General features: G+C 38.0%; 1 protein-coding gene across 1 annotated transcript; it reads left to right on the forward strand.

Annotated features, from left to right (window-relative positions):
• Nucleotides 1–47,639: 47,639 nt before the first annotated feature.
• On the forward strand, nucleotides 47,640–79,987 carry MACC1 (MET transcriptional regulator MACC1). Its single transcript, XM_088066571.1, has 5 exons — nucleotides 47,640–47,725; nucleotides 66,983–67,097; nucleotides 69,152–71,190; nucleotides 73,655–73,843; nucleotides 79,379–79,987. Exons 1-5 carry the CDS (start codon nucleotides 47,723–47,725, stop codon nucleotides 79,589–79,591), a joined length of 2,559 nt encoding a protein of 852 aa, XP_087922697.1. The 5' UTR covers nucleotides 47,640–47,722; the 3' UTR covers nucleotides 79,592–79,987.
• Nucleotides 79,988–144,179: the final 64,192 nt, after the last annotated feature.

Here is a 144,179-nt window from a genome sequence, read left to right on the forward strand (position 1 = left end):
CGCGGAGCTTGGCTCCCTCCATCCGCCTCCAGCCCGGCGCGCCAGGGGCGCCTCGCCGCCCGCCCTGCCCGGGGGGCGCGGGGAGGCTCCTGGCACGGCGCGGGGAGCGGCGGCGGCGGCCCCGCCCCTCCCTCGGGCGAAGAGGGCGGCTGCCGGGAGGGGCGGGGACAGCCGCCCCCTGACCGCCCTCGCCGGGGCCAGGTGGGCGCTGCCCGCCGCCGTGCCGAGCCGCCGCCGCGGGGACGGGGTCTGCTGAGGACGGCGAGGGGAGAGCAGGGGACCGCGGCCGGCGGCGCTGCGCGGCGCTGTCCGGCCCCAGAAGGGAGGGGGCCCGCCGGGCCCGCGGGTCCCCGCGGGTTGCCAGGAGACGGCAGCGGGGCAGGTTCCGCGGGCGGGGGGGCGGGGGCGGGCCCGGCGGTGAAGTCACTGCGCCCGCCCGCGCCTTTGTTCGGCGGCGGCTCCCGGCGCGGCTCCCCGAGCTCGGCTCCCTCGCTGTCCCCGGGCGAGGAGACGGGCGAAGGCCTCGGGCAGAGCGCCGGGCCGCCAGCCCCCGCCGCACCTCGCCCGCCGCTTCGGCCCCGTGGCAGCCGCTCTGCCCCGCCCCGCCGGCAGGGCCGGCCCTCGCCGCCGTCACCACCTCCGCACCCCGCAGCGCTGCCCCGGGCCCCACGAACGCCGGCGTTGCCCCCAGGGCGTCCCGCTGGCAGCAGCGCGCCGGCCCCTGGTGGGGGCCGGCGAAACGTCCTCGGTCACTTCATGTCACCTAAAAACACCTCCTTTACTGCCCTCCTCGAATGATATCTGCCCGGAGTTTCCACCCCTCCGGGCGCAGTGCGAGTAACGCAAAGGTTAACCGTGCCGGAAAGTACCGCTCCGTGCGGGCCAGGAAAGCCCCGCCGGGCCAAGGTGCGAGCTCCGGCCGCCGCCCCGCCCCGCCCGGCTCCACTCCCGGCAGCTCATGTCGCTGTGCTCCTCTGGAGGGCTCCGCTCCCCAGGGAAGCTGTGGGTGCAGGCGTTTTCCCGGCAGGTAAAATCCACCTGGGCGCCTCGCCCCGTCACACGCCGGTGGCCCCCGCCCGGCTGCGTTGCGGGGTAGGTGTGCCGGCCTCGGGTGTCTGATGGATAGCCCCGTGGCATCCTTCATTTCTGATACCGGCAACAGGTGAGAGTGCACGCAGGGTCCTAAAAGGATCTCTGCAAGTCTGTCTATGCAGGGTACAACGTTATTAAATCCTGCAAATGCAGCCAGTGTAAATAATGTGCCGTTTCACTGTCCTTGCGAATGAAGGGCTGCGGGAGCCTTTTCAGTCCTGTGCTAAGCCTTGAGGAGCTATGGATGGTTTAGCATCTGAATGTCAGAAGTCAGAAACTGAACACGGTGAATTTGTTCAAGAGTGCTGAGGAAGAGTTGGCAATGAAGCAATCCCGAACTCATGGGGATGAGTCCCACTCATGGGAGTTTTAAAATGATGTATCATCTCTTTTGCTTCATTTTGGAAAAAATCCCCCATTTCAGACATCTTACTATCATTCCTTGAGTGGTCACAGCCCAAATGGGGATATGCAATGTCACTCAGAAGTGTAGCATCTACAGGACTCTTGTAACAAGGAATTTAACACCCCTGGAAATGGATTTAAATGGATTTAAATTTTCAATCCATTGTCCTATCCACAGGGCTGTGAATCTTTGAAGCAATGTGTTTGTGGAATCTCCATCCTTGGAGAGAGTTGAAACTCAGCTGAACATGTTCCCAAGCAGACTGAACTAATTGGACCTTTTTTGAGCAGAGGGATGCTCGGGCCTCAGGGGGCTGTTTCCAACCTAAGTTATTCTACAAATTTTTGTGGTGGAAAGCGTGTTATTATATTACATGTATGCCCAATTTCTTGAAGTGTGGCTTCTTTCCAGTATTTACATTTACTTCGTTGAAACAAAATGCAATCTTCTATCACCTTGTTGGTGAATAGCCTCTGTTTTCAGGAAACAGCTTTGAAAATATTGCATCTGCAATGAATATTAACTAGAGCTGGTCAAAAAGCCCAAAACTTTTCTTAAAAAAACCATGTTCCTTTTTTGGTTGAATATTTCCAACCATCATTAATGTGCCATTTCATGGGGGAGAGTCCAAACCAGGACTGCAAAGGGAAGATTGATGGTGTTTTACAACTTCTAATATCAAAACTTTTTTTTAAATAAAAAGTGTTCATTATCCAATCTTGTGATTTCTTAAATTATCATGGAACCTTAGATGCAATTAAAATCCCCAGAAAAAGCATTTTGGTGTTGTTAAATTAATTTTACTTTCCTCCAACTTCTGTATTTTAATAGTATAGAATCCTGCAAGGGTGCAGTGATTGTTTTGGATTTAGTGGCTTCATTTGTTCCCATTGACATGCAAATTTGATTTTTTTTTTCAGTATAACTAACTAAAAGAATCATATACTTGCCTGTCAGATACAATTGCATTTGCTATCACTTGGGTTAATTTCTTTATACAACATTTGAATCTAAAACTGCATCTATTTCATATAGAAAGGTCAGTGTATTGTGAAAATCCTTTATAGCAATTAAAAATGATGGAACAATTCAAAATCAGTGACAATTCCCAAAAAACAATTGCTAAGAAGTCATAGGCCTCTTCCTTAGAAGTGCAGACTATGAACAATCCACTTATGCTCTTTATTATACACAGAAAAATTCTACATAGAATTCCAGCTGCCTAATGCAGTACACAATTTTTTTAACAAAATGTGCTTTTATTTTGTACTTCTGAAGAAGTTGTGACACATTTCCTTATAAGATATTAAAACTATGCACACTGATCTTCATTTTTAGGCTCAGTTGTTATTGTGAGAACTGGTAATGCCAGTTTCCAAACTAGAAAAATCTTTAGTCCCCAAAATAGTATTTTTCATTATTTTTTTCATTAATACCTACCTTAGTTACCAGCCCATGCTACTGAACTTCCTGATGTACATGGCACAAAGAGAAAATGGTCCATTTTAAGGTAAAACACTAATCCAAATTATCCAATACTCTAATTTTTTTTTTTTTTTGTGAAGGCTTACACTGATTTCAGGTGGACATTTTACGTGAGTTTACAAATCTTACTTAAGTTTGCAACTTCCGTAGGCCTGCATGAGGTTATCTGGCAACATCTGAACCACTACCTTTTTGCATTTACCCTCTCAGTAGTTTGGTCAATGTCATGCAAAGACAGGTGGAATATAACTATTTATTTTCTATATATTCAACCTGGTGACTTATGTATACTGCATCTAAATGTTATGTTGTTGTTATTCATAATTTATTTGGAAAGCTTTAACTATAAAATGATTTTCTTTTCTGGTCTATGTGGCAGAAATTTCTCCATTCTGCTTTTCTGAGAAAATTACTTGCAATGCCTTGCTAGTATACTTTCCTTCCTTATTTATATAACCAACTGAATTGTTAAATTTTTATATTAAAAATAGTGTGTAATCCTCCTGAAATCCCAGAGTATGATCTCGTGTACTTCAGTGCTTCAGTCCACTGAAGAGGACTGTTTTACAAGACAACAAACCTGAGACATTTCAGATTATTGCAAGAAAAATAAAAGCCAGTGCAGGTGGGTTCTCAACAGAAATGGTCAGCAAACAGTTGAGACAGACACAGCAGTTGCTTCACAGGTGAGAAGGTATCACTCTGGTTAGGTTTTACTAGGTTAAACCCAATGCTTTAAGTCCTGTACAGACACTTGTTTTCCTAAGACATCTGTAGTACAGACAGCTGATTTGTAAATTAACACTGGGAGGGCCTCAGTGAAGGCGTCCCTGTCCTCTGTTTAATAAAGAATAGGATGATTTTTCTAAAGACAAGGAAGCATAAGAAATTATCTATGTAATCCCTCTAGGATGCTCAAAACCATAAAAATATGTACTGTAACAAGTGGTCAAAGCTGAAGTTGTTTATTGAAACGGTCTAAAAAGCTCTTCCTGGAAGTAATTACTGAAAAACCCCAGTAGTATATTTAGTTGAACAGATGTATTCTGAAAGAAGAACATTTCAGTTGTTGTCGCATGAAGAGTTTTAAAGAACAGTGTTATACTAAGATTTTTTGGTATTTCCACTATACATTTTTATGTGACAGAAATGGTATTTTAGAGAGAAGTGTTTTCTTTTAACAAATACACTGTGTTGTGTTTTGAGAATCTTTCTCACTTCAGAGAGATGAGCTCCACTGTGGTCTGTCTTCTGTCTTCGAAGTATAAAATTTACCTGGGATTCTTCTATATGCTGTCATTAATTCTTTCCAGATACTACTACCTGGACTTGCAGGCACCATGACTTGATTTCTGAAAGGAACAGTCAGAAGAACAGTAGGCCAGATGAGTTATTTCATTAGCCTTCTTTGGGACTTTGGCCTGAAAGGCTGAAGACCTGACCTAGTGTTACTAATCTGTGTGCCATTTTCCTCTTTTCCTTCAGTGATTAACAGAGAAAGAAGAGCATATAATTTTGATTAGTTTTATATTCACAAAGGACTACAGCCCAGCCATAAACAATCCCAGGATCTTTGAAGCTATGTTGTTTTCCAGCTCCGTGGAGGATGGGTGAAGACTAGGTTTCGTTCTGACAGATGTAGGTATAGATCCACAGACACTGAGTCAACCGATCTCTGAAAACACACATTTCACAGAATAGTTTGTGACATGCACAAATAGCATTTTTGTTTCTACAGAGGAGCAACAGTGACTGTGAAGTTTAGCAAGTCACACACTTTTTTTGTTTGTGTGTTTGTTTTTTTTGTTTTTTGGGTTTTTTTGTTATTATTGCAAGCTCAAACTGTCCACAGAACATTAGCACTCCATGTATATTTCTTTACTTTACCTCCTCCCATTTATTTCTGTTCTTGTTGCCTGTCCCCTACCTTTCTGTCTGGTACTTGCAAAAAATATGTAATCTCCACTTACTGCTGAGAGCCAACATAGGTGCCCATCAAATGACTGTATTCCACCTCAGATGCTTTCATTTTCTTCTTCCTCAAAATCTTTTTTTCCTATTTTTAATTTTTTTTTCCATTGAAGACTACTAGTCCCATTCTGCCTTTTTCCTCATCTGCATTAAAAAAATTTTATTCTTTCCTCTCCCCCTCCTTCCACCCAGTCACATTGAATGGATCCTCAGATATTTACAGGCCTCTTGCTTTCCCCACCTGCTCCTTCTCTGTGTCTCTCACTTCCCTAGTGGAGTCCCAAGGTCATGATTGCTGCTGCTGCAGCTATCTCAAGCAGCATTGCATCTTCTTCCTCATCCTCCTTCCACAGCAATTTCACCCTTTTCTGTCCCCTGAATTTAAGCTCCTGGGTTAGCAAATGTCCAAATGAAATATTCTGTAATAGTACAGTAGGCCTGACATTTCTGGAAGTTTTCAGAGAAAATTCCCACATTTTCCCCTGACAACCATTAGCTCACTTGTTATTTCCCAGAGGTTTCCTATGTTATGTTTTACAAGGAACTGGTAGAAAGTAGGTAGAATACAGTAGATAGTAAGTAGGAAATATTTCTTGGGACTTCTGAAAGATTAAAGTTCCTCCTGAGAAATTTTTGAGGAAATTAGGTATTAGAGGTTGAGAGGGAGAGTTAAGAAGTGGTTCATAAACAGCACTGGTGCTGTTTAACAGAAATTAAAGTTCATTTCTAGCTCAGTGTAACCTGTATGGATCAAGCTCAAAAGTGTCCTACAGTGCAAAAGCAGAAGTTTGTAACTGAGTGATTGATGAGAGCAAATAGTTTCTCCTGCCCGTAGCTAAGCTGCTGCATTGAGCAGTGGCTGATGAGTGGAAAAATCCCACAGGCAAACTCTGTGCATGTATGGCAGAGGGGAGAAGAGGGAGGGGTGGGGAAAATGGGAAGGAAGTGGGTGGTTTCCCAGAATTACCAAATTGAACATCTGTCCTGAACATCTCTGGTAGAATTTCATCCAATCTTGTCCTCAGTCTTGAAACATGGTGTGCACATTACAGCCTGGTTGCTCTCTGTGTGGTGTTCACCTGCATGTTCTCTCCTGTCTCTCACCAGATTGCTACTCAAGACTCACTGCTGAAACAACAGCTAAAATTAATCAAGAAATATTTAAGTGCAAAATCAGGAAAGAATGGATGCAGATGGAGACATTTAGGAATAGTAAAAAAACATTGCTTATTGATTTTTGTAATTGTTTCAACTATGTGTCCGCATATATATCAACTCACTTCTTGCATCATGCTTATCCTCAGACTGTTTTCATTTTGGCATAAGAGTATGTATGTTTGGGCAGCACCTCATACAAATTCGTCCCTTCTTCTGAAAGATAATCTCTGCTTCTGAGCTTTTGTTTATTCATATCAGTAAGTCTTCTCTTGTCTAATTCTAGGATCCAGTGGAACTGTAGTTATTGGTTTTACTGGTCATCCTTTAAGCTATAATAAAGCTAAGATTATTTTTAAAATAACGTATCATTAACCCTTGGAATTTGTTGGTGGTAGATAAGAAATTGGTAGGATTTAAAAATAGATATTTATATGAATTGTATGCAACTGTATGTTAACCAGGATAAAAGTTCATAACAAAGGTAAGCTTTTGTACCTCAGAACAAGAACTGGCCACTTTCTAAGGCTGCACATGAATTTCTCCTGCAGCCACACCGTGACATATTCCTTTAAAGATGATATCTACCTTTGCTGAAGTATCTGGTACCAACTGTGACTAAAGTTAGAGTAAGGCATGAGAGGGACTATAGGATTAATGTATTGCTAAGGAACAGAGACTTTTGGGGGACATACAGTTCTAGCCTGAGTTGAGGCAGTCAGGAGTAATTGAATTGTTCAGCAGTATATAAAGTCACTATGAACTGATGACCAAAATTAAGGCCACACTGTTAGCCTATACTTTAATAGAGTACACAGCTACCTTAGGATTTGTCAGACCATATCTTTTTATCTCAATTAGAAAATACTCTAAAAAATTTAGTAACAGCCACGCTAATAATTTGTTCCATTAAAATTTAGTTAATGTTATATTGTACCAGCAAATAATCGTCATGTGATATGACACACTAAAGAACACTGGAAGATGAGGGAAAATAGAAATTGCAGAGTAATTTAGTGATCCTAACTGTGTTTGAAGAAAAATGTTTCTGATAAAATTTCTTTTTTGGCACCATTTTCCATCCTGGGTAGTCTTGAATTCATGACTCATGGTTGTATGAGAGACAGACTATAGATGAAACAGAAGCATTCATGTTAAATTTCTGGGTGAAGTTGTATAGCCTGTACAACACAGGCAGTCAGAAAATATTACCATTACAATTCTTTCTTGATTTAAATTCTATCAGTGTTCGAAGTGTCCACACTTCTACAGGTGATTAACAAACTATATGACTTGGCCTTGGAAGAGAAAACAGAACATAAAGTTAATCTGCAGATGTGTCTTGCCTGACTCTGAAACCAGTAAAGATTACATTACACCAACTTAAACTAAAACTTCACCTTGCTGAACAGAAAAACACAGGTGCCAAACCAAAATAAAGGATAGAGGAGCCAGCAGCATAGGCAGTATGTGAGGATACCAGTGACATGCTCCTTACCTACACACAAACTATCCTAATAACTACCATGGGAAGTTATCAAGAGATGTGATCCAGGTAATAACCTCAAATATAACTGTGTGTGCCACAGGTGGCATAGACACAGGGACCACTCAAAAGGACAGAAGAGAATGATCTTTAGCCCTTAGCCATTAACTGTCCCCCCGGGAATACTGCAAATACACAATGACCACAGTTTGGAAATGCACAGTTACAAGTTTACTGATTACTTACAGGTTTTTGTTTTACAACAAGAGCCCAAGATGACACTGTCACTAAGCTTCTTCCCGTGTGTGGGTGAAAACACTGGTTCTCTGTAGATTCTTGGTTTATTCTTCATTGTCAATTTGTCAGTCCTCATCCCTGTAAGAACATGAGAAGTGTCATTCCTGTAAGAGGAGAGGATGAGCCAAAAAAAACCCAGATCAGAACCTGTGGAAAGTCAAAATGGAGTTGTCTGTATAAATAAGGACTAAACTTCAAAACACAAATGATAGGAAATAACAGGTTTTTTGGTTTTCTTTTGCTTAAAGAAAGCAGAATTTCTGTAAGCCTATGATAGTATTTTTCTATCTTGAAATACCTTCTACTTAATATATTCTTTTGTCTGCTGTTTGTACCACAGGATGTAAGACGTATACAGTGAACATATAACAGAAATAATAAAATGTTCATTAGTAATACAAAAGATTAATTTCAAACTGTAGGCTGGTTCTCTGCTAGTTTTATATTTTTGCTTGGTGGCCACATCATTTAAGAGTGTTCATTTTCATTCAGATCCACACCAAATATTCTAAAGTTTACCAAAAAAAAAAAAAAAAAGAAAGAAAAAGTAAAGCCCCCTCATACAAGGAACAAAGTGTAACATTTACCATGCAATGTTACAAATTCTAGATACATTAAAGAAAGGTATGCCAACAAATGATTTCATTATGTAAAAATCATAGCTCATTGAAAATGAAAGCTTTATGGTTTAGAAAACCTCTGAAAAAGTCAGTACTGCCCAGCTAGTACAGGCACTGTGAATAAGGAACAGTGATTTTCAGTTAATTGATGACAATCAGATAGTTGTACCTAGCTGGAGAATTGAGGCAGAATTCTGCCTGTTGGTGCTAAAAGGAGCCTTGGCCAGGATTTTCTTTTCCATCTCAGCTCCTCCTAATTTCAAGGAGCTTGAATTTCCAGAGTGTCTGGAAAGATCCATCTCTCCTCAGTGGAAGGCGTGAGACCTACACAAACTGCCTGCTGCCCTCATTGAGTTGACCAAATGACAGCTGGGCACAACACCCTTGAGCTGTACTGTTTGTACTGTTTCTTTGTTCTGGCTGTCTTCTTTTATCAAAACCAAGCAGCATGCTTTGGGTTTTGGGGTTTTTTTTATTAATTTTAAAGATTTCCAGTGTTTTCAAATTGAAAATGCATGCACAAACAAGAAATCATTCTTTCTGTAGTATTGTTGAACTACTGTGGGATTTTTCCTTCCTTTGGTTTTTGTTTTGGTGGGGCTTTTTGTTTTTTGGTTTTTTTTAGAATAAAGGTTTTTTCCCCTGAATCTCTTTTAGTAATAGTGACCATGGAGGTTGCCTGTAATGGTAGTAGATAAGTGTTTTTCCATTCCAAACACAGGAATGGAGTCTGGTGGTATCTCTCTAAAGGAGTACAGCAAACCTTTAGGTGGCAGCCAAGGGCTGCAGTTTGAGTCCTTACATTTATTAGTAGTGTGTTTTATGGTCTCTGCCTCAGTTAGAAAGCAGAATATGATGAAGAATGAATTTTTAATCCATCCAAAAGTAAAACAAATAAAAATGCAGGTGAAACAATCTTTAAAAAGCTGGATATATCTGGATGTACAGGAGTACACCTAGGACTCTGCAGTCTGTTGCCCTTCCACCAAACTCTGTTCCTTTCAAAGAACTCTTAGAAGCACACCCTAAACCCCTATGTCTTACTTCCTATCAATAAATTTATCATAGAAAATGGCATTCAATCTAGTGACTTCATGTTTTCCTCAGAGCATGAATGATAAATTTGTGTGCAGATCTGGGTGGAGATTGGAAACCTTTGGTTGTCCCTTAGCATGTACATCCTCTGCCCCATGGTCAACACAGCAGGGCAGTGGGAACTGCTGATCCCCTTCCTCTCCCACCAGGTAATGCCTCCTGTGCATCTCCAAAGGTAGTCATTGAAATGGTATCCTCAGGAATTATTGTTCCAACTTATTATTCCCATTCCACTCGAAACCGGAGTTTTGTGAAAATGACGGGTTATTGGTTTTTACATAAAATGAACTATGCCGAGCTTACATTGCTGCAGTTATTCAGTAGATGTTTTGAAATATATTCTAACAACGTGTTCTTAAGTTATCTAGAGATATCAAAATTTTTTTAATGAAAATAAAATTCTCTGAAAGAGACCATAGGCTCAAAGGCCTCCATTAGGGAAAGAAATGCATCTTTGTTTTTGTAAATAACTGCAAAATGATATCCTTTGATACAGAACTTGCCTTTTTTTTTTTTTTTTAATTACTTCCATTTTCATACAGGAAAATATGACTGCATTTGTGTTATGCAGTTTGGAAGTTAAAACTAGAGAATGAGAGATTTACAAATAACCTCATTTGTTTACTGTACTGTTCCCAAAGTTTTTCTTTGCATAATTAACAATCACATGCAGCTAAAAATCATACTGTTTACCTTTGCAGTGTAATGCAGGATACATTGCCTCACCACCCCACAGAGAGGCTCAAATGTTCAAAACTGCAATGCCAAAAACCTACATATGTGCAGAACAAATACCTAAATACAGCATTGAGACAAGGAATTGTACCCTGACTGTGAACCAGATGTTAAAAATGAAGTAGTTTAACTTAAATGATTAGTGGTTCAGCAACTAACAAGATTTACATTAGAATATATTACTTTATTTTAAGGAGTTTGTGAAGGTGTAAGGTCTGCCTGAGTGTATTTATTAGCTAAGAAGATTATTTTTTTCTTAATTTTCCCTACTCTCTTTTTTTCATTTTTTTTCCTTTTCATATTCTCTATTTTGTGTGAGCCCATGTGGGTGACTGCAGACATACATAAGCCCGATTTCCAGTATTTCTGAATTTTCAGGTGCCAGCAAGGGTCTCTTCAGGAGATATACAGCTGCAATAAAGCCTAGCTGGACTGGGGCTAACACAGCTGCTTCCCTGCAGAGCCTGATCTCTGGTTTGTGTCTAGTTAGCTCTGAGAGGGAGCAGAGTGGAAGGAAAGAGGATAGTAAAGTTGTTCCCACCTGTGCAAAGCTTTTCCTAAGGCTGTTCCCCCTTACTCTCAGGCATTGTTGCATACCTCAGGCTGCAGAAAAAGGGCAAGCATCAGGCTTTACAAATTCTTTGAATTTCAATTGTTCACTCTCATTATCTGGCCCAGACTTCCACACATTCACATCTTTGCTTGACTGGCTCCAAAAGGTTTGCATTCACCTCCAGAAAGCAAAGAAGGCGACATTTAATTCACATGGTTGAAATTACTTAGTAAACAGAATGGGCTGAGCTGATGTGGAATACAGCCAAAATACTTTAAAAGATGCCATTTTTATTCAAGAGGCACCAATAGACGTTAACAAGATAAAAAAGGTAAGGACAAAAGTTTTCCACCCATAAGACACCCACTCCTCTTGCACATATATTCCTTATTACTGACATTTTTTTTTTTTTCATATATGAAAACATTGAAGGTTGACTTAATAGAAACAGCATTACTAAATGATCCACTTACTTTTTAGTTAAATAGTTAAAGTTTAGTTAACTATTTAGTTAAATATTTTCTTACTTCATAAACATTTTTTTCAAGTAAAAAATGCCCATCTACTCCTATTCAAACATGCAATCTCTCTTAGGGGAAAATTTATTTGGAGGCTCTGTCTCATAATCATGGTTTTCTAAGAGACAGTGACCAGCTGGGCTTTTATGTGCTCTCGTTCTGAGCTACACTAAGATATTTTGTGGTGCATTTCCCTGCTCAGGGAATATTTGGGATATGGGGGTGGTTTGAAATGTTTGTTTGGATGAGATGAAGAATGATCTCAGAAGTTACCAGAAAGAAGGGGCTTATTGAAATGGGAGGTAAGAGAGGACGTGTCCAGTATGGTGAAGAAGGAATTACACATTAGCTCATATAAATAATAATAGCAGGTGTGGGTAATTGCACTTTAGCAATACCGTGTTTGAAAGCAGTTAAGTTGTAGTTTCTTAGCAACTGCTGCTGACAGCCACGTTTTAAGTGGCCAAGGCTTTCAAATTAGACAGCACCCTCAGCCTGCTATACAGCAGTATTAAATGGAGGGAAACACTAAAGCACAAGTGTTCCTACTCTCTAAACAAAACCCAACAGAGGGCCAGAGCCACAGAGGAGGTGATGAAATAGAAAAAGTAGAAATTATATCTACTTTTCTAGGCAAGCCTTTTCAGGAACAACTGCTGAGAAAGAATATTTATGGAGGAAGGAATGATTCATGATGTACTAAATCAAATGGACAGGCCTTAGGGAATGTTGACAGGGACATAATTTATAAGTAGGTAACTTTGTGATTATGTTGGCACATTTTAGTCTGTCTTCTTATATGTTTATCATGTAAGATCTACCTGTCTGTATATAAGGGTGCACATAAAGGATTTTTTTCCATTTTAATGAGTGCATCTGTGTTTAGTGTGAAATGTCAATGTTACAACTAATGTTCATCACTTTGAACCATGCTGTCAACTTAATGCTGAATAAGAATATTTCCTGGAAGAAGTCTGTGATAAAGCCAACCAAGAAGAGTTGAAGGAGTGCTAAGGAGTCTAAAGGGTTCATCCATTTGGCTAATTGGTGCAAATTTACATTTGGCTGATTCATATTCTAGCATTTCAGTTGTTTTCAATCCTTATGGATGCTCCACAAGAAGATTTTTCTTATTGTTAGTATTATCCCCTGTTAGCTAGGTCCTATCCTAGCAGTCAGTAATGTGCTCTTAATTCCATAGAGCCATCAAGAAGTTAACTGTAATTTTTTTCCTCTTTTGAAACCACAATATTCTCTGGTAATACATAGGCTTGAGTAGCTCATTCTGGGTAAAATTTCTCCAACCCAAGGTGGAAAAGTTAATGCAGTAATGAAGGCATATCCTGGATTAACAAATTTCAAATTCTGGAACATTGCCCTAACTTCTGGCTTATGATTTTGATAAGTGGGAATGTCAACCTGTCTCTTACACAAATGATATAGTATGTTGTGCTCTTATTCTGGCTCCATAAAATTCTTTTTACTCTTTTAAGGTAAAACTTACGTATGCAAAAGACAAGTTGAATTGGCTTCTACGGGTTTAAAGCACTAATTATTTTCCCATTATCTTACAAGTGCAAAGCACATTTCTGTAGCCTGTTTTTCTTTAAAAGATTAATAGGAAGATATTTCTGGAAAGAACCTGTTCTAGCATGACATTCCACTGTGTTCTTCATGAGGACAGTGTAGTGTTTATTTAGAGTGAGATGAGACTATACAAAATATATGCAGTCCCAAAGACTGATAAATAGTAATCTGGTTTATTTTGCTCAATTCACCAGCTGTTTAACTCTTATCCTATGTAACCTCATGCAACCTCAAGTATGACACAGATGCCAGAATAACCATGCTTAAAAGTCACATTGTTATTATGTGATCAAAAGCACACAAAGTATTCCCAGCGGCTTCCTATGATAGCTCCACACATTAGAGACAGTTCATGGGTTTGGAGAGAAGAATTTATTTATCCATGACTGTTTGCTATTAGATGGGGAGTCTCCAAATATTACTTTGTTGGGAAAAGGCCTCTAGCCTTTTAATAACATCTCATTGAAGTATCTCCCTGCTTTTACTGTAATTTATTGAAATGATTCTGATGTTTTTTCATACATTTCACTGCTTTATTCCTGGCTTGCTTGTTAATTCCTATCTTCATGTGACAAAGAAACATCTTTTAGTACTTCACTGTCTTGTTTTTTAAATTTATATTCCACCTAGTTGATGAATGCCCATGGCTTTCACTGTGGCATGGTACACAGATGTAAAACCACAGGATATATTTATCAGCTTGGATTTAGGACAGAAAACTAACACTAACTAAAACTAACACTGCTCAAGCGTGATTAATAATTTGTTTTCAATACCTTCAATTCTGGTGAATATGCTCCCTTTTCTTTCTGCAGGTGTTCATATAGCTTTCCAACAGAAGTACTGAATTACAAAGATGAGTGGACTGTGATATACTGAACCTAGATTTTCAAAAATGGCCTGGATTCAGAGTACCTTGGAAGTGACCAACATAATTTTGGATATCCAGCTTACACAGGAGCTGATTTTCCTTGTAGTTCCCACTGAAACCAAGTGGATTGCAGTCTGAAGTCTGAAGATGGTTGCACACACCATTTTTCATACAGAAAGCCAGGCTTAGTTCCAAACAAAGCTGTCACCCTTTTCTGTGTTCTTTTTTTACCTAGCTGAACTAAGAAAAGTAGGCTTGTGTTATTAACAGTCAATTGTTACAGGTACTGCTACTTCCCCCCTCCCCCTCCCCCCCACTGTGGAATAGGAATTAGTTTCTTTCAACATTTTTTTTTTAAATATTGATAACATCTTTCTTTACTCTGCAGCTATTTCTGTTATTTTTGTATGATTAAAGCATATTGTTCCGAGTGATATTCAGGAACCACTTCCATGATTGCATGTCCTGTTCACTTAGGCCATGTAAGTTTTGAAAGCCATCTTCATTGGCTGATGGCAGGGCACCTATCCTGTAAATGATCATGGGGTTTTTTTCAGTTGAAAACAGATGATGCTCTCTGCAGATCTTCTGTCTATTACTCCCAATTCAATCATTGACACTTCATTTCTCCTTTATTGTCTGTAGCCTGTGACTAAAATGCAGCAGTGACTCACTATTATATAAAACAGGTCCATATTTTTCTTTTTAACTTCATGCTTCTTTTCAAAGTACGGGCGTGCCAGCTCTAATGTGCATGTGGCATCATTGGGAAAGAATTTGGAGGCAGAATAAAAGTATTCATTCCTTTCACCAGAAATTCCACCTATTTAAAGATTTTAAAGCAGGCAGATGGGAAATGCCTAAAAAAGTACAAACCCAGGGAAAGCAGAAAAAGAGCAGGTTGGAATGGACCATCTGTGAAAACTTTCTGAGTATCAGATGTAAGGCTTGAATTGCTGGCATAGAGAATGAAAGCATCATTATCTCCAGATGATGCAGATGTTGGGTCTGCCTCAAAATATTGCAAAATTGTTCAATCTTCCCAGCAGTAATTTTCTAAGTTGGATGAATGGCATAATCTGAGCTGGATTCAATAGGCTGACACCACCTGACCAATCAAGTAAAATAAGGGTCTTTTCTTTTATGCAAGTTTACACACAGGGTTTTTGCTCTTGTTATTTTGTGCATTGCAGGAAAGGTAACTGGTCAGAAAATTTGGCAATTCCAAGAGAATTCCTGAAATTATTTGACTGAAAAACTAGCTGGGTCATTTTACAACTAGGCTTAAGAGACTTACTACTCTGTGAAAAGCCATGATAAAAATCCACAATATGTAATTAGGGATATTTTTTTTCTTAGCTCTCTTTCCTTTGATTTTTTACAAATTAATTTCATTTTCCAGCAGGTTCTGATAGAAATAGCCTCCTTTTAAAAAGAAACCAACAAAACAACAGCTTTTAAACTTTATTTCTCTGAGTGCATGCATTTGAAGAAATGAAGAAACTAGGGTTTCATTAATATTAATGCTAATGAGCAGTTATCTTTTTGTAAAAGACTTATTTTAGCACTATTATCTTGTACCAATAAATTGTTTTCAGCTATAAAATCTTTCCCTGAGATGAAAGAGTGAACAGTGACAAGTATGAAGAGGAAGTGGTACTGGCTAGAGTTTAAAGAGATCCTCTAAAATGAACTTCATTATTTTGAAAGTAATGTTAAAGTCATCTTGCCCTGTTCTTTGCCCCCCTCTTCTCATGGGAGTTTGGTTTATTAGGGGTTCCTTTAAGTGTAGGTCCAAGCTTCTGAGTAAAAATTTGGAATGTGTGTGTATATAACAACATAATTAGTGAATACAGTGAGCCATTGAAATTGGAATGAAAAATTCCCCACCAGATTTTATAACAGCTGCTGAAGTCATGTGGATAAGCCTGCTCCCAGTCTGAACATCACGGGAAAGAGATCAAAGGATTGTTCAGAGCTAATGATGCCTAGAGGAGGGTAAAAGAAACAATGGCAAAATTATATTTATTTTTTTAGTTTTTAAAAATTACTTTTGTTCAAATAATTTTATACAAAACTGAAACCTTATTTCAAAACTTTCAGGCTCAATTAGAAATTATTCACCCAGACTCTCCATAAGAACAAAGATGTTGCTATGGAAATGGACCTGAGAAAAGACAAAATATAGATGTACATAGATTCCCCAGAGGAATATCATTTGAGGCATAAGTACACTGCTTAAACAGTATAAACAGTGTCCTGGTATGCCTTGTTTTCTCCATCAAAAGTACAGTAAGATGTTCCTAATCCTAAATGATCTGTTGTTGTTTTAGGACAACTTTTAAGCCTTTTAACTTTTGAAAGGTTAGCCATTCTTCTAACATTTTGTTCACTTTTTTTTTTTATATAAAGATAATTAAGAAACTTTTTTGATATTACCTAAGTGCTCTTGAAAGAAAAGGGTAAATCAGCAATATATTGGATAAAGCTTCACAGAAAAAGCAGTGGTGTAGACTTTGCGGATTCAAAGAGATCTTGCTTGCTGTGAGTTTAGTATTCCTAACAAATATGTAAAAATGTATTCGTTTTTCTTTATTGCTGTAAAATATGCTGAGCCCATGTGGAACTTCTGAGGGAGAAAAGATGAGTGCTTCTGCTCTGAAACCCATGCATCTGCCACTTGGCATAAGCAAAAATCTTTGTTAAGTTTTTGGATCAAAGGACCCCTTCACGGTAATTCACCAAATGGAAATTTCCTGCCAAGGTCAGTGCTGCATTTATAAAAGTGCAATAGCTCCTGTAAGTTTTTATAAGCATTATTTTCATAGGTCTCTCATTTTTAGCAAGTAGCTTGTGGAATTCAGTATATATGGCCTTTTACAGCACTGCATTGCCATGCAGTACCACAAGAGATCTCTACATGTACCCAAAGGGAGGGTGCCAAGATGATGGAGCCAGGCTGTTTTCAGTGGTGCCAAGCAAAGGGCAGGGGCCCCCAGGCAGAAACTGCTGCACAGGAAATTCCACCTGAACATGAGGAGGAACTTGTTTACTGTGCAGGTGACTGTGCACTGGAACAGATTAACCAGAGAGGTTGTGGAGTCTCCCTCACTGGAGACACTCAAGAACCATCTGGACCCAATCCTGTGCCTTGTGATCTATGAAGGCCCTGCTTGAGCAGGGAGGTTGGACCAGATGACCCACTGTGGTCCCTTCCAATCTCATCCATTCTGTGATTCTGTGAACACAAAGAAGAAAATATTCAAACTATAAATTAGATAGATCAGCTTCACAGATACCCTGTTCTTAATATTACATCTGGAAGATATTAAAATAAATGGATTTCTCTTCAGGGATGTTTTATTGACAATAATTTGCATAGAATTAAAAATATTTCTCTACAGCTGTAACCAACAGCAAAGTTATTGTGTGAAAATGACTGTTTTTTTAAAAAAAAAGTCCTCTACATCATAAATATCACCTAATATAGATGTGTATCTGTGCTCAGAATTAATCTTGTTAGAGAAATTAAATATTTGGAAACCCTTCCGAGTAAGTGCTTGATCAAATGGGAAGTAGGCACCAGATTGCTTCTTTCAGAATGCAGAGTGCTTCTTTATATGCATGAAAACCTCTTCTTCAATGAGTTTAAGTTCTTTGAAAACTTGATGCTTGAATGTGAGTTCTCTGTTTCTCTTGCATTTTCATTTCTTAAAAAAAAATAATTTTGGAGCACATTGTTGGTTTTTTTTTTTTTTTTCCCAAAGCTGGTCACTGGTTAAGAAGTACTGTCACCTCCTTAGTTCTGGAAGTAGATTGTTATAGTAAAGCCCTTAGAAGTTCAGAAATATTGTTTGTATCTTTTCTTTACCTAAACCCTAGCTGGGGTCTTAGGAGTTTGAATAATTCTCTCACTAGTAATGTCAAGTTTAAAAAGAATTTATGTATGCCCATGGATGTTCTTTAGAGGGGAAGCTGAATTTACAAGATATACAAATGTTCCCAGTGTTGTCTGAACCAGGCTAATTTATGTGTGGGACAGAAAATATTTGGGTCTTGAAAATGGAAGAGGAATTGACTGAAGTTTTGGTGAAGTTTCAAGGGTAACCAAGTATCTGTAACTAAGGTGAAACTAAGAGTCTAAACAGGAAGGCAAAATGCTAATTCTTTGTAAAAATAATTAGTTTGAAAGTTTTGCTTTTATTGAAAAAGGCATATATATGCCACTGACAGACAGGACAAAACATAGATCAAAAAGATATATAGCAAAACGTAACCTCTGGGAACTGGTAAGAGTCACAGCTATATTAAAATCCCATCAAATGAAGAAAGTGTGCTCCACACCACACAGACATCGAATCAGAGGTTGGTGGCAAGGCACAAGTGATACATTTTTCAGGCAGAGGCAGAGCATTAAAATGATTACACTTGGACAAGCTGAGCTTCTGCATTCAGAACAAATGCACTTCCAGTGTCAGCAAGCAAGACATAAACCCAGGTGATTGTTTCTAAATATGCTGTGGCACCACTGTGTACACATGGCACATGCCAATTTTTTTTGGTAGTGGTCAAGCATGGCATGAAAGTGAGTTATTTGGGTATTGACAACACAGAACAAGGTAACTGGAAGTCCAGGAATCAGCAACAGGCAGGTAAGAGGCAATGATGTTCTACTTGTTGAAAATGGCTGCCTTTCTCTGCTCTTGCAAATTCATTTTCTGCTTCCTCTAAAAAGTTTCATCAGAATACATAGTTTGGTACGTGAGAACCATAAAGCAAGTTTCCCAGAAATCTGGATGTGAATACTCTCTTTACATATTCTCAACAAGTAGAAATTTTTTAGAGTTTCAGTTTAAAAAAGTACATTAAGGTACCACAAATGAAAGTTCTGGTGTTATTTGAAGTATGTGAAAACTGAGCACTCTATAAAAACAAACATCCAAGAAGGCTTTACCTGCCCCCACGCACTGTTATGCACAATGACCAGAAAAGCTCCCCAAATCTGAAGTGTAGAGCACAAACGTTTACACACAATGTAGGTGATAAGCAAAGCAGCCCTAGGAGACAAAGTCATATCTGGAGATTAAAACTAAACTACTGAAATATTAATGTCTTACCAAAAGTAAAACAATTATGTAGAATATTTGAAAAGGAAATGACGTTTTAGTGACATCTAGTGATATTAATGCTTGTCTAGATATTTCCATCAAAATATGTTATCAATTATTGGTTTGGGGTAATCCATATTATACTCTAAAGGAAAATATGTTCTGTGCAGATGTTCAGATTTTTACTGGGAAAATTGAAATGATGTGTATAATTTTAAGGTTTAACAGTTTAAAAGTCACTTGAAATTGAAAATGAACTGCAAGCAAATTAGGTTCAGCTTGGAATAATGGAATTGAATAAAAATAAGGAAACCAAAATGTAGGCAACTAAAAAAATGAAAAATGTAACTGGAGCATGATTTTACCATTAAAATAAATCGCATGGGGGACCTTCTACTCTTCAAGTTGTTGAAGTTTGATTAGTTTAGATGTTCAATTATTCTATAAAGGCAAATACACATGCTCTCTATTTTCTAGATATAAGAACTGAAGCTCTGAACAGACTATGGCACATTTTTATGTTAGCAAAAGAATCAGGAAATTAATGTATTTTTATTCACTATCTGCAGAGCCCCAAGGAGTAGAGCTTATAATGAAAACATTGAAAAAGTGAAGTGATATAACTTTTCTTTAAGACTGAGCTTTTGTTGGAATGATGAAAACAACACAGGATCCTTTAATCAAATAAAAAACCCCCAAGATATTATTTTCTGCACTTTAATTTGCATGAGAACATTAATTAAAAAAAATAAGAAGCCCCACTGTAAAATATCTGAAGCCATACAATGAAGTATTATTTTAAGGCAGAGGCCCAGTGTTAGAACAGATTTGACTCAAGCAGTACAAGTTCCTATGTCATAAAAGCAGCATGACCCTGAAGCCACTGAAAACATTGTTCCATACACGCCATTACTTATCAAACTTAAGTCAATAAATGTATCAACAGGTATTTCCTAATCAGAAGTCCTAGATGCAAATGTTGGATGGGAGTGTAAGAATGTGAAAATCAGAAGAAATGAAGTAGACATTTTTCACTTTATGCATATTTCTAACAGCAGATGAGCATTGATAATGGGTCAGGTGGTCTCCCCAGAACATTCCCCAGAAGTCTCTCATTTTTGCCCTCAGCTTTTCTGTTCTGTATCTACTTCATTTATAACCTTTTCCTCTTGTCTCTTTTAGGTTTTAATAGTTTGATATGTTATGGTTTCTTTATCAACCAGGTTCAGTATCATCCCAAAACTTTGACAGCAATAATTTATTTATTTATTTATTTATTTATTTTGGCTAAACCAAGGGGAAAACCACAGTTCTTTAATAGGAGACTATAACTTCTCTGTTCCAAGAGCAGGTTCATTGCTTTACTGTTAAGGAACAAACATACTGTAATCACTTAAGAAAACTGAACAGCTCTTTTCTTGTTCTTGGGCTGGCATTTATTTTTTGACAGAGGGGAGGAAGATATTGTTGGTTTTTATTTTTCTTTCATTTCATGCATGCAAATCTTCCCCCAAGCACCACTGGGCATGACACCATTTTCTGTGATATGCAACATGAACTGTTGATGTCCTGCCCAAAGAACATCTTGGGAAGAGCAAGATGTCAGTGTGGTTACTGAATGATTCCCAATGTTATGACAAGGAAAAACTCGTATTAGCACAAAACCCAAAGCTTCTGTTGCAGAATTCAGAAGGGTTTCATGTATGCTACAATAAAATAGGCTTCCAAACAGCCTATAAAGCTAAATGCATTTTTGGTGTTCAGTAGAGGCCGATGTATGATCTGTGAAGTTGGAAGCAGGAGGTGTGATAAAATGATGTATTTTGTGTGTAGAGGCCCATTGTGCAGAAATGATAATAAGGTGAGAATGAGAGCTGGTTATTTTCTGGCATGCAGTTTTTCTGTCAAAGAAAACTAACCTGCTGGAAATGGAAATATCCTGGGGAATGTTGATCTCTGTAGATACTTGTTTTGCTTTTCCACAAAGTGGGTTTTAAACTTTGCCTGCTGATCTATACATCAAATCCCAGAGTCTTCATCAACTGACCCTTCAGATGCTTGCTGCTTCCTGACTAGCAAGGGCTCTATCCTTCCAGGACAGTGCAATTCAGCATATGAAAGCTTAGAGCCCCTGGGAACTCATTGCCCAAATACCCACCCACTTAAGAGCCCGGGAAACATATCTGCCTTCAATAACATGAGCTCAGCCTTTGAAATGTTTTTGCTTTTTAAGAAATTATAGCTCCTAAACTGCCATTTCAAACAAAAAATAAACTTTCAAAATTTAATTTTGATACATGATGCTTAAAAAAAAATAAATGTTGCCTTAAAAGTGACCAGAGAAGAATGATGGGAAAACAAAAGAAAAAAGGGAAAGTTCAGTGCAGATGGACAAGCTGGAAATAATAATTATTATTAGAACTGATAAGCTGGATGTTAAGTGGAAGAAAATGTGTCAGTATAGCACATCAGTGGGGCCCTTTTAAAATATTCATGTTCTCAGGTAAAAGGAACATCTTCAAATCTGTGTTTTCTTTGGTCTTTTCCCATCATCTGTTGTATTCAGCCTAGAGCTACATATCCCCATAGCATTTATTAGTACAACACCAAGGGCAGGAATACTCCCAAAAATATAGACCTCCTAGATTGTATCTCAAGATTATCAGCATTTTTGAACAAAACCCAGGGGTAAAATTCTGGCTTGATTTATATACCTGACTCTTATTTTTAATGAGACTATTATTGCATACTATTTTATTTTCTCAGGAGCTATACAGGTACATTAACTTAAGTAGTCTTACTGTTCTGGTGCTGGAGCCAGCAGATCTCATTCATTATCTTCAAGTTGACCATAATTTCTTGCAGTTCTTTCTGTTCTTTCCTGTGATTTCTTTAACCTTTTTTAATTTGGGTTTTTTTTGGTCATTATGCAGTCTTTCATTTCACACAGCTATTCTGTGAAAGGGGTTCCCTAGACCGTGATTAGAATTTCTCTGCATAGCTGCCCTTTTATGCCAAACTCTCCCAAGAAATCTCATTTTCATTCTATGCAATAGTCATTCTTTTGCCCTTCTTGCTGGCCACCAATCTGACATGTGCTTTGTGACCTGCTTAATCATTATCTAGTTCACTGATTAACTTGACATTGTAGATTATTTAGCATATTGCTGTTGTGTTAATTTTCCAACTTATTGTTCTATCCATCCTGACCACTAACACTTAAACTAATACTGCTGTCCAAAATCATTGCCTGTCAGCTGAAGTATTTAAATTCTTATGCAATCTTTATACATGAGCAGAGGTATTTGACTGCTTGTATAAGCCTTATATAATGAAATTTTACTGTGTTCTTTTAGTTTTTCTCATCATAAAATCTAATTCTTCTTCTGCCAATCAAATTTTAAAGCATTTTCTTCTCATGTAGAGTACTAATTTACTTACTAAATATTTTTTCAGCTATTTGCTTTTTGCATTATAATATAATCTTAGAGTCATACGAAATTCTGATGGAAAGAAACCTCTGGAAGCATCTAGTTCAACTTCCTGCTCACATCAGCTATAAGGGCAGACCAGGCTTCTCTGGACTCTATTGTGGAAACAAAGGATGGACACAGCACACCCTCCTCATAACCAGGCAACCTGTTTCAGCTGATGAAAGCCTTTCCTTCTATCTAGTCTGGACTTTTCCTTTTTCAGTTTATGCCCATTGTCCCTCATCCCAACACCACCACATTGTTATGAACAGCCTGGCTCCCCCTTCTTAATTACACTCCATCATTTTGTAGGTAGTTCCTTTGAAATCCTCTCAGCAGGGTAGTCTCCTTCTTTTTATTTGGCCACAGAACCAAAATATTTTTTGGTGTTTGATTGTTGACCATCATCTTAAAAACCTAAACTAATGCCAGCATGTGTGATTTTTCTATTGCTTTACTCTTTGCTACAGTCACATTTGCTGCTGTGTCCTGTGCTTCAGACAGAAGTTGATTAATTAACTCCATTCAGCTCTCCCAGGAGTACTTTGCCATGTTTTATACCATTTTCTCTTGTCAGGAGGTAGTCAGATTGTGAAATGGTGGCACTGTTGTTAATTGAATTGATAACCTCCCCATTTCCAGTGTGGATTTTGGCACCAGTCAGGTCCTGGGCCCTGCCTGACTTCTCCTGGGCAGTCTCCTTTCTGATTCTGAGGCCAAGGCATTCGCTGCAGACCTTGCTGTGCTTCACTAGCCTATTGAGATCTACCATCAGGCATGAACCTTCTGGGATTTTACCACATTTTAATTTCAGTTCCATCTTCAGATTTCCATTTCTCTTTTCAGTATTAGTATTTTTTGGCATTTTGGTTTGACTTTTACCCGCAAATATCAGCAGATAACAATTAAGGTTTTATGTGTAATGTGAACTTCATCAACTAATCAAGCATAATATTTTTGTTTGGAAAATGTAGTTATTCTTAGGTAGAGGCTGTGCTGTAACCAATGTCTCACAGCTGCTGAAATCTGGTTATAGAGTGCCATGTTTTTATACCTTCACCTTAGTTTAGAGAACCTCCAATAACAGGGAAAATAATAGAAATTCATCTTCTATACACCACTTGCAATATTTTTTAGACATTGAATTATTTCTTAAACTTCCTTAGGCCAGCTTTCTGAGGCATATTAAAGAGACTAAATAGATAGGAAAACTTAAAGCAATTTATAAAATTAGTCTTTTCTGGTGTCCCTAGCCAAGAGAGAATTCTGCCTTTCTTGGTCTGTGCTGTAAGTCTCCGCAGTTTAAGAATCCTGGAGTCAGGATGAGCGAGTGTTATGTGTACACAAAACACACTGCTCAGAAGATTTTGATCCATCTCACCCACTGATTTTTCACAGTTATACTGAGTAAACTGTGGAAAATTCCTTCAAGATCTCTAGGAGGACTCAGAATATTTTGTTATCTGCTTCGGTATGTGTAGGTATAAGACCTCGTCAAGAGCTGATGGACAGTTCTTTTTCCTTTATTTAAAAAGACAATGGTATCACACCTTGGAGCCAAACCTAAGAGCTATAAGAGATTTAGCAGGCAGGTAGAGTCTGTATGCTGCCTTTTGAAAAGCTTTATTATACTTAAAGGAGGGCAAACCCTACAGATTTTTGAGCAGCATGCAAGAAAAGGATTACTAAAAGTGTCAGCAAGCTGGCCATGAAACTGTCGGGGAGCTACTTAAAACCAATTTGTCCTTCTCACTGAGTCTGATTAGTCAATTCTTCAATTTTTGTCCCTTGCTGAGTTTTTGCTCATACAAATTCCTGCTACAATTACCTTAATCTTAAACCCGTGACTCAGTTTCAGAAGGTCACCCAGCAGGTGGCACTCCCCATCTGACTTAAAACTGATCCAGGAGCCAAGAGGAGAGAGCTCTTGGCACTCACACAGCAGGGCAGACCTGCCAAGCCTCATCCTGGGTGGTAGGTGGGTGCCTTCATCTCCGTTCCTACTTTCCCACATATCACAACTTGGGGGTGTCTTTTCTGTTGACCCACTTGCAGAGGAATTTCTAGGTTTCACATCGTCTCCAGCATCTTTATGCTGTGCTTCCTTCCCTATTGCACTGCCTGCTGCATAGCCTAGAAAAAGGCTAGAAAAGGCCTAGAAAAAGCCTAGAAAGGCTGAAAAGTCCAGCTGGTGCAAAGGAAGCTGCACACAGCAATGGCCAGAAAAGAGCTGTGGTGAAGGGTGACGTGGAAGTCTGTAAAGTGCATGCCTGAAGAAGGCTAAAATAAGCTTGGCATTGGAGTGAATCCAAATAGATTGACATGCATACGCTCAAGATGTATAATTTACATCTTACTCTTCTGTAGGTCTTTGTGACCTTTTCAATATTTGAAGTTTCACATAATTAATATATTTCTTCTGGTTAGAGAGGCTGAAAGGTTAGAAAGGTTGAAATCAGAGATAAACGGATATCTCCTTTGAGTCAACAGATGAAAAAGGCACAGTCTGACACAAACTAAAATGATAATTAATGGAAAATATGAGACAGTAAAAAAATAATCAAATATGAAACAAGATGTCAAGTATGTAGAAAAGTTGAGCCTGAGGTGGCTTCTCCCTAGCCCCTGAGTTTCTCTGTATTTTAGTGGCTTTCATCCTTCCTCCTCTCATTTTTCCCATTGAGAAACACTTGAAAAGTCTTTTACATTCTTCCTCTCACTACAGGCTCTGTTTTCTCTGCATCTTCCATAGCTTTAGCATTCCCATGTTCCCAAAGAAATCACAGTGTCTTTTCTTGATTAATTTTGTTGCCCTACATCCTTCCACTTTGTACCCTTCCATAGTAGTTTGCATCCCTGGAAAAATTATACAGGAGTTCTAAATTTAAGCAAGATTTTTTTGATATTTATTTCCTACATCCAAACACATTAGAGCAAGTTCTCTTTGTTACACTGGAAGAAATATTCCTTACAGTCCAAACAGAAAAACTGTTTTGTTTTCCTGATGAGTGATACGCTTCAGAGTAAAGGGATATTATTCTTCATTCATGAGTATGTATTTTAAACTCTAATGACTAATCATGAAGCTGATATGATCTGAATTTTCATATCATAATAGGTCATTATACTACTGGTTTTATTCTGTTGATTGTTCTAGATATTCTTATTTCTCACTTGTGTCTGTTCAATAAATTTGTGCCTGCCATTACAGGTTGCAGTCTATGAAACCAGACTTATGAAATGTGTAAATCCTGTTTGTTAAAAAGATGCATCAGAGTTTGCTGTATCAGAGACTCAAAACCACTGCCCACAATTAAAGCACTGACAGTCTGGGAGGTACAGCAGGATTTCATTTTCTCACATGATGCTGGTGAGGTGCTGAAGTGCTTTGTTTATATGTAAGAGAATGCATCTTGTCTTTCTAGAATCATAAATCTATATTTTTACCCTTCAGGGATTCCTTATTTTATCACTTGGCATGGGGTTTTAAGGCAATAAACAATCTGCATTATAGATCACATCTGTGAAATTTGGGATCAATTGCAGCACATCTTCCACTTGCTAAATATATACATACATATGTGATATGTTTGTGTATGTGTATGACCCTGTTCTTTTACTATGAAGGCTCTAAGTGCATTCTAAATTTATGCTATAAAAGATGGGAAAAGACTGCCACAAACTGTGGATTCCATAATTATTTTGTCCTAGGCAATATTCCAAGAAACAGAGAACTACTGATGTTATTTCTATTACGGAGTCATTAGTGTCAAACTCCAACCCTCACAATAGTAAGCCATAGCTCATTTTCCAAGAACTCTGAAATTAATAAATCTTAGTAAATATTTTTAAATCTCCTGTTATTTTTAAATCTTGTTTTTTGGGATTTTTTCTTGTCCATCCTCAATCTATATAAACTGGATACACATACCTATGTGTACTTGTCTATATTCAGGTATAATTATGTGAAAGTCTGCATAGTTCTTACTTTTCCATATATGTATTAATTTCAGAGGAAAATCAATTCCAGTTGCACACATGTGAAATGTCTGTTTTTCATAGCCTGTCTGGCAGAAAATACTTTGTTCTGTTAGGACTATGATAACAGGGAGCTATATGAACTCTTTTATGTCTGCTTGAATATTCTCAATCTTCCATTTACAATGACCTATATTGTATTTTAGATCTCTCAAAATTTTCTGATTAAAGAGGCTTGTCATGACAATTAAAAGTAGCCTCATTCTTTTAGTGGTTATCATATATAAAATTCTAAGTATCTTACTTTACTTGCAGTGTCTTGCTCTCAAAGACAGACTGACAAGTCTGTAATTATAGACTGAATAATTTCATCATTTTTTCCCAACAAGAAATATGCAGGCTACATCTCAAATGCTTCATTAACAGCCTTATTAAAGAAGTTCTTCAGTATCTGACTGAATAAATTTTTAAAATTTATTTTTGGTTATGATCTGTAAGGTGGAAAAGGCTTTTTATCTCCACTTTATGTGCCAAAAAACAGTCCTGAAGATAGATAAGTGAGAATAAGGTCTGGCATTCAAAAGGTTTTAGTTTCTTTAAAAAAAAAAAAATAAATAATTAAGTAAATAAAAAGAACCTGATTTCTTCAAGGTCATATTGGAAATCTGGAGCAAAGTAAGGTCTCATATTCCAGGCAAGTGTTCTCCACACAATGAATAATGTGCTAGGTAATATACTGCTAGAAGAAATTACTGAACCGCAGTGGGGATGAAAGCAGAGTGCCTTGTCCTGGACTCATGGCAAGGGAATTTTCAGTCAGCTTTGGAGATGGGGAGGTCCAAGCTGTGGCCCCTTAGGCCACATCAAGGGGAAGCCTCACTTTGGCTCACAGTGCTGAGGTGTGCAGGGCAGAGCAGTGCTGGGATGTGTCGTGTCACTCATCTATTGTGCCTTCTGTGTCTTTTGTGCCTCTCGTGTCGTGTGTGTCTTGCCTTATCCCTCCCAGGGGCTTACCAGAAACCCTGGCGTCACTCTTAACATCTCTGATCTCTGCATTCCTCTGCCTGGCGCCAACACCATCGAAGCTTTGGCTTGGGAGCTCTCACAGGCATCAGAATTGCATCTCTCTCTAGAAGCATCTGCTCAGATGTCTTTTAAGGTCTTGTTCCGAGCTGTGTCAACAGCTGTGTGCCGCAAGGATCCATTGTAGCGGATCAGGACTTGTACGAATGCAAGGATAGGTGGAGGACTGTGACCGTAGGATAATCGGGCATACACATGTGCAGTTCTTGGACTGAGTCGTTCTGTTCGCATCTTCTTCCTCCAGGGATGTGTGAGCCTCCTCGGTATCTGGGAGAAATCTGGTCCGGGTTTTCCCTCCAACTGACTCCATTCTGCACTCTGGGAAAAATCCGGTCTGTGTTTTCCAAGTTACCAGCTCCATTCCTACTCTGGGAGAAATCCGGTCCGGGTTTTTCAAGTTACAGGTGCCATTCCGTACTCCGGGATAAATCCGTTCCGGGTTTTCCTTTTTTCTGTTTGCGTCATCCTCCTCCCTCATGGGCTCGCCATCATTGTCACCTCGGTCATGTCGTTCTGCGTTCTCTCGCTCCTTGTGCCCATTCTTCTGGCCGAGAGCTCCCTCTCCCCATTGCATCCCCTCGTTTGCCACCTCCTGTGTCACGGGTGTCTGCATGTGTTTGGCCCGGAGATGCTCTGCCCTTGCTAGTCTGCGTGTAGGTGTAAAAGGACAAATTCCGGGCACTTGAATTGCCCGGGTAGTTTAAATTGGGTGATTTGAAATTTGTAATGTAGGGCGTAGTTGGCGTCTGGATGGTATTCCTAGATTGACACAAGATGTCTGGAGCTGTGGAGTTACCCTGCAGCTCTTCGACTTTTGTCTTAACTTTCTTTCAGATGTGGATGGATTAAATTCGTGGCAAAGACCCCCATCCCAGATGAGGGTGTTCCCCGAGAATGTCAGTCACCATCTGTGGCTGCTGCCGATCCCTGGTGGTGTTTTGGGGTTTCTTCCCAGGCGCTTGTTCCTTATGGTGTTTGGTTTTTTGTTGCCTCACTCATGTTCTTATTGTCTGTGGTGCTCCCTGTTCGACTGTATCCCACTAGATTCTTGTGTCCTGCTCTCAGTCCCTGTTCTTTTTTAATTTGTCTCTTTTGTGCTGCCCATCCTTGTCTTTTTGTTTGTTTTCCTTTTCCCCTAGTTGTTTTTGGTGTTTTCTTTTCAGGGTTTTTTCCTCACTTGTCTTCCTTTTTTATTCTTGGTTGCTGTATCATGCTATCAGTTCCACTGGTTCCCACTGGATCCCTGTGTCTCGTTCTCTGCCCTTGTTCTGTTTAAATCCCTCTCTGTTGTGCTGCCTTTTTAAAAAATTTTATTATTATTTTATTATTTTTTAAATTTCATCCTTAATTTCATCATTCAGCCAGTTCTTTCTTTTCTTTCCTCTCTCTGGTGCCACTCCCTCTTTCTGCCTCTCGTCTGTGGCTGCAGGTCTGGGGAGGAACTTCAACCCTTTCCTTTCCTTTAGGGAAAAGGAGAAAAAAAAAAAGAAAAAAGAAAAAGGATTCATATCTTTTTGGAAAAGAGATGTCTGATGTATAAAGGTTTGAACCTTCATTCACTTTCTACTACTTTTGTTGAGAACTGAAAGCACGTAGTATGTTGCAGGACTGTTCACCTACATACTGGTCATTAGAATTGTATGAGTGATTTTTATTCTGCCAAATAAATGCGTGCTGTAGGGTACAATCACTGTTCCAGCATTCTTTATTGCAGGTTGTCACTCACGCATTTGAATTGCACATTTTTCTCCAAATGAACTGAGAAATCTCTTCCCAGTTTTTCTCTAACCCTGTGTGAGAATTGAACATGTCACTTGATAAAAGATAAATTTTCGTAACACCCCCATCCCAAAGCTTCCTTGGGCCTTAGACATTGTTTTTCATATTGTATGGGTTTGATTCTGTTACCAACAAAGAACAACTGACTTTGCATTTTTTCTTTCTTAAATTCAAATTAAACATAGGAAGCAGTACACACAAATGCTGAATTCAATGTTTTGCAAATGCAAAAGCTTGGACATAAAACTAGAATAATTTTTACAGTAATATTATGAACTATTCAGAAGGTCAGTCCTTTTGTATGAGATGCTGATATACTGATGATATGCCAAAGCACAAAGCTTAATGTGCAGAGAATCTGTAGTCTCTTGGTTTTTACTGTTTCTAGGGTTAAAAATTACACAAGAAACAATGTGCACTGCAGTGTAAAAATGGCTGCGACCTCTTTCATTTTGTATCTGGTCTGTGTTTTGGAGGGATAGACTGTGAATTGTACATTGAATTAACAGACACCATGACTGTAAACTATTACTAATATGTATTCTCGTGACTGTAATGAACTTTTCTTCTTGCCTCATGTTGCAGGCTGAGTAGCCAGACAGGTGACTGGGAATAGCTGCTCTTCTTTTGTATGTTAGGGAGCATGAGAAGCAAAACCTCCTCTCCAAGGTAAAGCCACTCTGTATGGTTTTGCACTCCAGTGACAAAAGTAAGCTGGAATTTAAAAACACTTTTGTATATTATTTCCTTCAATGAGGTCTTGAAAAAGAAAGTAAGAATCTTAGTCAAAGTGGATTTATAGAAAGTTTACTTTTATCCATGGTGTGATTCTAAACAATAAAGAGAGCGACACAGAATCCTCATGCAAAACAGTAATATTATACTTCAACCAGAGATCTGCCTTCAAAACCCTTAGCAGCTCCAGTTGGCAACTGGAACTATTTTGGCACTGAGACCTCTGGAAAAAAAGGAGATAGCAGGATGAAAAACTGCAAAAGAAGACTAGAACTGGAATAGTTTTCCTGTAAGTGGGGAAAGTCTCCAAGGGTTAATCATACTGAAAACAGAACATTTTAATTGTATATCTAACTTGCTACCTTCACCTCTCAAGATCAATACTTCCTATTTCTGAGTGACAAACTGTCTCCACAAAGCACAATAGAACACTTATTTTTAAATAAAAAACAAGCTTTTTTAAATTTTTTTTTTAACTGCAATTAATGATGAGAGACACTTCAAAGCTTTGCTGTTCTGATTAACTTCACAAGTGAAGTTTCAAAACACAGATACCAGAACTGTGGCTGTAGACTACTGATGGCCAATAGCCATCCCTATGGACTGCTGAAATACATACAGAGGTCATATTTTTTGTGCTGAAAGTGTTGATTTTCCAAGGGAAACTTGAAGATTGATAACAGTCACTTGTCTTGCACTGCACTGGAAGTTCTATTCAACCCAGAGTGATGGAGATAGACAAAATATCCAAGAACCAAACATGCAGTAAGGCCGCCTTAACTATTTTCCTGAGCCTTAACTTGTAGCCTGAAAATTATAATTTTCTCTCAAGGATCATTAGCACAAGGAAAAGGTGCTACAATTCACATCCCACAGAGGCTTGGTAAACAGCTTATTAAAGCTGTGTAGCCTCCACCTAATTAAGAGCACAGAGAGGTGGTTTGTGTGCTCACTGCTCTGCCATTCTCTGCTCCATTGAAAATCTGTGTTCCAAAATCAAGGGCTCGGAAGTTAGGAAGCACCATGGCTAAGTTGGTTTTGGTTCACAGTTACATGATTCCAAAGAATTTTTTACCACTGTTTCAGGAGGCACTTTCTTTCCAGATCTTAATGACCCATGGGATTAATAGGTCTCAAAGTTCCTTAAGGTCCTGTTACAGGTCTTGCAGTGAGGAACATTTCAGGAAACCCCAAAAGTGTCCTCATTCTCTTCCCCTTGGTGGGTTTCTTCTGGAGTATAATTATTACACACGACAACAGATGCAGAACTGAAACAGGTAACCACCCCCCAAGTATTTGTAGGCTTTCTGAAATGACACTTGCAGCTTTTTGTAGTGTATCTGGCAGAGATTAAGTGTGAACTCGTGAGTATTATCTTCAGTCAGTGTTATGAAAAGAAAACACAGAAAAGCTGCTCTGGAACAAGAAGAAAGGTTTTCTTTTTCCCTTAAGACAACATGTGCAGTCTGAACATCAAAGATGATGAGTGAAAAAGAAGCAAAAGGATTCATAAACTCTGCTTGAAGACATCTAGCAACATCTCACTTGGGTAATTGGGTGACATCATTAACAAAATCCATGGATCATCTCCATTTCAAGGGAAGAGGGTATCATGGCAGTAAAGCCTCAGCCTTTGTTGTCGTTGGCCCCTAGCACTGGTGAGGTTACTCAGCCACAAGCCTCTGGACCACACTTCTTTGCCCATGGCAACGTCATGACTTCAATAAAAAGCTTTCCTATGTAGCTACAGTGTTCACCTGGTTTGGTAAGGAATGATATGTATGGGACCTAGTGATAAATTATGTTCAGCACAGTACTGGTGCAAAAAATGTCAGCCTTCAAGTATTGGTTAGGGCTGTGTACTATTCTCTGCAGCCCAATGGGATTTAAAGTGGGTTCTCAGGTCTTCTTTAAATAGGAGAAAAAAAAATTTAAAGGCTGTCTTATTATTAATTATTGCATGAAAAATGAAAATTGCGTTATCAAGAGAAGTCTCCGTAAAAAGTCCTTTCTTGATGTGTCTCACTCAGCTAGCTATCACGTGGCCCTAAGAAGCCTTTCTACATCTTTCATTCCATTAAAAATTCTTTCATCCCTTTCTCTCAAACATTTTAGCTGTGTTAGCACAGTGCTACAAACCGTCCCTGGCTTGCTCTCTGTTGCTGTAGTATATTAAACCAGTCTTGGCTCTATAAATTTTCTTCACAGGCTTGGCCATATCTTTGTCTCAAATACTTTTCTGAAGTTTATGGGATTTTTCATTTTTCATGGATCGTAAAGTTAGAATGAACTGTTGAGGTATCTGTTTTGCCCTCCCAGATAAAACATTCCACATAATTTCTCTGAAACAGATTAGACTTGGATGGACCTGCCCCAGGCCTATCTTACAGCTCTTTATAGGCTCCTGCAGAAATGCCAGGCAAATATTTTGATAGAATACTTTCCTCACTTTCTGGGCTCTTTCTTGCCTGTTGGCACTATTTCTGATAGAATCTCAGGAGTGCAGACCTGTGTAGCAGGCTGCAGGGTTTATCAGGGGTGGCGGGGTGCCAGGACTGCCGGGTGCTCTGAAGGTCATCACCTGCAAACAATTGTAGTGTGCAGCATCTCTGCTGCACTCTTAAAAAGCTCTGATCCTGGAGCAAACTCTGGAAGGCACAAACATGCCTGATTTACATTTGCTTGCTTAATCTTGTGTCTAACAAATACCTTGGAGTATGTGAACCAGAGATAGATTGATTACATTTTTATTTTATGTAAACAAAATCAAAGGTTCATAAGGTTTTGGAAATTCTAAGTTTCTTAGCATGTGCTTTATAAACTTCTCTTTTACTTCTGTTTTCTTCTTCAAGAGTATGTATTTTATATATAATGACAAGCATAAAATTTTCATTTAAAATATGAGTTCACTGACTGAAATATCAATAAAAGGAAAATATACTTTTATTTCTAATTGCATTATCCTGTTACAAGGAGGCTCTGTGAAAATGTACATGCTTTTCTGGTGATTGAGTACACTGTGTTTCCAGCCTTGTATTTCATGGGGAAAGCTCTGCTGTTTCCATAGGAAAAAGAAAAAAAAATAAGGAAGTTGGCAAAAGAACATGTTCTGGAATAGAATTATTCCACTATCAAACTAATGTGAGTTTCCAAGCATTTCTGTGTGTGCGTGTGGAATAGAGCCCTGTTATAGCAGCTTTTTTATTGCAAAGCTTTAAAAATATGACTCATGGGTGTTTTTTCAGTGGAAACATTTGTAAAAGATGTTAGAGTATTATTTGTTTTCAAATTGTCTGTTCACTCTGGTTTCAAATGTTTATATACAGATCACATTCAAGAATCTCTTGATTTAAATCCTCTGAACACATCATGGTGTTCACCTTTCCATGTAATATCTGTTATAGAAGTGACACAAAATAATGTGTATTACTGTAGAAGTTGCATTTAAACACTTTTTTTTTTTGCTAAAATATGACATCAGAAAAGCATGTAAATGCACACATCAATAAATGAAAACTTTTCAAGTTAAATATATAACTTAAAACTTTTATGCTCAAATGGTAAATTAATTACAGACTATCAGTACCACTGACCAATGAGTAATTGGAATAAAGTCTTCAGAGAAAAAGTAACAATGAAAATATTCATAATATTATGAATGTTGTAATGTATGCAGAAAGTCATTATGCATGTTGAAGTGAGAGTTTTGTTTATTGCTAAACATGGCAGTAACATCCAAATATGCAAAATCAAAATCTAAACTTCTGTTAACTTCAGAATTCATAGAAAAATGTTAAGATTTTATTTTTTATAGGTGGACTGCTTCTGGTCTTCATGATATTGACTCAAGAAAGGAAACTTTAAAAAATTGAGAAGGGGAAGGAAAGGGACATGGAGAAAAATACACCTTTCATAGTTCATGGATGTAACCAGATTTTCTATGTCAACCTGGCTTTTTTACTTTATGGAACCACTGGGTGGATGGAGTGAAGAAATTATTTATTTAATGGAAATATTTTTTAGTACTCTAATACATTAAATAGATATTTATATCTAACAAAGCATGAAACAAACAAAAAATCTTTTGAAATTATGATTTGGCAGTATATTTTTATGTCACTTCTATCTCTCTAATTAATGTTTCACTGATGTTTAGAGATACAAAGACTTATTTCACTTATGGTACTATTGCTGCTTGTCATGAAAATTAACCTGAAGCATTTGGCAGGATTTGTCCAAAGGTAATTAAACAGTAAGAGGTTTAGTTTTGTTAGTTTTTTTTTTTTTACTAGACATAGCTCTTTTCATGGTTTTCTACTTTTCAAAAATCCAACATAAAGTGGCATTTACAAGCAAGCTGGTACTTATTGAAAGTTTGGCCGATATAATCTGGAACTTCATATGAGGCACTTCTTAAGAGTGGATCTTATGGTAAAGTTAGATTATAATTGAAAAATCTGCATCACATTCCCAAAATCTGTTGTAATTTTAGAACAATTCATAAATAGAAGAAGAAATCAAAAATTATGGTCAAAATGTCTGCTCAATTACTTTATTCCTCTTGGTAATATTTTCAAATAGAAGAATTTTGTATGACGTTCAAAGAACTTTCTTTAAGAAAAAAAGGGTTTACTGTAAATGTATGTGACTGTTTTTTCTTTTTTTGTCCTCAAGTGCAAGCTGAACTCTCTGACTTTCCCTTCAACATTCTGCTGAATTTCAGATTGCTCTATAAACAACAGTTAACAAATAAATCCAAGTTCAGCTAGACAGTCTCATTTATCAGGAGGTCTGTATATTTTTAGAAATGTAATAAGTAGAGATTGAACAAAATAATGAGAAAATATGTTTTCCTGTAGAGAAGATGAAATATATTTAAAATTGTATGTATTTTAAATACTTTAATTAAAAATGGAATTCTATTTCTAACCAAATGTAAACCTTTTCTTTTTGATGCAGTAATGGCCTGTACTTATCAGCACCTGAAACAAATAAAAATAGTACTTGATCCCAGGAAAACAAGCTGAAACATTTAATCAGAGATCACTAAAGCCTTTCCTTCCATACAGCTCAGGGAAATGAAACCCTTTCTCTGCTTACTGTAATTTCAATATTTTCAGGGTTTTTATTTCAAAGTCTGTGACCATGTGCTCCATCTCTGTGGTCATGCAGCTTTTAATTGAGAATAACTTCTGATTAAATACATTTACTTGACAAGGGTCCTCTAATCAGAAAAAAACTTTGAGGCACCAAAGCTCTTAATTTTCAAACAACCACAAGGAATACCAATGACTTGATAAGTTCTCAGTATTCAATGACGAAAGAATGAAAAATGCAAATCATAGCAAAATTCTAAGTTGTATTAATCTTGTAAGACAAATATTTTCATTGCAAGGTCACTGTATTAAACAACTTAAGGCATGCCTGTCTCTCAGAAGCTGAGTACAACTTGTTTCAACTTTTTGCAAGCAGATGTGATCCTGATACTTTACAACAACTGGAAAAGGATAAAAACAAATGTACAGTTCCAGTTCCTCAAAATTAGACAGCAGAAATCATGGATCTCAAGATCTTGCAATGGTTTCTTGTAAATGATATCTAGTTATGGTAGATCTCAGAGCAAACTTCCCCAAGAAAAAAAACCTGACTTTGTTGGAGGACAAATGGATAATGACAACAAGTTCATAAGGAGTCTTAAAGATTACTCAGGGTAGAGAAGTTGTAGTGGTAAAGTTCCAATATTTTATTCAGCCCTGAGGCTCAACACTCATGGAAATTTCTTTAAGGATTCCAACACTACTGAGAGCTTGGTGACATGGGTAGCAAAATGGAGATGGCAAAGGCTCTGTTTGCTCATTGTAATGCCCATGTTTGGAATTTGGCACAGCTTCAGACTGTAATAATACTATTATTTTATGTGACAACTCTTTGGAGGTTTAACAAACTATAAAATTTAATTTAAATTACACAACCGAGATGTTATTTTGCAGGCCAAATGAAAAAAAAAAAAAAAAGTCACGATGATGATGATATAAGGAATTTGACTGAAAGAATAGCATATGTGTGGAGGAGAAATGGTTTTAATTTCTGAGCTGACTAGAACAAGTCACAGTGGGAAAACTTGGACACATACAAAGAAAGAATTGAAAATGATTGTTTGATCTGATTGCAAAGTGTTGTGAGTTTTCAAAATCACCTTCTTTCATACTTAGTTATATGGAAAAATTCCAACGACGGTAGATCTTTTCAATGCAAGTTGCAGCAAAAGAAGACAAATCTTATTTGTCTCCACTTCCACAATCTAGAAGTAAGATATCAAGCAAAGCTTAGCACCTTGTAATTCAAAAGGCAGAATGGGCCTGCAGTAGGAGTTCTTTCAAAGTACAACTTCAGATTATGTATGCTATGAGGAACACTCACTTGATATGTTATGCTAGAAGAGCTCCAGCTACAGAATCTTTGGCAAAGAAGCAAGGATAAAAATCTGTGAAGGGTGTAATTTCTGAACTGCCACAGACATTTTGGCAGGAATGACTTGTCAAGGGCAAATCCACCAAAAAATTGTCAAATTAAAAATTTTTGAAGGTGCCTGAGATTCCAAGGAAGAGAAAAGTTCCAAGGAAAGTGTGTCTGACAAAACTAGACACCCAACTTCATCAAAGTATTTTATGACATTTTTTCCTTGGCTCATAAGTACATTTCCCAATGCCCAGCAGTTGGTCAACCTTTGAACAGAAGAGGCACTAATTACAGAAGATCTGGTCATTCATATAAACTTAATAGAAACACTCATGCACACATGCTTTGGATGAATGGCTTTAAATGCAGCTTTGATTGGCAGATTTTATAATTTTATTTGTATTTTTCTGGTCATGATTTGTCTGATTCAGTACGTGAGGAACGTTCTGGATAATGGAAAGGGGGAAGTGAGACTGAGACTTGACTTGAAGGGGCTGGTATCATGCAGCACTGTTTTGACCAGAGAAATGAGTCCTGGAAGAAGTCATGTCACAAGAGGCAGTCCAGCTCTGCTATTCTGCAGTTAATTGTTCTGTGTGCAGCTGGTCAGCAAATAAACACTGGAAAAAGAGCCAGGGTGAAGGCAATGCATGGCCAGCTCAGGAGACGTGGCCCAGGCTGCCAAGGAGCCTGGATTCACACACAAGCCTCGACCTCTCAGTGTGCAAGGCTTGACAGGTCGTACCTGCTGCAAGACTGTTAGTGTCAGATCAGAAATATGTATATTTGTTCCACCAAACAGCTACAGTGTCTGTATTCAAAAGCAGCAAAGGCAGTAACAACGGGCCTGGTGGCACTGGTAATGAGCGCTCTTTGTGGGCGTATTTAAATACTCCCTTCATCATAACAAACTGTGTCTTTGATCCACAATTTAACAATCATGACTGAACTTGTATATGATTTTACATGTTTATGAGGGGAAAAAATTATCACTTACAGCTTGCAGATGTTGAAGAATCCATTTCAAGACACTCATCAGGAAGACTAGTCCCTAAGCCTTTTTCCAGTTTTGTTAGTTTTTCTTTACCCTCATATTTGAAAGATTAATACTTGAACAGTATTTTGCTATGATTAAACTTGTCCACTGTTAATAACGTGAGATGATGATCTCCTATTCCAAAAAATTATTTTTTATATTTAGGAATGAAGTCCAAAATGCCAATTAACTTAACCAAGTGAAATGAGTAGCTAGCAATATAAAAGCAAAAATGTAGGGTTTTACATGTGCAAGTATTTATGAGCATTTCTTACATGTTTTTGCATTTGCATTACTGTAGTCTGTATGCTTTGCTGAACTATGGCAGCATCACTGTCCAATTTATGTATGTCTTTGAAGTTCACCTTCAGCAAGAAATGCATGCAAAGGGAATCCTCATAGATCCTCTGTGATCCAGTTACCCCAAACTATCTCAGACTGATTAACTTTGGTGCATGCATTTACTGAAGTGATACTGCTATTTTTTTCTTACTATTTTGAGGTAGTTTTACAACCTTTTTATTCCCAGTTCCTGCCTGAACTTTCAACCACAAGGCAGCACCACTGCTGATCGCAACTCAAAAGTTGTCTGAAGTCCTCAAAGTTGCAGCTGTTAACACCACAATCAGCAGTACTGCAATTTCATTGCCTGTGGATCATCACAGCTTCCTCACTGCACTGGATTTAAAAACCAAAAAGAATTTTGTGTGACACTGGAAGATGCCAGGTTAAGCATTGGTTGCATTATTTTGATGGAAAGTGTTTACTGAAACCACCCATGTCATTTAAAGGAGTTTAAAGCAGTTCATTATTTGATCTTATCTGCTCCTGTAGGTGTCAACAAAGATAAGTCATTGCATTCAAAATGAAGGCAAGAGAAACGAACCTTGCAAGATTTTTGAGCGAGCACTCCCTCGAGCTAGTCAGTGCTCAAAATATTTAGCGATTTGCAGAGACCTGCCTTCCAGAACAGGTCCCATAAAGGCCTCTAAACCATATATGCTTCTATTTCCACATCTTTCGGTTAACAGGCACCTAGTGTACTGAAGTGATGTTCCATGTTTAACAGCTTTGGTAGGGATCAGATCCTCAGAAAATGCAAACTGGAATTATTCCCTTCACTTCAGCAGAGTTGTCCTGATAAATAGCAGATCTGGCATTATTGCTTTTTTTTATAACTGCATTCTCAGCATATGCTGTACTTAAATCCTACTGTTTATTGCACCTAGTAGGTTTTCTCTATGTTGGAAAATCATTTTTAGTCAGAACCTTTGAAAGCCTGAGAAGAGAAACAAAGAGAAATGTGCTGTTACTGGAAGATGAAGTCAGAATACCGTCTCCTTGCATTACCATGACTCCCTTATTAGCAGCTCAGTGCACAAAGTGTCAGTGCAGACAGGGAATGCTCAGCAGCCGCCGCCTCATGTGCTGCAGGAAAAGGCTGGGGGTGCCAGCCATGGGTGGAGGGCTGCTGGACCAGCACACACTGCTCTGGTGGTGGAGGCATTAATTACAGTCATTATGGTAATCAGAGGCAACTGGAGGTATTACTGAATAAGAGATTCTCTTTTAAGTACCATGGGCACAGCAGCTCTGCCCAGAGCTGGCCAGATCTCAGAGTTACTTTTCAGCTGAAATGCTCTCGGGTTCCTGCCCTATTACTCCTAAGGGAGCCAGAAATGATCTTCCCTTCTGCTAGGCAGCATTAAAGACTGTCTCTGGGCCTTTACATGAGCTTCAGATTAACCTTGTGAGGTCACCTGGGAATTAAAGCCAGGTCCTGCTTTGAAGTTGCAAGGATGACAATGCCAGGCCTTTTCTGAAAGGAGCAGGGTCATTGAGTTAGGAGTAGTTGTGATGTACTCATAGTGCATGAGAAATTCCTTGTTATAGGAGAAAAGTTCCAGTTACAGAAGTAGTCTTTTCAGGTAAGGTGGGTGTTTGTAGAGCTTTTTGAAAATTGCATCTCGTTTATTAGAAGGTAAGACAGAATTACCAGGATAGTGTAGTGCTGATTGCTTGTGAAGCTGAAACATTCTTACTTCAGAGCTCAGATTCTGGCTCAGAAAAAAACATACATATGCAATGTAAGTATGATAATATTGTTCCTAAAGAACAAACCACCAAAATACATTGTTAAATATGCATCACCAACAACAAGATTAACTGATGTTCTGCTGACTCAAAAACCTGATTGAACATCTGAGTGAACACATAGATGAACAGTTTATCAGCAATAGGGATTTTTCTTTGCATTTTTATAAATAACATTATTTTTCTTGATGCACCTGTAAAACAGAGTGCCTTTTCCCAGGAAATGAGTACACAAAGAATAAGAGGTCGGATGCACAATCCTGTATCACAAATATGTGACAAAGGATTATTAGGTCTTTAACTGATTAGAGTCACTATAAAAATAAGTATGACCAAATTATCTAAGGAAAATGCAACCAAACTCAGTACCTTTTTAATCTTCAAAAATGATGTGTAAGTAATTGATGAATAAAATGTGGTCAATCCAGGTATCTCATACAATTCTAGGATAGTTGTAAAGATAATTTTTTTTTATACTACGGATATTATTGAAAGCCTAACTCCTATTTCTAGTTGTACACAACATTGGAAAGGTAACCTTTACACTTCTTTATCTGCCAACCACACAGTAAATATGACTAATGAATACTTAAGGTGTTAGACGTAAAGTACCGGATATGATAGGTCATAAATGTTTTAACCTTAGAGTATTGTTTCTGCTATTGCAGCTCTATGCATTCTTCTGGCTTATTCTACAAGATCACATTTCAAGGATATCTCACAGCGAGCAGCACCAAGCTGTTGAATTAAGGAGCCTAGGTAATTGTGAATTTCTTAGCTGACTTCTTATCTATCTGCTCGTTAGACCACAGTTCATAAAAACAATTGCATGTGGGTTTATTATTTATACAGGCTAAGGCATGCCTAAACTTAGGAGAAATGTTTTCTGCTAAACTGAGGAAAGGTTCTCAAAAGGAGGAGTAAAACCCAAAAGCTAACTCTCACTTTACAATGAAGAAAACAATGAATTTGTGTTTTTTAGGTTTTCAGGGCTTATTAGTCCCTATGTTAGTGGAGATAAAATCTGTTTTAAAGGGATAAATAGGTGATTTGCAAGTTAAAATTATAATTATGATGCAATTGATAAATATTTAGAAAATAATTGGTCGAGTTGGCAAGAAGGTATAACCCAAAAAATTTAATGACTTTCCAAAACTGTATTTTTATCAAGCTGGAGCAAAAATTATAAACCCAAGCTAGTAAGTACTTAATTTCAGTTTTAAATGGCATCAATAATATTAAATTCTTATTATTTATAACATTTTTCAACCCCTAACATGAAGAAAATCAGCTTTAAGCTTTTAATGGCACTACAATGCATATTTCAGGTCTCATCCTGATGTCTTAAATCTGGTTTTCAGAAGCAGCTGCTTTCCATACAGGCACCTAAACAAAGGCTTGTCTTTCAAGGGCGTCTGGTATCTCCTGACTCCAGAATGAGGCACCCATGGCCAGATTTTCAAGTTCTTTACATACAGGTTGCTGAAAAACAGGTCCATGTTGACAACCTATAGGGTCAAAGCGAGCCACCTACTACTTAATTCATCAGAGCTGCTTGGGATCTACAATGAGATTAGATTCTGGCTCTTGATGTCTGCGTGTTCCTATGAGCAAGAGCGGCTTTGGGATTCAAATTTCTTTTGAATTTCTGTTTTGAACTGGATTTTTCCCTGTTCAAGAAGGAAACCTTCTCTGGATTTTGTGCTTTGATTTCAGTCCCTCTTTCATTTGTAATTTTCTGTGAGTCTCTGAGGTCTACTAATAGAGGAACCTTTCCTCCACAGATATCCTCAGCTTTCTTTTTCACTTGGATGAGCCTTTTCACGAAATCTAGTGTTCTACCCAGTCTGAGTTTTCTGTGCCTGCATTAGGCTGAACTGGCTCATGAATTCACAAACTAGCAGTGAGGATCAATTAGAGTCTGATATAGAATTGGCATGATCATGTAGACCCTGTTTCTGGGGGAAATCAGGCTAAAAGTAACAAGAAAAATCTTCTCTCCTTCTCTAGTAATCATCTGTATTCTAACCAAGTGTGCTAATAATTTCTAGACATACAATACGAGAAAATCTGAGATAGAACAGTATTTTTCTTGCCTCCCTGCTCATTGCTGTTTAAGACATGAACTTTTTGGCCCTGTTCTTTTGCCTGCAGATCTTTATTTACTGTCACATGGAATATCTTCCTTGATGACCTGTAATATAAATGAAGTGGGATTTAATGAGCAACTAGGACCAAAATAGGGTTTTCCCAGCCTGAAAGATGTTATTGTTTTGCTCAGTCTAATGCTGCAGGAGGAAATGCCATGTGGCCCTGCCCTCTGCTGCTGCTTCTGCTTTGGATCTGGAGGCATCACTTCAAGGACTTAAGGACTTGTTTCTGCAAAACACAGCTTGGGCCATGGGGCTCTTTGCCTTTGTTTTACTGACTGAAGTGGTAGGATTTTAAGCTCAAGCCAAACTTGGTTTCCATTTTTTGAGGTCTCTTTGTACCTTTTCTCTGTAAGGATGGACTAAATGAACCTTCCCTGCAGAGTGCCACAGGTTTGGTTGTGGGAGAGAGAAGTTTGCTAGTGACAGAATGAAAATGGTATAAACAAAAAAATACTATGTTTAATGAACACACTTTGCATAAAGTAATCTAGCAACTAACCAAACTAAGCATCTGTAGTTACAGAGGGGAAACAAATGTTTTCACGGTACAAAAGATATCTTGTGAATCTTTCCCTAGGGCACAAGTTCCAACTCACTTGTTATTTCAAGGGAGAAAGAGATCTTTCTCTACCACTTTCAGAGCTCTTCCTCCAAGTCCCTTTTGGCAACCATATGCTCACCATTCAGGAATGTTCCTGCTGAGATATTCCTCAGTCCAGTTTGCCAGCTAATTTATCATTGATTGAATGAGCCTCTTTAAAATTTTTATTATAAAAATAAATGTTCTCCTTTTAATGTAATTTCATGTTCCATCAGCATTAAGACATGGCATACTCGTTCCTTCATTAAGATAAATACTAGAGGAAAATAATGATTCTCCTTGAGATGTTGATATATGAAAACCAGAACAATTCTGTTTTCTGTAGAGCTGGGAGCTCTTTAAAACAAAACAAAACAACCAAATCTAACAAAAAATTCTCCCTCAAACAAACAAACAAACAAATGAACTACCCAAACAAACCCCCACCAAACAAAAAAAAACCCAAAACAAACAAACAAAGAAAAAAACCACAACCAAAACCCCAAACCAACAAACAAAACCTGAACCTCCCACAAAACATTTTCAGTTCTTGGTCCAGATTTCCATGAAGAAATGATTAATTTTTATTATTTTTTTTTTTTCAGAGTGCAAGCAGATATAGTAAGTACAGATATAGCATTTGCTGTTTAATGTAACATCTTCCTTACAAATTTCATTTCTGGACAGCGTTGCTTCCATTTGGTCTGCTGCTGCCTTCAGCAGTTTCAGTACACACTTGTGCCTTGGCTGTGGTTTCCCATGCTACGGTACTCCTGCCACAAGTTCTGTGTATTCATTAAAGTCTGATGTCACAGACATTAAAACACATAAAATACTTTAAAACACACTGTTTTAAACCGAATCTTCACCTTGACTAAAGTCTAAGAGACAGCCTGATGGGGGTACAACATACTTTGAGAGCTGTTTTTTTGATGTTTAACATTGCCCAGGACTGTATCCTGCCCTTCAGAAACCAGGTAATATCTTTCCGATTCCTTTGGTTCACTATTTATCAGAAAAAGTAGGTTTGCCTGCCTGGGTGGAGTAGTCATTAGAGTTTGTAAAGCCTGCTTTGTTTTAGGTATGTTAGTGTAAATCATATCTCTTAAGAATGTGATTTTTGGCAGTGTTTGATACTGGCAAGAGCCCTAATGTGATACAGAACTGGCAGGAGTGTTCATACTGGTATGGGATATACTCAGAGGCCTGGAATCAGTAAAAGCAGCCAGAACTGCTTCTGCCAGCATTACTGTATTATTAAGCATTTTTCAGCATAGACCTGTCAGAAGACCAGTTTTCACCCCCATGCTTCTCTTGGTTATTAATTGTTATTTTATTGGGAGGAATGTCCAAGCTGCTACCTCACGTGTAAGTATCTTTAACCTGAATAGTTTCTGCCAGGGAAGTTTTTTGTACCATTTGTGTGAAGGGGCAGGGGAAGAATAATATATTTGACCATGTATGAGTGGATTTTTTATATCCAGAATGTCCTGACATTGAACCTTTTTCTCCTCTCCCAGATGCAATCATAAATCATAGTGTAGTGACCACAGCTAATTTGTGTTGGAAATAATTATAGAGGTAACTGTCACGTAGCCTTTGGTTAATGGTGCCCCACTTCTAATGTCTTGAGGGGCAAGGAGTTTGTGGGGTTTTTTTTCATGAGCTTTAGGGACAACTGAAACAAATGGGATTATAGTGATACACAATGTACAAGGAGGCCTTGGTTTTTCCCGTTCTTCTGATAAGAACTGCAGCAAACAGATGCAGGTCCAAGAGTATATGCTACTTTCTGCCCCAGCTATTCCATCTGCTTCAAGCAAATAAAATATGTTTACACACAGAACCTAAGTGTGCCCTTTGACCCTACAGTCACTGCTAGGTTTAGCCATCAAAATATGCAGTTATTTAAATACAAAATCAGTGAAGGGGAAAGCACATGCTGTAATCAGACAAGAAGTGAAGGCATGGCTGCCACTTCCCATGCATGTTATGTTACCTCAAGCCAGCATGTGATTGTTTATGCTCCCAAACTTTCCAGGATCCTGCCACCACTACCAGTAAGATTGCAAAAGCCAAAGGATGTGGCTTGGTGGCATTCACCCACCTCCAAAGTGGGGTTTTTTTGCAAAGTTTCCTGTGGTGTTGCTTTTGCCCTGGAGTTGGCAGCTACTGGAGACCATCTCTACTGCTTTTGCTGCAATTTTTCTGGGCTCAGATGGACTGACCCACCGTGTCTGGATTTTATCCAGGGTTTACCATATACACGTCCTTTCAGCTTCCAGACTTCCCTTCTTGGAATTATCCTCATTCATCCCTCTTCTGTTCCAAGAGATTTCTCCCTAAATTCCACTGATTTCAGTGACAGAAATATATCTGAGAAGTGGGTAAAGCTTAAAAATAAAAAAAAAATATAAAAATTTGCCAGGTGAGCCTGTCAGCATCTGAGCATCTGTGATTGGTTTTGTCTGTGTGTACAGCATGCATGTACAACCAGGGCAGTTAATTAAACCCATGAAAGTGCTTATTAACTGTCCACATATTATTTAGCATTCCTAAGGCCTAAGAATCTAAATCTCTTTCTGGAAGACTTTGCTCTGAAAACGAGTCAAACTGCAGAAAACTGCATCAAAAAACTGCAGAAAAAGAGCATCAAAAGATGTTCAAAGAAAAGCTGTTGCACTCTGGGCTTCTGAGGAGTTTGGAAATGAAAGCTGACCAGGTCAGAGCTGTTTCTGGAGTGACAGCAGACTATGCAGTGCCTTCTTTTAAATACCTGGTTTAGATGCCTTCAAGGTAAACTTTATTATGCAATAAGATAGAAGTGGCAGACTTTAATAAATATGTGGGAGCTAATAGATGGTCACCCTTGTAGGGAAAACCCAGATAGACTATGTTAATACTTGGGCCTTTTTGTAGTTAGGAGTTTTCCAGTGCCTAAAGGGATGCTACAAGAAAGCTGAAGGAGGACTTTTTAAAGGAACATGTAGGGATAGGATAAGATAAAAGGACTTTAGATTGAAATAGAATAAGTTTAGATTAGATACTAGGAAGAAATTCCATACTGAGAGGATGGTGAGGCACTGGAACAAGTTTCCCAGAGAAACTGTGGATGCTCCATCCCTGGAAGTGTTGAAGGACAGGTTGGATGGGACTTTGAGCAACCTGATCTAGTGCAAGATGTCCAGCCCAAATAATGTTATAATTCCATAGTTTTATGAGACCCAGAGATCAACTCAAATCCTGTAGATGCTTTATGTGACTCACCAGGGTCCCAGCTGCAGCTTTATGGGTTCTAAACTCATTTTCTACCTGAGAAACAGCTGGGAGGGGTACTATTTTAATTGAGTTTTGGTTCATACCTATAAAAAGGGATGTTAAAATCATCAGCCTAAACTTAAGGTCTTTCTGTTTATGGTAAAATACCACTAATAATTTTTAAATTATTCTTTATTCAGAAGAATGTATTGTTAAAAAAATCTGGCTCTGAAAATACTTCTACTTTTAACCAACATTTCTTTTATGAGGTAATGGTCCATTCAGAGAAATTAAGCTTAGGAAAGGTATCTTACCTAAACGAAATTTTAAAATGTAGTCTGAGATAACAGAAAAGGTATTGAAATTTAGAGTTTAGGTCACCAAGATCTTAATTTATTATTAGATTATATTAGTGTGACAGTGAGTTTCAACTGGTTTGGGTTATAATTGTCATTAGTATCAGACACACATGATAGACAATACCTACCTCAAGAAAACTCGTAAAACCCAGAAAATGAAACATATAACAAAAATTAAATGCTTTCTTAATAGCCCTGGGTAAGCCACTAAATGTCACTGGAAATTTTTCCCTTCACCTCCTGGTGTCTGACAGGGTTTATCTGTCCTACATTTTCTATTTCCAGATCTTGATTTTCCAAACTATGCCTTTAGAGAAGCAGTGGTAGTAGGAATCACCTAAGTTTTCTGTAACTGGCAGTTTTAGCACAGAGTGACTAACCAGGCTATATTGCTCTAACATCCTGCCTCTGACAGGATGCTCTCTTAAAAATCTATCTGGTTGCTTAAATCATCTGGAGATGGGGCATCTCTTTTTTCATCTTTGTCATGTGTGGTGAGGTGGAAAAGACTGTTTTCTCGATTGGGTGGGAGAGAAAGTGTTCAGTTCTCTGAATGGTGCTGTAATGGATTGAACATTTAGTTGAAATAGTTGGCCATTTCAACTTCATTTTTTTCAGGGTGAAACTGTTTGCTGAGTTTCACCCCACTCTGCTATCAGATCAAACATAACCACTTATTTTGGCAGGTTGCTTATTTGATGAAAATTGCCTACCAATTAACATTATTTGTAAACAGACAGGATTCTGCCTTTCTCCAACTTTTTTTATCCTGTCTGAGTTATACTTCAGCTCTTTGGATTCAGGTTTAGCAAGCCTGTGAAACCTCTTTCCATGAAAGGGGGGATTTCAGCTGTGATTCCTAAGTGTCATAAACACACAGGCAGCAAAAAAAAAAAAAAAGGATAGGCAAATCATCCCTACTCCAAGTTGTGACATTCCTGTCACGTTTTTTATTGTCTCTCTGTTCCTGTAACCTTTGTCCTTCTAAACTTTATTCTATGAAATCCTTCAATCACTGAAAAAAAAACACCTGCAATAAAACATATGGGAAAAATTTGTTATTTCCTAAAGGACATGGGGCTAAAAAGGAACATTTTCCTCCTCACCCTGCCAAATGTCTCTGTATTCCCTCCTCTGTAGATATGCTAGGCTACTGCCACCCCTCCTTCACTTGCTTCCTTATATCCATTCTCTGACATACTCAGAGATGCCTAAACCGGTCATACAGGTTCAAGCAATTTCAGTCACTGTATTCACTGCCAGTAAATCTAATTATTTCTAACTTCACCTTAATCAGAAGGCCACTCTTCGAACCCCTCCCAGCAATTCAGTATATCTGCCACATAGTGTGTAAAAGTAGAAAATCCTCAGTCTGTTCCAGTGGCACACAAGGAGCCCAGGCTTCCTCCTTCTCCTCTGCTTATCTCTCTCCCCCCTGAGGTGAAACTTCCACACCACCTCTCCTGGTTTCAGGTGTAATCATAAACCAGCTTAAGGCAATTATGGGTAATGTAGTCCCGTGGTTCACGCCTGTCTGTTTGAACAAGCGGTGCCAGGTTCCTGCTAGACTGCACATTCCAGCAGGCATTGCTCAGCACTCCAAAGAGGGAGGCTCACCAGGTGTGCTCCAGCACCACCTGAACCCTGAGCACGCCAGTGTTTCAAAGCCACAGCAGGAATAAGTGCTCCTTCAACAGTACTGATGTCTTGAACAAAAACCAAGTTTGGATCTAGGGAAAAGCTCTTAGTTTCCAGAATGGTGAGTTTGCTTTTTTGTCTTTCAAGTGTCTTTTGCTGATTACATTTAAAATACATTGGAGGATCTGAAACATCAGTCTAGTTTTTTGCCTAGTACTATTACATCAGCCTAATGCTATCTTTTGGCCATTTCTAGTTCAGGTGCTACTGGAGAAGGTGCAGAACTTATGTACATTTTGAATTGTGTGATATTGTACCCTAGGGTGATTTGGGATGTGCGGAGAAAGGCACTTGCTGAGTGCTGGTGATTACCTTTGCTGAGAGCACAAATAATGGTGAACCTCCTAAAATTTTTAATCGGTCTTAAACTTGCCTTCTCTGTATTTTACTTCTGTGAAATGAGCTGCTGTAGATCTGTGTGTGTGTGCACATGCTCCTCTGTGGGGTTTGGTTTTCTTGCTGGTTGATTGGTTGGTTTGGTTTTATTGAAGCACTAAATGAAATAAAACTCTCCACACATGCAGCTGTTGGGTTGGCCTCTGGCTTTGTGAGATGGAGATCAGAATGGTGAACACCCCTTAACAATCCTCCCTTCCAACAAGGCAGCCATTAGAAGTCAGAAAAAGAGTGTTTAAAGAGCACATGTACTTCTGAACACTAAAATTTTCATTCTCTATTAAAAGAATCCTTCAAAGGCAATACCTCCAGCCTAAATGGAGGCAAGACCTATCATGCTGACATACCTTGAACCAACTGACTTAATGGCTAAAAAATAACAAGCAGAGCTGGCCGGTCTGTTTAAAATTAGAAATATTCAAGGGAAAGACAAAAATGGAAACAGTTCTTGTTCTTTTGCTACCTGTTAGTCCCACTCAGCTAATACCTCTTTCTTTCATACGGATGTATTTTTTTAAGAAGAAAGATCAAAATTTTAACAGCTTAGAATACTTTTTGACTGGCTTTATTATGAAAGGGAAATAAATAGGTGTCCTCCTGAGTAACTGATATAGGGAGAGAAGTGAAGGAATTATTCGCACTGTGTAGATCTTGGGATGTGCAAATTGCCACACTGGCAGCACTTTTCCTGGTCCAAAATCATGTATTTGACAGTAGTTAATATAAAAGGCTCTGACACTGAACTTATACACTGAAAACAGTTGCACAGTGTCTGTGTTGGGTGGGACAGACACAGCAGGATTAACAGCACAAGTTCAAGCTGGTTATTGACGTGTTAGAACCCAGAGAATGGTGTTTGCCCCGGGTACATTAAAAACAAGGAATACCTACATCTGTATTCACTAAACTACACAGTACAACAATATCCTGTGGGAGAGTGTTCAACAGGCTAATTACATGGAGTCATAGAACCAAAGAACTGCTTAGGTTGGAAAAGACCCCTAAGAACATAAAGTCCAACCATTACACCAGCACTGCCACGTCTGCCACTAAACCATGTCCCTGAGAGCCACACCTACACATCTTTTAAATACCTCCAGGGATGGTGACTCCACCACTTCTCTGCACAGCCTGTTCCAACCCTTGACAACCCTTTTGGTGAAGATTTTTTTCATAATATCCAATCTAAATCTTACCTGACACAACTTGAGGCCATTTCCTTTTGCCTTATTGCTTGTTAGCTGGGAAAAGAGACTGACCCTCACTACAGCCTTCTTTTCAGGCAGTTGTAGAGAGCAATAAGGTCCCCCTTGAGCCTCCTTTTCTCAAGCCTAAACAACACCAGCTCCCTCAGCTGTTCCTCAAAATACTTGTGTTGTACCCCCTTCATCAACTCTTTTGCCCTTCTTCGGACTTGCCACAGCAATGTATTGTAATAGAAAGTTTATTTAGCATTTAAATATTTGGTTTAAGTTCTTGTTCTGTCTCACTTCCTTGTCTTTCTCCTGTTATTATAAGAATGGTTCGATTATGAGAATTGTGCTCAATTGCACACTTTTTTTTATTTAACATTTTTGTAACTCTTTATCATAGTGATTTCCCCCTTTGGACCAGCAATATTTGTGTTTTGTGGACTACATGTGGGAGATTTCTATGAATGGTATCCAAGGAAAAAAAAAAAATCTTTGATGATCGCTATCACTGGATTTGGATGTCATTCCTCTCTATTTTTCAAGATATATTAACTCAAGATCCTTGAGAAACTACATCTGTTCATGCTACTGCAAACTTTGGTACGAGTCCCTGCAGGGAAGTCCACCCTTGAAAAATGGATACAAAATATGTGGAACAAACACCAAAAACCAATACAGTGCAGAAATATAAATCACACTGCTGTAAAAGTCAAAAGACTGTCTTTTTTTGGACAGAACAGCCAAATGGTCAACATAATCTGATGATCTCTAGAGGATGTCCTCCTTTCTGAAGAGCTGAGCTCTGAAGTAGTGGCAGCTGTAGTTCATCATATTTCTATAACGCAAACATGGTACATATTTGTAACAAAATTTGTAAAACAATAAGCATAGTTCTGTCCAGAACTATAGGCTCTTCTGTCACTCTCCTACTGCATAGAATTGTAATTTACCTCACAGATCCCACAATGGAAAATAAAACATGATTTGGAAAGATAAAAAAGCTAATTGAATCTCATCCCTTTCCTGATTTCCCATATACTTCTGTTATCACCAAATGTTTGGTCTAATTTTACCTTAGATCTTTTTAACTTCTATGGAAGCCTTTTCTTCTCATCTCTTGCCCTCTTTTTGGAATTATTTTCAGTTCATCTCCTTCAAGTCTGTAATTTCAGGGGAAAATAGGTGGGTTTTTTTCAGAAAGTGAATTCCAGAGTAAAGGTGATATCATATAGTAATGGAAAATGTGCTTCAATTAGCCCTGCAATATTTTACCATCTTTTCATCTTCTTCTCAGTACAGATTAGTATCCCATTTGCATTTCTACACATCTTTTTTAAACTGCTGAAGGTCATACTTAAGCTTTTCTAAGAAATTTCAACTAGATTAGAAATCAATGTTTGAGTCATTTCAAATTGTTCCTTTGAGACCACCTCTTATCTACAACAAACCTAATCTCACGCTGTCTGATTTATTAGGCTTTCCCATAGTTCTTCATAGTCTTCTCTAGTGTTAATAATCTCAGTCATTTTGGTTTGTGAGCAAACAGTCAAGTCACTCTCCAATGACTTTCCCTTTCCACCCTCCAGAATTTCCTCAAAGTGCCTAAGGTGTACTTCGATATGTGGAGTTACTGCAGTACATCCCTACCAAGGAGCAGTGGTGAAGCTGAATCAGAGCTTTGAAGCACTGAAAGCATCAGAAAACTGAAACAATTGTATAGCTTTTGGCAAGGGAGGTTTTGGGCTCTGGTTTGGTCTCATTTTGGTGATGAGAAAAGTTTTTAGGTTTGGAGATACATGGAATTTTATAGGAGGCATATAGTGATTAATTACTGTAAGAGTAGGAATCCTTTTCTTGTGCAGCTGAACTTCACCTTGTAAGCCAGCCTGATCAAGGAGAAGATGGCTGACTTTTAGCTGAAAACTGTATTATATGCTGCCTCTCCCTTGCTGTGTGGGTGACTGCAGGCTGAAATGCTCTGGAATCCCACTGCCCAGAAAAGAATAACTGAAACTATAAGTTTGGGGTATGTATTTAAAGAATACATTAGATGACAATTACTTGAGTCCAAAATGTAAAAAGACGACAATGTTGCCATTTTCTTCAGCTCTCTCAATGGGGAAAGGATCTTTTTGAATTATTAGAGGAAGACAGCCTTCAGTGGAGACTCAAAGTTCTTACAAATCTTTGTGTTCTTCTTTGCTGCACACCAGCAAGATGGAAAGCTGCCACTTTAATTTGGGTAACTCCTTGAACTCCATTTAAGCCATTTTAAGGTAATGGCTGCATGCTGCAGAATGGGGTAGTCCCCTTTCTCATACCCAGCCACTGCTTCCTGCAGGCCAGCACAGGAGAACACTGAGTCATTGTGCCTGGACCAGCTCCTGGTGAGACCAGACAAGCACCAGTGTTGATGTGAAGGAGATGTAGGACTGCTGTTTTCTGGAGCAGCCAGACAGCCAGCCACCAGTCTAATGGCATCCCCAAGACCAGGCTTAGCCTCAAGCACAATGCCATCTCATTTCTTTTCTAATACTTTGAAGATCTGGGAGACTTGACCCTTCTTCTGTTCCAGCTAGAATTTTTGGTAGCTCTGAATTAATTCTTTAATCTCTCTCTCTCTCTCTCTCCATGTAGGCATATAATATTTCCCTGCATTAAATGGGGGTTCACAAGTATTTAAATTGATTTAAATTATTCTAAAGCATATTGGTTTATACTTTAATCTGCATTGACCTCTAGTTAGGTATAATGATATTATTTCAGGTCTCACCTTTACCTACTAATTAATAACTGCCAACAGCCTTGCTTGTCCATTGTGCCAGTCATCCTGTGATCATGCCAAAGGAAGCATCTCCTTTTCCCTGGCTGAATAAGCTGTATCGCAAAACATTCATGTAACAGCTTGACAAGGACTTGCCCAAGCTCTCACCTGAGCCTACATCTGTAAAAAAATCCCAAAAGTTTCATGAGTCAATGAAAAACTTGTGACCCACCAGTAGCAAACCCTAAAGCCTAATTTCTGTCCTATGATCTTAAATGGGACCAAAGTTTGAATATGTATTTACATTGAGAATCAACTGTTTTTCTACATACACTAAGCTGTGTAATTAAAAGGAAATAACTTGGGGGAGGGACAACTGAAAAGACTTTGAAGTGGTTTGTTTATATTCATACATGATCTCATGCACGACCTCTGAGCCCTGGAGGATAGGCTGTGATGCAATGATAACCTTCTTGGATTCATTCTGATCCTCTAGCTTTAGCAGGATCTCTGTAAAGGTGGGAGGGGTTGGGCACAGCAGAGAGACAAGAAATATCAATTTATTCATAGGACTGCCCTAATTCCTGTAGCACTAATTGTTACCTGTTGCTCTGCGCGAAATGATAGTGTCTAAAACATGAGTAATGACAGATTGTTCTGCTCAGGGACTCCTCTTCTCTCCTCTCTTCTCTCCTCTCTTCTCTCCTCTCTTCTCTCCTCTCTTCTCTCCTCTCTTCTCTCCTCTCTTCTCTCCTCTCTTCTCTCCTCTCTTCTCTCCTCTCTCCTCTCCTCTCTCCTCTCCTCTCTCTCCTCTCCTCTCTCCTCTCCTCTCTCCTCTCCTCTCTCCTCTCCTCTCTCCTCTTCTCTCTCCTCTCTCCTCTCCTCTCCTCCCTCCTCTCCTCTCTCCTCTCCTCTCCTCTCTCCTCTCCTCTCTTCTCTCCTCTCTTCTCTCCTCTCTTCTCTCCTCTCTTCCTCTCTCTCTTCTCTCCTCTCTTCTCTCCTCTCTTCTCTCCTCTCATCTCTCCTCTCTTCTCTCCTCTCTCCTCTCCTCTCTCCTCTCCTCTCTCCTCTCCTCTCTCCTCTCCTCTCTCCTCTCTCCTCTCTCTTCTCTCTTCTCTCTTCTCTCTTCTCTCTTCTCTCTTCTCTCTTCTCTCTTCTCTCTTCTCTCTTCTCTCTTCTTCTCTCTTCTCTCTTCTCTCTTCTCTCTTCTCTCTTCTCTCTTCTCTCTTCTCTCTTCTCTCTTCTCTCTTCTCTCTTCTCTCTTCTCTCTTCTCTTCTTTTCTCTTCTCTTCTCTCTTCTTTTATCTTCTTTTATTTTCTTTTTTCTTTTCCCATTCCCCTTTTCCCATTCCCCTTCTTCTCTTTTCCTCTCTGGCTTGCACCGAGCAGTGGATACTAATACGGCAGAGCAGAGAATTGCTACTAATCAGAAAAATATTTAGAAGAGCCCTTTTTGCACCTTGGAAATCCCTGGTATATTTTAACCAGTAATGATTGTTCTGTAGTCACACAGCAAAAGGCATTGTGTGCACTACTCACGTGTTCCCCTGATAAGTAAGAACTCCCCTAGACTTTTCCTCATCTCATGTAATAAATGGTAGCAGAAACAGAAGGACAATATTTTGGAAGTCTGAACTTAATGGAAGTTGAGTTTTCCACCACTGCAATTTTATTTTTTTTTCAATAATATAGTATCAGACTTCTAAGTTTGTCTGCTATTACAGCATTTTACCAGATAAATGAAGACATGAGAGAGAGAAACACTGTAAGGTGTGTGTATCAGTAATTTTCTGCTATATGTTATACATAGCTACAGTTTACTTCTATCTGATTTTTGCTCATAGCTGTAAAGGGAAGACAAACATAGCAGTGTCAAAGCCTGCCAGGAGGTATATGAATACCTGCTTTGCTCCAGTTAATTGACTTTTCAGGCTGTGAGCACTTGAGAGAAGGGCTCTGGTGATGTTTATGCAATTATTTTTATTCCTTTGGTCTTAGTGACAGGTCTCTCCCCATGGCACTTTCAAGTCCTGTTCCCATTCACTGGTTTTCTGAGTGGTCTGGGACAAGTTGTTTGGAGATGGATTTTTAAGGACTTAGCACATGTTTACACAATTCTGACAGCAGGGGTAGAAGACATTGGAATATGGTTATCAGTTTCTTTGTGGTTTAGTCTTCCCATCTTGGTTTGGAGTTTGGACTAGTTAACCTTCAAAGGTAACCTTTGACCTTCCAACCCAAGCTATTCTATGATTTTATGATTTGGAAACTTGTCTATCTCCATTGTCCTCCATCTCTACCCCTCCTTATCTTGTGCATTAAACAATCAGTTAGTTGGTATGATGCTCTGCTTTTTATTTATTTGTACAAAGCTTAGCAGAGGGATGCTATTCCAGTTAGTTCTACCAGAATATCAATGAAAAAGTAAAAGAAAACCCTGATTTGGGCCCCAACATAATATAAACACCATCTCTGAGGCTCAGAATTGGATTTTTTTTTTTACCTTTTTAAGCTCAATAAAAAGTGTTACAGTCAGAAAATTTGTCCACAATAACAGCTAGGTAAAATTCTATGGCCTTGATTCTTCATAGAAAGAGAAAAGATTATTGTTTTGTTGTGTTTTATTTCCTCTGAAATATATGAATAAATAAAATTTAGTGATTCTGAAACTATCAATATAGGATTTACTGGATTCTTATGCCTGTGGTGCCAAAAACTGTGTCTTGGCACAGATATGTCTGTGAGGCTGAAAAACCTAAATGTTTCCTAGGTGACAAATCACGTCTCTCCTAATATGCAGAAAGTGCAGCAAAAGCTCACTCTGTTTTCCTAAAGGCAAAAAGTTCACTTATAGACTATGGGTTATAAGTCAGGGGTTTTTTTAAAATGCTAATCTCTAAAGAGCTCTAAAATGAAATTACTTTTGTGGATGCTAGTGATTCAACATACTGAATGATGATGATAGACAGTGAGTTACCATTTTAAAATATTGCTAAAATCAGCAATTTGAGATGAATCTGCACTGTAAAATAAAATTATGTGAACCAGTTTTCACAACAGAGCAAACTTCAGTTACATTTACCAAGACTGCTGGGGCATAACATCATTTCTTCTTGGTGTGGAGTGAAATCTCCTGAAGTTCTGAAAATTAGAACTTGCACCATGTTAGACAAGTATCTTCTTATGTTCTCATTAATGACCTTCTGTATGACACTTTTCACTTCTAGTGGATGTGACATAGCTGTATAATAGCTAACAGAAAAACATTATATTATAGAAAGTGTTTAGATCATAATGATTCAAGTTTTGAGCAAAGTTTTACATATTTCTATTTTTTACGGATGAAGGAACCTATACAAATACAACCCTGAGTGGTGATCTGTCAGGAGCCAACCTAAACCAGCTTCATGCTGGTCAGCCTTTGGACCATGCACTTCCAAGAATATTTGCCCAATTAAAGTTTAGATGAAGTTTTGGAAGCAGAATATATTTAATTTGAGTGTCTATTGACATACTTTATGCTTTTCTTTCCCTTTCTGTATTAGACAACACTTTGTTGGAGAATCTTGTGTTCTGCAAATATCTGCTAGTCATCATCAGTGACCTGAAATATAGATGAATAATTTCCATAAGAGGGAGGCTGAAAATAAATTGCATAATCAGGATTACATGTGTCTGTAGGATAGAGATAAAACAAATAACAGGAGCCTTCTGTCTCATTACAGCCAAGGAAAAATGCCTTAAGCAAAGTTACTTGGTGTCATGTGTCAAGGTGCTCATCAAGGTGTGTGCTTGATTTGCTATTTGTAACCTAAATGTTAAAAGGATGTTTATGATATTTAGGACAGCCTGACACTTGTACACTTTAATCAAAGAACCACTGACAGTGATGGCAAAGATATGTGTGCAAAGGTAGGAGTGAGCTGATTGACCTAAACACTCTTTCAACTGCACTGTACTGTGTATGTTGATGTATACAGGAGAAAAAAAAAATCCAACACAAAATAACAAATTTGGTTAGGAAAAACTAAACAGTGGAATTTTGCATATATGGTTCTGCATATTTCACATAACAAAACACACATTTTGAACCTTATTATCTTGAAGTGTAGGAGCTAGTTAAAAGTGTAAAACTCAAGACTTGCTGCCAAGGAGGTGAGATGAGTAAGGGAATGCTTTTATCATCAAAGTCAGTGACCTTATGGAAGGGCTGTGAATTCTTCCTCCCACGTTGTGGTACAAATGGAGCAAGGACAGTAAACTTATGAAGGTGAGACCAAAAAAGTTTTTCTTTAGGGCTGGCATTTGGAAGGTGTTCCTGAATAGGCTGAATTCTCTGAGCTAACACATGGCAGGTGCCTTCAGGTTGCTAAGTAGGAAAATCAAAGCACTAAAAATCTATTGTAAGTGAAGTCTGGATTTCAGCTTATTTCACTTGTAACCTTGTATTTGGTTCATTTCTGTCTAAAGCAAAGTCTGCTGTGCTGTTACTGATCAGACTGAAACAGGCCAGCTAGACTAAGAACTCTGGCTTCCCAGAAACATAGATCTCAAAAGAAATGGCTTTGTGCTGGTACTTGTAGGGACTATTTGTCCTGTGATATTTGAGATGGATGTCTGTTCCTTTCAATCTGCTGTAGCCAATGTGTGGGGCAGTGTTGGTAGTTTCCTCCAGCAGGGAGAGATTATCCTCCCCTCCTGCAAGCCAGGCTGTCAGAAAAAACAGCTCCAGAGGTCACATGAAAATTTCATTTCCAGGTAGTAGTTGTGAAATTAATGTGGTTTTGCACAATGTTTAAATATCCTAGTGCTCTCAAATCAATTTTCTGTAATTTCTGTTGTCTATTGTAGACAATAGTCTATAGAGAAGTTTCAGTTTGCATACCAGACGATTATTCTTACTAGTGAGTGGAGCATCACATGGCTATAGAGGCAGGTTTAGATGATAAATGCCACACAGGGGTTTTTTGTGTAGGAAGGGAGTAAAATCAAACAGTTTCAGCTTTTTCCAAGGACATAATAATATAAAGTATTGAACTTGCTTAGTATGTATAAAATTGAAAGTCAAGCATGCTCAGTGTCTGTGAATGGTGAGGCAAAACAAAGGATTGACACTAGGATTGTCACAAGGCTTAAGAGCTGCCAGTTCTTTCACCAGTTTTCTTGGTGAAAATTAATTTTCTGCTTGTAAAAGTTCTTGGAAAAATTCAAGAGTGGTTGGAGTTGTGGATTTGATTAGGTTTAGTGTTTAGGGTTTTATTTTAGGGTTTTATTTTTGTTTGTTTTATTTGTTTGGTTTGGTTTTTGTTTTGTTTTGTTTTGTTTTTCATTGGAAGTGAGGAAGGGGATAGGGACAGACCAAGGGAGAAGCTGGACATAACATACAGTATAAATGCTGTGATTCTATCTAGAGTTACTGATCTACAGCCTTTCACTTCTGCTGGAAAGGCAATATCTTCAACTGTGGTGAAAAATACTAAAGCTTGCTGAGACAGAAAAATTGAAATAAAAGTCTGGGCAGATATTTTGAATTGCTGGAGTATAATCAACAGCATTTCTGAATCATTGTCCTGGAGATTTTCTGCAGGGGTGTCTGGGAGGCTCTCTTTGGGAATTTGATAAGTCTGCTCTCTAAGCAATTTATGACTACATCTCTTCAGCCATTACTTTTATTTCAGGATATCAGCCAGATATTTTGGGACAAATGAAAATTTTATTGCAACTAAACTGACTATTTTTTGTATGTAAAAGGATGAAATCTATGATAATTTAGGGGTTGGTTTGGGTTTTGGGGTTTTTTTTTGCCCTTTGGCATGTGAGTGGAGTGGAGAGTCTTTTCTATTATGGAGCTTGAGCCACTGACATGCTCATTTTCTGTCCTGTGTTCATTCCCTCATAATCTCTAACACTGTCATAGCCAGTGAACCTGTGTGGAGATAGGGAAAGAAATAAGAAAGAAGGAAGCAGCAGCTTTATGCCTTCTTTCTCTTTGCACCCTTGCCACATTAAATTCAGAGAAGAAATAACATTATTAACATTAAGGTTTCTTCATGGCAAATGATATGGAAAGATGTTATAGAGCTGTGTGGGATAGATTTATTGCATCATTAGGCACTCATCAGTGTATAGTCCAGACCATACTGCTCCTGAGCAATTATAACTCCCTCAGCTGCTTTATCAAATTTTGCCCTCAGTGATGCTGGCTCAGAAGGAAGAGCAGGAACCAGCGGCAAGATAGGGTGCCTGTAGCAACCTGATGGACAGGGATGCCAGGAAAAGTAAGTTGGAGCTCTGCTGTTGCTTTTGGGGGAAATAGAGATAATGTGAGATAAAAGTCAGCAAGGAATGCCTGGGCTAATGTGGCATCAATCACTGATTGATTTTGGAGATCAGCCAACTGTCTGGTGAGAACCTCAGGAATGGCTTCTGTGTTGTTCAGGGAGCCAGGACAAGAGGATACACAGCCTTAAGATGCTTCCAGTGGGTAATACTATTAATCACAATATAATAGTGTGGTTTTCCTGGATGGGAAAATTGGCTTTCCATGAGATACTTCATCTAGGCTAATGGTGTGCGTTACCAGAAGGAGAACTGCTGCTGAAAACACAGCTGGATACTGTGGTGCAGTGAAGAGAATGAAGGTGGATAAAGAATATAGGGATGGGAGGAAGAGACCTGGAACAATTATCTCTTACACTTCTTTAAAGAGAAATTTCTTGAAGAGTGACCATAATTGCTGCATAAAAGTGGATGATACTGAACATGTTTTTCTGCTTATTGTACCAAATGTTAATGACCAAAAGTGTAGATGCCCTCTTCTAAACAGGTAGGAACAGACAGTTCAATGACTGAACGTCAAGCAGCTAGATTTAAAACTGAATTTAGACACATAAGGGCATGCAATTTATTGGAAACTTGTTGCTTCAAATCTTCCCGAACTTGATTGCTCCATCAAGTCCTTCAAAAGAAGATCCCCAGTGACAATACACAGTGTATTAATTATTTATAATTTTTTTTTTTTTTAAAAATTTTTTTTACAGAATCACTGTCATTTTCGTTCTAAAACTACTAGCTATACTGGAAGTAGCAGTTCCTCATTTTCATAGTTAGGGCTTCTTCCTTTTTCATCTGAAATGTGCAGTCTTCTGTAATTAGAGATGGATCATTAAATGGGACCTGATATTGCATGGCAGTTTATCTTTCTCTGACTTAATTTTTGTTGCTGGATCTTTACCATTTTAGTGTCAATATGGCTGCCATATTATTTCAGTGAAAGTATTCAGTTAACAGTAAAGAATAGGAGTTAAAGAGTAGTAGTTGAGAGTACAGTTCAGAGGCTCAAATGTCCTTCATTAGTAGAGAAACTATCCATTTAAACACGTATCCTATTTGATAGAAATAATTGGGCCTTTTCTTGTCAATAGCATGTGTGATGGTTATGTAATGGGAGAGTCTTCTGTATAATGAGAGGTGCTGTTTTTGGCTTTTAGAGAACAAAATGCACTTTTATGAACTCCCCTCCCTTCTTCCCTTCAAAATTACATTGTCAAAAATAACTTTATAATATTGGCAGGTGTAACTTAACGGACAGCTCAGACTATTATTAACAACACAGGCACAAATGTTTTAAATGCAATGATGTCTCACTTCTGGGGAAAAGATCCAACCAAACTTTGGGAACTGTAATTACCATAAAAAGCAACAAAGGAGAAGTTCACTTTCTGCAGTATGTCTTGGAAGTTGTCACTGTGATTAAGACTCCCTCTCTGATGCTCTTTTTGCCATGTTCCTAAAGTGTTAAGGATTATTAAACAAGTCCTTCAGTCAAAACAGATCAATACACAAGAAATAGGTAACAGTTTTTCCCTGTGAATATTATTGCAATCTATCAAACATACTATTTGTGCTGGTACCTGCTCCTTGTGTCTTATGTGGTCAGTCAAGTAGAACAAAGTGTAACTTGTGGATGTATTGAAGAATGATCATACTTGCAGTTATTAACTCTCTGAACTGACCTCTAATTATAACCAGATTTACATTCTTCTACAAATGGATTTACATTCTTCTAATATATTTAATATAATTATTTTTCCCAAATAGGTTGTTGCCTGTTTTATTAATTTTTTTCCATGTTGAGCTGTTCATGTGCCACATGTTTTTCATTGTTGCTCCTATCTCAGTATTTATCTTCCTCTATATTTTCCAAGGGAAATGGAACAAGTGATTGTCATGTCTCCCTCCTCTTCACCATGCCATTCCTGCCCTACACAACTGGGGTATCTTTTTTGCTAGTTTATACTTTTTGAAAGCTTGCCTGAGTTAATTTAAACCTTGTAAATCAAATTCTTCATGTGTGTTACTGTGTTAATTCATTTTTTGGTTGGTATGTGTGTTGGGCTTTTTTTTGTCCCCGATCCAAATTAACCAACATCAAACCAAAGTGGTTCCATGTAAAAAGGTTCACCTGGCAGTACAGACTTTCTGACATGTTTTTCCACTGTGTTAAGGCAGAATTCTGTCATGCTCATGGAAAGAAGCTTTTCTAGTACCTCATTTCATCAAAGGCACAGCACATTGTGGTGTCCCCTGTATCCTTCTCTGGGCACTCACCTCAGTTTGCTGAAAGCAGGGCACCAGGAGTCCAAGGCACCTTTTACATGCCTGGATATCAGGTTCAATTTCCTGCAAGGCTCCCATTGCGTATTTTGCTCATGCATCTTTAATCTCCACCTGTCCAAAATAAAGTGTCGCTATCCAGGCAGCACACTGACAGGAAATTTAGTTCCACAGTTGGATGTTCAAGACTGGATCCTGACATAGTGTCAGCCACATCACTTTGTCATATCATTCTTAGACTAAAATAGCAGAAAAACCGCCCTACATATTTGCAACCTATCCAGATGATTTGGGTGCTCAAAGTCTGTTGTTAATATTAATTACAATAATAATTTCAAGGGCTTTAAGAGCTGTGAGTGGCTAAAACACTGATCTTTCTCTGTGGGTGGCTTCCTTGATGTATTCTGCTTTACCCTGATGCTGTGAGGAGAGCACAGCTCTTGCAGGATTTTTTTATCCCATCATTGGGCCAGATGAAACGTTTAAATGTTGAAAGTCAAGAGGGATTTTTTCCCTGCCTGTGCTCATCCCTTAAATTTAAAAGTAATTATTTCTATGAAACATGTAACTCACAAGTGCCTGATTGGCAATTTCTATGGAAGAGCTGAAGAACTACTTCACTACTTGACTGGGGTTTGATTGTCTGGAAAATAGATCCTTTGCTTACTTTCTGGCTGGATAGTAGATGTGCTATTTTCTATATATAACTGGAAAAGCTGGAAGAGTGTTGCCAGAATCAAGCCTTTGGGGCAGAGGAAGCTTTTTTTTTTCCTTTCTGGTCATGCCCCAGTGACTCTGAGGCATACAAAAATTTCAGTTTGTGCTACCACTACTTCTGTCCCCCACCACTGCTTCCTGCCCTCAAAGACCTCAGCTCATATCTATCCTGCTCAAAGATGACTTGTGGCATTAACAGATTCAGACGTGAGCCTTTCCCAGGGAAGGACATAATAAATACTCTGCAGGGTTGGGAGCACTCTCTAAGCCATGCTAGTGGGCAGATGTTTCAGCCTTTATCTCCACTTGCCACTGACAGGAAACCTGCTCAGTTAAAGAGAGTAATTCCTGCAGGCAGCCTAGATGTGAGAAAAAGTCTTAGTGGAAAGAGAAGAAGAAATCAGGGTAATGAAATATAGTACTTTGGAGGTATCATGTACTTAAAAACCTGTGATCACAGCTATAGTTCACAGGGATATAAATAGCTAGCAGAGATTTTGAGAATCCTGGTAGCTCCCACTTCTCTAGGTTGATTAAAAATGTTGATAGCTGAGGTTTCTGTGTCATCCTAGCAAAAGTACTTAAAAGTACTTAAAGAAAAGCAGCAGGGCTCTAGTTCACATGCAGAACATGGTAGATACAAGCTTTGCCTTGTCCTGAAATGCTTAATGCATTAGTTATGGTGACACTGAAACAACTTGTGGCACCTAGAAATGGAAATTTTATATTGTAGTGAAACTTCTAAATTAAAGCTGTTCCTCACAGAGTACTTTCAATATCCACTTTGAAGGAACAGCTGTTGGCTTCAGCCAGTAGTACAATATTACAATACTAGTATTGTAAGCTCTGTGAACCAAAAGCTGTTTCACAGAACCACCAAAAGAGAAGAAACTAACTGTGCTTCTAGAGCATTCACAAATATACACACTAAGTGAGAATCTAGTGTGGTTTCTAACATTTGTTTTTACAGGTGTAAGGACATCCACAGAAGAATTAGGCTGATAAACTTCCAATGTTTTCTCTGTTCATGAAAAAGAAGAAATATTGTAATTCCACAGTCAAAGTTGGATCATTTAATTATTTTGTTAGTGAGATCTTTACTTTCTGTTTCCTGTTCTTGAAAAAGTTTTTAGTGAAGTAAGTAGAAGGCAACAAGTTTCTTTTTTCCTGAGGCCTAAGTGAAACAGTGGAGTATTTCAGAGCAGTAGCTAAAACCTAAAAGACAACATCAAAACTTGAATACACATTCCTGAGGCTTTTGGAGAGCAATATTCCCAAACGTGAAGTTTATAATTGAAAGTAAACACTCTACCACTTATGCTTGTAACAAGCATTTTCAGAAGTGTAGATGTGTGTAAGGGAAGGAAGGATACTTGCCTTGTGGAAGGAGTGTCTGTGGTACAGCTACTTTTATTTGCACAGTGTTCCCCAAACAGGTGGAAAAGCAGTCAGTTCTGGGTTGTGCAGACCTGAGCAGAGGCTATAAAAACCCACCTGCAAAATAGTGGAAATCTACTGAGAGGATGACCCACTTCAATTCCCATTTTTGTTGTGCTGAGAGTACCAGCTCTACCCTTTAGCTCCAGCTGGGGTGAAGTATTACGAGCTGTGATCGTGTCAGTTCCAAGCAGCCATGCAGACATATGTTGGGTCTGCAGAAAATCCAAGCCCTTCAGTGTGAATGGCTCTGCAGATCCCACAGGGTGATAAATTTTCAGAACATCAAAAAAGTAGGTATCAAACTTGGCAACTATTTAACAGCAGAGTAAACTAGTAGATATATCTGTTGAAAATTCCTTTCTTTAATTACAGTCAAAATGGCAAGACATTGGGTCATACTAAATCATTGCAGCTGGATATTAGCACTTTAGGGGTTGAGGGGTTTCAATGCTGAACGTTAAAAGCCAATTTTGTCTCTGTTAGAAGTGAGATACAGATGCATTTCCTTGACTGCCTCACACGCACCAGACTAAAATAAGTCAAAGGCTTCCTCACTTCAGCTGAATGTTCCATTTGCTGTGCTGTACTGCCACTGCCTACAGTACCCCAGTACACTGTAATCAGAGGTTAGTAGCTTGCATCCAAGAGCCTCTCATTGAACCCTGAACTGCATAAAGCTGTCCTAGGCCTCAAGAGCCAAGGGACAGCTAAAATATGGCTTATTACTGTAGCTAATGTTTACTCAAATATATGTTGTTCTGCTGAGAATGGGCAGTGGCTTAAGTTTGTTGAAGTGCAGTCCTTTTGAAACAATCCCTCTTCTGTGCATTGCTGTCGCTTTAGAATTCCTGCTCTTCTCTCTATGTAATAGAATTTCAATATTTCAGTATACTCAGTATTTGGTTAGATGAGGAGAATTTTACTTAACATTCTGCTGCATTTACATTTCTTCTTTCTTAGAAAGAAACTTGAAAGTCTAACAACCCAACCTATATAAGTAGGAAGTCATTTTTCACCATGTAACCAAAAATGAGCCTGATGAATGAGACACATCACCATCACCTGTGTCTGTTTCTTGCTCTGCCACTGCTAATACAAAGACCATGAGTCTTTCTGAATAAGGTAGCACTGTCTGTGTGGGGAACATGTAGAAGTCTATGGGGAGACATGGCCACAGGAGAGCTTTGTTCTTAACCAAAACTGCCTTTTCAGAAGCATTAAGGTAAAATGGAATATAAATTTCTATTGTTTTGCTCTGGGATGCTGATACTTAAAAACGCAACAGAATATGTTCTTATTTTTGAAGACAAAGGCAGTGGGAAAGTGTTCACCTTTGGGCTTTTTTTATTTTCTTCATTACCAGTGTTTTAGACACAGCAGGATATGGTGGTGTTTTGGTAGTGAGACTGGGAAAAAGAAAAAGGTGCACTTGAATTTTGAAAGACCTGGAAGAAATTTCCGGAGGCATTTTATGCAGTAAAAATTCTGTCTGTAGCAAATCTGTCTCCTGACTTCTGTGAAACTGAACTTTCTACCCAACACTTTCTTCTTCCTCTAGGGCATTGAGTACATTTTTCTTCTTCTGTAACAGTGCTGCCAGCAGTGCTTTGGGTCCTGAGTTACATGCTCTTATGGGTCAAGCAAACCCCAGCAGAATGCACCTGGCTAACTGTGGCTTGCCCTCATACAAAAAGTGCCACATCTCTCAGTAGTCATTCAGGTTCACTCACTGGTCACCTCCACAGCTGATCTCTTTCCAACCTCTTCACTTCTTCATTCCCTCCTGACTTCCCACTGTGAGCTGACATGCCATCAGTCAAATAATTCCTTGCACCATTAAGCATTTGTCAGTTTACATCTTTCCTATTCAGTTGCTACAGCAAATGAAAAGCTTGGTCTCTGGTTATTCCTACACATAGTTCCCTCTTTATGCAGAAAAAGCTTTTCATACCTTTCCCTTTCAATGTTGATCAGTATGGCTGTATATCCCACATGCATCAATCTCACTTCTCTTGTGAATGATTGTTCTTCAGGATTTGTTCAGGTAAGTTCCTAGTTAATAGGTTTGTACTATCAAAAGTTTAATTTGGGATGCTGTTTTATCGCAGAATGTAGCCACGGAAAAGCATTTGGTAAGGATTTGGTTTTCTTATTTTTTTAGTCTCACAGAAAGAAACTGGGGCTTTAGCCATTCCCAGCACTCAGGCTGGAACAGAGAAGAGGTCAGACCCAACCCTGATGTCAGCTCATGTAACCCTGTGCAGGAGGCACATTGCCCAGGACCCAGGGGTGTGTGTACAGCTTGTCCCCAGCATTTCCCACATCCCTTGACATTCTGGCCAAATGTGGTCATCTTTTGCCCAGACATGTTTATATATCCCCTTTTCTCTCATCCTCTGCTTGGCTGTCCTGCAGACGTGTCTCAATCACAAGGGATCCCTCATCATCCTGTCATACCAAGAAATGCTTTCATGGGGGTGGAGGATTATTTTTGAAAGTGGTTTCCCTTTTCAGTATCTGCCTTTTCTATCTCTATGCCAGGCTAGTGATGAACATTTTGAGGAATTCCCAGAGGGAACGTTTAGGAAATGGTTTATTCTATTTGCAGAAGTCCTTATTGTTTAAAAAACTTCCACATGCAGTCTTGTTGTCATGTCTCTTTCAATATAATCCCCCTGTGTAAAGAGATTGTTTTACTTTCTCTCTTCCTCTCTTCTTCTCCCTTCTCCTTGGTTTTCCTATTTTAGACCCTGTACATTTGCACTCTTGTGCTCTTTCTTCAACCTTATTTACTGCCTCCCACTTTATGCAGCTACTGAAATAATTGTAGGTGTTTTGACTATTTAAAGAACTGTTCTTAAATTCTCCTCCGAATTACCAGTAAATTGTCAGTTAGAGATTAGTGCTGGCAACAAGCACTAAGTGACTGGTACTGTAAAATGAAGACTTACTTTTTGTGCATTTATTGAGATTTTAGACTATGGATACCTTATGCTGGCATGATTAAAACGTGTGTATGTAGAAGCCAGAGATAAAAATCTTGCGTGTTTATACAATGTGTTCAGCTTCTCAGCATTTTGAGATGTAGCAGCAAAGCAAAATTTATTACCTTTGAAGGAGTCTGTATGTTTATCAAATATACTCACCAATCAGAGACAGAAGAAACAGTGATATCTTTATACAGATATGGAATGCCAGATCTTGGAATCAATGGTGTTGGGATTAAGAAGGCATCTTAATTTCTAGTTTTGCTCTGGTGGGGTAGCAGCAGCAGAAGCCAGAATGTGTTGGCATTGGAGGCTAGCTTTACCTACTAGCTAAAATCAGGGCTCCAAAGGCCAAATGAAAGAGATTTCTGGTAACAAAGGAACCTGAAAGTCCATACAGCCCTCAGAGGTGCTGGGTGACTGTTGAGCTTTGCATGCTGCGTGTGTAAAAACAGCACCATTATCTGAAGGCACCTCTTGTGGCATGAGAAAAAAAGTACCAATTTACATTTGTGGTGAAAGAAAGAGATATCTTAAACCATGGCATTGTACAATGAAAAAAACCCAGCTGGTTTCTGCTTTCTGTGCAGTAAGCTTGGATATAAAGTATGCTTCCTTTTCCCACAACTCACCTACTAGAACTGGAACTGAAAATTCCTTTTTCTAACAGCCACAACAGCAAACAGGCCCAATTATTTTTTTTTTCCTAATTTTAAACATGGTAAAATGAGATCTGAGATGTTTGCTGCAGGAGTAACAGGCTGCAATATATCAGACTCCTGAAAAAGCTGACTATGGTATCCCATGTATGGACCCAAAACCTTCTGGATTTTTTCTTCCCTCTTCCTCCCCCTTCCTTGTTTCTTTGTTTGTCTCATTTTTTCCCCAGATATTTTAATGTATCTGTTAATCATATGGTATGTGTGAGAGGATTCTGGGAAATTCACTAGGTGATGTCTTGCTTTTTAGCATTACCTTGAAGAGTGTTTCCACAAAAAAATCTCTCATATTATATTTCCTCTAGCCTTCTTCTTTCTGGGATGCAGTAATTTCAGCATGTAGGACACTAAATGCTTGCTTGAAACTTCTGTAACTTTTTTTTTTTCATGTCACACTACAGGAGCAAAGCTCAATTACTCTTCAACAGTTTCCCCTTTTTCAAATTGCATGCTTGCTGATATTTTTTATGCTTAACTGTCTTCTAGGAGGAAAGCTCTTCCAGTAGTGGAACAGATTCCCTAAGCAGTGGAGAGATTCCACGAAGCCGGTCAGAGGGGACTTTGATTGATGTGGATGACCGGACACCTTCAGACAGCTACAGTATGGCTCTTCTGCTATTTTCTGCTAAGGCTCTCCAGCTAAATTCCTTATTTCTGCAAAACTCTGTGTCAGGCAGGTTGGCAGGAAGAGTTGAAATCTTTAACCTTACATTAACAAAGGCTACTTAGATTAAGTTTGCTGGGGGTCAAGGTGGGGAAGAGCAGAGGAAGTTCTTAGCCAAACTAGACTAATTTAGGGTTTTGAGAACATGAAGGCAGGGTAATTTTGAAGTTAGCTCAACTTAAAACCTGGAGTCTTGGAAAAGTCGATTTAATCTCCTTGCTATTTTAACCCCAAAGATGAGAAAACTTTGCCCTCCACAAGGTAGGCATTCTCTTAGCTTCTTGTCCAGTAGCAGATATAACAGCAAGCCTGACACTTGGTGTGCAAGTTGTGGAGCAGGAATTATTTCTTTTCAGACATGCTGCACCCCAGTAATTGTGCTGTTGCCCTGGCGTGAGAAAGTGTCCTAGTGACTCAGGCTCTGACAGAGATTTCTATTCATATTTTTTCTTGTAGAAACATGCCCTCTAGGATACCCCAAATGAAAACCTTATGTCTATTTTGGGTTTAATTAATCTATATTTTTAATATTCAGTACTGATTTGACTGTAATAACATCACAGCACAAGGAAAGATTTTGGCCTATGAGCAGAGACAAAATAACTTTTCAGTGGATGCTTGAACAGTACATCCCCCTCTGGTGACTCTGGTCAAGACAGGGTGCTTGAGGAAAAGGAGGCTGCCCCTGGGCTCAATCTCCCTGGCAGCTCACCTGGAAGGTTCTTGTCAAGACAGAGCTTTGTAGATAGGCAGCTGGCAAACAGGTAAATTCCACCTTGATTCTTCCAAACTGGGAATTTTCTGGAACCATGGAAAGACTTCATGGCTTTGGCTTTTTATTACAATTTGAAAAAAGAAACAAAAAGAGAAGTACTAACATTTAATTTTTTTTTTTTTCTTGTGGCTGTATGCACTGTCATGCTTGCATTTGTGAAATATAAAGTAACCTTGGGAATGGAAAGTATTATGGAAAGTGTAATAATGTAAGCTATAGATATGGTGAAAAAAATAGGAATAGTGACTTTTCCCTCTAAAATTCAAACTCTTTGCAAGAATGTAAAAAGAGGGGATGGTATAACCTCTATGTAGAGAGAAAAAATGGCAAAATGAAGTAATAGAAACCCTTAGCATAAAAAGTTGCAGGTATTCCATTGCAACAGGGGTGAGTCGGAATCAACTGTAAACCAGCTTCTCTGAAGAACTGTTATTATAAAATGTAAGGATGTCTTTTCTTCAGACAAAATAAATACTACTAATAATGAGTATTTTTACTAGAAAACATATGTAAATATCAGTTATACACCCGTATTTGTCTATTTAAATGCAATCTCAGAAAATTAATAGTTACGCAAATATGTCTCTCCAAACATCAAGTTGTACAAGGTCTCATAAATTATATCAATGATTGTTTTCTAGTGGAAAGCTATTATGACTAATTCTAGACACATGGAGATATAAATTGTAAGAGTGCTGTTATCAATTTATTGCACATGCACTAGCATGAAAGGAATCTTGAATAGTGCATTTATCTGTATAGTCTACAGTGTTTGAAAAATGAAACTGTAATTTAATCTTTGCAAAGAGATAGACACAAAGGAAAGAAATCCACAGCATTTTGTAAGAGGCCAAAGATTAATGGAATATAATGGTTTGAACCTTATGGAACTTTGTCATACTCAATGTCAATTAATAGTCATACAAGTTCATAATGATCAACACCTCAAACAAGATGCTTTACATCCTTCAATACTAATTTGTTATTTAGCGCTAATTTGTTAGCACTCTTTCTATTTAGAAAGATTCTTAATTAAATTAACATTGATACCATTTAAAAACCTGAAGGAGAAACATATATATAGAAATTATCTATGCGTATTTGAGGAGGAAAATTTAGTCACCTCTTAGTTTAACAGACTATCAGTTGGACATGAATGGAATTTCTCAAGTCTCTGTGCTTTAGGAAATGCTTCTTTTTTTTTTCTTTTAAACAGATACCAATGAAAGTAAATTGGATTTGGATATTGACTGGCCTGGTGTATTCAAACATGCCCAAGCTGTTTCCAAGACTAATCCTTTCTGGAATGAACTGTCGGGATCCAACCCTTTTGTACATGACATAGCTGCTTCCAATAGAAATGAAAATAATAAATGTCTTTCTATCTTAAAGGAAAAACCTTACTTGTTCTCTAAAATTTCTAGCAATAGGGACTCTTTGGATTCCTCAGGTGACGAGCTGAATATTGATTGTCTCCTAAGAAAGACTTCAGTAAGAAGATCTGGACGATCCAAGAGTGTCTCCGACTTCCTGGATATAGTTGATAACCAAAGATTTAATCCTCACAAGACAGCACCTCAAAAAACTACAGCTTCTGATATGACATGGCTTCAAAATGACCGCGAAGCCTACAGGATGGCTTGGCTGAGTCACCGACAGCTCACCCGGTCCTGCCTGGATTTAGAAGCCATGAGCCACAGCCCTGGATGGGCACAAACACAAGCTACAGACATTCACGTAGTTTGTAAACTGAACCACAAAGGGGGTTCAGTACAGCTACCTGACTCGGATATCAACATTCATGTCCCTGTGGGTCATGTATCACCAGGAGAATTCCAAGAAGTTGGTTTAAAGGCTATCCTTAACCCTCCATTGTCGTGCAACAATGAGCTGTCCAGCACAGTAAGTCCCCTGATAGAACTTACATTGAGCAACCTCAACACGAGTGAAGCCATTTTCCTAGAAGTGAAAGTTGCGGCTAAAGTGAAGAGCGATCCACTCAGCCAAGTTATGAGTGATATTGTGTGTTTTTTTAGTCTCAACAAAGAAGGACCTTTTAAGAAGTTAGAGAATTGCTATATTTATCAAGATACCATACAAGTGAAGCTAACAGACCTAAGTCATGTGATGTATGCAGTAATTGCTGTACAAGCAAGCAAAATCCAGCCTCCAGCAACTAATGTGTGGGACTATGTCCATAGAACAGTCTCAGTTGGAATTTATGGTCCCAAATATATTCATCCATCTTTTACAGCAGTTTTTACAGTCTTTGGTCATAACTACATTCCAGGAAAACTCACGATTTGTGATATAAAAAAAGGGGGGAAAAGTATGCCTCCTGTGGTATTTCAGCTGTGGGGAAAGCATACATTCCTGCTTGAAAAACTGCAAGATCTAAACATTTCTTTGATATCCTGTGATCCAGACTTTCAAGTAAAAATGGAAGATCAAAGCAAAAATATTAAAAAGGAGGAGTTGAAAACTGGTGAAATGGTGCGCCAACAATTCCTGTTTTCCATGCTTGGATGCAGGGAGATGCATTTCTTTGTTTTCCTTGTTCAGATTAAAATCTTGAAAAGCAGCCAAGTAACACAGTTCCACGTTACAACTCCTGATCCTGCTCCAAAATTAAGTGGAATTATTAATAGGCCAAAACACCTACAAAACCGCAAAGAAATCAAGTCTGCACCATGGCTTTTGATACCAGCAATAAAATATCCAAAGTTTCAAGACAAAACTTTGAGTGTCAATACTTATGGAGTGGCTTTGAAAACTGTGTTACGCCAAAATAAGATCGACTATTTGCTGGAATATTTTAAAGGAGACACAATAGCACTGCTTGGTGAAGATAAAGTTAAAGCCATTGGACAAACTAAAATGAAAGAGTGGTATGTGGGAGTTCTCAGAAAAAAGATTGGTCTTGTACACTGCAAAAATGTAAAAGTGATTTCCAAAGAACAAGCTATGGACACTGCTGACAGTGAGCTAACAACCAGGAATCTTGTTGAACAAATTGCACTGCCTTTCAAAAAATTGACTTATATCTACTCAGTAGTTCTGTCTACAGTATCAGAGAGTGTTTATGACTGGAGAGCTTTAGCTGAGGTGTTGGGATACTCACACATGTCTTTGGATGACTTTAATGAGGCACATATTGATAAAGAATCAGAAAGAGTTGCGCATGTGGTGAAGAAGATGAAGCAAGACTGCCATGCTAACAAAAAAAAAAGACTATTTCTTTATGAACTCATTGTTGTAAGTATTGCATGAACTAACTGGCTTATTGGGAATGAATTGCCAAGAAACTACTCAGTAGTAATGTGGGAACAAGAAAACATTATTCTGTAACCTTGCAGGATCTCTATAAACCTGAATATATCACTAAAAGTTGTAGACACGAATAGGTGGAAAACGCACACAAACTCTCATAAAGAATAATACTTTGATCAATTAATCCTGAAAAGTCTTCTGTTAATGCTCCAGGAACTGTATTCCTTCAGTAGGTTGACTAAGATGACTTTTTTTGATTTTTAAATAGTCACGATTGAAATTGTTTTGTCTTTTCTCTTGGGAAATTGCTTTCCTGAGAAAGTCACATTCCTGTTGATTAAGTAACATTAATATACTGTGGGAATTCCACTATACATACATAGTTATAGATAGATATCATCTATATCTATCTATGTCTATATATCTGTCTATATCTATATCTATATATGCATAGATTTTTGTCTATGCTAAGTTGAATGTCTAGCTTAGCTTCATATATTTAAAAGGGACATCTTGATCCAAATGTTGAGGGCAATTTTTTCTATCCACACCTTACAACTTCGTAGTCAATGTTGTAGTGGCCTAAGAAGGATATTGCAAGTATTTCAGAATGTATTTTCATGGACCTCCTTTGTAAGACGTTGGACAACTTCTGTGTGACTACATACTGCCAAATGGGAGTCAAAAGATTATTCTAATTACTTCCAGGTAATAAGTTGCACTATCAACAATCCTAATTCACTTACTGATCTGTCTGCAAATTAATTTGAAATTAATTAATGGTCACTTAATACTCCCCTTGGCTTTGAAAGAAAAATTGTCCAACCTATTAAGGGACAGGAGGTAACTAAATTTCTTATATGAAAATAAAGTACTGCAGAAATGGATGCTTAAAAAATCACATTGTAGCTATTCACCTAAAGCCTGAACTGTAAACCTCAACTGAGTTTACTTCTCATAACTAGTCTATCCCCTTTGAAGTGTTGACAGAAATTTCAGCAGGATTCAGAAAGTTTTGATAGCAGAGGCCACTTAAAATTCTTAAGAGCACATCAAAGTTTGTGGAATAAAACTGAGCCCGTGTGAAGTACAGCAAAGCCCGTCATGTCTCTTTACAAAAAGGGGAGGGGGACCTAAAGGTGAAATTGTCCAAACTTTTAGCTGAATACAGTGAAACAGAGTTCATTACAAAACAGGGGAAAAGTGGGGCATAATTAGATTAAGCTTATAGAATCATAGGATGGCTTGGGTCAGAAAGCACCTTAAAGATAATTTAGTTCCAACCATCCTGTCATGAGCAGGACACCTTTTACTAGACCAGGTTGCTCAATGTCCTCTTTTGTGAGATTCATGTATTTTTGTGAGATTTATGTATTTTTGCTAGGAAGTACCAATGCAGGTCCTTGTATTTGTAGAGCTAGATATAAATCTAGATGTCATCCATGTAATTTTGGGTAGAATTTTCAGTTAATTCTTTTAAGAAATCTCAGGCTTTTGTGTTTTATACCATTCTTGCTTATCAGAGCAAACACAAACTGAATGAGTTTGTCTCCAGTTTAATGGAATTTTGTACAATACACTGTAGTCAGCTTCTCGCTACTCTGTCTACAGAAGTATTATTGTTTGCTGTGAGGATTTTATTGGTTAATACTTTAAAATTAAATCACACGTATATCTGATTTCTGCAGAAATGTGTGATATTTCAGTAGAAATCAGTATCCTAAAAACAAGGAAAATTTTGCTCTTGATCTTTCCCTGAAAACCTCAACAGTTTCAGTGGAATATTTTGGTGTTAATTTGAGAAGAAAAATGCCCAACATTTATTTTTCCCATTAGCTCTTATCCAAACTAAGGAGAATGCAACATATTTCAAGATTTTGCTCCTTCAACCATTTTAATTTGAGTGTTATTAAATGCTTATTTGGCAAGGAGGAGGGAAAATTTTCATGTTTGCATTTCTCCTCAATGACCAAAAAACTATTAGTTCTGTGGGAGGAGTAAATCAAAAGGTGCTGGCCAAAGTGATCAGTGATTTTCCATATAAAGCCCTGGGTGAAGGACCACACCTTAGTATAACAGTGCTTTAACTTAATTTTATAGCTAATTTCATACTTCTAGGAAGCTCTTTGCTTTTTTTTTTTTTTTTTTTTCCCCAAAATATTTTTTTTGGAGAAGTATGATTTTCTTTCAGGCTCTGTAAGCTTGGCAGGACCCATTTGATACTGGAATGCTGAAGCAGCTGAATGCCAGGTTGTTTTTTTTTCTTAAGCTTGTGGACAGATTTCTTCTGAAAGTGTTTTGTAGAAAAAAACCCACGTATTTGTGAGAACACAAAAGTAAAAAAAAAGTCCTGTTTACGTAGAAATGCAGAATAGTGCTATAAAATTAAATTAGAATGTTCTGTTTGTAATTACTGGTGAAGAATCACTATTGAAAATCATTGTTGCAGGCACTTTTGAAAATAGATTGCCAGGGATTAGTGGCACGTCTTACCCAGGACACCATCATCTTGACTTCAGCTGTCAAGCTGGGCAAAGGCTGGCGGGAGCTTGCGGAGAAGCTAGCCCGACTCACAAAGCAGCAAATAGAGGCTTATGAAGTGCCCCACCAGGGGAAAAATGGAGCAGTGGCTCTGGAGGTAAGGGTCTGGTGTAGCAGCTCATGCACAAACACAGCCAAGAACCTTCCTTCTTCCTTGTTTTGCAGCCTTCTTTCCTTTTGCACTTTCCAGTGAAGGTCTCAGTCCCTGCCTTGAGCTTCAGGGCTGGGTTCAATCCTTCCTTATTGTCCTGTCCACTTGTTAACCTTACTCACACCTCTACTGTCATTTCAGACACTGTGAGGAAGACCAGACAGTCATTGCAAGAGCCACTTCTAATCACACTCTGTACTTCCACAAAAAGGAAGCTGACTTCTATCATTAGTACTTTTCTGTGCCACTGTAACTGTTGTTATCATTTAGCTTAAGCAGCATGAGAAAAGGCTGGAAGCCCTGACACCAGTTTTACTTCTGATGTATGAATGTGGCAAATCTATGCTTTATGTTTATAGTTTTTCAGGTAGATCATGATTTTTTTTCCCACTTTGTAAAGCATTTTTCTTATACAGGTTTGAGCTCTGTATAAAAGTCAATTTATCCTCTCAGATCTAATTTAGTGGATACACATCTGAGGAACAATTTAGGTGCCTAATTAGATCTCTAGTGCCATTCAAGGTGACCAGAAATACTCATGGCATCCATGCAATGTCAGATATGCCACAAGACTTGGGGTGGACGGATCCTTGTCCATCGGGCTGAGCTGAGGGTCAGCCTCTGCCCCTGGCACACCTTTGCCTGGGCAACCAAGTTACTTCCTGCCCTTCTCTCCTCTAACACCAAAGCATGCAGCAGTTCCTTTTCTTTCCCAGAGTTATGGGCCAATGACTTCTAGGTTCCAGACTGGTTTTTACTCTGAAAACACCTTTTTTATGAGCATTGTTGAATGATCTTTCTGACTTGAGAGATTACATTCAGGCTTGACTCTCCCTCTGCCTATATCATCATCTGATTATTGCAGGTAATATACATGATCCAGACTGCATTCCCTCTTTTTCACCTCTTTGTGCCAAAGGAATTGCTATTTCCCATTCACAGGTTCACAACTACTCTAGATATTTTTTTTCTTCCTTTTCTTATTTCCCTGTATCTGATTCTTCTTACTCCCTGCCAAACATATTCTCATTTCCACTGTCTGAATCCAGTGAATCTTGTTTGGTGATAACTATCAAGATATTTCTGCTCTAATCATGAACTACTACCTATTACTCCTTTTGAATGCTCTGCCCTCCCTCCCCAATCAATATTTGATCAAAATTCTATGTGTTTACTCATGTGCTTCTGCACTTTTCAACAAAATTGTCTCCATAATTGTTGTTTGCAATCACTGCCTCCTTCTTAGATCCAGTTTTTCCCTTTGAGCTATTTTGCATATTTTTTTTCTGTTCTGGGTACTTAAGTCTGGATGCACCTTTCTCCAATTGTTTCTCATAAAATTATCAGCCTTTTCAATCTCATGTCTATTCTCTTGGTTATTTATTTTTTACTGTTAGGCACTGGCTTGCCTGATTTCCTACACTTTTGTTCTAGTTACTAATCTTTCTGTGTTTGGCTAACAACCCCCCAGCTTTCTACAGAAGGAATTATTGACATGAACAACATACAACTCTGCTGGTCTCCACTTTATTTGGGAGCGTTTCCCCTTTGATAACAGACAGTAGAAATAAAACAATCTTATAACTGTTTTTCCAGCATCATAGCTATTCATTTTTATATATTGAGAAAATTTATAAATAAACATTTACTTCACTTTAAATAGGTTTTGATTTTCCATTAAGCCTATCTTCTACCTCAGACACCCTACTCATTTGTTTTCAAGAATTTTTTGCATTATACTTATGGCAAACCACCAAGAGAATTCTCTGCCTTTCAGTGACAATGTCTGCTGACAAAACATAGTGCAGTCAAATTCATCATAATTAAAAGCCCATAATACAGTACACTATATTTTCAGAGAAAATTCAACAAGCAAAGATCAGAATTTTGCTGTATTTCTGTGTCATTTCTCAAGGATTATATTTGGCTTATTGGTTTGTCCATGTGGGTGTGAGTTCAAAGCACAAGGCTTCTAGCACTGGCGTCTTGTGTGATCACAATGTGTCCCCCAATGTCCTCTGAATCTAATCTACATCTCAGTATTTTCTAGAAAACATCACTGCTTTCTTCTGACCTCTAAACTTTTCTGTTGATAGTAGTAGTTGGCCTTAAAACCTGAAACCCAACAAAGTTGGGGGAGGTTAATAAGTTTTGACTAGTTATTATAGATTATATGAATTATGAGGATTAGTTCATTCCCCATCAAGGTTTGTTCCATCATCAGGAGGATTGATTGGTTGAAAAATGCTTCTGCTTTTAAACTTCCTATTTTTCTTGGTGGGAGAAATCTTGCAGATGATCCCAGAGGTAACTTGAGGTACATACAATTGGTGTGTAGATTATGAAGCGTTTTCCATCAGTAAATTCCAAATCAGTTTGCAGTGGATGTAGGTATCAATATTGTGTACTCAGCAGAGGGAGTGGAAAAGAGGGAAAACTCATGCACACAGCTGAGATGAGACTTGACCAGGATGCTGCAGTGATTTAATATTTTGCCTGAGATGCTGCTTTGATAAAATTCAGGAATGTTGATTCAGTTCACACATTGCACTAGAGTATGTGGATGTGTAGAGGAATCTGCATTAGAACCACTGCTGTGTTTGCAGGATTAGTTTAATGTGATGAGCGTGTACGTTATTGCTGAGTTAATTGTGCATCAATAGTGACCAGTTTGTAAAGCTTTTGGTCTCTACATTCTCCTTTTTCTTCTTCTCTTTTGTCTTAGATTAAAAAAAAACAAAACTAAACAAGACAGTTGCGAGAGATTAGATGAAAACCAAAGTTTGTATTTAAGATATTTTAGCCAATTGTCTTATGAAAATGTCAGACTGACCTTCAGCATAAGTCAAACCTAACACATTTTCATATTCATCATCTATTCACATTCTAGCGAAGACAGAAGACTGTACCCTCATTCTTTTAATATCCCGGTCTAACAGGAATGTAAGAGAAGGAAGAAAGACACCCAGAAAATACATAGCCAGTAACAGAATTTCAGGAGATACCAGATTCTCTTGTAAGATATACCAGCTTCTCTTGTTGTCTACTTTGGCTATCAAGCTAAAAATAAGAATACAAAAACTTTCTGGTCCCAGCATAAATACAACAGTGGTGACTTGCTTTAGTTCATTAAAATATGTTAGAATATCTAATATTTACAGGAGGACATTAAAAAATCACTTTCAACTTAGCCTCTCTAAAAAAGCCTGAAAGAATTCATCAATCTCCCTCTTCCCACCCACCAATGTATTTTTCTCCTCTGTAACCTCATGGTTATGACTTAAGATAGACTAGCTTAAAGGAAAAAGTAGGCACCATTCATTTGGGTTAATGATGATACCTTTCTCTCTTGCAGACCTAAAATGAGAAAATTCACTGAAAGCATAGGCACTTTTTTATTACTTAAATTCAAGGTACAAAGTAGACTAATCAGACTGTGAGACAGTAAGTTTAGACTAGAATAGACTAATTAGACTGTGGGGCTGTAAGTTTCTTTTTTATTTTCTGTTTGGGTATGGCAGCAGAAGTTGAGGGAAATGTTTACAGAAACAATGACAGAATCAGTCTTGGGCAAGCTGAAAGATCTTAGCCCAAAAATATGGAGAAAAGTTCAGAACTATGAGCAAAGAAATTATTCTCCTACTCAGTTCCTTCAGGGATTAAGTAAATAAAGCAATGAAGCAAAGATTTATGTCGTGTACTGTTTGTAAATTAATAAGATAATATTGAGGAAATAACCAATTTCCTTCAGAATTATCCCTCACAGTCATAAAATAAAAACTGGCTTTTTGATGAAAGAGGAAAATATGCTAAAAAAATCTCAACTTCCTGATCACTTTTGTATATATATATATATATATACACATAAACATATACATACATACATATATATACATATATATATACATATATATATATATATCAATGCACAGTCATCAGTCCATATACATTTATAACCATGCATAAGTATGTTCCTGTTAAAACAGTGAATGATAGAACCTCTAAGAAGAGTCATGGGTTTCTTCGTACACTTGTGCATCATCCCTGCAACTGTTAACTCAACTGCTGTTTGCAAAACCTTTATTGCCAATGAGGAGAGGGAACCAGAATTTTGATGGCCCAAGTAACATTTGGAAAAGCAGTAGCTGGGAAAATAATTATTTTGTTTGTTAACTGAGCAAATTTACTCAGCACTTTGAAAGATAAAAGTCCAGCTTGGTATCTGATTCATGCTGCTATAACTTAACTAATGTCATTAGACCAATGACAAATTACACCTGTTAAGGATCTGCTCCATTTGTTTGGCATAAACCAAATAAATTGTAGTTTGAAAAACAAAAAACAACTGGTAACTAATATTTTTATTTCCTTTGTTTCTTGAAGGAAATTTTTAAAATTTTATGTCCTGATTAAAAAAAAAATATAAAAGATTTTGACTTGCCTGTTTTAGAATGTTTGGGTGCTTTCTCTCCCTTTTTAAAATAGATTTTACAGATAAATCATGTTAGACTCATAATATCATTAAGGTTGCAAAAGACATCTAAGATCAGCTGTCTGATAATACCAGATTATCTAGATCAACTGTTAACCCAGCACTGCCAAATCAACCACTAAACCATGTCCCTAAATACCTAACGTGCCCTTTAAATACCTCCAGGGATGGTGACTCAACCACTTCCTTGGGCAGCCTGTTCCAATGCCTGACCTACCTTTCAGTGAGCAATTTTTTCCTAATATCCAATCTAAATTAATTAAGGAGACTTCATTCTGCTCCCCATCCTTGTTTTCCAGCTCAGCGGAATGGATACCCAGAGAGCAACTGGTCTGGGCATTTATGCCTGAGGCAAGGAAGGCATTAAGTACATCAACCTTTCCCTCATCCTTTGCCATAATGTTCCCCTCTGTATCCAATAAAGGTTGGAGATTCAGCTTAGCCTTCCTGGTGATGCTGACGTCTTTCAAGAAGCAGTTTTTATTGTCTTTTACGGCAGTAGCCAGATTAAGTTCCTGCCACTGTTGTCAGGAAACATTTCTGAAAGGTAAAAAGCGTGTTTAAAATTTCCAGGCTGAGTAGAGGGACAGTAGGATGTTGATTAGTGGAGCAGTAACCATCAAAAGCACAGCCAAATAGGGAAACTGTCGCTGGGTATATGCATTGCAAAAGATCAAAAGTATTTTCCTTCCACTCTTGTTCTTTGACTTATAGTTTCAGACAAGGATCTATTTTGACTTGGTGATAATCATCTGGATAAAGATTTTATCTATTATTTACCTCTCTGAGAATTTGAGACTTTCATGGACTTAATGTAAATGAGATTACTGGAGTTTTTATATCAACATGCCTCTTTTTATAAAGCATTTCAGCATGTCTAGTGATTAAAAACTTATTTTCTCTTTTTTATGACTTTTCAACTATTAAGCTATTTTTTTTTTATAAATAAATTTCTGCCACTAAATCTTTTTTGCCCCCTTTATTTTCAGATGATGTGGAAACCTGCATATGACTTTCTCTACACTTGGGCTGCCCATTATGGAGATGGTTACAGGGACGTCTTACAAGACCTGCAATCAGCCTTGGATAAAATGAAAAACCCAGTAACAAAACAGTGGCGAGAGTTAACTGGAGCTCTGATTCTTGTGAACTGCATGGAGGTGTTAAGGGCAAGTGCCTTCTCCAAAATGGAGGAAGAGTAGATGGCCAAAGTTTGATTTTGGAAAATCTGTTAGGAAACTATACCCCTGTCTAGAGTTTATTTGTGTACATTTGTGTTTCAGTGACACTTGTAGAGCATGACAGAATGAAGTTTGTTTTAACTGAGTTGATGTTTGGCCTAGCCCTATGGTTCACAACTACAGATATCCAGAGCATGCTAGTGGCTTCTGAGTAAGACAAGAATGGGGGATTAAACTAATGAGGTCAACAAAAATGACTTGTATTCCATGGGGTACTTTCTAAAAGGAGCTGTTTCTGATTGCACTGACTTCTACGCAGAGCTCAGTTTTAAAAACAGAACTGCTCATAGATGAGTTCAGCATGTGGGGCCTAGGTTTACGTTGTTTTCAGAGAAGTATTAAAATCTAAATATTTAATACATTTAATATTTGGTGCTCAAATCCCTCAACTCTAAGTCAGTGGATGCAGGTTAGCCTACAAAAAAAACTTTAAGATTCTTTCATCCTCAGCTGGGACAAAACTAATCTTATTGTCTCACAACACAGGAATTCAAAGATTCCTGGAAAAATAGGTGTGTGCTGCAAATACTCAAAAAATAGGTGTATAGTGCACTTTTCCAAAACAACTTCTGGTATCTATTTTAAAGACTGGAAGAGAGAAGATAAAATCTCAAAAATGTTTGTTTTTGATTAATTTCTTGATGTAACTCAACAGGTTTCTGTCTCTTTTTGTATTTTTGTTAGTTTATATTTCTGCAATTTTTTTCTACATTCTGCTGAATGGAAATTCCAGAAAATTCTGGAAGCCTTCTTTATGTACACTGTCCATCCCTCTGATCATTTGTGTAGTCCTTCTCCATTGCTTTTAAATAAGTACACAGGGACAGGAGACTGAAAACAATTCATACCTGCATCTGTTGATTGCTTTCTTCTACCTCACTGGATATGGGAGATGACTATTATTTTCTCAAAAAATATTAACAGTGGGGTGCTTTTTAGATTAATTTATTTATGGAGCAATTAATCATAACTAGTCATATGTTCTAAAAAGAACCCTGCTTAGATGCTATCAGTAAAAATCTCTCAATTATTGAGTAGATATTGCAAGTACAGAAAATACAGGCTGAATAATATTTACAGGCTGACCAAATTTTTTAACCGAATTTTTTTAACATATTAAATATATTTTTAGTAAAGTGGTAGATCTAAAAGGTTAAATCCATTTTGAGGTCCTTTGATCAACATTCATTCAGAAACATCAGCAAATACTCATGACAACCACTTGAAAAGAAAATTGGCGTTCTGCCATCATTTGTGGTTGACAAGACAAAGCCAAATTCTTTCAGGAATATCACAAAACAGCACTTTAGTCCAGAAACTGCTCTTCCTCTGTTGTCTTAGTTCATTTTTATTAAGGGAGGTTTTGTGATTCTAAAATAAAACTACATTTAGACATTTTTCTTCCCCTCTCCTTTCCCCTAACCTTCCTCTTTTCTACTTCTATTAAGTTTTCCCAAAGTACCCATCCAGAAGGAGGCTGAGGAAGGAGTACTTGCCCAAGTAATAGGTAAATTCATTCACCAGAAGATCCTCCAGCATTAGGGCATTGACTAAATTAGCATGCAATTTATCTGGCTTCAGAGGACTTGCCCTTGGTTTGCAAGACAAAGAGGAATTCAGACCACAGAGCACTGTCTGCTATTGCTGGTCAAGGAAAGGTGGAGGGAAAGGAGTCAGATTACCAAAGCTCCCTGTTGTTTCAGGTGTTGTTTCAGGTGTTTCAGCACCAATTTTATATCTTTTCCCACACAATTTTAAGAAGACCTCTAGAGAAAATATAAATTAGTCTTCTGGTCTGCACTGAAGTACAGCTTGTGCTTCCTCCTGCAGGTAGTGAAGCCCCCCAAAAGGTGAGAAAGTAGGTTGTCCTACTCTTTGATGCTGCTAGGTAACAAAAATATATAAAATACATTAATCGTCATCTTTATAGGTAAAAAGACACATGCAAATATTGAAATATAAAATTGAGAACTACTACAAACTCCCTGAGAATTTTTTTAGGTTTCCCAGACTGCTTCTGCTTCCACCTTACACCCTGCTCATAGCAGACTGTGAAACTTGAACAGGATTTTGTAGTGGTGCAAGGGGCCATACACCAGATCAAATTAAAACCTCAGGGAAATATATTTTTTGCTCTGTCAGAGCTGAAATACCAGAAGACATCACAAAGAAAATCTTTCAGGTTCACTAGGTTGTCCTAATATCTGCTTTTCATGCATACCAGCAGGCTATGTTCCCTTGCTTAAAGTCCTGTTAAGTAAATTTTTTAAACTTTTTCCTTTCATTTTTTTCCCTCTTTTGTTAACCTGGCTGCAACAGCTAAACAACTCAGCTTACATCTGTCTCTGAAGATGTGCTTCCATCCCTTTATTGCACATCTTAATTTCTTTAGTAAATGTGTGTTTGCTCTCTTTTTCAACAGAACATTTCGTTGTTCAGTCCTTAATTTCTCTATTATGAATGTTAGTCAAAAGAGTGGGAAAAGCTACCAGAAGCAAAATGGCAAAAATCTACCAAGTGGCAAAAGTCTACCAAATATCAAATATAAAGGACAAGCTGCCCAGAGTCTTTGAAGCTGAAGGAAAATCCATCCTGAGAAGGAAGTCAGTGGTTATGGTCTCAGGAAGAGAAGGACCCAGGGACCAGAGGCTGCTGCCTCTAACTCTCATGGCCAAGCCCTTTCTTTGCTCTGAAAGTCTTTTCTGTCTTGAACAAGAGTTGAATTTGGCGCAGCAAATTTAGCAAATATTGACTCAGTGAGTCAGTGTTCTCCTTAGCTTGCAGAATTATGCAACTGGTCCTCCAAGCATATTTCTTTAAAAGGAAATTTATATCTGCCTGTAGCTGTGCTGTATTCCAGGGCCTTTGACTGCTGATTTTGGTTGCTAATTGCACTCCCGTTTTCCCTTTAAGCTTCTGCTCATATGAATGAAATGTGCACTCGTGCAAAATTCTGTTTACTTTAGCAGCGCACACTGGATATATTTTTAAAAAAAAAGGTATTAAAACCTCATATTTTATTTTGTGGTCTAGTATTCAAAACCACAAAATGCCAGCGCGGAGTGAAAGCAGCTGCACTCAACAGCAACACACAGCTTGGAGCACATGGCTTAGGTAAACACGCTCTGTTCTTGACCTTTTCTCTTTTCCTCCCACCCTGTCAAGAGAGAACAGCTTTCCCATGAGCTTGTACACATACTTTCTTGGGTTTCTTCAAAGTGAGATGCAATTAACAACTCCTTGGGAGGAGACAAGGAAAAATACCAGCCGCTGGTCCTTGCCTTAAATGACCCTCTGTTTCCAGGTTTCCTAATTTCTTTGTGTAGAAAACAGCTATGTCAGCCAGTTCCATTTCCCTTTGAAGCTGTAAGCAGAAAACCCCCCCCACCTTCCTCCATCCTTCTGACCTCTGAATAGGTGCTTCTTAAGCAAATGAGCAAATGAAATTTCTGAGTGCATCTGTTGCTTTACGTTTTCACCAACCCATGAAAGCTGGAATCATGGTTCCCTTGGTTGAGCCAGCACCTGAGTGGGGCAGACACCTTCAGCCATGGTTAGTGGCAATGAAAACCTGTCACTCATACTAAAAATGCTGGTTTTTCGGTGGAGGCCATTCATCTTGCAGTGCAGAGGCTTCATGCCATTCAATGACAGTGCAGTGACATATTTCTGAATTAATAACAGGTCAAGGCTGGAGAGAAAAAGCAAATTATTCACCCCCAGAAGTTCCAGCCCTCCAGTTCGGTTTGGGGAAGGGCTCAGTTTCTTAGGTTTCTTTTGCTTTTTTTGGATAGCAGAGGTTTAGAGAAGGAAAAGGAAGTTTCTTTTAAAATGTAAGTAGAAGGCTACTCCCCAAGTCAGGCTCTGGGCAGCAGGCTGAATGCCAGGACCAAGCTACACGTTATGAGGTGTTTTTGTGGAATAGTCTAGTGAAGAAAATTGGAGAAGGCACCAGCCATCTTTCTTCCTACTGAGAACAGAAAATGTGGAGAAGCGGGCAAGTGTTTATCAGGTGATTTTTTCATGAAAAAGACTGTTTTTCACAAATCCTTTCTGTAAACTTAAGCTGTGGGGAAAACCAACACTAAGCAGTTTCAAAGGAGCAACTCAACTTTCTTGTGTTGAGCTGACTCTAAAGACCTACTCCTAAAGGATCTCTGGGCTCAGTCAGTGATCCAGCTGACAATGACTTACTAAATAACAAAGGCAATTGTGTAGAACTTCAGATGGCAATGCAGTATTCCCATCTAAATCCAGGGATCCTGATTTTTCATTATCTAGCAGCTTGTTCAGCTATGGACAGCTGTACCAAACAGGAATATAAAGCTATGCTGTTTTGTTGTGTTTGTGTCATAGATACAAAGATTTCCTGTGAAAAGATGGGAATAAAATAGAGAGCAAAGGGTTGTATTTCCCACCATTCCCAGGAACAGAATGTAGCAAAGTATATTCTTCACATTATTGTGGGACACCGACCATTAAATTCTCTGGCAATGCCCTAGAACAATTGTAGATATGTAAAGAAAATGTTAGTCTAGTGTGAGTGATAACCATTGCTCTTGATAGTTTTGTTGCCAATAAATATCTACAGACACTATGGGATATTCAAATAACTTGTGATTACTCTTAGTACAAAAAGTGCCATTTTCTATTTCTTGCCAATGTATATATATATGTATATAATCTATTTTTTTAGCTTACAGTATATATTTTTAAACAAAATAAACAAAATTATATTGTCCACTGGAATCCCTTGTGAATTTTATTTTGGTTTTGTAAGACTAAGAAGAACAGAGGACGAGGACATGAGGTGAAAGATAATGGTTCTGTAAATACCAGGAAATGAGCAATGTCTTTATACACATTTCTCTTAATTTTTAAATCCTGTGTGTTAAAAAGATGAATGCACACTCCTTTGACTGTGTTCATAAGCAAAAGTAATTTCCTGAAATTGCTTCCAGAAACAGAATTATCTCACTCTTGAGAAGAGGGCAGTCTGTGGACGTTGCAGTGGAAAGCAGGCCTTCTCACAAGAATATGCTCTCAATTTATTTTCCTTTTTTTTTGTTGGAGAATCTTGAATGCAAGCTCAAAAAGATAAATCCTCATTTGAAAAGGACATGCAAAACTAACACGGGCTTCTGAACCTTCCACAGAAAGAAATAATAGTGCTGATTAATTTTTTAATTTAATTTTTATTTCAGTTTTCTCAAATCAAATTCTTATGATCATTTCAGTATAAGTTGGACCAGAACACAGTCTTAAGGACAGGAATATATCTTAAATCCTAAATTTATAGTTAGGATTTAAATTTAAATCTATGCATCAGGAGTTACTGTATGAACTGAAAGGTCAGTTTACATATCCATTCTAAATCTCAGGTTTTAAAATGTAAATGAAATGGCCTGGCAGGAATAGGGATAGGCAGCACAATAGTCCCAGGAGACCAGACAAAGAAGAAGTGTGTTCAGCTCCACTCCACAACTTCAGAGCCTTTAACATTATGTTTGTGTCAAATTCAGAACAAGATCTAAAATACAGCCTTGTCAAATACAATACCCTGAGAACAATGGGAATCCGGAGTGACAAGGGGGAAGGGAATATGCAATGACTGCTCAGTTTGTCTCATAAGAATGAAGTTATCAGGCAAGGAGTTTAAAAATAAGCAAAAGTACCCTTTCATACAATGAGGAATTGGGGAATATGTTGTTATGGGATATTGCTGAAGGCAAAATCATACACAGGTGCAAAAGAAAACCAGTCAAATTTATAGAGAAAAAAAAAGTGCCTAGTGGTTGTGGTTTGTCTACAGCCACCAACTTCATATAACATAGAATTGGATACTGAAAATGCAGCAGGGAGAAATACTATCCTCCACCTATCCTGTTTCTCACAATTTCCTCTGGAGACTGTGGGTCTGGAGTGGGCAGATGCCTGCTCTCAGCCAACCCTTCCTGCACTCTTATAACCATGAGGCTCACATGGTCCCAACAGGCTCCTTTCCAGCACCTGCCTCCCTTCTGCCCCACTTCAGGCAACAGTTCCTCAATTTATTTAGCAACAGCCGTGGCCCTTCTTCACCTCTGTGGCCTTGAGCCCAGGAACAGCTGGGCTGAGCTGTGATCCTCTGACATGCTGCCTCTGGCAATGGGGTCACTAATAGGGGAGCACAGTTCTCAACTTTAGGCAGGGAGACATCAACCTAGCAAAAATCCTCAGGACTGGCCCGGCTCCATGAACTTTCTTTTCTCTCAGGATCCAACATAGCCTTATTTTATGCATCTGAAAGAAAATCATGAAGAGGAGAAAAGATGAGTGGAGGAAAGGAGCAGCAGATTTTGAACAAAATTTTAGACAAGAAAGCTCATTTCTTAGCTTTACTCACAAGCAGGAAAAGTTATTATTAGAGTCTGAAATGATTTCATAGAATGCCACCCTCTATTCTTCATACAAAAGGCTCTATTGCTATTAATAAAGGAATTTAAAAATACCAAACAGCCAATGGATGATTTAATAATGCTGCTTATAAAACTAATTGTGTGTAACTGAAAAGCTCTCCCTGGGGTCCAATTTGCAGGAGGGTTAAATAGGATTATCAAATCTAAAAGAATAAAAAAAATAAAAAACTCCCAAAGCCCTGAAGCCCCAGGAAGAAGGATTTGGAACATTTTGCTGAATAAATTATAGATCTCAGTCATTAGCACCAGGCAATTATCTCATAGAAACAGAAATTTGTATTGATCCCATATGCCTGTGAGCTTCTTTAAAAGTTTTAGGTCAGAAGCTTCATTTTCATACACACAAGACTTTTCACCTGGGGATCTTTAGCCAGCAGGATGACTTTAGTGGCAAGCCATTTACCCTCCACGTCAGGGTATCAAACATAATAAACTACTGTAGAAAAACTAAAGGGACCTTATCCTTTCCTCAATTTTTCTTTCCTTATAAAAGTTCTATATTGCTCCATAAAGCAAAAGTGATGCTGTGGCTGAGATGAGGAGAATGAGAGTGATCAGTGCAGATCCATGTGGAGGCTGTCTGGTAAAATTTTCCACCACAGGTCCTGGCTGGAAGTGCTCACATCAGTCCCACAGAGGCACAGACCTCTTTGCAACCCACACTAAAAGCCTGCCTTCCCAGCCTTTCTCATCCCCCCAAACCCTCTTGCCCCTGTCTGTCACCAGCAGTGCGACCTACCTCAGACCAGATGGAGTGGCAATACAACAGAGATGGGAATGACTGAGCGTGCCTGGAAAACAGTTTAATAAAGCACCAACAAAAAAGAAGCTGTGCACAGTATAGGACAACTTCAGAAGATCCATCAATGGGGGAAACATGACAATATATAACAAATTTTCTTTGTAACGTGTCTCACTATTGGGAACAGCAAGAAGCACGACACAGACTCTCTTGTGAGTTGAACAGGACAGAAAGGTTTATTACCTCAGATCTTCTTTTATAGACTGATACATGAAGGTACAGAAAAGTAAAACTCTTACTGGTTAGTGAACTAACACATCACCATCATTGGTCAGTGGGGTTCACCACCCCTTGACCTTCTCTTGCCAGAAAACAAGGTACAGACAAACAACACCTGCAAGGCTGTCTTCTATCTCTGAGGATTGTTTTAATTCCTCCTTATGATTTCCCAGGTCACTTTCTCAGGCAAGACTGAGAAAGTTATGTGGCCTGCTATTCCACAGGCACCGTGCTCCCTGCTTTTGCTCATATTTAGCATCCATAGTAACAGAACTCTGAACCAATGAACATATACATTGCTATATATGTAGAACATTACCGACCAATCATTAACAAGAACTAAAAACATTACCTTATATGGATCAACTACATTAACATAACTGTTCCCATAAATCCTGTCCTAGTCTCCATAACCAGACCAGATGTTTCCCTTCCTAGCATCCCATCTCCCATGGCCTTTGATTGATGCCACTTTGGTGTTGACCAGGGCCAATCTGCTCCCAGCCCCCGTTGCCCAACTCCCACATCTCTCCCCAGAGGTGTCCTCTCCTCAGCCTAGCTGGCAGTCATTCATTATAGACTGCCACTCCGTCTCTCCCTCACGCACTGCTCTGGGTCCTGGGAAATGAGATACCCATCTCCTCTGATCCCCAATCCTCTATACCTTCCTCTTTCTCCAAAGCTTCTCCTAAGCTGGACAACCACTTCCAACAGCCTTAGCTCCCTAAGCTTTCTAACATCTGTAACACACCTCTGTGAGCTTCTCTCCAGCTCTCGCCTGCCCCTTGCCCACCCCATCCCAGCCTTGCAGGTCGTTGCAGGGTTTTCACAAGATCTGTATTACCTGCTGCTCAACCCCTGGTCAGTTGATGCTCTGCTCTCCTGTTAGCACCACAGTGGTTGAGCACAGCCTTTTGTTTGGCTCTGAGCTCAGGAATAGACTTCAGGATCCAGCCCCTCATGAGACTAAAAACAACATGGATACAGGCTGCCTCAGCCAAAAAAATCTACCATAAAAATCTACCATCTATCCACAGATGACTTTGAAGGCAGGAGAGCTGAATATATCCAGACAAAAATCCAAAGAAAATACAGAAATTTGGTAGTCGTGTCCTTTAATAGACAGAAACTGAAGGTAAAAATCTGAATTTTGACCCCTAGGCTAAAGACATTTTCTCAGAGTTTTCTGGTTTCTTGCTATTTTATACGTTTTTAATGAATTAAGTAAAGACATTTAGGAGAAACACAGTAGTTAAGGCCAGTATCTGTTTAAGACAAGGACTTTAACCTCAGATGGCTTTTGTCCTTTTAAAAGACTTTGAAAAAACCAGGATTTTACTTTGGAGATTGGGTTGCATAAAGGTAAGCACTGCTGGCACATGAACTCAGTATGTTAATCTAAGAACAATGTTGACAGACTATTGCATTTCTACAGAAATTTGTGTCAGGTTACTTCACCAGAGAAGGAAAATATAACAAAATACAGGCTATGGAAGACACAATGATTAAAATCAGTACATTAACAGCCAATCAACACAATTCAAGCCCCACACATTTCAAGTCCTCTTCAGTTTATTTTTGCCTACTTTAAAATATGTCTGGAGAGAAGAGGAAGGTAAAAGAAGAGAGAGAGAAAAAAGAGATCATTGCTACTTAAATGATTATGATTGTTAGCTATTTGTACTACATCAATGGCTGGTTTGAAGCTGAAGCTCTACTGTGCAGTGATCTCCAATAATGGAAAGTGAGAAAAAGCACAAGAAGCAAAGTGAAGCTAGGAAAGCCTTTTTTCAAGGTCACACAAAGGATATCTCCAGGACCTTCCTAAACTCTTGCTCAGGCCTTATGCATTAGGCATTGCTATCTTAATAGCTATGTGGATTATCATGAAGCTGCATATTGAGGGATAGCTGTGGTTTTGCACAAGGTTCACGAGTTCTTCCAGAAGCATTTGTAAGCTCTTCGGAGTGTGCATGTTTTTGTCATCCAAACCAACACATATTCTCCAGTTAGCCAAACTTTGCCATCCTTTGCACATGAGATCTATGCATCACACTGCACTGGAGAAAGTGCCCTCCACCTGACTGGTGGGCACTCCTGGGAGGGGTCACTGATACCTCACCACATGCAGATGTGGGATGAAGCCTTAGGAGAGAGGAGCTAGCCTGCACTGCAGCTGTAGGCCAAAACCTGTGATGAGCTGTACAATTAGCTATGTAAGAGATGATTTTATTCGTATACTGATGGACATCTAAGAATATTTTTGTAGAAACCCTGATTGCTGTGCATCTTTTATTTCAGCCTTCTATTTTGGCTGGTAAAAATAAAAGCTGGGAAATATCTCTAGCAGACAAAGACACTCATAGAGGAGTCCCCCTGTTTCTGTGTAATAGCTGCAAGTAACAGCAGAAACTGTGTGACACCAAATCAGGAGGTGTATCTTGAGAAAAGACAATGCTTAAATAATCCAGACAACTTTTCTACATAATGTCAGGTACATCTCTAGAACAGGCAGCAGTGAGATTTGTGATCATTTTTTATCAACTGAAATATTATTTTGTATTTCACCATTCCCAAAGTGAACAGTTTTCTTGTAACTTGTTATTTCAGATGAGCTTTTTCTAGAAGACTACCTCTTTCAAACAATTATTGATTATAGGAAAACAACCTCCCAGGCTACTTAATCTAAATGAGAATCTGGACTTACCTACAAGTAAGTCTCCAAATAATGTACTGGCTTTTTATAATATTTTTTCCCCTCAAATCCAATTATTTTTATCCTCAAGAATACCCATTAGCTTAGAATAGTGCTGCTAGGTCTCTCTTTTTCTAATTAACGCAGAAGGGACACAGTAAAAGATGTTTACAAACTAAAGATGGTTTGGATGGCTTCATTACGCACAACAATAATAGTTTTCACTGTACTATGAAAATACCTATATAAAATCAGTGGCTTGTGTTCTGATGGCTTTATGTCACCAAACATTTCAATTTTAGGACTGTAGTCTTGCAAATGCTGACAAATTACCCTGCCAAATCCCACACTATTTCTCTGTATATATCTATATTAAATGGCCTATAGCACAAATTATCAGGGACTTTTCTCCTCTTTTTTAGAAAAGGTACTTAAAAATCTAAATTTTCTCTCCCCCCATTCTCCCCCCTTTTCTGAGCACAAGGATGCAGCACTTGGTACACTGTGCAAAGAAACATTTTTGTGGGAGGTACTTACTGAAATGCTGGCAGCACATGACTAAGGTTATAACAAGCTCAAAAGTGCTTACACAAAGGCTAAGAGGAAGCCAAAACAGTACAGAGTAATAGGCAGAAAAATGTTGAGGTTAGTTAGAGAGTTCCTGTATGTTGTTGTTAGTTATGGCCCACCTAAATTTTGCAAAACAGCTTGTCAAAACAAAATGAATACTGATGTCAGCCATTGTCTCAAGTCACAGACTAATGAAAACCAGAGTGATTCTTTGTCATTCTGGAACTTTTTCTCTTTCCTGTGTTTCATTTAGTGGAAAAGCCTCATAGTTTCCATGCATGAATGTAATAATAGAAAAATATGGATTCCTTTTTCTAGCCTTGTTTGGTTCATATACAGATCTGGAAAATATTCCCTTGTAGCTAATACTCTCCTCAAAAAAACCCCAATCACTTTTGAGCACAATACAAAATAGAGTAATCATACTCTAGCCTGCATTATTTTGCCTGTGCTCGTATTTGTAATTAGCTTTATTAATAAAGGAGAGGATCATAGGAAAGTTTCAAAATTTTAAGTATAAAATACCTATTGAAATTAAATTAATGGAATTCAAAGTCAGTCTTCAGAATTCTGTCCTTTTTTTCCTTATTCTGATCATTAGGTTCTTATTTTTGGCTTTTGGTTGATTTGTTTGGTTCTGTATTGTTTACAGACTGCTTTAATTCCCCCCACTTCACTGCCATATTAACATCAAGACTCATTAAGATTAATTTGAAGGCAACATATAATACTATAACACTACCTTTGTGTTTCATTACTCTTCTGTTTTAGCTAAACCTCTTTCAGCCTCTGACACATCTTAGCTATTGATGTGAACATTGAAAGAGCCTGTGGAGAATTGTAGTCTGATGCTGATAGGACACAGCTGAAGGTCAGGAGATAATTTAGACCAATGGATTTAAAAGATTTTATTACTGTGCTATTTGTAGCAACTGATCCAGAAACAGGCAGAATCAGTACTGTTATGCTAAGCACTGCATAAAGTCAGATCAAAAAGCAGTTGTCAAGACCTCATTGAAGCAACCACAGAATTACTGTAAAGGGCACAGAGATGCTTTTCATCTATTCTGAAAGGTCACAGGTGTCCAATAATTTACAATGCCATAGTCCCTTTGTCATGACTGGCTAATACCATTAGCCATCTGATTCTGCAACAGCATTATGAGAACCATGGACGTTGTTCTCTTGCAAACAAGGACTTTACACATGAATATTCATGATTGACTGTACAGGACAAGTGAAGGTGATTGACATGAAACAACTGAAAATCACATGTTCTAGCCACTGTACCAGCCATTTCTTGCATTGGCTCCTGCTATGATGTTTAATAGACAGCAGTCAGTTAAAAATTCAGACTGACCCAAATTCCTTGGTTTGGTCACTATCAGTGTGTCTGCTCTCATTATTCACTTGTCCAAACTCACAGAACTGGCAATAGAAATTATCAATAACAATCTGGCTCAGTCATCTGACTAGGTGAGCTTCCAGAGCTGCCTACTTCACTGGCTTCTCTGAGTTTCTGCTGCAGAAAATCTGGAGTTCAAACATGTATCTCACTATCTTGCTGCAACATGAATTGTTTTCATGGTCACCACTTTCTCCTGAAAGAAACTTCTTTAGGACAGCTCTGGTGCCAGATCCTTAGCTGGCCCATGCAGCTGGAATTGTGCTCTCACTTTACAGATCCTCTGGAGGAACCCAGGGTGCTCCAGCGCTGTTATGTAAGGAATGTCCTCCTGCTATTTTATTACCATGAAGTTTCAAGGCAATTCAAGGTCAAATTCAAATAAAAGCAGACATTCATGTAACTCCAAAGTAGACAATGTAGTTATACCTACTTATACAAGACAGCTGCAAATTTGAAAAAAAAAATAAATAAATGTAAGCAAACCCAGTGTGCTTAACAACACTTAAGAAATTAGAACTATCACTCTTTCTGTACCTCTTATAAATATGGCCAATATGGATTGTCATATCCTTCCAAGGTGCGGTGTACCCCAAATTCCTGCTGTTAGAGTCAATGATTAGACAGATCTCTTCAGAGAGCACACTGTGTCAGTGTGGGATGCTGGCTTTTACAGTCAGTCTCCTCTTCAATGCCTTTTGAAGGGATTTGGATGGGTTTATTTTTTTAAAACCGAAGGAGGAGATTTCCAGCTGGCCAGCTAAATTAGTAATTTCTTCTTAAAGGGATAAATACTTTCCCTCTCCTTTGCCATTCTCTGACAAATTTACTGTCCCGAAAGAAAACCAATCCCTTGTTTTCCTGAATTAGTTTTGCACTCATTCAGTGAGTTGGACTGGTTACCTTCATTGCCAGAGCATGGTTTGTCTGTCTTTCTAAGTCCCACCTAGAAATTGTTTCTTGACCTGGAGATGTCTTTCCATTCTGAATTAAAATAAGCATGGTGTAATTTGGAGAAAATGGCAATGGAAAACCTCAGCTGAGCTGCCTGTAGATAAGCACCCTGCTACCATTTCAGGGTTTGAGGTAGCAGTTGTCCAGACAGTAGAAGAGAAGAAATATTTCACCAGGCATGTCTGCATCAGAGGTAAGAAAGTGGTTGCACTGAATTGAGAAGGGTAAGGAAGGAGTTACAACCCCTCGAGAATTGCACCATGTATCTGTGGATGATTCATTAATTATCAGAGACTACCTTCAAAATTTTCCACTTAAAATTTCAGCCTATAAAACAGATATAAAACTCATATGACTGGTCAGATGTACAGCTTCTGTATATATTAATACAGTATCACTAATGGAAGAGTACACTAAATGAGGCTTGTATCCAAGGCTTTTAAAGTGGCAATAAATATATACAAATTATATAATGTAATACATACACAAACACACACACAAACTTTTAAAAGAATTTTTAAAGTCTTGTTGGAAGTGTGCCTCAATTACAACAATGACAAAACCAAGTTAGGCGCCCTCTTTGCCATCCAAATGAGAAGCAGGCTCTGAAGCCCTTTGGGTGCTGTGGCAACTGGCTTCTGACTTTACTTCAAAACCCAGCAAGTGTTTGGAGACACTTTTTAAATGGTTTGATGATTTTGCCAAGCTGCTTTTATATGGTTACCTTCTCCTGGGACAAATACATCCGTGAGACAAGGTAGGTAACTAACCGTAAAATTTGTCCATTTGATGTCAGCAGCAGGATGCCAAGAGCAGGGTAAACTGGATAAGGTTTAAAAGCACTCTAATTATTTTTCAGTGGCACTATTTGCTTGACTGGAAGCTCTTTTCTTTTGAAAATACTCACAGATCATAAATGTCAAGTGCTGGCATCCTTTTCACTTCTCTTACATCTATGTTGTAAAATTAGCTAAAAGATATGTTTAAAATGGGAATGAAAAAATATAATGTTTATTTAACTGCCTGAAGTATATAGATTATGGTTCCTATGAAAGATAAAACAAAGTCCACTGTGGAGACTGAGCAGAAAATAATGACTTCACTTTTGCTTTTGACACCTGGGCCTCAGACTGAGTCTTTCTCAGAGTTTTCTTGTACCTTGGATGCTGACCATCTTTAGGTGTTTAATTCACTCTCTGTGATGGCATTTGCCAAATACTGAATAAGAGGGAAAAATACTTCTATCTCTCTTCAAACACATGCTTTTATGGAAGGAAAAAACTATGAGAAAACAGAACAATTTTCAGAAATGTCCAGTTGTGCATAACAGTCCTTGTTTAAGGATTTTGAGTAGTGGTTTAGTTTTACATCATAAAATAGCATTACAGTCAGCTGAGGGATGCCTAACTGTGCACATGCTATTTGATCCCTGCAAGATTTCCCAGCCTAATTCAAATGGAAAGCAAGGGACAACATATTGTTTGTATATTATTTATTCTAAATAGGCTTGTAAAGTTGTTTAGACACAGAGCAGATATTTTCTAAGAACTGGAGACTACATTATTTTATGTTTTAACTAACCCAAGTGGCCTCACTACAGTTTTCACTGCTCATATCTGCAATAAAATCTACTCTCCTGGACAAGTATCTTTTTCTCATATTTTAATGAAAACCACAAGTAATCTTAGTCAGATGACCGAGCCAGATTCCACCTCTTAGAGTACTGACTTACCATTTAGAGAGTGTTAACTGAACAATACAAAGTGCTGTAAGCTCTTAATAATAGTAAATGGAGGAAGGAAAAGAATATATGTGTGATTTTAAGGGTTTTCCATAGCCTTGCAATGGTGACTTAATACTTGTAGTTGTGGTTTTTTAGACAAATAGTAGTTTAGAGAACTGGTGGTTTCTTGGTGGTTAATTAACAAACATCAAAACCACCTAAATCTCACCTCTTAAGTCTCCAGTCTAAAGGGTTGCAGGCAGATCTTAGGAGTAAGAGTCACTTTCCATATTAACTGGGGAGACCCTAAGGCACAGTTATCAACTCTTACAGTCTAAATCTTCTTTAAACCTCCAGCTTCTAGAAGCTTATTGTTCAGAAAATCTGTTTGCATTTTCTTTTAGGAACCAAATGGTTGCAAAGGAAAGGGTGCAAAATATATCTGAAGAGCAAATCTGAAAATAAAGCCATAGGGTAAGTATAAATTATACAAAATGTATTTTTCAACTTCATCTTTTCCAGGGTTTGTCTTATGATTATGAAACTCCTGAACTCTTGTGATAGACAAGTGTTTTTATAGAAAACATTTGGCATTCTTGATATCCTCTTAAATATCTTATATTTCTGCTGCATACTGAGAAAAGATTATGAAGAAGCCACATAATTGTTAAATAATTTTGGTGAACTTTCAGCTGCATTTTTAGAATAGATGAGATTTGCCTAGAAGCCCTTGAAATTAATTTCTCAAGCAGAGTATTAATCCCTACAAGAAATAAAAAAAAAAAAGTTGCACGAATGGTCTCTGATAAATTAGAATATAATTGCAAATGAGCAATTTGTTTCTAACAAAAAACCAGTCGCTTTGGCAGTCATAAAGAAAAATAGATTTTACTTCAGCATTGACTTACTGGAGTGTAGCAGTTCAAGCAGCAGAAGTGAACGTGTAAGCAGAGAGATTAAGAGTTTTAATAAACTAATCTTTATAATAACAGGCAAATTTTCTTTTATAAGATTAAAGACAGAAGAGAGACTCTCTGGGAAAAAATAGAAACTTAATTTTAGAATTCAAAATCCATATTAAATGTGCCTATTGGTGGAATTTAAAAAGTGATAACTTGCAGTGATTTAATATATGATTCCTTAATATTTATTGATAATGTTTATTAGATCTCCAAATTTCTGTGATGATATTTAAAATATTTGAATACATTATATTTAGTTTTTAGTAACCTTTAGAAAAATAATTCTGACAGGGAAAATTGGAAATCGGTATGATGATTTCCATACTTATCAGAGCTGAACTCTGATTCAAATCTTTAAAATCATGGATCATCTTGTTATAGTTTCATAATGACAATTAAGTCATCAGGTTTCCATGCAATACATCTTTATGTTTTAATGAAATGAAATGGAAAATAACACAGTAAGCTCATGTGACTAAGGAGAAAGCTCCCCTTCCATCATCCTCCTCAGTCATGTTCTGGTGAACAAAGCTTTACAGAGAAGAAATGATCCCATTCCAGATGCCTAATTAGCCCCACAGTCCATTCAGACTTTGAGCTGCTCAGCAAGACTGCCAACAATGGAATCAGTTTAGACAGTGATTTTTTGCTTAATAGTGGTGTTAAGCCGATTATAATTTTAAAGACTGGACTGAATACACACACATCTTCCATAGACCATTGAATACACAAAGGCACATCTCTAAGATGGGGGATTTATTTAGAAAAATCTCTTTGACAGAGAAATCTTCCCCTCTCCAATTTATTCAAAATTTTTGGATAAGATTAATAAAAATTCAAGAGGACTTCAGGAAAAAAAAAAGAGGGGTAAAAAAAACATCCTGAGATATCAGAATATTTTTTTACATTTTCTAAACAGAAACAAATTGGCTAATTTAGACATTCATTAAAGAAAAATACCTTTCAAAAATGGAAAATAATGGAAAATAAGGAACAGGAAATGCATTTTTGGCTTTGGGTTTTCTTTATTTTCTCTCTTTTTTTTTTTAAAGTTATTAGTTTTATCTAGAAAAAAGTCTTTTGAGTCCATCTAATAATTTTGTTTGATCAGTAACTGAACCACAATAAACTAAACTGCAGAATTATTTGTAAAACTGCTGGAAAAAATTTTGGGATCCAAGAGCCAAAAGGCAGTCTATTGCATTCTGCACCAAATATGCAGCCCTACTTCTGGGCTTCTAAATTTGCCAAAAAATTGAAAAAGATGAGAGTTTTACCAGTACAGTGTCAAAATACAGCTGGCATGGCTAACACAAGATGTCTTTCTCAACCAGTGCATTTAGAAGGAAAGGAAGAGATCTTTCTCTGATGTCTATAACATCCTCCCTTTCCAAAAGTGAGACCCAAGGTAACCACTGCACCTGGTTTCTATTTTTAAATCGTTTCCTGTGATGGTAAAGGCAGGACTCACACACAGCACTGCAGCATGCAGTAGGCAGGGCTGCACAGGAAGGGTGATGCTGCCTCAGCTCGGGGGTCTGTATTACAGTATTGATTTAATTGCACAAGGTTAACTCTGACCCAGCCCTTCTATTCTGTACTCATTTTTCAGATCTTTAAACTGTACCAGAACTTGTGTCTAAGCTGAAACCTATCCCCATGACTTACACTGGAGAAATTGCTTACATCAACTATCACATCCCACACTTCGGAAGGAGAGTTTATAAAGAACTCTTTGAATGGATTCATCAAAATGTGGTGATCTGCTCTTAAGCCAAGTCTGAGATTTTCAAGATACACTAATGACTTGAACTGTCTGTATTTGAATCTCCAATTTAAGACATTTTTAAAGGATTGTGTTTCAGAAAGTATTCTTTTAAAATTTGGCAACTTAAGTGTTTAGTCTGCTAAAAGTTTGATCAGAATCTGTGGTTTGGGCCACTCTGATAACATTATATTGGTGCCATGAAGTTATTTACTGTTCTTCAGTGGGTTGAATTACAATAAAAATCTAGTTACTGTTCCTTCAATTTTTGATATACTCCTTCCCTAAAAGATCCAAATAATAAATCTTCATAATGTTTTCAGGTAAGTTAAATATTCACCTAGTATTAAGCTTCTAAAAGGCATCATACTGAGCATTTTTGGAACAACATTTCAGACAACCCATATAGACTTTCTTGAGCATGTGATTCAAACATCTTTTACCAACACTTGAAATAATAGGGAGTTGTGTTCATCTTTATTTTACAGTTGGAAAACTGATGTACCTGAGTCCAGATAGGAAGCCTGATCAGAGGAGTGCTTTGAAGTTGTCTCCTTGATTTCCCTGTCAGACTAAGGCCTGGGAAAGTAATTGTTTGCCTACTCTGCACTAGGAGTACTGGCAAGAGGACAGCACTGTCTGTTTCCTTATCTCTGCAGTTACCAGATGTGCAGGCTGAATATCACACATTTGACAGTTCACACATAGTAGATTTCTTCCCCTTCAGCAGCTTTTCTTCTTATTCTAAAGTAGTATAGTAATGGTAGAAAGGTGCAGGAAGCAAAACTATTTACCTTTGATCTTGACAAAGTGAGTCAAGCTAAATGACATATTTTATTTTCCTCACTAAAAAATGGGTATTAAACAAATTACAAGTGTGTTAAGAATATTCAGTTCAGCTTAACTTCCACTGAAATCAAACATTTTTGTGCTCGTACTTAAAATTCTTTGGTAAATTGACTTTTTAACCTCAGATTGTATTCGCGACAATTAAGTATTTATAAAGCACTGTATATCAACCTTAAATTGTCATGTTTCTAATAATTTATTTAACAAAACTTAATTTTTAATACCAAAGTGTCAACCTTGCAGAAGCATTTACAACAGGTTCAGAAAAAGAATCACCGATAAAATATTTGGGTATTATACAAAAGCCATTTTGCCCGATAAAAATCATTAGTTCTCTAGCTAGTATGTTTCATTTAGTTTTTCAGCCTTCACTCTGCAACAAATTTTAGGGAGGGGTTGTCAAAAACTACAAAAAAGCTTATGTCTAGCTTGATTTGATGTCATTCTAATTGGGTTTGTACATATTGGATGTACTGTTTTTAGGGAAGGTATGATTATTGCCAATAACAATTAGTTTGAAAAACTGAAATTCTGCTTTATTACTTAAAAAATACAATTAGAGTGCTTAAATTATCTGAAAATTACCAGCAGAAACCATTGTGCTACCTTTACTTTTTACGTGATCTATTTTTCATTTGTACTTTTATTAAAAAAAAAATGTTAATTTAAAGGATAATGTCAGTCTCCGTGCTTTCTATTTGCACCAGTGTTCCTACGAGCAAGAAAATGAACTGTATTAAAAGAGAACATAATTTTAAAATTGATGCATCTCTTACTGATCATTGCTCAGTTTTATTGTAATACAGTGTGCTGGAATGTGTTACTAAGGCAGGAGCAGTCAGAACACCTGGTTGAGCTTGTCTTGTAGGAAAAAACATGGGGGTTCATTATCAGGAATAACCTACCAATGAAAAAGAACCCACTGCTGAGGGTGTGAGACCTCCACTTTTAAAATGCCACACACCTGGCTGACCTCGCCCTAAAACAAAGGAATGGTGTTGATGACCTTTTAAGATGCCTTCCAATCCTGTTTTTCCATAATTCTATGATTTCATGACATATGAATCTGCAAAATGTATTGACCGGCATTTTAGATTATTTAAAATGAGCAAAAACACTCTGGAGTGAACATTCACATGCCTCTAATCTGATAACTAAATTTTTGCTGCCAAAGCTGTACTCGTTATATAAGCAGGCAATTTGAGTGGTTAGGAGAAGACTTTCTGAAAGTACTTTCCCAGCTCACTCAAAAGACAAGCTATAGTTTAGGCAGGGAAAGGGAAAAATTGTTTCTGTAACATAATTTCAAAAGAACATTAGAGCAAATTGTTCTTCTGATTTTCCAGATGTAATATTAAGAAAAAGGAATCAAGGGTTGCAATATGGATTTTTTGCAAGCCCATTGGCTGGTATTGTTGAAGAGCGACAGGTTACACATAATTATTCCCATGGGCTGCTCTCTCTATACTCATACCTCTGCTGTCTCTTAGACGTCCAACTACACATTCTTAGTTCCTCTGTGATGAGAATATATTCCTTATATAGATATCATATATCTGATATGCCTTGATGGATTCATAGCTGGATTTCCTAGATGCCATAACCAGCAACCACAAGATACAAGGAAGACTAGTTCCTCAGTAATGCAGGCAATAATTAAGTGAAGCTTTCGTGTTTTAAAGCAAGTTTCCTAATCTCTGCCTATTTTTCATATTTAGTATCTTCTTTGACTGCTTTGTTACACATCTTGCTACATCTTTTTTATAGCTCTAATAATCTCTATGCAGAGAATCTCCTTTAGCAATGCTGGCATGTCATGGTACAATTATGGGGTGGGTTGTGACCAGAACTGGAGTGGATGCACAAAGAACTTTAAAAGCTCTATTTCATGCCTTATGGACATTTTAATCTCATGTAAGATTTCTGATATATGTGGCTACCTACACCTTCTGATCTATTAGTTGGTTACATGTTACTGGGAGATGGTGAGTTAGTCTCAGTTATAGATGTGTAATTTAGCACTTGGATGTCCCACACAGATAGGAAATCAGTACAGAAAGCTGCATTGCATTCCCCCAGGAACATATTCCTGGCAGTTTATACTCATCCTCCATACTGGTCTGAACAGTCTAGCAGTGATCTCTGGAAGACAGATCAAAGCTGAGGTCTGAGGACCACAAAAACCAGCTTGTTTCTACAATAAGATGGGCCTCTGTACAAGGATTGAAGAGTATATTTGTGCAAGAGCCAGAGATTTATGGGATCCTTCTATCTTTTCCAGAGTGCCTATGCATAATAAGACCAAAAATAAAAGTAAAACCTGAATCTAAAAAAACCAAATACCACTCCCCCTACCCCCTTAGAAAAGGTACAGAAAAAAATATCTGTCAAACCCCAATTCTATATTATTCAAGATTTATGCAGGGACAATGAAGCTGCAGAACATGCTGCAGTTATATTACTTGATATGAAACAGTTCGGGTATAAAGCTCAGCAATTTTCATTAGGAAGGATTTCTCAAGTTGCAGGAAGCTTTTTTTAGCCAAAACTACTGGTACTGTTTTTCTTGTACTTTGGACATTCAGGTGAGAAGAAACTTTGGGTTCAAAGCCAGAGGTGTCATAATTCAGACCAGGAAATTCTTGTTCCACTCATATGCAGCCTGAGTTTCCTTAAAACAGAAGTCCTGGGTACTCTGGATTAGATCTGATAATCCAGTACTTCGGAAGTGGGAGAGAAACCTTAGGAAGGTTTCGCTAACATCCTGATGCTGATCAGTAAATTTTCTAGAACTGTCATGTAATTCTATAAGGCAGAAATAGCATTATGCCAGTAACAGCAGGAAAAATAAAGGTGGGAACATTTAGCAGCACAAGATTCAGATCTGGGTGATGTCCCTGCCTTCATTGTGTGAGGCTGAATAGCTTGGAGAAGAGTTTTTAATGAAAACCCCAACTGTATCACCTGCAGTATACTGTAGGCCAAGTGATGGCCTTGGGCATACCAGATAATAAGAATAATTCTCCTGTGCTTTTGTGTAAAAGGCCAAATACATCTGTGTTCTTCAGGTTTGTTGTCTATGGTAGATAATTTTTTCAGTTAGATTTTCAAAGGCACTGCATAAACCAATATGTTATTTTAATGCACTCTGCACCACATTAATGACAGTTCTTCAGCTGCATAGAGGTTGTTCTTGCCAATGTTCTAATTTGTTAAATTTGTCATTTTATAGCCACAGTAAGACACAAAGGCATGCTTCAAATTATTTTCTTTTTTTTCCAGGTGTAAAATTTACCATGCTACCTGGAATAAATATTTTCCAGCATACATTTCTGCAGTGCTGAAAGTACAGCCTTCATTGTTTTTAGCATGTTTGTTATTTTCTGAAAGTACTAGCAAAGAATGTAGCCTGTAGATTAAAGAATTCAGTAGTTTGAAGTAATGTTGCTATTTTGCATCTCATCCTTGAAAATAAACCAAATGCTTTGAAGCCAACATTTTGTCCCTGAAATCTCATTGATGCAACTTATCTCAAATTTTCATGGTTTCCTAGCCATTAGAGCAAAAAAGAAAATTGATACAGAGAAAGTCATTCATTCCCCCCTCTAGTGTTAGAAAATAAGCCCATAATTATAGGTCACTTAGCAGCTAAAATCAATACAGCACTAACTAAGAAAAATTTGAACACCTAAACGCTGAAAAAAAAATAAAGAAGAAAATACATTTCCCAAGCATCCTAACATCATTGAATTTGTGGGAAATCAGGTGCGTCTTTGTGCTTACAAATCAACGATGTGGGTTCTTTAGCTTGAACTTAGCATAGAATCATCTTGAAAGAAATGTCATTAATATAAAAAGAAAGCCATTAATTACTTCTACAAGTCAGATGTGAAATCCTAACAAACTCCTCTGCTGGAGTGTGCAACAATATATATTGCTGTGATAAAAGAGAGGACACTGATCTCCAGTGGCTCTAAGTGTGCAAGGTGAAGAAATGGGTAATTTTGTTTTGCTTCCTTGGCTTTTTCAGTAAGGCTGGAAAAGTCTCTTCTGGAATGATGAGAAACCAGCTACACAAGAAGGTGACTCTGTTTGCACACCCCTTTCATCTACGTGGTGCTACAGTGAAAGACATCCTTTAACGGGATGGATTCTCTCAGTCAACACCCAGGACCTGACTCAAAGCATAAAAAACATTTCTCACACTTCTAAAAAGATGAAAGACTATAATGCACTTCTAGAGAAGTTATCTTTCATAATTAAGTGGATCATTTTGGTACTGATTTAAAGAAAAAAAAGTTCATATTAATGAAATAATAGTTCTCCCAAAAGAGTGAAGACTTTTCTATACTAAATGATGTACCCTACAAGCCCTAGACTTATCACTGGCTTCACGTATTTAAAATCCTGTAATTTGATGAGATAACAACATCTAAAATGAAATAAATAAAATCACCTTTATAAATTAAACTTTACAAAAGGAAGGTGAAAACAAAAAAAAAATCCTCTAAAAAACCCATTAATGCAAATCTTTTAAAAAAGACTGTATGGAAACTTATAAATAAAGTCTTAAAATAAGAATTTGGCAGAGATGGGTTTAATAAACATTTTATATAGCTGTCAGCCCTAGCATGTAAAACCAAGTCTAAAAGTTGAGTTTGCAACTTGAGTTGATGTTAATATTATTTTTTCCTATAGCAAATGAACAATCCAGTAACTTTAAATTAGCCATAAATTGGATCTGTTAAATGTTACATAGATCATAACTTCTAATAGCATATCTTGCCATGCATGTCAGAAAGTCACTGTTGTAGATAAAAAGAAACCTTATAATTTAATACTTCCCATTAGAAACTTTTTAAAGGAATAGCCCCTTCGTACCAATTCTGTTTGAATTGCTCCATCTTTATCCAGACAGCTCTACTCAGTAGTGTGCATCATGTAAACAATAGCAAGTGCCCTTTACTAGCATGGAAAATGGGAAAATGAACAATGTTAAATCTCCAATTTATTTTGCTGCCTTTTGATTTACCTCTTTTTTATTACAATTTCATCCTTTTTCCATGGTAAAGGAATGTAATAAAATCTCCTTATGACTTGTTTGCATCACCACTGGGCTTGTTACTGGTATTTGAAGAAGAGAAACTGGAGCTCCTGGATGTAACCTTGGGACTCCAAGTACCATAATTAAACCCCAAAATTATTAACAGTATGTTTCCATCACTGCTTTTAACCTTTCGGTTAGAGACAGCGAGTTCTGTTTATGCAAGCCCTTGAGACTTAAAGAAGAGATTGTGCTCAAAGCTTGTTTTTCCCCTATGAAATGCATGTCTGAAAATAGCTAAGCACTTCACACCTGGTAAAACAAGTAATTCCTGGATTAATCTCAATTTATTTTGAGTACTGCCACTTCTTGCTGTGTATTCTGAGAATCAGCCAGTTAACTGTATACTACAATTTCCTTCTTTTCAAAATTACTGTGATATAACCTGTCTGATGGGGGTTTCTCAAGGTTACTACAGCGGTCCCAAGCTACAAGGCACTGTAAAGAACTACAGGTCTGTGTTTTGCAGGAGGCCAAAATCATGATTTCTCTCTGCTTGCAAGTAATTCCATGAATCAAAGTGCTATGTGCAATTCTGAAATGAAAAATGTTACATAAAATAAGTTATTATTATGAGGTTTTGCCTCAAAGCTGTTAAAAGCTCATATTTCTTTTGGATGGAGGTGGTTATGAGATTTTAGCTGTAATGCAAAATAAAATGCCTTGCACTCTGTTGAGTTTAAACCACAGTGACCTCCAGAAAAATTATTTGCTCAGTGATAAGTTTGAAAGATCTGTGCAATCTATACAAGTGGACCCATATATACCACACTGGGACTTCAGCAACACATACTGACATTTTCCATAGAAAACAAGATGGAATGGGGACATATAAGGATTTGACCTTTACCAATACTACTGAAGTATTATTTCAAGTATTGGCCATAAATCACATATATTTTTTTATTACTGAATTTATCTATGGGCTCCAAACCCATGGAACTTCAAATGGACTCCTCATTCCATAAATGTTTATCAGTACATAGACTCAAACAAAAACAAATGAACATCATACCAATATTAAGGACACATTGATACTGTCATGTTATTTTAGCCCAGTTAATTTTGGACAGAAAGTTTATTGGAACAGACTTGTTTTGTTTAGACAAAACAATAATGTTCACATTTTCCTTCTGGGACAACTGATATATGAAGGCTCTGAAGTGCTGCTGAGCAAAGTAAAGGTATATTTTCTAGGATGCTATAAAACTGTCAGTTCTGGCTGAGATGTTTCTGATAGTCTCACTACTGAATGTTAACCTTTTGAATACCATAGTGATATTCTGCATTATCTGACTTGTTTTATTTATCAAAATCTCCAAACAGTGTTTTGGTAAAGCATTACTAATAAAGGTGGTCTAAACAGTCAATTTGCTTTTTAATGTAACACCTCCACATACATCTTTTATGTATCTACACTTCATCAAGGGAATTTCTGAGAAGCTTTATGAGATTTATGCTGATTAACTTTGTAGCTGAAGTTTTCAGTTTCAGTTTTAAAAAACAACATAACCCCACAGCCTGGCTCTGAAGGATTTGTGCCTGGGCATGAGCTGGAGTCCAGGTGCCTATGGAGTTGGGGCAGGGAGCCCCTTCTGTGCTGTCACACTGGCCTCCCAGCCCAGCTGCTGCAGGGTCACAGGGCTTGTGACCCACGGTGTTCTCTCTCTTCTATTGAGGTAAATACAAACCCTCCCTTGAAAAAAAGAAAAAGAAAATCCAAGAGTGCAATGGTGCACATTTTCCTTCTAACAACTATGTGCAAGCCTGGACATTCTGCAAAGGGATTTCACAGCAAGAAGGAGGCATGTGCTGGAAAACAAGCTGTGTATTCATATTGCAACTTTCTCACTCTAAATTTATTTCATGGCCCAGGAGCTCTTTCTACATACATTGCTTTCAAAAATTGCTTGCAGAAATAGTAGGAGAGAATGCATGCTATGTTAGTATCTTGGCATGGCAGAGTGAGGGAAAAGCCCCATGTGTCAAGGGATGCAGAAAGTGCTATCCCATTTCTCAGGTGCTGCCTCACTGGTAAATGAACAACCAGCATGCTCCAGCACTCACCATTTGGGAAAAGCTGGAGGTAGAACCAGAAATCTGGAAGTCCTGCAGAAAAAGGACTTCTTGTTGTGGGGGGTTAAAAATGACCAAGTGCATCAACTACAAAGAAATATCACCAGTTAAAAGCATGTCCTAGAGCAGCAATTCATGTGTAAATGTTCCTTTCTGAGGGGAGCTGCAGGCTGGGTGATGTGGTGCTGGTGTAGCCCGTGCCAGGTGGCTCTGGGCAGCAGGGACTGTGGGCAGAGGGGAGCACCAGCTCTCTCAGTGAGAGCAGAGGAGTGGTAGCCTGAGAGCCATTGCCAGCCTGGCACCCCCCACACCAAACCACCCTCCAGGGTTCGTGTCTCTGCAGCAGCACAGCTAGATCATCTAAAAATGATGGGATGGAAATTATGTGTCCAAAACCAGTAACAGCACCATCACTGTAACCAGAAGATTTTGAAATCATTTCTGTGAAAGGTACCTACATTATTCATGTCAAGTTAGGCCAGTATAAGCTATATAAAAATTATAAACTAAAAGCTATAAATTCCTCTGACCCTCTGGGCCCCACTGCCTCTGCCATAAGCTAGGCTTTCTGAGGACTGAATTTAAACATAAGGTAAGGTAGCAGCTGAGACTGAAATTTGACTTATGTTTTATTATTCAAAAAAATTCCATAATTGATCTCTTAGGGGATTGGGAAAGCAAGGATTACCAATTTTTAAGGCAATGCCTACTGTGCTGAGGTCCTAGAGATCTGTCTCTGCCATAGTTTTGTTTTGCTACCTCTTTGTAAGGTGTTGTGAAGCTTTTGAATAGTAACCCCTGCATAATGATCTCCCCAGTGGCTCTGTCTCTCCTGGGTTACAAAGGCAATGCTGGTATTGCCGCAGGGTCCTCTGTATGCTGTTCACTTTTCCAGTCCCTATGAACTCTTTCTAGTTTAGTCACCTTTGCTCCTCAGTTCCAGCAGGAGCTTTTAAAAATATCCCCCATGAAGTTTTACACTGATTCAGCATCAGGTCTGTAAGTAACAAGGACCTGCCTTTGTGAAAAAAAAAACCAAACAGCACCTTTCAGTACTATTTTTTTTCTTTTTCAAATGTTAAAATTAGTGGCTGCTTCCTGCAGAATTTACTATTTATGACATCTGTTGGAAAACCATTTTGTTTTTCTGTAGCTTTCATATCTATTCGTGCAGAGTGCACTAAAATCTTTTTTTGAAAATAAAGGAGCAAACAAGCCAAACGCATTTATAATACACTAAAAATTCTATTTTCTGGTTATAGCACATGGACCATTTGAGACAAAGCTGGGAAAAAGGATCAGCTGAGACAAAGACATTAGGACTTTATCCATTTACTAAAGCCCCCTCTTGTTTGTTCAAATGGTGAAACAAGACTTCCTTGTATGTGTGTTGCAGGATTTGCAGCATATTTTAAAGGTAGGTGTTGATTCATACACAGCAGTCCCTTTCTAGCTGTAAAAGTGACTTTAGAAATATAGTTGTTTTAAATCAGCCTGCTGGCCACCGTTCATTAACAGTAAGGAATGCTGATATTACTATTCCACTTGTCCCTTTGTAAATCAGTTCCTTTTTTATCCTGAGCTCCTTCCTTCTTTTCCTCCCTCATAATTTTCCCTTGAATTTCTGGTGAACTGGTTGCTCTGGCAAAGTGAGCACAATTTGTTTCTTATTTCTGCACAATGCTATATCCAGACAGAGCAAGAAAAAGGTGGCTGCGGAAAGAGGATGAAAGTGCAGTGCTGGTGAAGTGTCCCAGGTGCAGACTCTCTCCAGAGGGACATGTGATATTTTTTCATGAAGTGTGACATAATTCTCTCTCTTGCCTCCTCCTTTACATTTCCACCAATATGCTCTTTAGATTTATTGTTTGATTCACAAAATAATTCTTTTTCCATGGCCAATATTTCCTGAATATTAATGTTTCAACATTTTCTTCTCAGCAGTGTGCATTGAGCATTTTCCTTAGAAAACTTTCCTTGTCCCACCTGTAAGGACACCCTGGAGTGTCCTTTCTCCAGATTTACATTTCTTACTATTTCAGTTATTTTCTGGTCACAGGTGGTATGCATGCTTACTGGCCATTTTCTATTTTTGAGAAATGAGCAAACATTTTTCTCCAATTACAGCTTAAGTCCACTGTAAGAACAAGTCTAATTAGATAATGAAAAGTTGAGTTACACAGGAAAGGGGGATGAAAAAGAGGGAAGTGAATAGGAGAAGGGAAAAACCACACAGGAAATATGAGGAAAAAACTTTCAAAATGAAAAGGTGAAAATAATTATGAAATGACAAGAAGGGAAACCTCCAACATATTTTGATTTTTAATGGAGTAAGAACATAGGTCTGATCTACAAAGCCTACTGACCCACCTTATTTGCACATTATGCAAATACTAAACCATCTGCACTCCAAGACAGGAGGCTTATGGAAAAAATGGCATTTCTAAGTGATTTTGTAGTACATGACAAACACTGTTACAGTTAGGCTATAAAATCTGCATTTTCTTCTGCTACTTCAACAAACAGTCTGCTGAGTTCAAATGAGTGGTTATTGAGTTGTTGGTGAAGACTGGAACTTTATGAGGAAGAAATGTTTAGATTACATTGTGTTGCATCTTACAGTTCCTTAATGAATGTTTAAAAAAAAAGAAAAAATTTTTGTCAAGATGAATGAGAAAGTCATGAACTGTTAAGTCTATGTCTTTCCTGCACTGCCATGGCTTGGTTACTGTCCAGCTACCAGCTAGCAGTAATTTAACACTGAAATGAGACTGTTTGTACTTGTTGAATATACTGTTTGAAAATCCTCTTGGTATTATGAAGTGGCAGCCAGCTACTGGTGAGGTTGAGAAACCCTGCTGTTCCTGGAGTCTGCAGGAAGGCAAGGAAATTCGGGGAAAGCTTAGAATGACAGTGGTTGAAACAGAATAATCCCCTTGCTACCCTTTAGCAGTGCAGACTCGTTGCCAATACAAGGTAAGCTTTGCCATGACATGCTGCCTGGAGCTGGGACAAAGAGCTGGAGGAGATAAAGCCTCAGTGTTGGTTTGAAAAACCAGGAATATTAACTCAAATGTAAGATTCTAACCCCAAAAAAATCTGTGCTGTATTCTAAAACTTCATGGTTAGAGGGCTAAAATGATGTCACAAATTAAATAACCCAGCCTTGTAACCAAGGCAGTTAGGAACTGATATGAAAGTAGAAGACCTACTTTTATCTGTTTTGGTGTTTATAAATATAATAATTATTTTTAAAATTCAGGGATGGCATAATACATTCACATATCCCAATGGAGGATGTATCTTACACAAAGTCCTTTCTCTATCAATTAAGTGCCCTAAGGGTTAGCCTGCAGAGTCAAACGTGCAGCCATTCTTCAATACTAATTCCATTCTGGTTTATAACTCTGATAGAGGAATTCCCCTCCAAACTTGGAATTTTTCCTCTTTGACCTTTTAAGAGCAGTTTGGGGTCCTTTCTGCCCCTTTGCCCATCCAGGTGACATCTCCCACCTACTTGTGGCATTCAAAGTTTAGTGCTTAGGATGAGGGAAGTTGTAGGAAATTATTACAGGCAGTCTGTCACAAGTTACTATAGCTGGAGAGTGTTTATATAGCATGGTATTTTGCACTTCCCACTGCTTTCTTTCTGTGAAGTAGTAAAACATCTCCAGCTAAAACATCTCTTGGAACAGAAATTTCCTTTATTGCAACATGGCAGCCCCTCTTCGCTTTGTGTCAGCAGCAAGGGTTCTGACTTGTCTGTGAAAATCAGCTGATATTGATACTGCTGAAGAGAACTAATAGGATTTTCTCAGTTTTCCTTTCCTTCTAACACCTTACTGGGGTTTTTTTTTCTGTCAGACACCTGTACCCTAGCTTTTTATACTTAAAAATACTTACATTGTTATAGATAAGGTATTTTTAGTCAAGAGCAAAGACCTAATCTGAAAAACCTAATGCATTTTCATTTTATGCAGATTCTGAAACATCTGATGTCACTGATTTTCACAAAGAGATCCCTGGGTTAGCTGACTCATCCATATTTTATGCTAACTCTTATAATTACAGACTGACTTAATAAGGAGTAGTGATCTAAGAGATCTTCAAAGAAAATTTCCGCAGTTGCCACTGTTTTGTCACTGACTACAGTGACAAAAATGACAGTAGAGGCAATGTGCTCTTTTGCCAAGTGTAAAAGATCTGTGTTTAGAAAATGTGCTACAATCCAAAATGAAAATAAGAAATCCAGAGCCTCAAAAGAGCCCTAAACTCCACCAAACAAAAAGAAACCTTATTAAGAAAAAAACACAAACAGGCCTGAATCCTAAGTTACTTTTTAGTTTGAAGCCTTCTGTCTTTGTTTCTGAAAATGTAAAGTGAACTCAGAATAACTTTTCAAACTTTGCCATGCAGTTAAAGGCCTAGAGATTTCACCTAAATGAAAGTAGACAGTCTTACAATCACCAATCTTCAAGAGACAGGTCATTTACTTAAACAGCAAATGTCAGGAGACTTCATCTTAAAATCACGAGGTTGTCAGTGCAGAAAGGCACGTTCCCTGCAAATCAAACCTATAGAGTTCTGGCACATTTGGGCTCAATCGTCCTTATTTTTAGCACAAATCCATCTCAAGAAATAGCTTTAAGTGTATTGGAATAAAAGTCACACATCAAAAAGATAAAAGTGGTGTGGAGGCCCATGGAAAACTTGTACAGGGCTCTGCATACTGCTGAAGAAGTATTATATATTTTTGAAAAACTTTAAAATTGTTGAAGGACTTTTCAAATACTCTAACTGCCTGAGACTGGAAATTCCCCAAAAGTGAGTTGAAGGTAGGCAGCAATGATCACATAATTAATAACCTTGAGCATGACTGGGAGAATGTCAATGAACCCTGTGTTTGAAGGGAGATACTAAACCAGAAAAGAGAAGGGAATAATATTAATGCTCAATCCTGTAATAAGTTCGCATCAGACATTAGATTTTCCTAAATCAAATTGCACAGAAAATGACTACTATATTACTTCAGTTACAGTAGCCATTCCAGTTTGACAAGTGCATAAAACACAATAAAAGGCTATAGTCATTTGTAAATTCCAGCCAAGTCCCTTGTATGAAATTTATAGTTCTGAACACCGTGAGGAAATAAAAGAAATCTTTACAGAAGAAAAAGCTACTCTCCCTTGAGAGAAAAGTGAACCTATTAACTGACATCCAATATTTCTGAAAAAAATCTCTACTTTTTCACTTTCTTATAGAATTCAGCAGACTCCTTTGTACTGCAGCTTCCAGATTTCCATAGCAGAGGGCAACAACCAACAGCAGCTTATTCTTCCATTTCTCATTGCAATGTGTTGCAACTTGTCTATGATTTGCGTTAATTAAAATGCCAGAGCTTTACCATGATGTATGCAAGCACCACGGTCTGGACACAAAGAAAACCTCACTAAATGCAAAAGCTCCTCCTGGCTTGCCTTATTAGAGCTTTTTATATCTGTGCCATAGACACAAGTTGGTCTGTACATCTTGGGCCTGGTAAACATGGAATTGAGGCAAAGTAATTTTGATGATTTTTTTTTTTTTTTTTTGTACCTTGGAAGGAGTATATTCCTTCTAATTTTTTATTTTAAAGCAGGATTTAGTGATACCAGCCAGTCATTTTTCTGTAAAGACTACAATTTGGAGAATCATAGCAAGCTAACCCACAAGCCAATGAATTCCTACACATGAGTTATCCAGCTGACTTAATGTAAGACAAATGTCCTTGTTCCATTAGCATGTAATCTTAGTACTACAGCCACAAAATGAAGACAACAATAATCAATTGGCTATTTTGCACATTGCCCTTCTTAGAATGGTGCAGGACATGCTGCTGAGGTCACTTTGCTCCAGATGAATGAACATGTGTATGTTTAATACCTCTAGTTTGATAACAACATATGTTGCTCTAATTAGAATTTACTAGGTTTTGCTGTCTGTTTAGAATCCTTGATAAGTTTCTTACCAGAACTATTCAAAATATTAGAGTCTCTTGTAACAGTTATATATGAGACAAATTACACAGAAATTGGAAGACAGCAGCGATACATTCACTTGAATGTGGCAGAGATGGGAGTTTATGTGGAGCATAAATCTTTTGCAAATATCAGCTTTCCATCAAGAAATGGTTACACCTCTTCTCTGGATCATTGATTAGAAAAAATATAACCACTGTTTCCTCACTTGCTTTATTAGTTAGCCTGAAAAGGTCTTGCAGGGTTTTAAAGCCATCCACCATAAAGTACACTGGTTATATATAGTTAGAGAAAAAGAAACATAAGGAACTTAATGCTATTGTTTGAAAAATACCTTTTTGTCTATATTGTCTGCTGACTCCAAGGTGTCCAGATGCCCTTGTGTTTGAAACTCATCATAAAGCTTATAGTGGTTATTTTAGTGTTGATTGCCAATCATTTCTGTTTTTTCAAAGCTTTGCTGTGGTAGTATCAGGATGCCCATTACAGCAAGTCCTGGATTAAATGGTCAGAGAGCCTAACAGGTCAGAAAGCAGATGGACTACTGGGTCTGATGTTTTTAGCCATAAGATGACTTTCTTCCCATTGGATGTTATTTCCAGGACACTGGTGAGAAGAATTAAATCTAGAGATGATTTTTCGTCAGAGTCCGATGAAGCCCCCTAATGGATCTTGAAATCTTAGTGTTTTGAAAAACACCAATTTCCCACCCTAGTTAAGCTAGAAAATGTAGTAGCTCTTCATACTGTGAAAGGCTTTGGAGCTCTGTGGAAAAATACTAAAATAAAAAGTAAAAAATGAAGTAGGCAAGCAGCAGCAGCAGCAAAGCCCCCAAACCAAACTGCCAACCAAGTTTTCTTTGAAAGTTAGGATCTGAGGCAGACATAAACTGCCCAGAATTTTTACTGCATAGTACAGTTCACAGGCTTTATTTTCTTCGTGTTTGTAACACAATACTGTCCCTAGAATTCCAAACCTGTGAAATCTGAAACCAAGTATTGCTTTGAAGCAGTGAGTGCACAGTGACAGTACTCTGCTGAAACCAGTGGATCTTTATTCTTCTCACTGACTTTAAGAGCCTATCATCATGTCATCCAGAGGTATTAAAATACACCAGTATTCCCAGCGCTCAAAAGGGCAAATGAAAATCTTAAAAACTGGAGAAAACACAGCATTTTCTGTGTGAAAGGTGGGTGTCTCCTCTCCCTCCTTTCCCGACAGGCCACATCTGCTCTCTCCAGGCAGGTGAGGCTCTGGCCAGAGGGGTTTGTTCACCCTGCTGAGCAGCTCTCTCTGCCAGCCACAGATGACTCACCGTGTGCCCTGAACGAGCCCCAGCCTGACATCTCCGTGCAGATGTCCCAGCCACTGAACATTAGTGTTCTGCACTCTCTGCCGCCCTCAAATTTAACACCCAAGCTGAAAAAGCACTCATGATCATGATTTTAATCAACTGCCTATGTACTGACTTTTCCTAATTAGAGGATGAATGCATAAAAAGTGACCCTTTTAGCCTTCTGAGGGCATTATTCCAGCAAAAGTTATTATCTAAACCTAGAAATCTATTTCTATTTTAAATATATATTATTGCTCTGACCCCTCCCACGCTGCTTTGCAGATGAAATCAAAAAACCTCTTAACTGGTTTTACCTGATTTCCCTGAAAATAAAGGGTTAGATTTGATGTTACCTAGAGAAGGAATCTGAAGCTCGTTCCAATTCTGAGTAAGAAGATTTAAGTCATTGCAGACAAGGTAGATTATTGCTCATATCCTTTTATGAACAGGCAGAGCATGAAAAGACATTTCTTTACAGCAAATCCACGTAATAAACTATCCTTTCTGACAACACACACTGCTTCAGTTGCTTGGATTACTGGCTTGTGTGACCTCAGCCACACACACATACACACACACACACACACACACACACACACACGACACAGCCCAAAATAGAACCAGAAGATGAGTCATGATGTTCAGGAAGGATTTCAAAACAAATGGACCTATTTACTTGTGCAGCTGTCTCCCGAAGCTAGTACTGTTTTACAATGGTATTATTGATTTGTTCTCATTATCTGCATCTGAGAGGTTAGTTTGTTTTTGTTTTTGATTGGGGGGAATTTGCATTAGGTAATTAAAATAGCAGTTTAGTTCTTCAGAGGACGCATTTCAGGAATAAATATGACACACACATTCTGGATGATCTAAAATAGTAGCATCATAATTAAGATATCCTCAGCATTGTAGGGACTGTGCTTCTTGCTTGCCAAAATGCCATGCAGTTGCACAGCAGTTTATTTCAGCATTGGGAAATATATGAAATATAATGCTTTTATTTTGTCATTGCATGAGGGATGCTCCATTCTTTCACAGATTCACAAGGCTGCTATGTGGTACACATGCTATCAATGTGATATTCATTATTGTATCTACTTAATTGTGATTGCTGTATGACTAAAAGAAAAGGTCCAGTCACAAAGTGAGTCTATAATTTGTATAGATTTGTATCTAGGTTTGTATGAAAGTATTTTTCAGGTAGACAGAGATCTGTTTTAGCACAAGCCCCAATGCCTTCCAAAAGGTAACAAACAATTAAGTCAGCCAAATTCTCAACTTTTTCTTTTGACCTAGCACAATGATCTTGTGTATCTTTTAAACAGAATTCTTATTCTGAAATGCTTCTTGTATTTGACAGCCAAACTCATAGTGCTTCATCAGGCCTAATTAACTCCTTAATATGATACTACTTTAATACAAAAACAAGATGATACTTTAATTTTTTTTATTATTATTAATATTATTTTTAATAAGTTCACCCCTAAAGGCTTAAGCCAACTGCTCTTAGCATGACAAAATGTGCATTAACTTCAATGTAATCTGGATCAGACCCTAAAAACAAAAGATAATTACTACATAAATCTCAGGACCTTGTACTTCCAGTGTTGCTAACTTAAATGGCAACATCTCTGCAAGAATATTATAGACCTAAGTATTTACTATGGATTTATGTCAGCATTGCCCCATATGAAAGACTCACCATTTATGATAGAAAATGAGAGGCAAACAAACCTCTAGCTGACAAAGTAGTAAGAGTTAACATCTACAGATGAAATTATGGTGTTTATCACATGTGAGCCTTTCTGGAAATCAGTAGGTTGAAATGAAAATAGGGCATAAAAGATTGCTTTGCTTCAGTAATGAAAGAAATAATGAAGGAAAGCTTAACCAGTACTGCTTGTACCATGGACTTAAGGTCACCAGGAATTACCTGTTTGCTTTACAAACGTTTGAGCAAAGGGTCAAAAATTCATGACAAGTCCTTCATTAAACAAAATATTGATGAGAAGAATTTACCTTTAAAATATGTCAGTATCAGAAAAGACACTGGCCTGATTTCTATTAGATGTGCAATTTAATGTACAGCCAGCAGGCAGCAGAGGTGACTTCAGAAGGACTGTGATTCACTGAAATTAAACTGAATTTTATTAATCAGCTTTTGCTTATGGAATTTAGCCTTTGCATTTGGATTAATGCTGTTTAATTTACTAAGAAGATATTTATATTTTTGAATGATGCTGACCAATAGTAGAGCTGATGCAGACCTTGTTTGTAAAAGACTTCATTCTGACTCCTTCAGGGTACTTCAGACTCCAGACAGGCAACAAAAAAGCCCAAATAAACAGTCTGAATACTGATCCAAATTCCAAATCCACAATACTGAATATTGTATACAAACCTATATATAACACAGATTACAATATAATAATAAAAAACCCCATTTTGTTAATATGTTTAAGCAGCAATTGTGTCGTTTACTAAAAATCACTTGTTTCCACTCACAAACTGAGGACTCCTGAATTTTTTAAACAAACACAAAAATCACCAGTATAAAATTATGATCAGTAAAAAGCATCATAAACCCCTCATTTATATCGGTAGATATAGTCATAAAAAATCATCATTTTTGACTCTTTTCAGGCCAGGTAGTTTTGATTTAAACAGTGAAGTCATAGATGAGCTTGTAGAATGCAGTGATCATTCTAAAAATAGGACTTTGGTAAAGACAGCTTTGATTCACTCAGCAGACTGCCCTGTTACTAAGAAAACTTATTAACAGGTACAGTTTTGAACCCTTCCCTTGCTTCTTTTGCCTCTAGAAATTTATGCTGCTCATTTTTACAGGTATAGAGATAGAAAATTTATGTTGCATTTCATTGTTTCATTTTTTTTATAGCAGACTGTTTACAGTGTTTTAAAGAATATTTTATGAACTTGTCCATAGACAAAGTGCTTACATTTTCTTTTCCTTTGAGTAAATTTCCATGGAAACTGAACACATTGTGTCCTCCTGCTGGCTGCAGTTCTTGTCTACCTGAGATAGCACTTTGATTAATTGTGTTTTCTTAGTTAACTAGTTAAAACCATTATGAGGCTTCTCCAAAATCTTTGATAGCCTTTAAAAAAAATGTTTTAATGCTTTGAATTAAATTCAACATATGTGCAAAGAGAACAAGAAATAGTATTTTCTCACCTAAGTCAATGCTATTTTGGTGTAATTACAGAACTTCAACAATATGTGATGAACTGAGGTCTATCATCAGCTCTTGATACAATCAGATATGATGTTAGCTCCCTACTTCACTGATTGTGCCAACTGCTCCCACAACATGTTTCCCCAATCCTCATTCTCTAAGCCATTGTCCTCTAATTTGCAGACATCACAAAAATAAATAAATAAATAAAAATGACAGTACACAGTAATTCTTCCAAACCATAACAGACATTTTCTTAAAGATGTTCCATTTTAGAATGTACAGATCCTGCTATGAAAGGAACAACAGGTTCTGATGATGGCAGAAAGTATTTCATTATATCTACACAGTCTCAGAAGGAAAAAAAAAATATTTTGGATGGAATTTATGTTGTGGGATAAATAGACTTGTGATAGATTCCACAACATCCCAAGAACTAAATTTAATGCTGATAACATTTTTATTTTCTTTGCTAATGGAGCCAACATCCATACTCCAAAAAATTAAATGGATTATAATCCGAAATAGTAGATTTTTAGAGAAGTCTGTGACAGGACCTTTACACAATACATTTCTTCTTTTTCATCCTAGTCCAACTCCTCACAGGCACAACTTTAATTGTAGATTTCCCTGAAGAATTGGGGCAGGGTGGCAGAGTGACTGTGTTTGATTGTTTTTGTGTGAGGATTGAGGAAGTAACAACTTTCTTTATGCATAAGGAATGACAATTAGAAGCTACACATTTTTAGAACGTAGACAGTAATATATTGATTTTAAAAATCTCATAGTTTTCCACCATAGTCCTCTGACTAGGTGTTAAACCTGTAATAAGAATTAGTCTCTTCCAGTTTGGATATCAGTCACTGAAGGTGGTCATGGAATCATAGAATGTGTATTGGGAGGGACCTTCCAGGTCATTCCTGACATGTGATGTTTAGCAAGAAAGAATGAGCTTCAATATTAAAAAAAAATAAAATTCTGCATTAGAGGTCCTGGTGAGAAACTGGTGTCTGTGCCATAGTGTGAGCTCACACCAAACCCCCCCGCCCCAGTTTCACTCTGCAGGGCAGGAGCAGTGCCAGCATGAAGCTTGGATCCCTTACCACTATGGAACAATCCTGGAATTACAAATCTGCTGTTGGGTTTGTCATGGAGAATGCAGATGATGCCATTTTACCAAGCTATCTTTTCATGCTACTCCTGAGTAGCACCTGCACGACTTTCAGACAGTCTGCTTCCGTATATAAATGGTGAAGATCCCCATTCCCATGCTACATGAAGCCCTCAGTTATATGAATGGGAAATCCTGATCTTACAGGTCTCTGTCACTAATTGGAGATGACTGGTTGATACTAAAGGCAACAAAGGCTAATAAATGATTTATGAACTTTCAAAACCCAGGTATCCCCTCTGGGTACACATGGACAGTTTTTCTTTCTAATAGTCAAGGAGCAGCAAGGGCAGGTACTGTCCCATAACCAGAGGGGGCAGGGATTGAGGAACAAGCCCACAGTGTCTGAGCATAGAGAGCAGGTCTTGGATGACAGGCAAGATCATTCGGTAGTCCAGTCATCATCCATCTGGTGCACAGGGATGAGGCAGTTCTGAGGACAAGTAAAAAGTCATCAGTGAATCATGGTGTTGTGCTGGCTTGGACTGGGGTATAGTTAATTTTCTTTGTAGTAGTTATTAGACACAGCTGGGACAGCTGACTCCAACTGACCAAATGGATACTCCATGCCAGATGCTGTCATGCTCCTCAAATAAATCTGGGGGAAGAAGTAGGTAGGAGGAAGATTTGTAGTGATAGAGTTTGTTTTCCCAAGTAGCCATTATATGTGACAGAGACCTGCCTCCCCATGGGAAGCAGTGAAATAATTCCTTGCTTTGCTTTGCCTATTAAACTGTTTTTGCAAGGGAGATAAAAGAACATCCATAGAGAAGGCTGCACCATAGCTCAAGAGCAGTCCCTGAACAAAGTGGGCTGAGGGGTTAAAACAGGGAGAAAAAGGTCTCATAAAGCTTCTTGGTAGAGCATTCTCCAAGTGTTCAAGGCTTGACACTGACACCTTTACCTTCCTGCATGCTAAGTCCAGGCAGCCTAACCCAGGGGGAGGCAAGTGTGCTCTGACACCTGACAGCCACTGATGGAGCAGGTATCCTGTATTTATTTTAAGGACAAGGACAGCCAGATGCTTCGGGATTATCATCTCAAAGATGTCTCAGATTCTGGAAGTTATTTACACCTGCCTCTGAATAAGAGCTTTTCTCCTAGAATTCATACTTCCAGCTTCTGAAATTTGTTCCAGCATGATGCGCTGGTTCCTCGAAGCCAGCCTGTACCTGCCTTGTTAGCTATGTCCTCAAAGTCCAATAGTAAATCTTTCTGCCCTAAAGCTATGTGTACAGGCCTAGTGCAAGAATATATCAATTTGAACACTGTCCCAACAAGACTAAATAACTTGTGCAAGGATCTGTGGAAAGGATTAAACAGGAGAGAAGCATGAAATCACTGGAGTCCATACAAACCTGAGAGCTCTGGTACTGACACAGGATAGAGAGGGATGTGGAGCCTTAAGAAGCAGTAACATCTTTGTCATGCTTCTTCAGAAAAGGAGTTGTTTAGTTCATCCCTAGGTGAAGTCCAGGTATGCATTAACATTCACCAAGTGGATAAACTCTGTCCTAGAATGTCAGTGCAAAATATGCATAGCTTGGGGATGAGCACACCTTCTATAATCTGTAGGCAACATGCCGGCAGAGAATGAAAATGACAAAGGAATAGAAATCTTAAGTAGAAAGAACGCAGAGTCAGAGTATAATCTGTATTTAGCATGATTTTATTACAAAATAGCATTTATTGCTTTTAGTTAAAAGAAATCTGGAATAAGAACCTCTGGGCTCTTAAAAAATTTCCACTCCTGGTTAGTAAAGACAAAAGTGAATAAAAAGACATAAAAGGCAAGACAAAGACTCTTTGGTATGATTTAATGTCCTAGAAGCATGAAACTTGTGCTATGCCTCTTTAGAAACAGAACCAAATAAATAAGCAGAAAAAAACCCCAACCAACCAACCAAACAAAAAAAACCAAAAAAGCTCCCCAAAAACCCAACACTTGCAAATGGTAGTGAGTAACAATAGGGCCCCAGGGTCTCATAGGGCTGTCACTCCAAACAAACAATGCTGCCAGAAACTTCTGACATCTTCCTCAAATCTGAAATTCCATAGAATCTGCCACTTTACTTGAGAGTCACTGCTGTCAGAGATATCAGATTGAGTAGAAATAAATGGACTTGGGAGTGGCACAAAGCTGTGTCAGGGGGGATTTAGGTTAGCTATTAGGAAAAGGTTCTTTACCCAGAGCGTGGTTGAGAACTGAAATGGGCTCCCCAGAGAAGTGGTCACAGCACCAAGCCTGACAGAGTTAAAGTGTTTAAACAATGCTCTCAGACACGTGGTGTGACTCTTGGGATGTCCTGTGCAGGTCTAAAAGTTGGACTTGATGATCCTAATGGGTTTCTTCCAACTCAGGGTATTCTATGATTCTATGACTTTCCATCTCCTGATAAGGTTGGAAATAACGGCAGACCAGATCTCTTTGGTGAACTCTGCATGCCTAATGCCTGATCCCTTGGGAGATAACTGAATAATATAGATAATTTTGGTAAGAACTAAGATTGTAGATAATTCATAAATTTTGGGGCTTGAATATTAATACTGCACTTTCAAAGGAAATGCATGGCATCAGGGTGCTATACGGTAAGAATAACTCTAGTACCAAGTGTGATGCAGCATTTGTGCTTATGTGTAGTCAGGTACAATATAAAGCAGCTTTTTAAAACCCTCATGTAATAAATTATCACTAATCAATCCTGTTTGGACTGCATGTCCCACTGTCTTTCATTTACCATTAACCTTCAAAGTGTTTAAGTCACTTTTATAAAGGTATAACAGTAATTATTTGAGAGTATTTTCAAAAACTGGATCTGGATGACAGTTAAAGACATTCTCTAGACTTTGTATTTGGCCAGTGTTTGGTCTCTCAACTGGAAAAGTGTCATCAGGAAGGGCAATGGTGGCTTCAAAGAGATATCCCTTTCCTAGGGGCTCATACTATGAGCCATACCATCTCATTACATCCCCTAACTCCTTTTACTCTTCATGATTTTTGCTCATCAGTAATCTGAACCACAGGAAGGGTCCAATCTACCTCCTAGGCTTTCACATGTGCAGCACAAAATCTTTGAAGATGGAACAGTCTACTTTTCATACTTATGTTTCATGGCTTTTTTTTCTTGAAATTTCAGGTACCTCAGCACCCAGTGGAGCCCAGGTTTTCTTTTGTGCCTATTTTTGCAACATTTCTGCTTCTCCTGCAGAATCTGATAAATGAGAAGTTGTAGAGTTGCTTATAAGAATATGATTACACAGAATTAAATTGTCAGGCCCATTAATTATTCTGATGAAATACACAAAGCCAAACAAAGGGATTTTTGGGCCCCCTACAATGAATTGTGGAGAGCCTATCCGTGGGTATTTTCACTTTTATACTATCAAACACCTCTTAAAATGTAAACATAATCACTATTATAAAATACCATTGCTACACTGGTATTTGCATGGCTTTCTGACTTAGCCTAGCAAGTCCACCAGCCACCCTAATGTGCCTGTGGAGCCCTGTGCACTGCTGTCATTGCTCTCCCTGCACCCAGTCTGCCTTCATTTGCATTTCATTATGCAAACATGCAAATCATCTGTTTTTACCATTATGAACAATTATCTTACAAGGGAAGATAAAGAAATATTTTGTCTTGGATTCACCCGTAATTATTCTGATTGGTTAAAGAGAATGGGAGAGAGGAGGAATCTGCAATCTAATTCTAATAAAAATACTTATCACACAAAGAAGAAGCATGCTATATCAGCTATGTCTTCTTCTGAAGGCACTGACTCATTTGGTATTTCTTAATTGCAAATCTTACATTGTGGGTAAACACTACAAATGAAATGTCAATGAAAAAGAGCATGTAAGATTGCAACAACAGTAAGGTAACAATACAATAAGGTAGCAATAATAATTGACAAATTAATTTTCAGGTTTTCTGGGAAGACAGAAGATTCATTGGTTTTAGATGAGAAAATGACTGATCCATGTAGCAACCAAATTAAGAATCCAATGGACTGTTTTTCATTACTGTTGCTACTTACCAAAATCCAGCCTGATAAGGGGAATGGGCAAGGAGAAATAAGAAGTATCAAAGTGTTAGGGACCCTGATGTACATTTTTGTCTCCATAACTTTTCCTTTGAGGAGCAAATCCTTTGTCTGAACTTTGAAACTGCTGCAAATACTTCCCCAGAAGTTAAAAAGAAGATCCAGGAAGAGAATGAAAACAAAAAAACCCAGAAATACTACAGATGGTAAACCGCACCCACACTCCTGAGCCCAATATGAAAGGTTTCCTAAAATCCTGGTAAGAAGTCTTGTTTAGCACTGTATTTATAACTTTTCCTGAAGTCAGTCTAATAGCTCACTATATAATTCTGGGGAGAAACAACTCTTTGGGGACTATCTTTCCATCAAGACTATGTCACTTAGGTATATTTAGCTATCTAAATTATATAATTTATCCTCTTTATCATCTAAAAACTTGAAATATTTGGTTCTTCTGTTAACTCCCTACTTGCTGTATTCCAGTTTTATAAACAAGTTAAACTAGTTCACCTATGCAATTGCATATAAAGGAGATTGTAGAAAAAGCCATACTCAATTGTTTTTGCTGAGCTCCAACAGGATGGCATTTCTCATTGCAGTTCTGATTATTTCTGTTCTAAATTCTGTTCTAATTATTTTTGCTCTCTAATTAAGGAAATCCCAAACTTTTGTGTCAACAGACCATGCTAAATTCAAAATTGACCATGGGAAAGCATATACATTTGCTTAATTTATGACTTAGAAATTTATTTTTTGTTTAATAGTAATGTATGACTTAGAAGTGCAGCCAAAATTATCTGACCTATTTGTTTGATTGGCTAAAGGGAGGTTTCACAGCTCCTCAGAGCCTGTGCCCACCTCAGAAAAATTTGAAAGAAGCAGTAAAAGAGAGAAGGGTGATAAGTTCTTCCTTTTGGAATAAATATAAGAAGTAGCTTTGAAACAGCAGAAATGCTGACTTGGACTCTGAAAGCAAGAAGGAAACCAAGGCAGAAGGAGGTCCAGGCTCACATGCTAACTTAGAACTCCCTCAGACCATGGGGCTCACATCTTTATGTTGATGTATAACAGCAAGGTGGACAACCATACCTGGATTTCATCAGGAGAAATCTCAGCTCACTTTTAAGCTTCTGAAATAGCTTAGATAAATACTTTACAGGAAATGTGGATCTCAGTTCTACATCACAACTGAACTTGAATGTTTTGAGATATGTTTTTTGTATGGCGTTTGCAAATCTTTTGATCAGGGATCCGTAAAGTAGAATAACCTAATTTCTTCCAAGCATAAAAATGCTTGTTACCTTCACAGAGAGCCTTTCTGTCCATCTCACCATTTAATAAGGCTCTCTGATGCACAATTACTTGCTGTAGTTTCAGGGGCTCGTTGGAAAGCTTTGCATAGGGCTCTCCTGAGACTCTGGCACTCCTAATACAAGGTAATATGTGTCTCTCTAACTTTGTCTATCTTCCTCTGGGAGAAATCTTCCACTTCATTACTTCAAGAAATGCCTGGGGATTTTTTCAGTTCTTTTGACAGTAACTGGAATCAAAATAAGAACTGTTACCAGCAAGGCTTTAAGAAGTTTTTGTTTGAGCATTGCTGCCTGTACTCTGACGGCTGACATGAGCCCTTCACTAGCCTGCAGGGAGAAGTGATTAAGACTCACCAACAGATAAATCCCACAAGGATTACACACACCTTCTTGTCACTAACAATGACATGAGCACATTTTTATTGTAAGATGAATCAAAGGTTATGCAAGAAGGCTTTTTCCAAATCCCATTTCCCCGTTTGTCTAGTGCTGTCTCCTCTGACTCAATACTTGCTAGATACATACACAAAAGCTACAAGTCTGGGAACTCACCCCATTCACTGCTCACAGCAGCATTTGTGCAGGTTTCAGTGAAGATCTTTCTTTCAGGTAGTGAGGGTATATGAAGATCAACACTAAATAGTGTATCCAAATCCTGTCACCATTTCTGTGATGCTGCCTGGGATGAGGTTGGAGATGCAGGACTGGACTTTTGCAGCAAAGCTGCAGCTACCAGCTCAGAAGCAATGACTTTCACAGGTCCAAAACCCCCCATGAGTTTTTATGGACACAGACATCAGGGCCCTTTGTACCAAGTAGGGATCTGTGCAATGCAGTACAATTTGCAGGGTGGCAGAATGATCTGAAGATTCCTGATGAGTGTAGCAAGAGTATCCCACTCCATTAAATTTCAGTAATGGAGAAATTCAGAAATTATGAAAGAGAAACATGTTTTAACTCCTGTTTACTCTCCTGCAAATCAATATTCCCATTTATTTTACCTGCATTCACTTCTGTGATTCATATCCATTAAAAATTAATATATAGCAGCATGTGTTTTCTTCCCCTCCTATGTCATTTATAGTTTGTTGCTTTCCATTTTAAAGTATATATTATTGAACAGACCAGATGATGAATTTTTGATGAATTCTTGAAACAGGAGCCAGACACAGAAGCACTGGTTAAGTAAATTATGTCTATAAATAACTCCATAAGAAGGCCAAATATACAGTAAAATGAAGTCTGCATAAATATCTCTTGATTTAATGCCTGTTTTTCCTCCCACTAACATAAATCTCATCAGTCACTGACACACTGGGTATGGTATTTTCAAATTCTTTTCTGCTTGGGCCAGTAAACATTTCCCACATGGTTGTGATATTTCTTGTACAAACAGAGGATTAATGTCAATTGATACAAGTGTGAAGTGTTCCAGAACATTTTACAGGGCAAGACTGCTGCTGGCCTTCATCCATGGGGGTCTCCTATGACACATATCTTCTTGGCAGTTAGAGGCAATCATAGGCCTCTAGTTACGAATTTAGATATTTCAATATTTATATTTCAGGAAATTCTATGTAATCCTAAGCAAGCAAGGAAGAAGTGAGCAATTCCTCATTTCCTATGCAGAATGAAATCTATGACCATCAGTGCTATCGGAGAAGGAAATTAATCATTGAAAGATGTAATGAAGCTTTTACATTTCTTATATGTTAAAATCTGGTTGCAAAATAGAACTGACTTTCCTTTTCTTTCTCTTGGACTGGGATAAAACATAGCACCTAGAATTTACTGATGTAAGTGATCTCTACATTCCTCATCACATTGCTGTTTATTTGTAATAGTTTTATTTTTTTTTTAAGAGTCAACAATGCAGCCTGTGCAAAAATGGCAGGAAATTATTTAGTTCTGTGATGATTTTATATGTCATAATTCACAGTATTTTGCAAAGTTCACAGAAAGAGTATTTCATTATATATATTTCTTACCTACACATCTTCCTTTTGCCACAGTTCTAAATCTTGCATGAAAGGAAAAGCAGGAAAAAAATCCTGAAAAGAAACACTGCTGATAAATTATGTTAGTTTATTAACATCCTTTTTTAGGCATTAAAAAACTTGTTTGCTGTTCAGAAAGATATCTGGTTGCTTTGTTGCTCCCTCTGTCCAGGGTTCTCCTCTGTCACCATATTTTTTTTCTACATGATCTTTCAATTTAACTTCCAAACCTCATACACATCACTTTGTGTAATTGAAAGATCTTCCTAAATTTAGCCCAAGTTTTCCTTGCATTTTAAAATATTACTATTTTTCAGGGCCTTTTGCAGTTGGAATAGACATAAATGAAAAGATTCATTTCCCTGAGGCTTGTTAGCTTTTGCTTTAATTACTCACTAACTTGAAGAGGCTCCTGAACTTCACTTGGATTGTGTCATCCTTCCTCTTAGAGGGACTATCAGCATAGTGACAATACTTCTGTGAACTCTCTTGTCTGTGTTTTAGTTGTTCTGTACCTCCATAAATAAAGACATTTACTGTCACAGAAGGCATATGCTACCTCAGAGTTGCCAGCTGCATGTCCTGAGAAAGCATGCTTAGGAAAATACCTCTTTCATCTACTCGGTTTTCTTGTGGCTGTAAGAATGCACAGCCCATGTTCTCTGTCCCACGTGCATCTTCTGTGCTCATTTAAACTTTCAGGTTATCAGGGGACTGAGACAGGGACAGCTGGGCCATTTATGGGATAAGCTGCAGAAGAGAGATGCATGTGTGAAAACTACAAGTGCTTCAGTAGAAATTCTTGTAACAAGATATTCACCAGAGTCTCCCTACAGCAGCCAAAGCTTTCATCTCTCACACGCACTTCAGCTAGGCTTTTAGGAAAACCATATTGTAATGGTCACTTTGGACAATCAAGTCATCAAAAAGGGTCTTAAAAAAATGAGCTAAAATCTTGTTGTCACATTTAGCTAATGGTGATAACGATCATGTTTTAATTTGCAAGCATGTGAACAGAAATCTGAATTCCAATATATTACAAAAAACCACAAACAAACAAAAAAACAAACCAAAACCCCCTGAGTTTAATCCTCTGATTTTTTTTAAAAAATTACAGAGGCAGGAGGAATGAGTAGAACAGAATCTTTCATTCAGAAACCTGCAAGTCAATTTGAAACCTGGTTTGGTTGTTCAGGATTTTTTCCTTTACGACTCAAACTCTAAAAAAGAGAATTTTTTAAATTATCCAAGGGCACACACTTCTTGGTCAACCAAAACTTAATAGAATCTACTGTTCTCCAGATTTTCCTGAATTTTTCAGGAGATATATGTGCAACACCATGTAATTCTCTCACATTAATGTAGAGAGACATTTTGTAAGCAGTAAACCTATCTTAAAGTCCTTGTAGATGTATTTATAATTAGCCTCCCTTGGTCAAAAAGCCTCCCTTGAACAAAATTGATTTTAACAAGGAACACCAGACACAGTAATTCCCTGTAAACATTCAATGTTGCCTAGTTATTGCCTTTTTCCTGGAAAACTTGGCATTTGCAGACATTTGGAATAGGAAATAACTCCTGTCACAGACCTCACAGTGAAACAAACACAGGTAAAACTGTTCTTTCAAATGCTGACCTTTCAATTTGCCTATGTGAATGTAGCTGGAAAGTTATGACCTCCAGCTACAAATTAATGACAAATTGCTGAAGAGGTTTTGCCAGCAATCTTACTTACCCTCTTTCTTGCTCAAAAGTTAAGGTCTTGATCCAGAGCCCATGTAAATGAGCAGACTGAATTCCCCTGCCTTCAGCTGCATACAGACCATGCTGTAACTGAAAATCCTACTCATATTGTTACATATATGGAGTATATAATCTCTATAGTTACTACAAGTCCTGAATTGCCTTAGAAAATATTAGATTAGAATACTAGAGCCTAGGGTATAAGTTAACAGTGGAAAAAGAAAAAAACAAACACAATGCATACAATTTAAAGAATAAACATGAAGGACAGTGATTTCCTGCGTAACAAAATGCACTTATTTGCCTCAGTAGAGTAGGAAAAGAATAGATTAAATGGGATAAATAATACAACCTACTTCTTAGTTTTTATATTGTAAATTTTGTTGCCAAACTATATCTTTAACTGTAAGTAGCATAGACTTAAATTTCTTCTCACTGAGCAAATTTAATTTCTACTGATGTCAAAGGAACAAGTATGGTGTGGAATATATCACATGGAACATTAATACCTGAGAAGAAAATTAAGTGGTGTAGTCAATTGTTGGATATGCTCAAAAAGTCACAACAGTCTTATGTCAAATACCTCCTCTTTATGAAGTTTTCTGAGGCATGTAATTTCTTGGATTTCATGTGAAACACGTGGACTGATAAAATTTAAATGCCAAGGTATACACTATAATCTGTGTCTGGATAGACAGACAGATGCCTACACACATGCACACACCCAACAATAGTGTATTAGCAGCAGAGAGTGTAGGGTGAAGATGTTTGGCAGGTGCTTTAAACACCAAGAATTTTCTCATCAAGGAATCAGTTGTTACTAACTGAAGAATGTGCTTGGTATTTTATTCCTTAAAAGTTACAATAAGAGCCAGAATGAAGGTGGGCATTAAGGTTATAATAAAAAAAGTAGCGCTTTTATTGACAGTTGTATTATTTTTCAGTAACTCATGCTGAGAAAATGTAAGTCCATAAGACTTTTAATATCCACTACAATTCTTCTTTTAATACCCAAGCAGGCTAGACCATGGCCAAAACTATCTGTGATCTTTTTCTCTTCCATCTACTCCTTCTAATGTAATGTTTAAAATCATAGAAGGGTTTGGGTTGGAAAGGGCTTTAAAGATCACCCAGTTCAAGCCCCACCTCCTTGCACAGGCAGGGATGCCACCCCCTAGATTAGGTTGCACAGGGCCCCATTCAACCTGACCTTGAACACTTCCAGGGATGAGGCATCTACAGCCTCTCTGGGCAACCTATTCCAGTGCCTCACCACCCTCACAGTAAATAATTCCCTCTAAGTATTTCTCTAATCTAAACCTACTCTCTTTCAGTTTAAAGCATTGCCTTGTCACTTCATGCCCTTGGAGAAAGTCCCTTTCCAGATTTCTTGCAGGTCCCCTTTAGGACCTGGAAGGCACTATAAGATCTCCCTGGAGCCTTCTGTTTGCCAAACTGAACCCAATTCTCTCAGCCTGTCTTCATAGGAGAGGTGCTCCAGCTCTCCAGTCATCTTTGTGACCCTCCTCTGGACTCCAACAGGTCCAGGTTCTTGTGCTGGGGGCCCAGAGCTGAGCACAGGACTTCCTTATCAATGGATTGCACCTTACCTTGCCCTAAAGTTAGGTATTACTGGGTTTGGAATAAGGGATATAAAGAAAAACAAGGTATGGTTTCATGTATTCTGTTGAGTCTTCCTGTGTACTTACGTTAAGAGAATTGATTGTTGAGTTTTAGTCAATTGGGAATTGTAGTAAGAGGAAAGAAAATTGTATGCATCTAGAAAAGGCAGGGATTTTTATTACCAAAAAGAAGGAGAAGAGCACTAGAAAAAAGCAGATTCTTCTGGTCCAGGGGTAAAAGCCATAAACCAGCACCAAAAATACCACCACCACCACCCCCCAAATTACCAAAAAAACCCCAACCCATTGATATTTTAAGTGCACTAGTGAACTGGAAACAAATAAAACAAAAGCTAAACGCTGTTTCTGCCCATTATTTCATTTTCCCACTAGGAAGAAATTCATTTATCCAGAACCAATCTCAGAAATGCTAAGAAATTATTGCCTTTGACTACTTGGCCTAAAAATTCTACAATACCCATCCCCCAAAAAGTACAACGAAAACACCATCAAAAGTAAATGATAAATTGACTAAAGAAACTATAAACACAGAACTTGTAATATTCTCAGTATTTCACAGGTTTCCTCTGTGAAAAACCAAACAAATTTTTACTGAGCTGATCCAAATAATTAACTTTCCAAAGCTGTATCTCTGCTCATTTTCCATTCCATTTATTCTTGGAATGGGAAAATAGAAGCAAAGAGATCTGATTTTCAGTTATGATAGGTCTCTTCTCATGACACTCAATAGGAAAAGTGAAATAAAGTGAAATAAAGATAGAGTTAAATATATTTTGGCCTATTTTAAGGTTCTTATACTGGTAGATCAAATAGTATGGTCATGCTAATGTAAACAGAAGCTGAAAAACTAAACTACACAAACAGCCCACATTGAAGCAAGAAGTAAATCCAAGACTCCCAATCTTGTCTTGGAACCCAATGTTGTCTTTGAACTTATCTTCCTCATAAAATATCACTTTTGGAGTTTTTCTTTCATTGTGTTGTCTAAGACCTTTTTCCCCTGCTTGCCTGATATTTTGCTGAAGAAGTTTTAAAACACTCATTTGAGTATTTTGAAATACTCATTTGAGACAATAAAATATGTCCTCTCCCTAACTGTATCTAGCTCCTTTGCAGAACAGTGTAATGGTCTTTTAGATTAAAAGTGAGACAATTTATATCACAGCCACATGTTTAGTCACAACAAAAGCAAAAGTCATGGATAAAGCTGGAAAATTAGTAGATTTTTTTCTAGGGATAATTAGTTCAAATTAAACTAAATTATGTACTTTCTGAAAGTTTATGAATTCTGTTTTTTTTGTTTGTTTGTTTTCCTTTTGTTGAGTGTTATTCAAAGAAACATTTCATCCTGAAAACAGCTCTTATTCTACAGAGAGACATAAGAAATAAGCGATAAGGAGCAATCTGCTTTAACATGGATGGTACAAAGATTGAGAGAGCGATATTTCTAATAGATACCAGAAACTGATTAAATGAAAACAGGGTCAAACCTTCAAATGTGAATGCAATTTTAAATCTTCCAAAAACCAGTAATTTTTTCCAGACAGCTTTTTCAGGAAAGCTTACCATATGTGAGGTCTACTCCATGGAAATAAAAAGTCTTCTTGATAGTAAATGCTGTATTTAAATTCCCTTTAGGTATGGAAATACAGGATCTAGAAATTAAAGGTATATATAAAAATATAGAAGAGCAGAGCTCAGCTCGCATGTCAAATTAACTTGCTCTTTAGTGACTCCTAATGAGATTATTCAAGGATAAACCACTCTGAACTTCCAAGTCCATCAAGCAGACCTCTAAAAAGAAAGACATCATGCTCATCCCAGTTTCTAAACACACATGACTAAAAACAAGTTTTATTAATGTACCCGGTGCAAGAGAGGTTTTCCAGGAAAGCATTATTCAGAGCTGTAGTCTGACCTGACTTGGAGGGACCCAATCATCTTTTCCTATGGCTAAACAACCGTAGGAAGGAAAAAAAAGCCTGTGGGCAAGAGAGGCTCATTGACTAGTTTCAGCTACAGAGATGCTGTTCAGCTTTCATCTTCTGAGAAGGAAAAGCAGTTCTATTCCCTAGTGGCTTCACAGAAAAACTCATGAGAGCACATTAGCAGAAGAGCTGCCTCATTGGGCTGGCTGCAGCCCTCAGCCAAGACAACCATTTTTGAGCTCTTGCTAATGTGGCAAAAGAACTGCACCTGGCCTAACAGCCACATAGTTCAAGAATTGTCTTGATTAGCAAATAGACACAGTTAAAATAATAGATCTCAAACAAAAAAATCAAATAAAACTATAGCAGTTGTTCTCTTCTAAGCACCAAACCAAAGCTTTTAGTCAGCTCTTATACTTGTTTTCACTTCAGAATGGGCTGACAGCTATGTTATGAAATATTTATATTTTACATAAATCTGATCTTTAATCACTTTGAGATGAGCACTTGCAATCCCAACTGCCTTCAGCAAGAGCTGTGACTGGCAACACATCTGCAAGTCATTTTAAGAGCATAAAAGAAAGCAAAAATAACTATATCTTGATAGATGATGGAGTTTGGGGTTCCAAGCAGTGGTACAGCTGATGCAATCCTGTGGAATTCACTGGCAGCACTGCCCTGTGGCAGCACAGAGCCACATGTCTGGTCTCCAGCCCTCTGCCTGTACACAGCTCTGGGATGCAAGCAGGTTCACCATGACACAACATTTAAAATCAAAGTGTTTGGTTTTACTCAAAGGGCACAGTTTAAATCCTGCCCCTAAAAGAGAATAATTGCTGAGTTCCAGTATGTAATGAAGAGTTCTGTGAGACATATACATGAGCAGCACATGCTTAACACAGCTTTAATAGAAGACACACACTGCAGGAATGATGATGGCTTCCATAAATCTAAGAACCTGGAAAACAAATGTCCTTCAAAAACAGTGAAGGCAAAATAAAACTCTTTAAAAAATGTAATCTTTAGTGTTGCAGTGTAAGTCTTTTTATAGGCATGAAGGTTCTGTGTAGTAAATATTTTCTTTGAATTTGTTTATTAATTTAATTCTGTACTTTATCCAATGTATTTCATCATTTTAGATTCAAAGACTAGACTATAAGTACCAGTATATTTTTGACAGAATTCTGATTTATATGATAAAAACGATTTTGTTTTGTGGATTTTTTTCCCTTTCTCTGCCCCTTGTGAAATAAGATTATATAACTTTTATTATTTTTTTAAAAGATTGCTTTACTTCAAACAATAAAGGAAGAACTAAAGAGTCTGTGACTACAAAAGCCAAGCATATACAAGCCCAATGCAAGTAAGAGAAATGCTTTCCCTTGGTGATGCATAGCAGAATTTAAAACTTACGTGATGTCTGCTGGGTTTATTCAGATCAGAGCTGGAGTCTGCTGAGGGCAGAGAGTCAGACCCCAGGACACGCAGTCAGACAGCCCAGCAGCGGGAATTCTCCTTTTGCACCACAACAGGAACAATGAATTGTGAATCTCACATCTATTCCATAGGGTATTCCATAAATAGAAAAACAAAATGTTATAGTCTATTAGCCAGTGAAACATTCCATGTGTGGGTACAGGTTAACTGGTAGATGTATGCTTCGTATAGCATCGCTGAATCAATCTGTATTTAACTCCTCAAATAGAATTGAACCAAACCTCACACAGGTCTGTTGAGCCCTGTCCTAAATAAAACTGATTGGGTGGATCAACTCAAGAGATAAAAGAAATCAAGTGTGTTTGCAATGGACTAATTTAAAGGGTCAAACCAAAGATCCTTGGTATATTGCTTTTTTTTAGAGAAAGCATTATATTTTTTTTTTCTTTGCATTTTCTCCCCTCAAATGTACTCTAAAGAATGATGTATCTTGATGGAAGATTCTGAATAAATAAGTCTGGAGTATAAAATAGAGCTGGTGGATCGCTTGCATATAGTCCATATTCTCTTGGCACAATAGTGCTGGGTAGAGGCCATGCTACTGACAGATCTCTCTTTTATGGGAGAGATTTGTAAAGCTCTCTGTAAAAAAAAAACAAGATTAATTCAGGGTGACTTAGGAGGAAAAGTTAAAGAAAACGAGTTATTGATGTTCAGCGTCGCTAACGAGTCAGTAAAACAAAATGATGCAATTTAAATTGTAATGCTTTTTATTTTCTACAGTCAGAGCAGCTTAGATGCTTTCTACACTTCTAAATCCCTGACTTGTTTGAAAAACATACCCTAACATGTCTTTGGTTGTGTCATCTTCTTGTTCTCTACTATTTTTCAAACATAAAATTTTTCTGTATATGAAAACTGGATGTCAGATAATAATAAAATAACATTTAATAATGAAAGACCTTATCCAAACTAGTATTTTTTATGTAGACCTGAAAACTAAAGACTTGCACTTACCAGGATTATAAAATGTGTATTCTTCCTATCAGGTCTCCATAGAAACACATTTAGAATGGTTTTTTGTCTAACAGTTAGTAAGGTAGGGATTTACCATGGAGTCTGAATATTACTATTCCACAAAGAACCTGCCTTAGTGAAAACAGTAATAATTCTGTGGAATTATGAAGCAGTATTGCTTGATTAAAATCAATGTTAAAATTTCAGGCTCTCGAGAAATAGCAGACTTCAGGGAATGGTTCAGAATTAAAAAAATAAAAAGCTGATGAAGAACCCCAGGGATGCCAAAAGAGTCATTTTCAAACTACATATCTCTTTCATTAAATTTAATGTGGGATACACATGTAACCATATAAATACTCATGGAAAGATTTTAAATGGACGTGAGATGAGAATTGAACCTGTGGTTCTGTAGCACACAGGGTGTTGGTTCTCAGTGCTCAGAGCTGTCAACTTGAACTTGGTTTTAACCTTTAGATCTGGAAAGGTTGACATTTAAGACTTTTATTAGGCATTGCCTTTTTCTCAGTTGCATAGAGTCAATATGATTTATTGGACTGCCATGCTGCCCACCACACTGCACAGGGAATCTGAAACCTAGAGCAAAGGGATTAATAATCTAGATGCCAAAATCCAGCCTTCTGTTTTCATACCCAGGATCAGGTCCATAAAACCAGCATTCATGTTCTTGTCTTACAGCATTGCCAGAGGTTGTAGCTTTGCCTGCAGAGAGAGCTACCATTCTTCTCTTACCACCTCCCTGACAGGCACTGACAGTGGCTGTCTTTGCTTTTAAAGTCAGGGCAGAGTGAAAACCAGGGGACTACCAATCTAACACAGTTGAGTTTAACAAACAGTCTGAATGAAAAACTTTCAAATTTCAACTTCCTGGTCCCCCAGATGAGTTCAACATAAGTATGGCATAAGCTTGTGTCCTTGTATAAAGGAAAAATAATATAATATCCTGGTTATGCCTAAGGAATATACATATTCTGCTTTGAAAATACTCATAAATTTAAACTCCCACCCCTGCCAGTGGGTGCAGTGGTAAAGAGAGTCTGATCCTGCACTCTTTCTATATGCCCTGCATCACGGATTGACACACCTATATAGGTTTGGAGGCTTATTCACATCTCCAAAACAATAAGCTTCTCAATCCCCAACCCTCTTTAAAGATCTTGTGGTATTTGATGCTGAAAAAAATAAAGAAGTCAGGAAATCCTGGATATACCATAATTGTATATTGGGTTTAGCAGAATCATTAAGTTTCTGGAATCATTAACTGTCTTATAGTATGTAAACAGTAAACTGCATTTATCTTTTGGTTGCAGAAAGACAATTTTCTTTCTTTCATATTGTTTTTAAGTAACCCATAAAATGTAGCAACATGGATATGCTGCATGGTTCCATTAATATGCAGAAATTTCCTTTTTTTGCAGACATAATTTTTACAGATTTATGCAGCATTCTTTGGCACTTTATCCCTGATTTTGCCTACTACCTTACTATTTTAGGAGCAATTTAGGGGAGAATGGAATAAGCTTAAAGTCTAACCTGAGGATCTTGTCTTTAAAATCCAACATTACAAGCAAGATGAAAGTAATCACCAATGAGGGTTAAGCTTGATAAAACTTCAGATTTCACATTTGTCTGCTCAGAAGTATTCCTGCAAGGTACCAGGTTGCACTTGACTCTGTAGACACCAGATGCACAATTTACTAAGTGCACCTCCACTGGCTTCAGTGAACATTGCATTAGATCCTAGTTTAATATCTATCTATATCTATATAATCTCTATCTATCTATATCTATATCTGTCATCTATATCTATCTGTCTATTTCTGGTAGCATAATAGTACTTCTAAAGGTGGTTGAAATAACACCTAAATATGAGTTTCCTTGGTTCTTTTATTCTAAATATGACATCCTTTAGCTAAGCTGACTTGGACTGTGTTTGAGAAAGCTCTTTAGAGAGGGATAACTCAAATGAGAAAAGTCTTCAATGTAGCAAGCCCCTTAAAATAATTCCAGGCAGGTGCTTATATCTGAGCCCAGATGCACTCAGCTCAGATGCCCAGTGAGTCTGTCTGCTTTTTCACTGATTTGGCCATTAACTCAGTCTCAATTGTAGTTTATTAAAAAACCTGTATAGTTTTCCTCTCTTACTCATGTTCTGTCTCAGAACTTTGATATCGTCTAATGAAAATTCTCAATAATTACAAAGTAATGAAATAAAATCATGCACGGACAGTTTAAAAATTTCTAATGAAGAGAAAGCAGAAACCATTTACTGTAGTTTCTTGAATCACTCGAGCTGTTCATTTCAGCATGTCCAGCTTACAAAAATATTCAGTATCAGCATTGTTCACATGAACTGGCTGTGCCATTTGCAGATGTTATGCATGGCTGAATCATAAAATCTCCCTACATGTAAAACCTTGAGATAAAAGTGTGAGAGGTACCTTTTGTTAATTATGCACATTATCATAATTTCTTCTGCTGCTATAACATCTGATTTTCATGGATAAATCCTGTCTTTTCGTCTTGCAACACTGCAGTGCTCCAACAGTCAGAGAAAAGTGCAGCTCAACACACTTCACTCAGGGGACCTATAGTTGAAAGCAGCTGTAATTCTTGTTGCATACTTCACAGAGAATTCATTAGGAATTTATAAACACCGTTTGACACATAAAAGGAAAGACCAGAATGGTTTGGACATAGGATGAAAAATCATATTTCATTAATATTATAGTTGAAAATGTAGTACATACAGCAAGTATGGTACATGTATATATACTATTTATATAAATATATATGCACATATATAGAGTAAGTATGCATAGAGTGAATATAGTATTCTGATGGAGAAGTAGCTTATATTATGATGTATTTGGTTCAACAGTATTCTCTTTGGTTCTGTTGCACCAAGGGTGAGGGAACATGTAACATTTCTCCTTCAAGGCAAGGACAGTACTTTTCTATACAGCTATCTTTAGAGATCACAGGGCCGTTGCTGTGCTCCTCCCGTCTCCAGGTTACTTTTCAGTGCTTAATGCAGAAGAATATCTTTAATATTTTGGTAAGAAGCTGTCTTGATCTCAACTCATGGCCCTTGTGTTCAGTGAGATATTTTGGAAGGAAGGAAGGGCAGATCTGGGTCTATCTTTCCCAGAGCAGGTCCAGAGGCTGAAGCCAGAGCACTGACTCCTCAGGAACTTGGGGCAGATTGGGATTCTGCTGTGGCTGTTGCAGAGCAGAGTCATGGGGCTTGTGTGCTGTAAAGGACAATGAACAACTAGGAACTGGGAGGAAAGAAAGGAAGATAGCCCTCAAGATACAGAGGAGACCACATAAGTCCAAGGAAGGCTATGGGTAATTGTTTCTTTAAAACACATAATTGAAGATCTCCTCCATTTCCTACCAGCTTTATTCTCTCTTTTCCAGCAGATCTGACTCTTAACACATTTAAAGATAAATGTATTTTTAGATTATTTTTTGTGTATCCCAATTCAATCTCTCTATAGAAAATGGCTACTGCTGGTGCCTTAGAAGGTGTTCACTTACAAGGAAAGGCTGGGAATAAATTCACTTTCTGTTCTGACTAATCCCTGTTTATTTCAATGTTTCCTGCCTCCCTGGAAACACTCCTGCATACCTGCATGAAAAGTTGTCAGCCATTCATTTGTTCTAGTCAGAAAGGTACATTCTGTAGCATTATGTCCCTGGGGTCTCCCCTTTTGGCAAGATTTCTGTGGCAGTGGCAGTAACAAGAGCACTTAAAAGAACCATTCAAGACAGGTCATGATAACTCTCCACCTGCCTTCTTGCCTCCTGTACATATGACAAAATATATCACAGTCTTTATGTGCAACATGTCTATGTATAACACAGGAGCAAGATTATCACTGCCGTGTCAATAACTGGTCAGAGCTGGTACAGAGCAAGTGCTCAAAAGGGAAGCATATCTGAGACTTGCATATGCAGTATCTAATAAGTGACAGCTGGGTTTGTGAGTGATTTAAGAAGAAGATGTTTTACTAGGAATTTTCAGATGAAAACAGACATTTTTTCAGAGGAAAAAGCAAGGGAAGCAACAAGAACATGTACAGGTGAGAAGAAGGAATATAGCAAGGTGCTTGTTCTGAAAGATGTACCTCAAAGAGAGTTTACTGATTTGAGACATGAATTATTTGGCTTACATTTTATGTTCTACAAGAAATCCATCTAGATGATCACAATAGTCTCATAGTCCCTCATAGGTTTAAATATCTATGAATCAAGAGACATAAGAGTTAAAAAATATGTAAATGAGTAACATCTCCTAAAATATTAATCCAGTGCACCTTCTTCATTGTCGTTGTGCACACTGGCTAAAATTAAGAGACTTAAACTGCATCACAGTACAACTGAAGTACAGATGTGTATCTTATTAAATAAAGCATATAAAAGACTCATTTCTATCTGGCCAAGCAAAGATCTTATGGTGGTGCTGCTATACTGATATTTTTTCTTGAAGAAAATAAGTCCAAGAAACAATGTACCTCCTGTGCACACGTATTTCAGTGGTCCTTGGCCTGTTTATCACTTAATTTTTTCTGAAATTTGAAGAGTTAAATCTTAAGATAACTTTTCATGTTTGACCTTTGCCAGATGTGATCCTAGCTGTGATACAAAGTCATTAATCCAAGCCTGCAAACAGGGTTTACTTTTAGAGTTCATCCTGATTTCTTATACTTGGCATTGCTACTCCATACTCTGTTCAACTCTTATTTAAATTATACATTGATTTTTCTCTTTTGTTTCCTTCTCCAGCTGCTAATAGGAGCTTTAAATGGACACATTTCTGGGGAAGATATGCCAACAGAAAAGAGAGGAACAAGTCTGTGCATTCTGTCAGGTCACCCATGGATTAATCACCAAAAGGTGTCACTAGAAAGCACTGGGAATGGTCTGTCGTGCTTCAGAGATTCTGAGCTACAGCACAGCTTTAGAGCTTAACTTTTGTTGCTAATGCACAAGAAGTGATCTGAGCTGACTGTGCTGACTCCTCGAAATGTGCTATACTTCCTCTGCACTGAATATATTACAGACTTTATTCACTAGAAGTCAGGCTGAGCAATCAGCATTACTGCAGCAAAACATATTATCATGTACTGGAGACCAGTGAGTAATCAATGAGTAGAACCTGTCAGAAATCAGCTGAAATCAGCAGAAATCAAGAGTATGCACAGAATATCCATTAGTTCAATTGCACACACATACTTACATTAGAATAATACTACTGCAACTATGTGGTCAAACACTTGCCAGTTAAGAAGTGTCATAAAAAAGGATGCCTCATCACCCATCATTAATTTCACTTCACATATACATTAGGATACGTTCACATGCTGTTCTTTCCACAAAATGTCTGTGTCCTCCTGTGCACAAAATTGGTAATGCCCATTTAATGACTAACTATATAATATTTTTATGTACACCCCATCATTTCTAGAGCTTACTTAATTTCCAAAATGTGTTTTGAAGACATAATTATAAGGTTACCGTGCTTAACCTTGGCAAACATTACTTAGGAAACGTGGTGTTCAAGCCCTGTGAGCCCACTCTGAAGACCCTCAGAGCAATTGAAGTCAACAGGTCAGGAGTAGCTAAGTCTGGATCTCCTTCACAAGACCTTAGCTGGGGCCTCACTCATTCAGGTGTGCATTAGTGACTGAATCATCCCAAGATCTTTCTGAGATGAGAGTGTGCTGTTCCTGTTCTATGTGCAAATGGAAGGCATCTAAACTACAGGCATAAAAATTAAATTGAAAAATAACTGTCCCCAAAATTTTTCCATTAAATATGCAGGCAGAACCCATACTATTAGAATATGAAGCACAGCTTCCATTGGCATGAACACAACCCACAGATGCTAAGCACTTCTGCAGTTCAGACTCTAGGCAGAGGAACTTTACAGAAAGTGCAATTTTTCCATTTCTAATTGGTACAGTACTGTGGTTGCTCACAGCATCTGCAAGTAATGAAGTAGGAATTTGCATGTGGCAGTCACCTTAAGTATAAAACTCCAATCCAACCCCAGAGCAGGTATTTCATGTCCACTGGAACACACTATGGGTTTTTCTTTCATTGTTCCCCTTGAAGGGTGCTTTGCAAAGTCTTGGTGCAAGGGAGTTCAGTTGTGGTTGGAGAGGGGTTCAAAGGGCTCAGATGAATATGCTTTCACCTGGTGTTTCATCTTCCTGCACAAATTGAACAATTCACCTGCTTTTCTGCTTTACCCATTTTGCTGAACAGATATATGCCTCCTGACTTGAATTTTCTCTGTACACAAACTTTCTTCTGATTCCTACATATACTGTAAAAAGAAAAACATCATCTTATGTTGACTCCGAATCTCATATATTTCACCAGCAGAGTAACAGATTCATGTGAATTTCTGCCATTTGAGAAATTAAAGTGACTGATAGGAACAATAGTCAACCACCAAAAGACCAAATTTTTGTCTAATTGTGAACAAAATTGTGACAATTAGAAATCCCAGGTACCATGTCAAACTCCAGAGAGTATGCACTCTAGCAGATACACATTATTTGCTTCTTTCTTTTCTGATAAATTAAGCCTTTACCTGCCCTTTCCCCTTGGGTCCTTTGTTCCAGTCCAATTTCTTCATGCTTATCCCATCCAGTTCTCAAGCAGTTCTAGCTCAGTCCCAATTTCAGGATGTTTCAGAAATCAAAATGTAAGATGAATTACTGAAGAGTGTTTGTGTCTGGTAGGTTTGTCCTTACTAATCTTGGCTGAAAACAATCAGGAAGACATAAACTTCTGTGGGGCTTCACATGCTTACTGAACCAAAGTCAATACCTAATTATAAACTGGTATAGCAGGAAGTAGTGCTTAGAAAAAAGCCCAGTAGCAGAGAAAACTTGGAAAAGAAAATATTTAGGTTGTATTGGACTGACAGAAATGGGGGCACAAACAAAAAAACATTAATGTTTTTATTTGGATAGAAGGATGTTATGTAGGGTGCATCAGTATCAGGATAGCAGTTGAATTTGTATTCACAGAAATGGATCTATGAGGGGAATAAAATATGTCAAAGACCTATGGACCTATTGAAGCCCTGACAGAAGGAGGAGAAACGGAAATTATGGAGACTGAGGGCAGAAAATCCCAGCTGGAGCCAGGGAAGTCACTTGCCAAAAGTGGGGTACTGTAAAGCATGGCTGTTAGTCACTCCAGATGGGGAGAGTTCTGCATTTTGGCTGTGACAAAGCCATAACAGATGTTGCCAATTCAAAGGTAGGCAAGAAAGCCAACTTGAAGCGAAGCTGACTAAAACAAGGCAGAGTAAGTTGTTGTCAGCCATGAACAGGAGTTACCAGGAGAGGAGCTGCCAGAAACCAGAGCAAGAAGACAGCATCGCTGTTCAGTGCTGTTGAGAGGAAATTAGGGAAACAGGGGAATGGGGTGCAAAGGGAAAGCAGAAAGGTTTCTCAAAGGGACAGAAGTTATAGTGTTTCTTTTTGAAATGGCTGCTTTGTATTGCTTGAAGGTTACCCTGGTGTGGAGAGTACTGAATCTCAAAACAATATTAAAAAAAAATTAATATATTTAGAAATTCTGGATAATTTGGCACATTTTTTCACTTAGAGATTTGTTCCATTTTGACCTGTGTTGAAGTTTTGAATAGTTCATTTTCAAACTTACTTTTAAAATAACTTCTATTTTAGTACAAATCATGTGTTTTTCAAAATGCTTTCATAATAAAATGTTTAGATTTTTTTTGTAACAAAGTAATATCATTTCCCAAAATGTTTTTAATGATGTTTTGAAAATAGGTTTTATTTATTATTCATTTTAGTTCCATTTCATAATGGAAAAAAAAAAAAAAAGCAAAATGTCACCATTTCCTGAAGAACAGAATTATTCCCTCCTGACCTAGTTCTTTGCTATTTCAAAAGGCATTGTGCAATGTGGGGTGGAAAGAGGAACACTGAACTAATTAAATATAAAATAAGAACAACAAGAACTAAATAAACAAAACTAAGGCAAATAGGCATATAGTCCACAAAACAGCCCAAGAAAAGCCCAGATAAACGATTAGTGCCGTAATTCATTCATGCAATCAAGACAAAGGACATCAAGGTGTTAGAGTGCTGCTTGGGAAAAATGTCAAATGCAAAATTAAATCTCACACCAGACAATATAAATACAGAAAAAAATAACTCTTGCAAGACTGATAATAAAATTTCTACCACGCCTATTCTTATGCTCTCCATACATTTCCTTATTGATTCCTCATTCCCACTATAATTGCTATCATCTGATTACATAATTTTGCTGGAAAAGCAAATTTTAAAATGTTGCTGTGATTTAATAATAAATAACTTCAGGAAATAATACCCAACTTGTGAGTGTTGTTGCTCCAAATTATTTCTGAAACAATAATTTCTGGGTGAAATAACAGGAGGTGGAGAGAGATCTAAAAAGAGATTAAGATTCAGTAAATTTGTGTTACAGATGTTATATTTACTCATCTTAGGTAAGGAACTTGATACATAGTTTCAACCACAGATAGACCAGTTTCAGTTTAAAAAATCCCCCCAAAATGTATGGAAGTTGCCAAACAAAATAGGGTTTAAACTGCTAGAACATACTTGTTAGACTATGAAGAGCAAATACAAGGAAAAGTGTAATTTAATAAGAAAAGTTGACACAAAACATAAACCCATTGAGGCAAAAAGAGATGTCTAGCACAGGTTAATATATATTGTTTTGATATGGTATATATTTTCTATCTCTGTCACCATACAGTGACCGTCCCAGAAAAATTGTTTAAGGAAAAGTATTATCAATGTCATTAATTTTGACTACCTGACTTTAGCACTAATACAGAGAGGTACCACTAATAGAAGCATCTCTAACAGGAAGATGGTGATGAAGAAGACAGAAGAAATGGTGTGTTCAAGCAGGTAATACAGAAATTGCCACTTGAAAAAGAATAGAATCACACAATGGTTTTGTTTAAGCAAGGCACCTCAAAGATCATTAAGTTCCAACTTGCTGCCAGTGGCAGAGATGCCTTTCACCAGACCAGGTTTCTCAAAACCCCATTTATCCTGGCCTTGAACACCTCCAGGGATGGGGCATCCACAAATTCTCTGGGTAACCAGTTCCAGTGTATCCCCACCTTCACATTAAAGAGCATTTCCCTAATATCTAATGAAAACCTCCTGTCTTTCAGTTTGAAGCCATTCTCCTTTGTCTTGTGACTACACGTCTTGTAGAAAAGTCCCTCTCCTTCTTCAGGTACTAGAAGGCTGGGATTAGGTCACCCTGAAACCTTCTCTTTTCTAGCCTGAACAAACCTAATTCTCTCAGCTCTTCCTTCTCTACAAAGATAATTTAAATTGGTGAATGGGAGCGTTTAAAAATCCCAATGAAGAGATCAAGGATTGTAATTTTATCCTGGAGTTAGTGCAGAGCTGGTGAGGATTTAATTAAGGACACTAGCGTTGAAGGAAATCATTCAGGAGGTTTAAAGGTCTCACAAAACCATTCCTGGAGTTTTTATTATATTTTTTTTCTCATTTCATCATCTTAATTTGTAGCATTTTCTATTCATTGTAATTTTTTATTTCCTATAACTCTATAGTGCATGTGAGCAAAGGATGAATGCTACTAGCATTTCCACAATGAGACTACAGATATCTGGAGTGGTAACTTGGCAACTCAGCATCCACCAGGTGCCAAACCATTTAGTCTCAGATTCTACAGCAGCATGTATTTAATGTAATGTATTTTGTAGATAGCAATTTAGAGATTTAGAGAGGAAAGAAATTAAGCTGTGTGAAGAGAAAATGAAATTCGCCTTTCAGGCCAAATATCAGAAAAGCAAAAACTGACTAATTATAATAAAACAAAACACTGATGGATGGATAGCACAGATGAGGGAAGCAGGGATGAAAAATAGTAGCAAAAGAAATAATGAGAACCATAATTGGAAAAAATACTAACAAAATAAAATATTGTAACTATGGTTTAGCATTATGCAGAATCACAGAATAAGCTAAGTTGGAAGGGACCCACAAGAATCGAGTCTAACTTTTAGTGCTCTCAATGTGCCTGAGAGTGTTGTTCAAACCCTTCTGGAACTCTGCCATGCTGGTGCTGTGACCACTTCCTCATGGAGCCTGTTCTCAACCACCCTCTGGGTGAAGAGCCTTTTTCAGATATCCAGCCTTTCAGGACAGGAGTCCATCCCTTGGTCAAAAGTCCTCCACAAACTGCTGCAGTGTGGGTCACTCCTCCACAGGGTGCACTTCTCTGTGGTGTGCAAGGACAGGCTGATCCAGCGTGGGTGTCCCATGGGGTCACAAGTCCTGCCAGCAAACCCGCCTCCAGCAGGAGCTCCTCTCCCTACAGGTTCAGCCCAGGAGCCTGTTTCAGCATGGCTCCACAAGTTCACAGCCTCCTCTAAGGCACCCACCTGCTCCAGCAGGGCTCCTCTGCAAGCTGCAGGTGGATCTCTGCATCCCCATGGTTCTGCACAGGCTGCACGGGCTCAGCTGTTTCACGGTGGTCTGCACCACGGGCTGCAGGGGAATCTCAGCTCTGGCACCTGAAGCACCTCCTGCCCTTCCTTCCTCAGACCTTGGTGTCTGCAGAGTTGCTCCACTCACATATTCTCACCCTGCTCTTCTCTGGCCACAATTACATCTGTGCAATAACCCTTCTTTTCCTTCTTAAAGATGTCATCACAGGCATTGCTACCACTTCTAATTGGCCCGGCCTTGGCCAGGAGCATGTCCATCTTAGGGCCATCTGGAATTGGCTCTGCTGGCTTAGGAGGAAGCTTCTGGAGGCTTCTCACACCTCTTATATTTCTATCAGCCAAAGGACAGACATGCTACTCAGCGGTTTGCAAAGCTTTTATTTTCATGGAGAGCCAAAGCCCTTCTCTCACACAGCTTTGGCCTTCAGCAAATAAACTTTACCTGGAGCAAGCATAATGATTTATTATTATTCTCTGCATGTCTTGTAGCATGTTGATTTTCTCAAAGGCTTCTGGTGATATACAACATTTGGGTTACAAATTCTTCAGTTTTAGTTTCAGTGATGGGATTTTTTCCAGAAAAGGATCCCAGAATATACAAAGTTTGTGTTTGAGGGAGAGCTCTTCTGACCTATCCCTATCCCACTGGCTGACGACCTGACAAAGAACCATCTGGTTCTTCCAATATCTGCTGCTTAGGGTGACATTCTTCAGCAGATGTAATTGGATTGACTCTCTTTTCTCCCTTCCCTGGAGAATGAGGGCTCCTCTTCCTTGCCTTCCCATGGCTTGTCTGTTGCCTTATATCTGAGATACTCTGCTGCTTTCTGAAACATTATGAAATTGCTGAAGGAACTCATGAAGGAGCTTTGAGGCAGGGGATTGGCATAAGAGGATGTGGGGACCCAGGAGCAGGGCTGCTGTTGGAGAGGGAATGTGGGACACTATTGAGTGGGATTTTGAGAGCTGTGGGTGGGTTGGGGGCTTATGTTTTGTTAGAGTGTATGCAGGACAAGGATTCTTGAAGAATCAGTGATTTCAGTATCAGTGCTGTCAAATGAACATTCAAGATTTAAGAGTGATTTAAGAATCAGGATTGATTTAGAACTTGGCTGGAAGACTGCTGACCTAGAAACTGCTAAATGTGGATGACAATAGTTTCTGCAGAACTACGGACCTAAAGTAATCTTGTTCAAACTCCCTCTAGTAGTGGACTATATTAAATATACTTCACAGCAGCAATTGGTAAGGGAAAACTAAATATTAGCCGAGAGATTATAATGTCATAATCTAATTTAAAATGCCTAATGATTTGGAAAGCAGAGGTAATACTGCACTTCTCTGTGCTTGTTTGTTTTTTCTCTTTTCTAGTCTGACTCATAACAGTTTGCTTATTGAGCTTGGAAAGATGAAGATGCATAAAATAAAAAAGACATAATGATATTTAAAAAGGCTGACCTCTTTAGCATACAATTTATTTACAGTGCATGGAGACAAAATGAATTTTTCCTCCACAGACTGACTCAGAGGGGATGCTTTGGGGGCGTATAATTCTGCTCTCAA

The sequence above is a fragment of the Pseudopodoces humilis genome, chromosome 1 (genome assembly GCF_049639895.1).
Source record: "Pseudopodoces humilis isolate 2021_Gansu_Grassland_sample_001 chromosome 1, ASM4963989v1, whole genome shotgun sequence".
NCBI lineage: Eukaryota > Metazoa > Chordata > Aves > Passeriformes > Paridae > Pseudopodoces > Pseudopodoces humilis.

Coding starts and splice junctions, on each gene's coding strand:
- MACC1 (XM_088066571.1), top strand. Junction 67,098..69,151: donor GACACCTTCAGACAGCTACA/GTATGGCTCTTC, acceptor TCTTTTAAACAG/ATACCAATGAAAGTAAATTG. Junction 71,191..73,654: donor TTCTTTATGAACTCATTGTT/GTAAGTATTGCA, acceptor TCATTGTTGCAG/GCACTTTTGAAAATAGATTG.